The sequence below is a fragment of the Pinus tabuliformis genome, chromosome 3_2 (genome assembly GCF_031772625.1).
Source record: "Pinus tabuliformis cultivar Carrire ecotype Pingquan chromosome 3_2, CPIR1, whole genome shotgun sequence".
Taxonomy (NCBI): domain Eukaryota; kingdom Viridiplantae; phylum Streptophyta; class Pinopsida; order Pinales; family Pinaceae; genus Pinus; species Pinus tabuliformis.
This window is the reverse complement of record NC_142302.1, coordinates 542,037,604-542,181,782: the sequence shown is the minus strand read 5'-3', so window position 1 is coordinate 542,181,782 and position 144,179 is coordinate 542,037,604.

Below are 144,179 nucleotides of genomic sequence, written 5' to 3'. Positions count from 1 at the left end.
AGAAAAATAACACACACACACACACACACACAGATATATATATATATATATATATATATATATATATATATATATATATATATATATATATATATATATATATATATATATATATATATATATACTTACTCAAAAAATGATGTTTTCATGTATTCGTAGCCCAATCCACCATGGTTTTTTATCTCAAACATATATTCCAAGTAACCAAATCATCATGCATGTAAGTTGCCCACCAAAACAAAATATTTAAATTAAAAAAATCATATGCACATTCCTAACACTAAAAATTGTTCCTCGTAGTAGCAACCTACAACTAGGGACTTTAACACATGAAATTGTGGACTCATAGGTTAGGGGAGAAAGGGGTCCATAGATAAGCCAAGGGGGATAATGTGAGAATGAATGGGAGGGAAACAAAAAGTAGGGAGTGAGGAAGAATGATTGGGTGATTAGGGGGCAAAGAGGGGAAGAGATAGTGCGATTTGAAATTTTTAGAGTGATAGGGAAAGAGGGCGGGGAAGGGAGACTGACAAAGATTGTTTTGGGAGACACATGAAGGAGGAGAGAGAATAATTTGGAGGGGGTTTTTTTTGTGTAGGAGGAATTGAGGGGAGAGAGCAATATAGAGGGAGAGGGAGGAGAGATGGAGAAGAGATTTTGTGTCTGAGTGAGTAAGAGTTAGGGAGGTGGGGGAAGAGAATGAGAGATGAGGAAAGAGTGAAAGAGAGAGAGAGATAGAGAAGAATAGTGGGAGGTATATAAGGACAAAGTATTAGTCCAAAGAGAGGGAGAGAAGGATATTTGGATGGTGTTATTGTGAAACAAGGACTAATGTGTTGAAGAATCTAGGGCATTTAGTATTAGTAGGGTTCTTCTAGACTTGATAACAATTTGTGAAGTGATTTTACAATTTATCTTACCCTGATCTTCTTCTTATTATTAGTGTGTGTGTTTCCTTCATCAAACTTCTACCAAAACAAAGAGAGAAGAACACAAGATTAGCTTTCTTCCAGGGCCAAAACCTCTCCCTCTTGGAGAGGAAAACCCACAAAAATTCTTCTTATAGAGATTCCAATTGACAAATACCAAGACCTTGACCCTTGACATACTATTCCACTCCAAGACCAAGACACCAATCCTCTTTGAAGCCACTACTGAGATAATCATCATAGTTGTACCAAAACTGCTTCTTCATCTAGATCACTACAGCACCATCAGTGCTCCTTCATCTAGATCATTGTTGCACTTACTGAGAATGCCACTACTACATTTCCATAGAGATATTCATTGTATCTACAAGGTCATCATATCATTCTTCATTATGACCTTATCTTTGGAGTGTTTATGATCATGACTATATAAAATATGTTGTTAGAGTATTGCACCAAGATAATTTATATGCTGAGATAGTGTTTGTCTTTGTGAGAGTTGTTCATAATGGATGTAGAGATTATGATTCTATTATGAAACAGAGATCTGATACCTTGTTCCTTTCACCCATCCCAAGAATTATAATTTTATGGTATACATATGTATTCTCTTTACTATTTTTCATCCTAACTATGAGGATCACATCCTATAAACATCCAATGGTCATGGTGAATTCAAGTATTTGTCCTTTTCCAAGCTTGTAGATGAGTCTTAATTGATACCCTATCGTAATGTGGATTACAATCCTTTTTATTCACCGAATCATCTTAGAAAAATGTGATTTATATTATTCTTGCACCGATGTACCCATCCAATATTTATTCATGCACGCCTCCGAAATTACAGTCGTGCACCACATACGAAATTTCAAAGATGTCCGAAATTTTGTTGTGTAGTTTTGTGGATACCCTAGCTGGGTATTTATAGTAGTTTGTCCTCCATAATTGAGTTGACTTGAACAAGTGAAGCGTTGTGTCATTTATATGAGTTGACATGTCATCTTTTAGTTGTTTGATTCATTTTTATAGGCTGACATGATCTTCTCTTCATGATTTTGCCTGTATTACTCTTTGTTGAAGAATGGTGCTTGTCTTGGACGACTTCATGACACTAGGTTGACACATGTACATTACATAAATGGCCATCGAGACCTATTTAACATAATATTGACTCTTTGACTTTCCTAGACCTATGGAATGAGCAGGAAACTCATTCATATAATTTTATAGAAATAATATTTCTTTTTCTTGACAAGTACAAAGGTCAAAATTACATTGACAAATATTGAACCTAGTTACACTTTTATTCAACACTCCCTCTTAACTAGGGATGTATTTACAATGGTACTTGGTTATTCTCAATCTAAATAATTTCTCATAAGAAGAAACACATTGGTAATCCAATCTATATAGAATCATATCAATCAACATTGTCATAGTGCAAGTAGTTGACTAACAACTCCATCTCTCCATGAGACCATGATCTACAATGTTGGCAAGACCAATGATTTACAGACACCTTCATCATTGTCTCTCAAGGTGCATACCCACCCGGGTGTTCACTAAGTATGACCTTATAGGACTAGTCTTATCTTTGGTTCCCTGCCCTCAAAGAATATCGATCCTCTTTCCTACACTTATCTTGGATGCCTTACACATCCTCAAAGAGTACAGATGCCAGATGATTACCCAATCCACCCATTCTTTCTTCCCAAGTGAAGACAACAATGTTGTATCTATCCTGTGTCTACATTTCCATTCACGGCCTTCATCTAGACTTACGGTTGTTAGTCCTGGTCTAGTGCATGACACATGACATGGAAAAACACAATTGTCACTCCTTTGTAATTAGGGGTGATTTGAATTCAATTTCCCTCTTCATCAGGGACCTATCAGAGCTCCCTCATAGCTAGGGACTGTTCTATATAATAGAAACTTTTTCCTTGTGGGTCCTTTAGTTGCTTGATAAACTTCTCTTCTTGATATCATGAAATTTTTTTGAGCTTCTTCCTTGTAGGGCAACAATCATCGATCACTTTCCTTCTCATTCCGTCATGTCATTCCTTTCTTCATGGAAAGTGGCCTTCTTGGTACATATATGGAACCTTTTTCATGTGGCTACTTTTTTTCTGTTAATGCTTCTTTTAGGGGTTTCCATCTAGCACATGAATGTTCATTCCACTTGTACTTACAAGTCTTGTTCTAGTAGCCCTGCATGAACTCATCTAGGTATTATTCAAGAAATTAAAACATTATATTAAATTAAATCATGCCTTACGATATGACTCTTCATCATCACATCTCCTTGTAGGTATCATCATCCTGCACACATATTGTCACATGTCACAAAGATATCCATTATCAAGGGTCTTCATTCTTTTCAGAATTTCATTTGAGATTTCCCACGACAAATCTTCTTGGTGTTTTGGATGTTGATTTCCTTCATCACGGTTACATATCTCACAATATATTCCTTCCTCACACATTCCATAGCTTTCAATAAAAGTTTCTTTACTGTAGTCAATCACCTCATACTTCATATGAGGAGATATTGTGTTGATTTCATCTAGTGTGACTTATGCCTTCCTCCATATTTTCATAGCAAGAGATCCATTTTCTCTTAATCATGCTTCTTAAGTTAGAAGAAAAAATCCATATTACCTGCAACCATACAACATGACACTATAATATTAAACACAAGCATACATACCTTACTTTACCTTTAGTTCATCGAGGCTTCTTCTAGTAGCTTCCTTGATTGAAGAGATCTTCAATTCCTTGATCTTGTTTATGTCATCACATCATTATCTCATGGATTCCATAGGTTTGAATTCTTGCTGAAATTCCTGCTTCCTCTCTATATTAGAGAACCCTTCGATGACGATTCCATTAGAGAATTTTGAGGATCTTGTATATCCCCAATTCACAAATGTTTCCTTTTTGACATGATGTATGATGAGCCTTACATGACTCCTTTGTTTTCTCCAATATTCACTGTGGTTCCCAAGAGCTATATACCCTACATGTTTGTCTTCCATGGATCTTTCCCTTTATTATTCTCATTCTGATGTCACAATCTCTTGCTTCTAATGCTTCCATGATTCCATGATACATCTTATTATCATTGTCATATCTTATAACATAATATTTAGGAGCTTATGATAGGACCCTTTTGTGAGGGATATTATCTTACTCATAGGATAGATTTGTTACTCCCTCTTTCCTTCGCCCTTTTCTTCATCTTCCTCCATCTTTTAGTGATATGAGATTCCAAAATCTTTTTATAGCATTGAATATTAGCTATACTTATTCTATCTTCTTTGAGTACCAACCTTCCCTTTCCTTTGTACACATGTTTGAGTTCTTTTAACCTTCAATATTTTTGTCATCAACTTGTCTTTCTCTATATAGCATTGAGACCGCAAGTTGTTGAATTAGGTAACCTTCTTGTTCATGGACATTTGTTACATTGCCTATCAATTAGAACAATGATGATAATTTTCCTTCCTAGGTCTTGTAAATGGGATATTATCAAGATATCCAACATCCATTTTTACTCTCAAGAAGAATAGACTCCATGTGACATTATTCATTGCATCTTTAGGGAATGAGTTTATCACCTACATCACTTTTATGTCTCCAATATTTCTATGTGACAGGATCTTTAATGAGCATCACTTTCCATAAATTCAGAGGATACTTATTGACATGTTTAATGACTTCAGCTACTTAGAGTATTATGTCTATCTTCTTTCCTCATGCAATGAATCTCATTCGCCCATCCAACCTATAGCTGTCCTTGCAACCATGAAGTCATTTAACCAAATATATAAATGGAAAAGATACTTGTCATGTGAAGATGAAATATTCACCTTGATTTCTTTAATTCTGGTTGAAGAAGATGCATTGATGCTTCCTTCATATGGGATTCTCTATGAAATGGTATGAAGCTTGCCTTCTCGTCTTAAAATTTCTTCACCTTCTACGTCTAGTACTTACGATAAACAAACTATTGATGAACTTGAGATGGCATTGTCTTTCTATCACATAAGTGGATTATGGAATCTTGAATCATTACGTAGAACCATAGGTCCTGATGTTTCTTTCCATGATGATTATTTTATAGTCGAGACCCATCACCGAACACCTTCATTCTATATTGATATCCCTGTGGTATAGACCAAGACTATGAAAGGCATAAAAAATTGTTGTCATGAACTCATGTTTTAAGTAGTTGTGATCAAAACCTCATTCTTTGACCGAGGTTTCCTAATCCTATTGTGGCACCGAGATCTCAATAGTATAGTACCGAGACGGTGAGTATTATAGATTGTTGAAGGTTGTATAGTGAAAAATTCTTTGCTGTTGTAGACTGCTTTTTGTAGAGTTGATCCTTGAACCCTTAAACCTTGCTTTGATGTCTCTTTTTACTACCCTTCCTTTGACTTCAACACCTTAGCTCTGATACTATGTTGAAGAATCTATGGAGTTTAGTATTAGTAGGATCCTTCTTGATCCGAATTTAAACAGGAATGAAACAAATTACAGAGATGATTGTAAACACAGAGATGCAGTAGAAATAAAACTTCATTTCATTAATGTAAAATACTGAAATATGCTTACAAACAGGTATGGAAATAAACCAGCTAGGGCGATGGTAACTTATCTCTGAGAAGAGATGTGGTGGCTACATGCCTCTGAACTATCTTACAATGAGGATCAAGGGCCTTTTTATTATTGAACAATAAGAGAAAACCATAAACAACCAAAACCCTAACCCAAGGAGATGTAACACCAAGAGTTTATGGGCTCCCTTGGGGTGAGTTGGACATCCATCTTCTCTGGGTCGCAACTTGGTCATATTATGTCCGTTTGATGTGCATGATAGCCCGTTGGAAAGGTCTCTCCGAGGAATATGACAGGAAAGACAATTTTAGACAGAAAATTACCGGCAGTAGATTTCCCAAAAAACATTCTTTAGGGCCTCAAAACGGCTTCGGAAGTTTACGACCCAAAAAACTCCTAAAAATAGTAGACTATGCTATAGTTAAGGAAACTGAAAAACTGGAAGAAGAAATGCTGGGGGTTCAAGTGGAATTGGTGGGTGGCCACCAATATCCACGTGGATCATTCCTCCCCCCTTAGGAAGCAATGGCCGCCATTGCGTTGAGTTCCTCCATGAGACGAGGGAAATTTTGTTGAACTCAGTCCTTGGTGAGCCATTTGCCTTGACGAAGGAGTTGGCCTGCTCTGACAACTCGATACAGTGGGATATTCTACTGGCGAGTGTGCTTGATCTTTGATTCCATAGGTGATCAACTGTAGCTTGTTCCATGCAATCTGGATTTAACTCTGTGGGTGTGAGCTGTTCTGCAATGTTGGATGTGTCTAGTAATGGTGGAAAGTATGGCCGAAGGTGATCCACATTGAACACTCGGTGCAGGCCAAGGAATGGGGGAATGTTTAGCTCATACACATTGTCTCCCATAGCTTTGGTAATGGTGTAAGGACCATATCGGAGTGGTCTGAGTTTCCGATAGGCTCCGGTAAGGCCTTCCTTTTGCAAATACAACTAGACTTTGTTGCCGACTGGAAACTTGTGTGGCACCCGATGTTGATCATTTCGATGCTTTTACTTGGAATTTGATTTCTCCAGAATGTCATGGAATTTTTGGTGAATATGTTGGATGTGATCAATGAAGTTGTTTGCCTTATCTGTTTTGGGCTGGACATGAGCCAAATCTACATGAGTAGTTGCAAATGGCATGGCCACATCAATGGGACACAGTGGCTGGAATCCCAACCCCACCTGAAAAGGGCTATGGCCAGTCGAGCTGTGGAGAGCCCAGTTGTAGCTGTGATGAACATAGGGGAGTCTCTCATCCCATGTGCATGGATGCTTTGAGTTGTATATGCACAGAATGTGTACGACCATCTTGTTAACAACCTCTGTCTGACCATCAGTTTGAGGTTGGAAGGGTGTTGACTTAGTGAGTTTGGTGTCCAGCATCGACCAAAGACTGGAACAAAATGTACTGAGGAACCTGTTGTCCCAATCTGAGATGATAGACTGTGGGATCCCAAAGTGTACCCACACTCGTTCAAAGAAGAGTTTACCAGTGGTTTCTGTTGTGATATTCTTTTTTCAGGCTGCCATAATGGCCATCTTTGAGAACCTATCGATGACCACAAAATCACGGTCATTTCCATGCTTAGTGGAAGGAAGGCCTGACATGTAATCCATGGAGATGGATTCCCAAGGTTGACTAGGGGTAGGCAGTGAGGTATAGAGGCCTTGCTTCTTTGATGGTCGATTCGGCAATGGCATAGGCAGTGCATGATCTGATGTACTTCTAGACATACTGTCGAAGATTCGGCCAATAGAAATATTTCTGCAGTACTGCCACCATTTTTCAACCCCGAAATGCCCAGCAGCCCGACTGTAGTGTGCTTCCAAAATATTCTTAGCACGCTCGCTTGAAGGAACACAGAGGTGACCCATGTGGCATAACAGGGCATCCTAGAGGTTAAATCTAGAACATGCTGACCCTCCAAGAGTGTCTGGTAAGTGTGGCCAAATTCCGGGTCGCTTTTATAGAGAAGTGGCCAATCAGAAGTCTCGTGCCCACAAGAGTTGAGAACGATGGTTAACGCCATGATCGTTGGTCGACTAAGGAAATCTACAACATTATTAGTGTTTCCCTCCTTATACTTGATATTCAAATGGAACTGTTGCAGGTATGTGGACCACTTCTGATGGGGATCATTATACAATTTCCCTTGGGTCTATATGAACTGTAGGGGTCGGTGGTCTGTGTGGATGACTGTTTTCTTCCCGAAAATGTAATGCTTCCATTGTCGACAAGCCTGCATAATGGAATACATCTATTTGTCATAAGTGGGATACTTCCGGACTGTGTCTGAAAATGTCTCACTGTGATATGCCACTAGATGCCCGTGTTGAGTAAGGACTACCGCAATAGCATAGTCAGAGGCATCTTTCTTGACCTCAAATGGTTGTTGCAAGTCTGGTAATGCAAGAACTGATGCCAAGTAGAGGTGATCTTTCAACTCGATGAATGCCTTCTGTTGAGATTCAGACCAAAAGAATTTTGCTTTTGCTCCTCGCTTGGTGACTTGACTCAAGGGCCAAGTGATATAAGAAAATCCCAAAACGAACCTATGGTAGAAGTTGGCAAGGCCTAGAAAGCTAGAAAGCTCTGTCAGAGGGGTTGGAGATGGCCAATCCCAAATGACTTGGATCTTAGCTAGATCCACATGCACCCCCTATTCATCAATAAGGTATCCCAGATACTGAACTTGGGTCATGCCAAAAGTGCATTTCTCCAAATTGGCACATAACTTATGTTGCTGCAGTGTTTGGAGAACCTGCCGGATGTGGTGAAGGTTCTCTTCCCAACTCTGGCTGAAGATCAGGATGTCATCCAAGTATAGCACTAAAAATGAGTTGGTGAATGGCTGCTAGATGTCATCCATTAGCCTCATGAAGGTTGCAGGAGAATTATTCAATCTAAAAGGCATAACCAACCATTCAAAATGGCCCTCCTTGGATTTGAAGGCAATCGTCCACACATTGGAGGATTCGATTGGTACCTAGTGATATCCTGAATCAAATCGATCTTGCTGAAATATATTCCCCCCTTCAGTTGGTCCAGGAGGTCATCAGTCCATTGGATTGGGTACCTATTACGGACAGTGATCTTGTTCAGCGCCCGATAGTCAATACAGAGTCTCCAAGTCCCATCCTTGTTCTGTACCAACACAATCGAGCTCCCACAGGGCAATGAACTCGGATGGATGTAACCTTTTTGCAGCAGCTCCTGAATCTCCCTCTTGATTTCATTGTTCTCTAGAACGGAGTGTCGATAGATTGGTCCATTGGGCAGCAACACACTTAGGGTCAAATCAATGGAGTGCTTGACTTGACAGTGCAGAGGTATCCCTATGGGGGAGGTGAAGATGTCCTTGTACTCCTCCATGACCTTATCCATCTTTAGTTGTCATGCGGAGGGGCCTTGTCTGGAGGTCGTGGCCACTGTCTTCTTCTTTCCTTGAGGGCATAACATCAAGAAAAGAAATTTCGCAGTTTTAGAAATGAGCTTACTGCATTATTTTGCAGTAACCAAAGAGATGGAAGTAAGCGGTGCTACCTCTAGTATCCTGTACAACTTATTTCCCAAAGTAACAATAACAGCATGGGGCCTCGATTTACATAGCATATTTCTTCCACAAGTATGGTTGTCCGAATAATACATCACAAAATTCAAGGGGAGAAATGTCACACAATACCTCATCCGTGAAGGGCTTGATGTTGTACGGAAGGCAACACTATTGGTTCACGCAAAGATCCCGTCCTTGGTGAAGCCACCCGATGGTGTACAGTTGTGGATGTGCTATGGTCAGTAAGCCCAGCCACTTCACGACCTCTGCCGACATGAAGTTATTTTGGCTCCCGCTGTCGATAATGAACTGTAGCGGGGAGCCCTTTACCCACATCTACGAGTGGAAGAGACTCTCCTCCTCTGGATCTTCGGGTTCCTTCTTCTTGATCTTTGTGGTGGCAACGGTGGTGTTGGGCTCCGCATTGATAATCTGCTTCCCTTTGTCATTCCCTTATTAGGTTCTGACTCAGAGTCGAAACATGCATCTAATTCTGAAACCTTTAGCTCGGCCACCAGTGACTGCTTGGCCTGACACTCACCTTTGTCATGAGTGGAGCTCTTATGGAACTCACACCACTTTCCCATGTCCTTTTTCAGCTTCGCAACGCTGTTCTTTGCTTGTAGCTTTGTCAGGTTGTCTTCAGCCACCCCGCCCCTTGGCTTTGTCCTTTGTTTTGTAGTTTGTGGACACCTTTCCCTTGTTTCAGATTCGTAGATCCAAAGTCTCGCTTCTTCTGTTTAAACTTTTTCTCGACCCTGACGGCATACTAGTATGCCGTGTCGAGCGAGGAGATGTTTAGGAACTCTATTTCTTCTTGGATTTACTTGTGTAGGTAGCCATGGTATTTGAGTACCAAATGCCGCTCTGTATCCTTGATACCCAACTTTGTGCGAAGGGTATAGAAAGTATTAGTAAACTCCAGCACGTCTTGGTCCCTTCCCTGCCACAGCGTGGTCCACTTTATGTATTGATCCTCATAGCTTCCGACAGGGTATTACTGCTCATTGATGACATCCAGGAATGAATTCCAAGTGGGTGTGACTAAAAATAGTGAGCCTGTAATTTCATCCTTCTGCTCAGAGTAGGTTTCCCACCAATCCTTGACGTGGGGGGCTACTTTGAGAAGAGCAAAAATAATCTATTCCTGATTGGAAAAACCATGAAGAGAAAAATAACCCTCTAGCACATTTAACCATTTATTGACGAAATCTGCATCTATCTGACCCTCGAATATGGGGATTTCAAAATTAACTTGTACCTTAAACGGTGTGGCATTTCCAGAGTTACTATTGGGAGTCGATGCGTCACCCCTGAGTAGCTGCTGAAGGATCTAGGCAAAAGTTGTCCATCATCGCGTTCCTTTGTCGCTGGAAGGCTTCTTCGAGCAAGATTTTGATAGGATCTCCTGCCCCCTAATATTTCTTTTCATCTGCCATGGGAGATTGTCGGGATTTGCTACGCTGGTATTGCAAAGGTTCGACCAGTTCAAGCCCTAACTCCTTATATCCCGACCTCGTTGGGGACATGCAAAGAAAAACAGAGAAGAAAAGAAGACCACTTTGATACGACTGATCTGGATTTAAACAGGAACACAAAAAAATACTGAGATAACCGTAAACACAGAGATGCAGTGGAAATAATACGTCATTTCATTAATGTAAAATACTGAAATATGCTTACAAACAGGAATAGAAATAAACCAGGTAGGGCAATGGTAGCTTATCTCTGAGAAGAGATGTGGTGGCTACATGCCTTTGAACTGTCTTACAATGAGGCTCAAGTGCCTTTTTATTATTGAACAATAAGAGGAAACCCTAAACAACCAAAATCCTAACCTGAGGAGATGTAACACTATGATTTTATGGGCCGCGTTGGGATGAGTTGGACAACCAACTTCACAGGGTCGCTACTTGGTCATATTATCTCTGTTTGACGCGCATGATAGCCCATTGGAAATATATCTCCAAGGACTACGAGGGAAAAGACCACTTTAGACAAAAAATCGTTGGTGGCAGATTTCCCAAAAAGCATTGTTTAGGGCCTCAAAATGGCTCCGGAAGTTTAGGACCCGAAAAACTGCTAAAAATAGTAAATTGTGCTATAATTAAGGAAACTAAAAAATTGGAAGAAGCAATGGTGGGGTTCCAAGTGCAATTGGCGAGTGGCCACCAATATCCACATGGATCACTTGTAGACTTGATAACAATATGTGAAGTTCTTTTACAATTTATGTTAGCTTGATCTTCTTCTTATTATTAGTGTGTGTGTTTCCTTCATCAAACTTCTACCAAAACAAAGAGACAAGAACACAATATTTTCTGGGTTTCTGCTAGGGACAAAACCTATCTCTCTTGAAGAGGAAAACCCGCACAAAATTAGTGATATAGAGATTCCAATTGACGAATAGCAAGACCTTGACCCTTGACATACTATGGCACTCTAAGACCAAGACACCGATCATCTTTGAAGTCAATGCTGAGATTAATATCATAGTTGCCAAGATTATGATTGTATTCTGAAACAGAGATCTGAGACCTTATTCCTTTCACCCATGCCAGGACTTATGCTTTTGTGGTATACAACTGTAATTGCTTCGCTCTTTCTCATCCTAACTATTAGGATCCCATCCTATAAATGTCCAACAGTCATGGTGAATTTGAGTCTCTGTCCTTATCTGATCTTGTAGATGAGTGTGAATTGATACATTCTTGTAATGCGGATTGTAGTCCTTGTTATTCACTGAATCATCTCAGAACAATGTGAGTTATGTTCTCCCTACACAACTTTAGCCATCCAAAATTTAGTCATGCACCCATCAGAAATTATAGTCGTGAACCACATAAGAAATTTCAGAGATCTCCAAAATTCTATTGTGTAGTTAGACCTTAGCTCAGTATTTATAGTAGTTTGTCCTCCATAGTTGAGCCAACTTGAATGAGTGAAGCATTGTGTCATTTATATGAGGCAACATGTCACCTTTTAGTTGTTTAATTCTTTTTTGCAGACTGACATGATGCTCTCTTCATTGTTTTTCTTGTAATCTTTTTTGTTGAAGAATAGTGTTTGTCTTGAATGGCATCTTGACACTAGGTTGACCCATGTGCATTGAATAAATGCTCATAAAGAGATATTTAACATAATATTGACTCTTTGAATTTCCTAGACCTATGAAATGAGCAAGAAATTTTTTCATATAATTTTATAAAAATAATATTTATTTTTCTTGACAAGTAAAATGATAAAAATTAGATTGACAAATACTGAACATATTTACACTTTTATTTAACGTAGTGAAGGGAGGGAGGGATAGAGACATAGAAAAGTGGTAGAGAGAGAGAGAGGGGGGGTACAAAATGAGAGAACAAGAGAGGAGAAGTGAGTAGGAGAGAGAGAAGTAGAAAGGGGGTGACAAAGAGATATACATAAATCTATAGGGGGAGAGAGAGGGGAAGATGAGAGAGCGAGTGAGAGAGATGGGGGAGAGAGAGTGAATGAGGCAGTGAGGGGTACATATAAAAGAAGAGAGAGAGGGATATGGTGGAAAATATGGAGGTGGGACTTAGAGGATGAGAGAGAGGGGAGAAGAGAGGCACATACATGAAAATATAGAGGGTCAGCAGTAAAGATGGAGAGACAGGAGGGACGAAAGAGACAAACGAAGATGAATAAGAGAGATATATACAGAGAGATAATGAATGGTTGGGGATATATATATATATATATATATATATATATATATATATATATATATATATATATAGAGAGAGAGAGAGAGAGAGAGAGAGAGAGAGAGAGAGAGAGAGGAGTAGGGGGGATGTGTGACAACCCCATATTAAAATTTCATGTAATAAAGTTAATAAAGGAAAAATAAGACCAAGGTCATGGGACATGTATTCCAAGTTGAATGTTGGGAAAAGTATCCTAGTGGGAATCACTTGTTGTTTAATATGGCTAAGGGGAAATTAGTAAAGGCATTGTCAAAAGGAATTATAGGAAATTTCTTTATAAATAAATAAAGGAAGTTAGGAGAAAAGGGAGGTGAAAGGTCACAGGTTTCATGTGACGATAAAATTGAAGGAAAATGTAGGAAAAATAAAGAAATGAGAGGCAACAATAATAATACAACATGAAAGCATCAATTGGGGTATTTTTGAGAGTTGAGCCTTGGAATTTGTTTCAAGGGAGTAAAAGAGAACCAAGAGGAGAAAGAAAGGAAGCAAGAAAAAAGGGACAAGAAAGAAAAGGAGAGCAAGGATCAAGCAACGGAAAATTGGATCAAGCAGCTTCAATGGGAATACTTGCAGGTATTAGGTTACGTATATGATTTTATAGTTGGCTATAGCATGCATGGTACATGCATGTGTGCATTTAGTTCATTTTCTATCATTGGCATGTGCTTTTCTTATTTGGACAATGGTTTCAGCCTTGCATTTCCATTACTAGATAGTCATGGTGTGATGAGATTTAGTCTTGGTTGAGCATTCGATTTCTGAAAGCTTTTGGATACGAGTGTAGTGGTCTCAAGAAAATCCCAAGGGTTGTGGGCAGAGATGGTTTTCTCTGGGGAAGCCCTCAACAAGTGGGTGGAGATAGGAAAATTCCTCAAGGGATGGTGAAGGAATTCCATGGCATCCAAGTTTGGTTTGGTTTTGTGATCTCAAGATAGGTTTAGGTGAGATCATGGTAGGGTGAGGGTGGAGGTGATTTAACCTCTATAATCCCTTGGTTTTTTATGGATTGGTTTATCCCATGAGATCCCACATTCATGCTTAGAATATGGCCCAAGGATGATTTGCTGAATGAGAGATTTGGTTCAACCCAATCTATGATTAGGTGTTACATGCATGTCCGTGACATGGTTGCCTTTTCCATATGTTAATAAGAGTTTCCTCTTGTATTTTATGAGTAAATTTAATTGTTATTATGTGGCTTTAATGGTTGTTCTATCATTGTTATTTATTTGGTTAAATGTTTTTTATATGCATGGTTTTATGACAGATTATAATCATGGATATTATCATATTTGTTTGGAAAACGAATGGTTATTGAATGCATGACATAATAGATGTTATGAAAACTATTGTGGGAGGTAACTAGACCTTGCTTATGATTCTATGATAATTTTAAGATATTTATGTTCAAATATGCATTCATGACCTATAGATTTCATGTTCACCATGTATTTGACAGGATGAGTGTCATGGCTAGACCATGTTAGGTCAAGTCTGTGTCTAATTTTTGTGTTAAAATATTTGTCCTTGTGTCATTTATTATTCTGGAAATTTCTATCAAGTTATGGGCAGAGGTATGGATCCTAGCCCTAAAAAAGTGGATGAGATCTCAGAGTTACACATATATAACTATGTAGTTTAGACCGTTGTTGCTTCGAGGGAGGTTTATCGATGCAACTAGAGGCTTATAGTCACTCACTTTCATTTTCGTTCAAGTGCTCCGGTGTCCATCTCACTCAAAATTCAAGTTGGCTTAGGGTTTTGGCACATGGAGTGGTGGGTTAGCTCCTAGGGGTCCTGTAGCTCCTAAGGAAGGTCAAAAAAGTTTTGTTCCATCGATTCCACTTACTGAATTATACTTAGGGAGTTGATTCATGTCATAGTGGCCCTCTTCTATGTCTACCCTGACAGGCTAGTGAAAGTGGGTAAATGTGGGAGGTGGCATTACAGAATGGTATCAAAGCAAGGTTCAATACTTGGACCAGATGGGCTAGATGTATGTGTTTATGCATGCATTATCAAGGTTATGGTATGTAGTTGGTATTGTCATGCATGATGTTGGAATATTAATATGATCATGATTATACATGTGTTCTATTAATATGGACTAAATGTTCAAATGAGATAAGCCTCCCCTGAACATCATTGGGGTATGATTTTGATTATGGTATCTATTTGATTTATTTGACATGGCATTGTTGCAGGAAGAAAAGAATCAAGTATAACGAGAAAAATGATGGAATAAAATTCATGTGAACCTCCCTAAATATCAGTAGGGTAGTAAGCATATGAGTATTCTCTTCATATAGCAGAAACATTGAGGAGTTCTAGGGTAGAGATAAAAAATTGCAAGGAAGATAATGAGAGGTTTGTTGAGCCTCAGGAAATACTAGCAATGGCTTAAGAAAAGAAATCAGATGTTAATGCAATGATCCTTTATATTTTTTCATACATGCCAAGACAAGGACAACTAAGGATTAGCCAAGAATAGGAAGAAAAGACTAATGGGGCATCTGGTAGCAAGTCTCGATCAGGATACAGGTCAAATAGAGGGGACACAATCAGAGGTGGAAAATACTTGGATATGCCTAACAGGATGGCCGATATGTATAGTTTTCATTTTAGTTCATCATCCTAGAGACATCATCTCCATCATCCTTATAGGTGAAGTGAGTACTTTCTAGAGGAGTTCAACAAATTCAAGACCCATACATTTGATGGAGAGATGAAGAAGTCAAAAGAGGTAGAGGTGTGGTTTCTTGGGATGAATAAATTCTTCAGATTGCATACCTATTCACAAAACATGAAAGCCAAGATAGTTACTTTTAGTATTAAAGGGACATCATATATCTTGTGGGAATATGTGAATAATGTCAAAGGAATTCGAGAAGAAGAGTTGATTTGGGATGAGTTTGAGATACTCTTCAAGAAGAAGTACCTATTTGAAAGGTATTATGATGACAGAGCTAAGGCGATTTATGAGTTGCAGATGGGTTCTATGAAAGATGATGAGTATAATAACAAGTTTCTAGGGTTGTTGAGGTATGTGCCTTAGCTCACGGATGATAAAGAAAAGATTCAAAGGTTCATCAGTGGGTTTCTAGTAGCATATAGAGACCAGATTGAGTTTAATGAGCCTCGGTCACTGGAGGAAGCCATCAGGAAACTGAAGCATTGTTATGAGCAATAAAATTGTAAAAATGAGCCTAAGAGTGATTTGAAGGGCAATGAGAAATTTAAAGGGAAGTGGCACCAAAGAGGGGAAGACCTCAAGATGCAGGTGAGAAAGAGAATGTTGTTCCTTAAAATAAGTTTAATGCAATTGAGAAGCCGCACCCTAGAGAGCAACAAAATAGAGGTGATGGTAGAGGATTGTTGTAGTATTGGATTTGGGAAAAGATCATTGCAAGAATTATTTTCCATTGTACCATGGTGGCAAGCCTCACATATATAGCCCTATGGAGGCATAGACAGTTGGGGATCATGGTCATAGGACTCCTCATATTTATGTAGTTCTGGACAACAAGTAGGAGAATCACTAGGCATCTATTATTGAGATGAAAGGTAAGCTTTGTGATTCAGTTGTTTCTATTTTGATTGACCTTGGGTTGAATTATAGTTATGTTAATCGTGAATTGATGGACTAGTGTGGTTTTAGAAAATAAGTGTATGAAAAATCTTGATCGGTGTAGTTGCCTATAGGTACTAAGAAGAGAGTTCACCATTTGGTAAGAGCTTTTCTATTTGAGTTGAATGGTATGCCTACATAGGCACATGTAAATGTGCTTCCATTGGGATCATATAGCATGTTTTTGGGTATGGATTGGTTTTATCTCCATAGGACCAAAGTAGATTGATATGACAATGCTATTGAATGGCAAGATGATAATAGGCAAAAGAGAATCTTACAAGGAAACAAGAAGCCTACACCAGTGAGGATAGTTACAGCTATGCAGACTAAATACAGCTGCAGGAAGGGTTGTGTACTATTTGCAGTCCATATTTCTAGTGACAAGGGTAAGGATGTTAAGGATGTGGAAATCCTTAAGAGGTACATTGTCTTACAACAATTTGAGGATATGTTTCTAGTAGATATTTCAGAGTTTCCTCCCCATAGGGAAGTGGAATTTTCTATTGAGTTGGTACCAAGAGCAACACCAGCATCAAAGGAAACTTACAAGATGAGTACTCCATAGTTAGTTGAACTGAAGTTACAGTTCAAGGAAATTTTTGAGAAGGGATATATTAGGCCAAGTGTATTGTCTTGGGGTGCATCGATAATTTTCATTAAGAAGGATGGTACTCTCAGGTTATGTCTTGATTATAAGAAATTGAATGAGGTGATGATCAAGAACATATATACATTGCTAATGATTTATGACTTATTTGATCATTTTAAGGGAGAAAAAATGTTCTCAAAGATTGATTTGAGATCAGTACATCCGGAGGAGCACATCAAAGAAGAGGATATCTACAAGACTTCTTTCTAGACCAGGTATGGGAATTATGAATTTGTTGTGGTTCATTTTAGTTTTACTAATGCTTCAACTACTTTCATATGCTTGATGAATAATGTGTTTTTCATAATATTCGTTGATGATATATTAATATAATCTAGGAATGAGGAAGAGAATGCAGAACACTTAGTAGCAATATTGATATTGCTAAGACAGCATCAATTGTACGAAAATATTAGTAAATGCAGTTTCTTTCAGATAGAGGTACATTACTTGGGACATGTTGTGTCCAAAGAAGGCATAGTAGTGGATCCGGAAATGATAAGAGCTATCATGGGATGGGAATCTCCCAGGAATGTGGATGAGCTCAGATCATTCATCGGGATAACATGTTATTATAGGAGGCTCATTAGGAACTTCTAATAGATTGCATATCCTATTACATCATTGCAGAGGAAAGGAAATAAATTTGAGTGGATTGAGGAATGTGCAACAATTTTTTAGCAGTTGAAGCAATTTCTTACAAATGCTCCATTTCTCAAGATTGCATATTCGGATAAAGATTTTGTTGTATGTACATATGCTTCCAAGAGAGGACTTGGTGGAGTCCTAATGTAGGAGGGACAAGTGGTATGCTACGAATCAAGGAAATTGAATGAACATGAGCAGAACTATGTGACTCATGATATTGAGTGGGTAGCTATTATTCATGCATTGAAGATGCAAAGGCACTATCTTCTTGGAAGGAGGTTTGTGTTGATGAGTGATCATAGTGGATTGAAGTATCTATTTGACCAACCTAATCTAAATTCCATGAAATCTAGATGGTTGGCTACCCTTAGTGAGTTTGACTTTGAGATAAGATACATTAAAGGAAAGGAGAACATGGTTGCAGATGCTCTCTGTAGGAGAGTGAAGGTAAACCATGTTGCAACTATGAGATCTTATGGGACATATTTATAGGATCAGATCTTAGAGGAAGGACAAAAGGATTTCAAGTATCAGTAGCTTAAGCATAAGTTATAGCAGGGTACAGGGGAACAAGATGTGGATTATCGTCTCACGACAAATTTCTTAGTGAGATTTAGGGACAAGATTTATGTGTCTAATGAAAGTGAGCTCAAGAAGATTATACTGAGGGAGTTTGATGTCAAGCCATATTTAGGTCACCTAAGATATCAAAAGACATTTACAACTATGAATAAGTTATACTATTGTCCAAATTTGAAAAAGGAACTGGGGGACTTTGTTGCTAGATGCTTGGACTATCAGCAAGTGAAAGTTGAGTGTAAGCACCCAACTGATTTGTTACAGCCCATTCTAGTATCAGAGTGGAAATGGGAGATCATTTCAATGGATTTCATCACAGGATTCTTGAGTACATCGAAGTATCATTATTCCGTCATGTTTGTGGTTGATACATTAACAAAAGTAGCTCACTTCATTCTAGTGAAGACTAGTTATCCAACTAGTGAGGTAGCACAGGTATTGTTAGGTCCCTATAATACTAGTGTATTCCGCATTATTATTCTCATCGTAGCACCTTATTGTTATTGTTGTGCCAATGTTGTCCCCATATTATTATTATTTCCCCCATAGAAAACCATTATTGTTATTGTTGTGCCCTTACATTATTATTTTTATTTCGACTCTGACTATATTGTGATCCCTTAGACTCCTATATATTCAAGTGAGTTTTTTTTTATTTGTATCATCAAATAATTATAAAATTGTGTAATGTAAAGGAGGTTTCACCCTAGAAGAGGCTAATTTTGAAGTAGTTGATCTATCTCTTCTTCTATTTTGTCATCTAGTTGCATAACATTTCGTATCAGAGCTTTGGATTCTAGGGTTTTGTTGGTTCAAATAGGACATCGTGGAATTTTCGCTATAATATTTTTTCTACGAATATTCAGAAGTGAAAAAAAAACCCATTTGAGATGAAATATTGATGAATGTTGTGCCTGAATTTGAGACAGTTGCTCACTACATTTGAGGAGATATGAGCTAAGTAAGTTATGGTTTTTACAGGCTCCCGAATTTCATCTCAAACATGCGACCTTGGGAAACTCATCATAACTTTCTCTCTAAGCATCAGATTCAAATTTCGTCAAAATTGATAGAAAGAGGACAGATTTTAGTTTGTTGTGTGGCATATTCAAGCCCGAAGGTTGAAACAATGACACATGGTACTTCGTACAAGTTCACTCTACTTAACTAGTATATAATCACGTCATTGTGGGAGATTGGGTATAACCCTTTCTTGGAAAATCCAATCTTGATTATACTTGAGGGGTGGGAAAGAGGACTCAAAGGGATATTGTAGGATGAAATTTTAGAGCTTGGAGATCTGAAATTAAATAGATAAAACATATTCAAAGCCTACGACTCACATCTATAAATATGGAAGTGTTGTTTCCCATAGCCTTCCACAACCTACAAGGTTGATACCACAAAAATTGGAAGAAAAAAGAGAAAAAGGGTTTTCTTATAGTTGTGATAGAAAATACACTAAAGGTCATAAGTGTTCTGAGAAGAAATTATTTTACATAGATTGTGAACAAGAGGAAGAAAAGGAACGAGAAATGTCAAAGGGAGGGGATATACATGAGGAACAAACGCTAGAGAAAGAAGAAATGAATTTGACCATATCTTATAACGCATTGGCAGGAATTACCATTCCTCTCACTCTCAAGATAGAAGGACATATGAAGAAGAAAAAGGTAATAGTGTTGATTGCTTTGGGTAGTACCCATAATTTTATTCATTGTAAGATAGTTAAGGAATTGAATTACTTGGTATATCTAGCACTAGAGTGTCAAGTGATGGTTGCAAATGGAGGAACCATAAATTTCTCTAGAAAGTGCCATAATATCAAGATTTCCATTGGATAATGTGTATTTAATATTCCAAAGTTTTCCATTCCAATTGTTGGTTTTGATGTTTTACTAGGAGTCCAATGGCTACAATCTTTGGGTACGATAGATTTTAATTTTCAAAAAAATTTATTGAATTTTTTTTTAGAAGGAAAGGAAGTTGAATTAAGGGGTATCACAGTGAAATAGGGAAAGAGAATAAGCTCTAACCGCATGGCAAAGCTTCTAAAGAAAGTAAAACGTATCGTAATTGCAAAATTATGTTCACTAGAGGTTCCCACATCGAAATCACATATTTATCGAGATCTCCAAAAAGTCTAGGACAATCATTCCAAGGTATTCAAGACTCCCAAAGGCCTCCCACCTATTCGTGATCATGATCATGCTTTTCATTTGATTCAAGGAAGTGTTCCTCCAAACATCAAGCCTTGCATATATCCCTATTCCCAAAAGAAAGAAATTGAATGTATGGTTGTAGAAATGCTAGAGGTTGGTATAATGCGACCTAGTCAAAGCTCTCTCTCTGCTTGAGTAGTATTGGTGCACAAGAAGGATGGATCATCGCGCATGTGTCTAGATTATAGGGAAATCAACAAAATCGCTATTAATGATAAATTTCCCATTCATGTCATTGATGAATTATTCGATGAATTACATGGAGCAATTTACTTCACCAAGTTGGATCTTCATTCAGGATATCATCAAATCAGAATGAAGACTAAAGAAATTCTAAAAATAACATTTACAACTCATGAGGGTCATTATGAATTTGTGGTCATGCCCTTTGGCCTTACCAATGCACCTTCTACATTTTGAGGCTTAATGAATTTGTTTTTCAAACCCTTCCTTAGAAAATTTGTTTTAGTATTTTTTTATGATATACTAATCTACAACAAGTCTTGGAAGGATCATGTTCAACATGTTGACAGGGTGCTCAACTATTGGAGGAGAAAAAATTATATGAAAAAGCCACCAAATATTTCATTGGAATACAGGAGGTGGAATATCTAGGTCATATTGTATCTCATGAACGTGTTAAGGTAGACCCTATAAAATTTAAAGCCATTAAGGAATGAAAAATTCCCACATCCTTAAAGCATCTACGAGGATTTCTTAGATTGACAGGGTATTATTTCAAGTTTATTAATAATTACGGGAGAATAGAAGCACCTCTAACAACATTACTGAATAAAGATGCATTTTCTTGGACTCCAGAATAAATGAAGTCATTTGAACATCTTAAAGAGGTAATGTGCCCAACACCAATCCTAGCTATGTCAAAGTTCACAAAAAATCTTTATTGTGGAATGTGGTGCCTCAAAAAATGGAATTGGTGTTGTTTTAATGAAAGAAGGAAGACCCATTTCTTTTGAAAGTCATCCAATCAAAGGAAAGTATTTACAAAAAACTATATATGAGAAGGAAATGTTGGAAATACTACATGCACTTAAGAAATGGCGACCTTACCTAATGGGAAGACACTTCAAGGTAAAAATGGATCATGATAGTCTTAAATACTTTTTAGAAGAAAGATTATATTTAGAAGAGCAATACAAATGGGTCACAAAGATGTTGGGTTATGACAGAGAAATCATCTACAAAAAAGGGAAGCAAAATGTTGTTGTAGATGCACTCTCAAGAAAGGATGAGGATATGGAAGAATTTCTTTTTGCCATTTCTATTATCCAAACAGATTGGTTAAACGAATCAAAGGATGAATGGAAGAATTACGAAGAAGTGTGGACACTCATTCAAAATTTGCAGCAATATCTCAGTACATATTATACGTTTAGCTAGAAAAATGATTCGTTATGGTACAAAGATTGCTTGTACCTATGTAAGACTTCTGAACTAAAATAAAAGATTCTTATGGAATTTCACACCTCTCCCTTAGGAGGGAAATCAAAGTTTTTAAAAACTTACCACACTATTAAGAAGGAATTTGTTTTGGATGGCCTTAAATTTGATATTCAAAAGTTTGCGGAGGAATGTTTTTCTTGCCAATAAAATAAAGTTGAGACAATTAAGACATCAAGTTTGTTACAACCTTTATCCATTCCAAGTCAATGTTGGGAGGAGGTTTCAATGGATTTTATCACAGGTTTACCCAAGTCTGAATGAAAGAGTGTCATCATGGTGGTAGTTTATAGAATTACCAACTATGCACACTTTTGTGCATAATCTCATCCATTTAAATCCAATACAATTGATACTAAATTTATGGAAATAATTCAAAAGCTACATGGAAACCGAATGACTATTGTAAGTGATAAAGATCCAATGTTCACTAGAAATTTTTGGATGGAATTATTTTATTTTCTAGGTACTCAGTTAGTTCATAGCTCATCTTATCATCCTCAATCTAATGGGAAAACTGAGATAGTGAACAAATTTTTTGAAGGATATCTTCATTTCTTTGTATTTGATAAGCAGACACAATGGGTCAAGTTGTTGCCACTAGCTGAATGATGGTATAACACTTCCTTCCATACTGCAACAAAAATGACCCCATTTATGAGACTTTATGGATATCATCCACGATCCATCACATCATCTTTAAGAGAAAATTCTAAGGTTCAAGCAGTGGAGGATCTAATCGAGCATCAACAACAAAAGGATAACCTCAATTTGGCACAAAATAGAATGAAAAAATAGGTAGATCAATATTGTAGAAAAAGAAGTTTTGATGTAGGTGACTGAGTATTTCTACGACTACAACCATACAAACAAATCTCCATCAAGAAAGCTAAAAAGGATAACAAAATTATCACCAAATAATTATCGACAGCTACAAAATCAATCAATTTCAGAGTATCTCATCAAGTGGAAGAACTTACTCGCTAAAGATTCCACATTTGAGAATGAGAATTTTATATTGAAGCCTCGATAACTACTGAAGCATTTAGGACAATAGTTTTTTGAAGGAGAGGGGCATGTTATGTCCCTATAATAATATTGTATTACCCCATTTATTATCATTGTATCCCCTTATTGTTATTGTTGTGCGAATGTTGTCCCCATATTGTTATTATTGTGGACAATATAAGCCCACTATTATTATTGTTGTTTCCTTATATTATTATTGTTATGTCGACTCTATCTATATTGTGACCCCTTAGACTCCTATATATAGAAAGGAGGTTTTTTCATTTGTATCATCCAAGAATTATTTCATTTTTGTAATGTAAACGATGTTGCCCCCTCCAATAGGCTTATTTTGAAGCTTTTGATCTATCTCTTCTTCTATTCTGTGAGTTGGTTGCATAATAGGTATTCATCAGGGAGATAGTGAGGTTTCATGATGCTCTGAAGAGGATTGTATTAGACAAAGATACCAAGTTCACTTCCATGTTTTGGAAGGATTTGTTTGCAGGTTTGGTTACAAAGTCGACCTTCACTACAACTTATCATCTAGAGATAGATGGACAGACAGAGAGGGTCAACATGACATTCGAGGATATGTTGAGGGTGTATATCATGAACCAACAAAGGAGGTGGGAGGAGTATCTTCCACTGGTTGAGTTTTCTTACAAAAATGGTTATCAGAAGTCATTGAGGATGAGTCTATTTGAGGCACTCTATGGGCCTTGTTGTAATAGTCTCATTATCTGGAGTGATCCAGTGAACACAATCCCTATAGGATCATACATGTTGGAAGAGATGAAACAAGAAATGCAAGTTATAAACAATAATATAAAGGAAAGACAAGATAGGAGGAAGAGCTACGTTGATTAGCATAGGGAATTGAAGGACTTTTGGGTTGGCGAGCATGTGCATGTGCATATCAATCAAAAGAAGAGCTACTTGAGGATTGGTTGTGTGTGAGGTTGGCACCATGGTATTGTGGTCCTTTTGAGATCCTTGAGAGGATTGGACCAATAGAATACATACTTACAGTACCTCTGAAGGAGAAAGTCCATGACATTTTCCATGTTTCATTGCTTAAATGATATGTAAAATATATTCATCATGTGATTTATTGGTTTGTATTAGAGATGGAGTGAGGAGAAAAATTCCAGTCAAAACCTTAGTGCATATTTCAACAGAAAAATATCATGCTCTAGAACCAAGCAATCAAGAAATATTATCTGCACTGGAATCACTTTAGGTCCGATGAAGCTACAAGAGAGATGGTTGGTTAGATGTAGGCTATGTATCCTTCATTACTTTTCGGTGGAGAAAAATTTATTTCTGGTATATATGTACATATTTATGTATGGTTTTCATCATAGATACCACAATGAGTTGTGTTATAATGCTCCAATAAGTGGTACAGTTCTTATGTGGTCATGTTTGTCATGATGGTTTCACTTTTGAGCGGGTTGTTCATTGTAAATACTAAATGGAGCTAAGTTATAAATATTTATATGCAATATGTTTTTCTTTTCAGTGGCCTTGTTGGTCATAGGTATCATTAAACATCGAGGACAGTGTTCCCCTAAGGGGAAGGGGTCCATAACAACCCTAGGTTAAAAGTTCATGTAATAGATTGAATAAAGGAAAAATAATACCAAGGTTATGGGACATGTATTCCAAGTTGAATGTTGGGAAAAGTATCCTAGTGGGCTTCACTTGTTGTTTATTATGGCTAAGGGGGAATTTGCAAAGACATTGGAAAAGGTTTTGAAAAGGAAAAAATGCATTATAGGCATTTTATTTATGAAAATAAAGGAAAATTAGGAGAAAAGGGAGGTGAAAGGTCGTAAGTTTCATGTGAGGAAGAAATTGAAGGAAAATAAAGGAAAAATGAAGAAATTATAGGAAAGAATAATAAAAAGACATTATAGCATCAACTTGAGGCCTTTTTGTCAATTGAGTCTTGGAATTGGTTTCAAGAGAAGAAAAGAGCACCAAGAGGAGAAAGAAAGAGGGAAATCAAAGGAAGGAGAAGGAGAGAAAATTAAGGAAAACAAAGCAAAGGAATGTAAGGATAAAGTAAGGGAAAGTTGGATCAAGTGGATTTAGTGGGAATACTTGTAGGTAACAAGTTGGATGTATGATTTCCTAGCTAGTTTTGGAACTTATCGTACATGAATGTGTGTACTTATTTCATTTGTTGCCATTTGCATATATTTTTACATGTTTGAAAGTGGTTTAAACCTTGCCTTTCCATTTCCATATATCCATGGTGTGATGGGATTCATTATTTTTTAAGATTTAGATTTCCTGAAGGTTTTTTTATCTAGGTGAGGTGGTCACAGGAAAATCCCAAAGGTTGGGGGTGCAGATGGTTTTCTACTGGAAACCCTCAACAGGTGGCTCGAGATTTATTACGGCTTGTTAGTTTATTCATATATTGATAATTAAATGTGTTATCATAAAAACTTCATACCTTCTTGGTTATGCTTGAATACCAATCAATCAATGCATTTTGGACTAATTACTTGAAATTTATTGTGTCCTTAGTCTTTTGGTTCTAGGGGTTTCCCCTCAGTACTCTATATCCTAAGATTCACTACCATGTAAAGAGTGAAAACATTGATATTTATGCTTAGCATAATGTACTTAATAAGTACCTTTTCTGCATAGATTCTACACCTTGTACAAAATTATTTGTTTATGTCATAAGTTATGACATTGAAAAAGAATCTGGATTAACATACTTGCGTGATTTTTTAAAAATTGCACATAAAATTCTTTGATAATAATTTTATGCTATAAACATATATGTTTTGTTTAGTAACAATATAATTCATACTATTCCCTATTTAATACTTATTGCATACAATTCATGTTTTTCACTCCATATCTCCCTCTTTAATCCCCACTAAAGATTCAATAACATCCTTTATCTACACAGGTCTTGGATTTAACATCTAAGTTAACTCTTTCCTTAAGTAAATATATTTCTTATAAGGCATACCAACCTTGTAAATAGAAATAAAGAAATAATAATAAACATACAAAGCCCATAGACTATTTTGTACCACAAAATTGTTGAAAGGTAAATTCCAATCGCACCTTGCCTTCCACTTTTACATTTAATAGAGAAATATACTATAATAACATTCTCTCTCTCTCTCTCTCTCTCTCTCTCTCTCTCTATATATATATATATATATATATATATATATATCTTCTAATTCGATTTCAAATTTAAATCATTTCCAACTGATGTACTATAAATATTTTTGTTTGTAACACAGTGGTTTTATTACCTCCTTAGCACCTCTACCATGTATATCCACCATATTAGAGTTAAAGTTTAAGTTAGTACCATCTCCAATCAATAATATATTCATTATCAACTTATATTACCTTCTTCAACTTCCTACAACAACCTTTATCAAATTGTCCGTTGTACTATTGTTACATTTAGATTCATAATTAGAGTCACATATTTCATGATTATATACTATACTTGTTGTAGTTGCGAGTTTGGAATGGTCTAAAGTGGTTTTCTCTCTTCTATAATTTTTTCTTATATGGGTATAATCCTATTGTTATGTCATTGTACTTGGAATTTTGTATTATTTTTATTCAACCAATGTACAAGGTTTTTAACTGAGCTTGTAGTACTTAATGCTAAAGATATCCATATGTATTCTTTTGAAAATATTAGCACAATCATTACATGTATGTTTCTCATCTTTGCATAATGGTATTGCATTTTTTTAAACCTCAATATGTATATGTACTAACACTTTGTCTTTATATTCTCTTCATACAATTGTTATATTAAAATATGGGAATTTATCCTTTTGAGATATATGTCACTACCATGCACCTTATACCCTCACCTCCATGAAATAAAAGTAGTTAGTTACTCATAATAAATCCTTATGAATTATTTACTTAATTGAGCAATGCATTTCTTGTCCCCTACTCCTTTCACTCTTCTTATTTCATTTCGCCATATTAAGGGCCATCTATAATATATAGACACATTAAATTCTTAACACAATTTTCCCTTTATCTTATATTCCGATTTTTCTTTTTTCCTTATTTCTATGTTATTTTTCGAGATGCTTGTCTTTGAATCTTCCTCACTTTTGGTTTATTATTCTCATTTTCAGATTTATCATTCTCACTTTCAACATTTCAATCTACATTTTTCCTCTTTAAAGAGCCTTCTCTGCCTTCGTCTACCTCTATGCCTAGACTTCTATTTTTTTACGTTTCATCCCGGTATTTAATGAGATTCTCTGGCTTCGCACTTCCCTTCAACAAATGCTCATCGTTTGTCGTGATACCAGAAAACTTTTGTCTCATGTCGTGAGATAGTTGAGTTATTGGAGGAGAAATTTGATCCCCCAACAGAATCCAAATCTATTCTCCTTCACCAGGAGAACTACCAAGAAGTTCCACCAGCACTGTAGTCTTTTCCGATTATTTCATTGTACCATCAGAACATCATCTGAATTAGGCTTTTTTTTTTTTTATTAATTATATGTGTCTATATGAAATAAGATATTTTTAGTTTATTGTTTGAAATGATATGAGTGGAGCTAAAATTATTTAAAATATTTTTTTTACGGAAAATTTATATATTTAAAATTTCGACTACATGCTTACATTAAAGTGAATTAATAAATTAGAAAAAGTTTTAAGTTATAACAAAGTTAAAATGCAGTTATTTAAAAATGATTTTAAATTATTTACTAAATACATTTATATAATATGACAAGTCAAATACAAAATCAATTATATCTCTAAGTAAAAGTTTATATATAAAAAATTTAATTATGTTTTCATTCAAAAATAAATAAATTTGTTAAGATATTTATATATTTAACATTTAAACTACATTTTTATTTTAAATAAAATAAATTTATTAAAATATTTATGATTTTTATTGCGGTAGGAACCTTAAACATTTTATGGAACATTTTAGTTTTTCCAATAATTGATTTTATTATGTTAGAATAAAAATTAACAAACATAAAAAATATTTTATGAAAAGAGTTTAACTTGTCATCCATATATTAATTGATTTTTAGATTAAGTATTACTTTTAAAAAAATAAAAAATAAATAAATAAATTCTTATTAATTTTTAAAATAAGTTGAAAATAGTTATGTATTTTCAATGATATATTATATAAAAAGAAATTGGGAAAGAAAATATATCAATACATGAAAAATAATATTAAGATGTAATTAAAAAATTACCCCCTATCACTTTTTATCTAGGACTTTATATACATTACTTAATATAATTGAAAAATAAATACTTATTTCTTTAACAAAAGAACAAAATCTAGCACAACCATATTTACCAATGTGATTGATATGTGCCAATAGGTAAATCTCCACCACCCGCCACATTAATAAATGTTAGGTGCATTCCTAAAAGATAACTATTTCTCATTATTAATAACTATATAAATAATAATAGCCATATAATTTTTTATTTATATAATTATACTTATTATATTAACATTATTTGGTATATTAATATAATATTAGTTATTAAAGAAAAAATTTCTAATATTTTTATAATTATATTTAAAAATATAATATGATTCACATAAAACATAATAATAACATTTAGTTATTATTAATAATTGTATTTGTCTCTACCACTATGTTATTGTCAATAATTATTATATGTTTAATTAGGGTATCTCAATAATATTAACTATAGACTATATATTAAACTAAAATATATTATACTATTATTTGGAATATATATATATATATATATATATATATATATATATATATATGTGTGTGTGTGTGTGTGTGTATGTATTAGGTTTTATTATTTATTATTTATTTATCAATTATATATTAGGGTTTCTAATTATTATTATTTATTAAAAAATATAAAATATTAGTTTTTTTTTTAATTTATACTAATTATTATTAATTAATTAAAATTAAGGGATTTATATTACACCCAATGATTAATATTATAAACCCTATGAATAATATTACACTTTAGAAATATGAAACTTTAGATTAATAAACCTAAGAGATTGATATTATAAACCCATAAGAATAATAAGCCCAAGGGATTGATACTAAAACCCAAGGGTTTATAAACCCAATGGAATAATATTATACCAATGGGATTAAATTATAAAAAGAGTGTATATAAACTCCAAAATAAGTATTTTAGATCATAGAATTATCATGGATGACCACGATTGATTTTCATATTGAGACAATATTTGTGACAATGCGACATTGCACCATGGTTGACCATGATTGATTTTCATATGCAAAAAAGATTTATCACAATGCAACATTGGACCATGGTTGATTTTCATATTGAGAAAATCTTTTTCACAATGTGACATTGGACCATGATTGACCATGATTATAAACCAAGGGGATTTATATTAGACACAATGATTAATATTATAAACCATATGAATAATATTAAACACTCGGAATAAGAACCCTTATATTAATAAACCCAAGGGAATAATAAACCAAAGGGATTAATACTAAAAACCCAAGGGATTATAAACACAAGGGAATAATATGAAACGAAAGGGATAAATATTATAAACCCTAAAATAAACATGGTTTACCATGGTTGATTTTCATATTGAGATAGTCTTTTCCACAATGTGACGTTGGACCATGGTTCACCATTGTTTATTTTTATATTGAAATAATCTTCATTATAATGTGACATTGGACAATGGTTGACCATGGTTGACAATGTTTGATTTTCATATTGAGACAATCTTTGTCACAATGTCAAATTGGAACATGGTTTACCATGGTTGACCATAATTATAAACCAAAGGGATTTATATTAAACCATAGGATTAATATTATAAACCTTATAAATAATATTTCATGTTGAGACAATATTTGTCACAATGTGACGTTGGAGCATGGTTGACCATGATTGATTTTCTTATGGAGACAATATTTGTCACAATACGACATTCGACCATGATTGATTTTCATATTGAGAAAATCTTTGTCACAATGTGATATTGGACCATGGTTGACCATGATTATAAACCAAGGGGATTTATGTTAGACCAAAGGATTAATATTATAAAACCACTGAATAATATTAAACCTTAGGAATATGAACCCTCAGATTAATAAATCCAAAGGATTCATATTATAAACCCAAGGAAATAATAAACCAAATGGATTAATAGTAAAAAACCAAGGGATTATAAACCCAAGGGAATAATATTAAAGTGAAGTGATAAATATTATAAACCCAATGGATTAATACTAAAAGCCCAAGGGATTATAAACCGAATGGATTAATATTATAAACCCAATGGTTTGATATTATAAACCCATGGGATTCATATTATAAATCCATGGGAATAATAAACCCAAGGGATTAATACTAAAAACACAAGGAATTATAAACCCAAGGGAATAGTATTACATCGAAGGGATTAATATTATAAACCTGTGGGATTGATAATATAAACCCATGAAATTGATATTATAAACTTAAGAAATTTATATTATAAACCCAAGGGATCATAAACTTGAGGGAATAATATTTCATTGATGGGATTAATATTATAAACCCAAGGGATTGATATTATAAACCCATGGGAATAATAAACCAAGGGTATTAATACTAAAAACCCAAGGGATTATAAACGCAAGTGACTAATATTACACCGAAGGGATTAAAATTATAAACCCAAGGTATATAACCCCAAGATAAATATTGTAAACTATAAAATAATAATGGCTTACCATGGTTAATTTTCATATTGAGACAATTTTGTAATAATACGAAGTCGCACCATGGTTGAACACGGTCGATTTTCATATGCAAAAAATATTTTTCACAACGCAACATCGGACCATGGTTTATTTTCATATTGAGAAAATATTTTTCACAATGTGATAGTAGACCATGGTTGACCATGATTATAAACCAAGGAGATTGATATTAGACCCAAGGATTAATATTATAAACCATATGAATAATATTAAACACCAGCGATAATAACCCTTCCATTAATAAACCCAAGAGATTCATATTGTAAGCCAAGGGAATAATAAACTAGTGGGATTAATACTAAAAATCCAATTGATTATAAAATCAATGGTTAAATGCTATAAACCCAAGGGATTCAGGTTATAAACCCATGGGAATAATAAACGAGAGAGATTAATACTAAAAACCAGGAGATTATAAATCTAATGGAATAATATTAAACTGAAGGGATAAAAAATATAAACCCAAGTTATATAAACCCTGATATAAATATTATCAACTCTAAAAAAAATATGGTTGACCATGGTTTACAATGATTGCTTTTCATATTGAGACAGTCTTTGTCAGAATGTAATGTTAAACCATGGTTAAAAATGTTTAGTTTTCATATTCTCACAATCTTTGTCACAATATGACATCGGTACATAGTTGACCATGATTATAAACTAAAGGGATTTATATTAAACTGTAGGATCAATATTACAAACCTTATGAATAGTATTTCATGTTTAGACAATATTTGTGAGAATGTGTTGTTGGATCATGGTTGACCATGGTTGAATTTCATATTGAGACAATATTTGTCATAGTTCAACATTTCCCTGTGGTTTACCATGGTTGACCATGATATATTTTCTTATGGAGACAATATTTGTCACAATGCGATGTTGGACCATACTTGATTTTCATATTGAGAAAATATTTGTCAGAATGTCACGTTAGACCATGATTTTAAACAAAGAGGATTTATATTAGAAACAAGGATTAATATTATAAATCCTATCAATAATATTAAACCCTAAAAATAAGAACCCTTAGATTAATAAACCCATGGAATTGATATTATAAACCAAGGGGAATAATAAACCAAAAGGATTAACATTAAAAACCTAAGGGATTATAAGCTGAAGGAAATAATATTAAACTGAAGGGATATATATTATAAACCCAAGGTATATAAACCCTAAGATAAATATTATAAACCATAAAATAATCATGGTTGACCATGGTTTATCATGATCAATTTTCATATTGAGATAATATTTCTCTTAATGCATTCTTGGACCATGGTTGATTTTCATATCAAGGCAATATTTGTCACAATGTGATATTGGACCATGGTTTATCATGATTATAAACTTAAGGTATTTATATAATTATATTAAACCCTAGGATTAATATTATAAACCCTATGAATAATATTACAGGTAGAAAAGCTAAAGTTAATATTATAAAGTCAAGGGATTAATATTAAATACCTAATGAATTAATCTTATAAACTCTTTGAATTAATATTATAAACCTAAGGGATTAGGGTTAAATGCTAAGATTCATATTATAATCCCTTTGATTAATATTACAAACCATAAAACTAAAAAAACAAATATTAAACCCTCTTATTAAACCAAATACTATCAGCCCCAATATTAAAAATCGACATGACAAACCCTAATACTAAATATAATATTATGAACCTAATATTATAAACCCCAATATTATAAACCTAATAAAAAACCTAATATTATAAACACGATATTAAACACAATATTTTAAACCCAATATTACAAACCCTAACATTACAAATACTAATATTAAACGGCAAGTTTCTAATGTCACATTGCGACATTGAATAAATTGAAATGTAATGCAAGGCTACAATCGATTATATTTTACCATGATAACCTAGGTTGACCACGTTTGACAATATTAATATTGGTTGGCCATGTCAAGCATGGGTTAACAATGGTTTTTAAATGTTGATTGTGGTAACTATGGTTGACCACATTAGTAAATGTGGTTAACTATTTTTTAAATGGCACATTGCGGCATTTGATAAATTGGCACATTGTGGCACCATTGCGATGTTCAACAAATTTTTGTCACACTGCACAATGTAACATTGCAATCAGGTTTTCATAATGAGACAATGATTTGCCACATTTAGATGTTTGACTAATTTGATGATGGTTGACAATAGATTTCTATGACAGATTATGGTTGTCTATAATGATAATGAGAGGATATGGTTGACTATGTTTTCACTACGGTTAGCATTTGTTTTACTACGGTTGAGCATGGTTGACTATCATTTTCTATGTTCATGCTAGAAAGGTTGACTATGTTTGACTTATATCAAGACGTTGACTATTATTAAATATGTTAAAGATAGGGTTGAGCATCTTCGATCAGGGTCAACTATTTAAACATTGCCCATCGAATATATATATATATATATAGATAATATTAATAATTATATATGTTTAAGTAATCATTATTATTATTATTATTATTATTAATATTTGAATTAACCTATTTACTCATATTTATATTGATTAAATCATTTTAAATTATATTTGTATTGAAATAAAATTTTATATATATATATATATATATATATATATATATATAAATTTTAAGAATGTAAATCCTATATATTAATCCCTAATACTATAAATAATTATATTTATTTGATTAATATAACATTATTTAACACTTTTATTATTAAAAATATTTTACTAATAATTTAACATTTATCAATATATTTTTAGTAATATATTTACTAATTATTTAATATTTAATAATATACATTTAATAATTTAATAACATTATTTATATTATTAATATTACAATTCAATTGAGGTTAGAGGCTCATTCTATAGCCCACCATGATATGTAACATTATTTGTCCATCATCAAAGTTGAAATTTTGCTCATGTCTACAATTTTTTTTTTCATTCTAATATATATGCAAAAAAAAATTAAATAACCATACAAAACATTTAAATAATGTCTCCCTCTCATCTCATGATAGATCCTTATTTAAGATGGATTTATGCTGATATAATATTACGTGTATTGACTTTAAAATTAATATTAATATTAAAATTAAAACATCTACATTTACCCACTAAAACAATAAAAGTAATAAAAAAACTGGTTTTAAATTCATTACGCTTTCATTTTCCATGTTCCCACTGAAATGTGTTTTCATTGTTGTTGTGGATTCTCCTTACAACAATAAAAAATTATATATTTATGACTCGAGCTAATACCATTCTTCTTTAAAACATTGATATCATGTTTCTTTGGAACCAAAAAAAACTCAATAACAATGTTTAATGTAAATTTTATTTCCTTACTCGAATTTTATTAACAATATTTCCATGTTTTGTATTTTCCATTCTCACCGATAACCTTTTATAAAATCTCGATAATAAACCAATTTATTAAATTAAATGTTCTAAAATTTTTTTATAGGTGTTCCTTAAGTTTTCAGTTCTACCAATGACATCGATATTCTTTTTCAATCAATGAGGCAATTGCAAAAGTCAAAAGAACATGTAAGTGTTGTTGTAGATTATGTTGTAGATTAGGGATATCAAGTACATTCGTGCTAGATTTTGGTGGAAAAATGGTTCTCAATACTCAAGCAGAAACACATACATGTATCGACTGTCGGATGGTTCTGATCCAACAGTTCACATTTTCGCTCGATGAAAAACAACTATATGTAAGTGAGAGTGTAGACTAGTTCAATTGGTTGAAAACGGATTGGTTTAAAATTTTATTTTCAATGAAATTATGGGTAGTTAATATTTTGTCCAAGAAAAATTGTCTAATTTGATTAAAGTTGAAATTTATTAAACTAAAAACTTCATCTAGAGAGGTATATTTAAAAAGTTTCATTCACGGTGTTTAACTTGTATATTTAAATAAAGAGATTAATATATTTTGTAATAAATTTTGATTTCCAATTAACTTTATTGAAACACTTTACTCTTATAGAATGAGATCATTATCTTCTATAATAAAATCTGATTTCTAATCAAGTTTATTGAAATACCCCACTCTTACAAAACGTATTAATGTATACAACATATATTAAACTAAATGTATATTATATAAATTGTATTATAGCATTAATAATTGCTTGGTATCAAATGAATCAAGGGATGATGAATGTTTCCTTTATTTTACTAACTACTTATTAAAATAAGCTTCATTTTTTTCATTGATTGGCTAAGCGCAATATTAAAAGGCTGAAATGGAAATTTAAAAAGTATTAAAGACTTATAAAAAGAGCATCAATTTTTCCATGTGACTGGCCAAGCACAATATTAAAAGTCTGAAATTGAAATTGAAAGAGTACTAAAGCCTAATAAACAACACAACACATAATGTTGATATTCACAATGAATTAATGATGAAAATTTCTTCACGGTACATAACCACATTAACAATGCAATATACAAAGCTTTGATATTCACTACCATGTGTAGGACCTCCATTCATATTTTTTTAAGACTAACCATAGGGAGAATTTATCTAATAAATTCAAAGATTTTTAACGGGAAATACTTTGCAATCTACTACTACCAAATATCGATGAATTCGCTTCCCCTAACTTCACATATACTATTGTGGATAACTAGAAAAAAGTGTTGAACCCCACTCCTCTCACGTCACTCAATCCTAATGTATTTTCCCTGGTTTATCACATGACCTACATGCTCCCACACATAAAATCAAAATTTCTCATCTACTACTGAACAATAAATCAAAATATTAGAGTGATAAATAATAGACCACTAGTTCATGCAAATTTAATTACTAATGAACAATTAAATTTAAAATATCAATGATTTTTTTAGAAAAATGTAAACAAAATTAAACATTTGATGAAATGCTAAACAAAACACTATAGAAAAGCTGCTTATTTTGCATATTGATATGAAATCTTTCATATAGATAATGGATTCATAAACCCATCATAATAAAGAGACAATTTAATGTGAGGAGGGATTTAAAACCACATTCCTCCACATTCCTTCTAGGTTTCTCATCACATTCCTTCCTGTAAGGTCCTTCTAGGGCCACGATGATGGTAATGTGTAGACCTGCTAAACCTTAGGATGGAATGAAAGGATACAATTGAAATTGACATCACGATGGAATGCAGTGGAATGAATTTAAATCACAATAAAAAAGATGGATAGTTGGTAGATTTTAATTTTTGAAACGTGTATATTCTAAATGAAATGCACGCACATAGAACACAACGCATTTGAATGTATCTTTCAACAATTTTATTTTCAATTCTATTTTTTCAAAGGTAGGCATGCCCACATACTTTTGAGAATGGAATGTATATGAAACCGCTCATTAAATGATATGCCTGTTTCCAAGTGGTTGAAGAGGACTAATTTTGAGAATATGAGTAGTTATAGGTTTCAAAATCAAACCACATTGCAATGCATTTTTATAAGTTTTTTTAATTCATTTTTCAATAATTAAGATAAGTTCTAATCAACAATAGGCACCATAAAGTTTTAATCATGTTTTGTAAATAATCAATTGAAGTGTGGTTTAAACATATGACTTTGATATAAAATGGAGTTAGCACTTTCCATTTCATTTGTTGACGGAGTGGCTATGACAATAATATACCAACATCTTTCAATTTACACCATGAAGTCAAAAAAATTAATTAGAAAAATCATTAAAGTTACCAATTCAAATGTGGGGGCACCTATTGGCGTAATTAAATACAAATATTATATTGTAATTCAATCAGAATTTACTTTTATATAGTGATTTTAACATAAAATCTACCTTAAAAAATTATTTTGAGCAAAATAAATAAATCTATATATAACTAAATATTTAGTTCTGCAAATAAAATTGGAGTCACGAAAAAAAATAGGTGGCCTACTCATTATATCCAAATATGTTCGTGGAACGTCTTTCTTCCAATAGTGGAAGCTTGATGTGCCTACCATATTCCACAATGTATCCTATCTACAACCACAAAATTCAAATGATTCAAAAAATCTCAAATGCACAGATGTAAACTCTTTAAATTAATAGATGTATATCATATTAGAATTTTTCCCTAGGCACTGGAATGACCTAATTGTTTTGAACAAATTTGTAATGAATCCATCAAAAAGATTGATTTCCCAAAAATTGAATACCCAATTTAATTTACTTGTTTTGATTTCTCTGTCTCAATCTCCCAATCCCACCCACCTCGAAAGACTAGATGTCGTAATCTTTTTGACGTATTCTTTTAAATATATCATAGTGAAAGTATTAAGCCATCCACTCTGTGATATTAAAATGCTTGACAATTTCTATTTAACTCAAATTAATCTAGCAATATTGCCATGGTCTATAAAAAAATGAAGTAAGCCTCTTAGATGTAGAAGAAAATATTGTTCGCATTATGATACAGGTGTTGTCTTTGATGGAAACTAACTCACAGGTCAGTTCAGATTTGATGAAAGGTAAGTTGCAGTGTAACAGGGCATTGGTACAAAAGAACAGGAAGTTGGAACAAAAGTCTACTGATCATAATCAAGAAGTTGAAGGAAAAGGATGTTTTCAGATAGTTTAAGCTATATACACATGTTTATCTTGTCAAATTAGTGTATACACGTAGGTTCACAGAACAAAAGAGTGTATACATATGCACGCACTCTCACAAGAGGAAATGCATGTATGGGTTGAAAAATGAAGGAAATTCAAGAGTAAAGAATACCAAGGGTCAATACCATGGTATTAGCCTACAATATTGAGTAGAGTAATGACTATTTGATCCCGTCCAAGAATACCATAGTTTCTAAGTGTTGTTTTGGTATGAGGTATTGAGAAATGCCAAAACGATATAAGGAGGAGAAGATGATATGGCCAAGTGTGCAAATGAAAGGGTTTCTTAGGAATACTTTTGTTTGAAGTATATTTTATGTTCCAGGGGCTATGATTATGATATAATCTAAAACATTTTGTGCACCTTGAATTTAATGTTGGATCAGGATCATGAGACTTTAAATGACTTATCATTGAATGATCTCATATTGGTTGGGCTAGATCTGATTGCTTACACATGTTTTATTATTTAAATGTCATGATATCGATATGTCATAAGTCTGTAATAGGAACAAAGGCGTTTGTTAATATTTTCAGATCTATACATTGGTTCACCTTGGTAAAGGTGTGTATACACGCAGGTTCAACTCTTCCAAGTAGCTTATGAAAAGGAAAAGCCTATTGTTCAGAAATAACTAATCTATCTAATCAGTGTTGATGTTTTACTATTGTTTGTCAATGAAGTATTCTTAGATCTGAATGTCAAACTGAATGCATAAGGAGTTTGTGTCTAATTGGTTGATTGATTAAGTGAGAAGCATTATCTCTGTTACTAACTTCCTAGAGCTCTATAAATTGTGAATAGATGTTTAGAATATTGTTGGTTGGTACAGAATTAATTCAAAAGTTTTATGTTTCAGTAGTTTTGAAGGTATATGAAGCTTCGATTAAAGCAAGTAGTGTATACACACAGGTTGGGTTTAGTAAAGTAGCATATACATTATGTTGTATTATTTTTGAGGTTGCAGCTGATTCAAAATGATGATGTAGTTTTCTGGGTTCAGCGCAGTGTTCTAGTGACAATGATCTGACTGTTTAGATTAACTAAATGTTGGTTGATGCAATTTGACTTTCAAAATTCTAATGATCCAGTGTGAAAATTTGATGAAATGAGGCATTCATATTGTGTTGTTGTGTACCGTAGCATCCAGTCTGGAAATTAATGAAACATGGTCCCTAAAGGAAGAGAGAAGGTCGTAGACTTCTATAGGTCAACGCCTATGTGCTAGTAAACACATCGGCTAGTACAAGAGCTAGGGGGTTGTACCTCCCTTCCAGTAGAAGCTGGAAAATGAGAGAAGGTTGTAGCCTTCTACAGGTGGGTGCCTGTGTATTGGTATGATTCTACACAAGTAGAAGATTGTAAACAAATTTTCTTTATATTAAAATAATACAAAGACTACAACAGCAGGTGGTTTTTCTCCCCCATTGGGTTTCCACCTTAAATATTGGTGTTCATGTGTGTTGTTTATGTGTGATGTTTTATTATGTTATTATTGTACATAGTTACTATATTATAAGATATTGATGCACTAATTAAGGATCAACACATGATAAATTTACTAAATCATAAGTTCTCTAGGTATAAGCTAGTTTCCTTAATCACGGCTGCATACACACACAATTTCGCTTCACTGAAGTAGCGTATATAGATCTGATTGGGAATTAAAAAGTTATTGAATTGAAAATATTGATTCACCCCCCTCTTAGTACCATTTCCAACAATTGATTTCAGAGTTACTCCTTTAGAATAAGCTTGATCACCTGAAGGGATATCTTTCATCATGAACAATCATGAAGGCATGGATCTATCATATCACAAATCTTCAATGGGAACAACTTGATATGTTGGAAAATAAGAACCAAAGCCTAGTTTCAGTCCCTTGGAGCCGATGTTTGGGAAATTGTGGAAGGTGGATATTAAGCTCAAGCAACAATACCTAAAGATTCAACAGGTAAGAAGTTATATAAAAGTAATGCCAAAGAAATAAATAATTTATTGTGAAGTTTGTCAGAATCAGAATTCATCATATTCATGCAGCTCAAGACAACCAAAGAGATATGGGACAAAATCATTCATAGGTATGAAGGAGGCTCCTAGGTAAAACGTGTTAAGTTCCAAACTCTCAGAATTCAGTATGGAACTCTTAAGATGCATAGTGATGACAATATTTCTAGTTGCCTTTTATGTGTAGATGAGATTGTTAATTGTATGAAGAATCTAGGTGAAGAGATAAAGGAGGCTACTTTAGTAGAGAAAATTTTAAGATCTTTGTCTCCTAAATTTGAGTCAAAAGTATCTGCCATACAAGAAAAGCATGATATTCATCCTATTATTGTTGTACAACTTCATGGAGTTCTAACTGCCTTTGAAATGAGGAAAGGAGGTCCTTCAGATATGGCAGAAGCAGGATTTAAAGCCTCAAAAAAGGGAAAAGAAAAGGAAGAGAACAGTGAATCGAGATATATTTCAGAAGAAGAAGATGAGGCAAACTTTGTTAAGAAACTTCGATGGGGTTTTGGAATATTCAAAGGTAAACTACCATTCAAATGTTTTGCTTGTGGTAGAGTCGGCCATTATGCTTCCAAATGTCCTCATAAATATAAATATGAAAATGGAAAGGAATATGCAAAAGGAAATAGAAAACGGGTTGTTAATAGAAGAAGTTACTATAACCATGAAGATAGTGATGGTTTATCTAATAGTGATGAAGATGAAACTGAACAAGATTATAAACTACTCATGGCTTATGACAATGATGATTTTTTGGATGCCTTAGAAGAGGAAGACTTTCTTGAAGAAATTACAAAACTGCAAATCTGTTTAGAAGAAAATAATTGATCATAGACACATTGAAACATCAAATCACTGAAAAAGAAAATCACAATGAAAAACTAGAATGTGAATTTGTGGGTCTAAGAAAAGAACTTGAGAAGACAAAATCTCTTAATCTTAGATTCACTAAAGGATTAGAAAATTTAAATGAAATCATCAAAGTTCAGCATTCTCCTCTTATAAAGAGAGGTCTTGGATATTTTGAAGAATCATCCCAATCACAAAAGTTGTCAACCTCCACTAGAAGCTATCTTGATGTAGAAAAAACCAGTGAACAGTATGTTAATCGTCCACAAAAGCCTAAAAGTACTCATCAGGTAAATCATGCTCAATTTAATCCAAGGATGAACATCAATAGAAGCATCAACCAACAAGTAAACAATGCCAAAATATTATATGATCACATAAACTTCTTTAATTGACAATGGTTTTCATGCCATAACGTTGAGCATAAGGTTGCTCAATGTGTTGCTTACAAAACCATCATGACTAGAGAAGCATGAAATCAAAAGAGCATAATAGGAATCAAGAAAAGTTCCTATAATAATGTTTGTCATCTTGAAGATGAAATTGAATGATTGTTTTGTAATAAATTTGGTCATGATGAAGCTGAATGTAGGGGGAAATTTTGACCAACACTTCAAAAGGAGAAAACATTATCAAATTACAAGATATGGAGAAAGAAGGAATTTCAATTAGAAAGATGTGGCATAGCTCTCTTAGCAAAAGGATAGGAGAATCAGTGGTACATCGACACTGGATGCTCCGAACACATGACATGTGATAAAGAGAAACTTCATTCATATAATGCTTTAGAAAAGGAAAAGAATGTCTCCTTTGGAAATGACACACAGGTTTCCATTAAAGGTAAAGGTTCTGTTTATTTGAAAGAAAGTGTTAAACTATAAATTTCATTTACGTTGATGGTTTAAAACATAACTGGCTGAGTGTCAGTCAAATGTGTGATCAAGGAAATGAAGTTGTGTTTTGATCAAATGGATGTGTGCTTCGTGAGCTTGATACAGGAAAGATTGTAATCATAGGTACAAGAACTCCAAACAATATATACATACTGAAAGGAGGTCAAAAACAATTCTATCTAATAAAAACAAATGAAATTTGGTTATGGCATAGGGGATTGGGACATTTAACTTTTTCTCAAAAAATAAAATCATGCAGACTCAAGCCCGTTCGTGATCTTCGAGATATGAGCATCCCAAAAAATACCATTTGAAAACAATGTCAAATCAGTAAGCAAACCAGAGTTCATTTCAATGAAAAAGAAGGGTCATCTAGTAAGCCTCTTGAACTCATCCATACTGATTTGTGTGGACCAACAAGGAAAGGTCACCTCGTGGAGAAGATTACTTTATTTTATTCATTGATGATTTTTCCAAAATGTGTCAGGTAGGTCTACTAAAGCATAATGATGAAGCATTGCAAAAGTTTAAAGCCTTCAAAGATTTAGTTGAAAATGAATCAGATCAAAAAATCAAATGCTTTAGATTTGATCGAGGAGGATAGTTCATATAAGATGAATTCTTTGATTTTTATGAACAACATGGAATAAAAAGGTAGTTCTCTGTTTCCAAAACTCCTCAACGAAATGGCATAGTAGAAAGAACGAACAAAACAGTTCAACAAATGGCTCAAGCTATGATTGATGAATCTGGAACTCTTGCTGCCTTCTGGGGTGAAGGTGCATTTTCTTCCATGACTATTCTCAGCAAAGTTAATGTTTGGTAAATAAAGATAAAACTCCATATGACCTTTGATATGGTAAACCTCCTAACTATAAAACACTTTAGAGTTTTTTGAAGAAAACGTTTCATCAAAAGGACTGATGAAAAACTTGATAAGTTACAACCCAGAGCAGAAGAAGGAATTATTCATGGTTATTCATCCATAAGTAAAGGATACAAATGCTATAATAAAAGACATTGGAAAATTGTTGAATGCATTGATGTAGTAATTGATGAAGCATGTAGAAATCCGAAACAAATGAAATCAATAAAGGAATATGACAATGCGGAAGATGGTGAATGTTTTCCCATATCAAATCAAAATGATATAAATGAAGAAATAATTGAAGCACCAGAAGAAGATACAATAGACAGGGAAAAAACTCCATCCAGGCATGTTCAAAAGAATCATCTAGAATCTCAAATTCTAGGAGAAAAAGGGTCAAGACTACATAAAAGAATAACACTTACTGGAACCTCAAGTTATATAACATTACTCTCCTCCATAAAACCAAATAATTTAAATGAAGCTAGAAAATATGAATGTTGGGTTAAGGCCATGGATGAAGAACTTGACCAAATTTGAAATAATGATAGCAGGGAATTAGTTCCTACACCTCATGATAAAAATGTGATTTGTAAAGGGTATGCTCAACAAGAAGGTATATACTTTGAAGAAGCTTTTTCACTTGTTGCCAAACTTGAAGCCATAAGAATATTTCTTGCTCTTTCTAGTTTTCTAATATTCAAAGTATATCAAATGGATGTAAAATCAACATTTCTTAATGGATATTTAGATGAAGAAGTTTATATTGAGCAAACAAAGGGATTAATTCTAGGAAATGATGAAAAACTTGTATGAAAGCTCAAAAAGGCTCTTTATGGATTGAAACAAGCTCCATGGGCTTGGTATTATCGCCTTGACAAATATCTACAACAACAAGGGTTCACAAAAGGCTCTTCAGACAACAACTTATATATAAAGATTGAAAATGATAAACTACTAATTACTGTTGTTTATGTTGACGATATCATCTTTCGTAGAAATGAAGAATCTATGAGTTAGAACTTTTCTTCAGTTATGCAGCAAGAATTTGAAATTTCCTTACTTGGTCAACTTACTTATTTTCTTGGTCTACAAGTACAACAAACAAAATATGGTATTTTTATTTCCCAAACTAAATATCTCAAGAAGATTTTGAAGAAGTACAGAATGGAAGATTCTAAACCAGTATGTACTCCAATGGTAAAGGATGTAGTATCAGTTCTAATGATGAATCACCTGTGGCAAACCAACTAGCATATAGATCTATGATTGTGAGTTTGCTTTATCTCATAGGTACCAGACCCGATATCTTGCATGCAGTAGGAATTATTGGAAGGTTCGAAGAAAATCCAAGGGAATCACATCTTTAGGAAGTAAAAAAAATATTCAAATATCTTTAAGGAACTCAATACTTTGGTCTATGGTATCTTAAAGATACAGATCTTACTCTTCATGCATATACAGATGTAGATTTGGTAGGAAATGTTGATTATCAGAAAAGCACTAGTGGAGGTACATTATATATGGGACCATGGTTAGTGTCTTGGTTCAACATCATCCTGATGTTAAATCCATCTTTTCAGAGGAAGGTTCATACATGCAGATTTCATGAAGGATAGTCATGTATATGTGTGAGTTTTTGTGGTTGTGGAAGCGTATATGCTTTTCTGATAGAAAAAAAGTGGGCTAGACTCTAATATGGGTGTTGAATCTGATATTGATGATTATAGGCTATTGATATGCTTTGCTCATTGATTTTTATCTGACTGATGAAGATTCCTTGATGTTGAAAATTCATAGCTAGCACAGGTTCAGGTGGAGCATTATTCTTCACAAACATTCTCCATTTTTGTCATTATGGTTATTGAGTTCAGTTGTGGTGTCAGATATTTATATCAATTGTTTCACAAGTCATGTAAATATCTAGGGTGTTATATGTCTCCTTCTGAAATAGTCTATTTTTGAATGAGCCCTATTGGAAATGTGATGTAATTTGTATCCCCACTATGCATGGGAAGGATGATGTAATCATTGCTAATTTAGTCACATATAAAAAATTGTTATTTCCCCACTTGGTTGGGTGGATGAGTCAAAATTGGTGTATCCCCACTTGGTTGGGTGATTGATGTATGTATGATTCATTGGTCTTAGGGAGGTCACACTCACTTAGTAGAGTCATGTTATTCTTTTAGAAACATATCTCTACAGACTCTACATGTGCTCAGGAGGAGGATGGATAACATAGTGTATCTCAAAGGGGGAGATTATATTTTTCCACCCTTTTCCCTTGATGGAAAGGGGGAGAGTGCATTTTTGTGTTTTTTGATATCTCTAACAGTTTCTACAGCTTGCAGTAATCAGCACCAGTATGGTTTCCATTAAGTCTGAAGGGGGAGGTTGTTGGCATTATGATATATGGGTTCTCCTTGATGGAAACTCACTCATAGGTCAATTCAAATTTTATAAATGGAAACTCGTAGTGTAACATGTCAATTCAGAGGTAACAGGGCAGTGGTACAGAAGAACATGAAGTTGGAACAAATGTCTATTGATCAGAATCAAGAAGTTGAAGGAAAAGGATGTTTTCGAATAGTTTAAGATGTATACATAGGTTCACCTTGCCAGAGTAGTGTATACACGCAGGTTCACAGAAAAAAAAGTGTGTATATGTATGCACACACTTTCACAAGATGAAAAGCGTGTATGGGTTTGAAAATTAAGGAAATTCAAGAGTAAAGAATACCAGGGGTCAAATCCCTGTTATTAGCTCACAAAGCAGAGTAATAACTATTTGATCCCGTACAAGAATACGATAGGTTATAAGTGTTGCTTTGGTTTGAGGTATTGAGAAAGGCCGAAACGATATAAGGAGGAGAAGATCAAAGCGCCAAGTGTGCAAATGAAAGGATTTATTAGTAATACTTCTATCTAGAGTATATTTTATGTTGCAAGGGCTATGATTATGATATAATCTGAAATATTTTGTGCTCCTTGAATTCAATGTTGGATCAGGATCATGTGACCTGAAATGACTTATCATTGAATGATCTGATATGGTTGGGCTAGATCTAATTGCTTACACATGTTTTATTCTTGAAATGTCATGATCTGGGTATGTCAGATGTATGGAATAGAAGCAAAAGTGTGAGTTAATATTTGTAGATATATATACTATTTTTCCTTGGTAAAGGTGAGCATACATGCAATTTCTACTCTTCCAAGTAGCATATGCAAAGGAAAATCCTATTGTTCAAAAATGATTGACATATCTAATCAATGTTTTTTTTACTGTTGTCTGTTAATGAAGTCTTCTTAGATCTGAATGTAAAATTGAATACATAAGGAGTTTTTGTCTGATTGATTGATTGATTAAGTGAGAAGGGTTATCCCTACTACTGACTGTATAGAGCTTTGTAAATTGACAGTAGATGTCTAGAATATTTCTTGTTGGTACAAACTTGATTCAGAAGTTTTATGTTTCAGTAGTTTTGAAGGTATATGCAGGTTTTCTTAAAGGAAGTAGCGTATACATGCAAGCTGGGATCAATAAAGTAGTGTATATATTCTGATGTATGATTTTTGAAGTTGCAACTGACTCTGAATGATGATGTAGGTTTCTGGATTCAGCACAGTGTTCTGGTTACAATGACCTAACTATTTAGATTAACTAAATGTTGTTTGATGCAATTTCAGTTCAAGCTTTTGATGGTCCAGTGTGAAAATTTGATGAAACGAGGCCTTCATATTGTGTTGTTTTGTACTAGGAGCATCCAATGTCAAAATTAATAAAATGTGGTCCCTGGAGGAAGAGAGAAGGTCGTAGCCTTCTGTAGGTCGACCCCTATGTAGTAGTAAACACATCGGCTAGTACAAGAGCTAGGGGGTTGTGGCTCCCTTGCAGTAGAAGCTGGAAAATGAGAGAAGGTTGTAGCCTTCTGCGGGTGGGTGTCTACGTATTGGTATGAGTCTGCACTAGTACAAGATTGTAAACAGATTTACTTCATATTAAGAGAAGACAGGGACGAGAGCAGCGGCTGGTTTTTCTCCTGCATTGACTTTCCACATTAAATCTTGGTGTTCATGTGTATTATTTATGTGTGATGTTTTATTATGTTATTAATGCACATAGTTACTATTTAATAAGATATTGATGCACTAATTAAAGATAAACACATGATAAATTGACTAAATCGTAAGTTCTCTCGGTATACACTGCTTTCCTTAATCACAATTGTGTACACACACAAGTTCACTCCATTGAAGTAGCGTATATAGATTTTATTGGGAATTGAAAATATTGATTCACCCCTCCTCTCAGTATTATTTTGAACAAATACTCCACATGTGGTAAGTTAGGTTCTTTGCAAACTTCTAATTATTAACTAATTTTTCGGGATTGTTATTGTATAATCTGAATTGGTTTTACATTTTGTTTTTATGGTTAATGAGTTGCAAAGACATAGTTGTATTGTATCTAGATTACACATGTATAAATAAGTAATTTTATCATTAATATGATGCTCTTTCAATGTGTTATTTCATTGTGGAGTTTATTCATCCTTGTATAGTGGTATTAGAGCTTTGGGTGAGTTGTTTCTCAACTCCATGAATTATACTTGAAGGGCTCAGATGAGAAAGATGAGAGGGAAATGAAGCATATGTGATTTTTTTGATGAGAATATGTTTTTGAGAGGTGACTGAGATACAATCAATCTATTTGTTGAATTATGTTCTAATCATCATACGGAAGATTGAGTGGGTGTATTTGTGGAAAAGGCTCTAGTCTAGATGTGACAAATTTGTTTCGTTGTAGTTGGTATTTTGTTTCCGTACATGAACCTAAAGACAAAGAGAAGTAAAGGGTCGTTGCCTGGAATTTTTTCTAAAAAATATCTCGCTAGAAGGATATTTGAGTGAATAATATTTAACTATTGTTGAAGTAAATAAAGGTATTCGGCCATGCGTTGCTCATAGCCCGCCTGAATTTGTGATTTAATCTATGTCAATGTATTTTTTTTTTTTTAATTGAATCTCCTTGGTTTGTATGTTGGAAGCACAAAATTCGACCTAACTTCCCTATATAAGAAAGGGTATGATTTTTTGATTGTTGCCTCTATAAACTTGGTCAAACATGAATGGCGAATTTTTTACTCTAATTAAAAACAGTAAAAAAAATGCAGAGAAGAATAATAATTCAATTATGATGAACTACAATTTGCAATAGTGAATTTCTTTATTGTGGTTAAAAACAACAAAAAAAACAAAAAGCAAGGAATAATAATCATATTTTTATGGTTTGCGAAATTTGAAGTTTAAAGCATGAAGAGATGTATTTAAGTTTTTTATTAAAACTTTTGATATTTTTTTTTTTTAAATAAAAAGTGATTTTGGAAGTGAAAAGAGTACTAATAAATGTGAAAGGGAATTATTCATAAAGTTTTCTTAACCATTGAGTTTTTTAAAAAGGACTTCTTGAATTTTTTTAAAGGAGGAAATAACAAGATTTGAAACTAGATCTCAACTAGGTTATTTTTGAAGCCCACCATCACACCACAACAATTAATTATTTAAAAAAAAAGGATAAAGGGACTTACATTTCACTTAAAGGGTATTTCACATATTTGACAACTTCAATAGTCTCCATAGTTGGAGTTGTCCTTAGTGGAAAGGATAATTATCAAGAGTGGTTTAGAAAGCTTAAAAGTGCCCTTATTTTTAATGATTTGTGGGAAGTTTGTTCAAGCAAGAAGGGTAGTGACAAAAAGGAAATTGCACTAGAGTCACCTGATAATAAGTAGTGTGCAATTTGGGAGACAAAAGACAACAATTTATATGCATTAAAAACTACTTTGATGATAGAAGAGGTAAGTTCATATATAATTTCTTGTGGTACTACATTCGAAGCATTAAAGACGCTCAAAGAATTGTATGATTCAAACTCATAACTCAAAATTAGTCAACTATTGTTAAAGTTATTTAATTTAGAGATAAAGGATAATTATCACTTGAAGAGTTCCTCTGAAATAAAACCCATTTTTTATGATATAGAGGCGACTGGAATTAAGTAGATCTACATCTTACAACATTTACAAAACTACTTCACCCTATCCTTTCACACTATTCAGAATCTCTTCAAGCTATTGGGAAGCTAAAAGGCATTACATTTGATGAACTTGTAAACAAAATAACTGAGAGAGAAAAGGCCTTTGGGAAAAAAGAGGCCCCACCTAACTCTAATGTAGAAACTTTGTGCCTTGCACAAAAGGATAAGAAGTGTCATGTTGAAACTTCTAGAGGTGATAAATGTAGGAATTTACAGGGTAAGTTCCACAGAAAGAATACCAAAAGGACACCGCTCACAACCAGATCTCAAATCAATACACCAGTATTTTTGACGTGGTTAAAACCCTCAGAGTGCAAGGAGGGAAACAGTCCACGGCCTGTCCCAACGTGGGTACTATAGGAAATTTATTAATCAAAGAATGAAAAATTACATAATCTTCTCTCATGCACGGATTACCCGAACAATGACCCTCCATGCGCTTTAAATAGAACTCATGGACCAATCGGGTGTCAAGCCACGGATCAAGTGTCGGTAATACCGAGGTGAGAGTGAACCGTCGGATCACTACATATCGTGACCGTCGGATTGTAAGTTACAAAATGTACAACGGTAAAGAAACACACTTTACCTAACGCTAACCTAACTCTATACTAGACCAAGTTGAACTTAACTATATCCTATGTGTCGGAATATCCTAACATCCCCCCTTAAGAACAACTTGGGATAGGATTGAAGGATTTACAAATATGACACAATAGGAGAAGGAAGGAGGCACTAGAGCCTATCCCCCCTTAGTGACAACTTCCTGAACTCCAAGCATATATCGAAGTTTAGTGAACTTCGCCTCTGTGAGAGCCTTTGTGAAGATGTCTGCAACCTGATCATCTGTTGGACAATATTTCACTTCAAGAACATGATCATGAATGAGCTTTCTGATGAAGTGCATGTGTAGTTCAATGTGTTTGCTGCGCTGATGCTGGACTGGATCTTTGCATAGCTGAATGGCACTTTGATTATCACACCAAAGTGTGGTTGAATGCTACTGCTCAAAGCCAAACTCTGATAGGATCTGACGAAGCCACAAGGCTTCCTTACTAGCTTCCACGACACCATGATACTCTGCTTCTGCTGACGAAAGAGAAATGGCAGCCTGTTTCTTACAAGCCCATGTAATAGGTCCTGAACCAAGAGTGAAGACATAACCGGCAGTAGACTTCCGATCATCAGGGTCACCAGCCCAATCAGAATCAGTGAAACCAACTAATAGAGGAGCTGCTTTGGCACTGTAATGAATCCCAAACTGTACTGTACCTCGAACATAACGAAGTATTCTTTTAGCTGCTTTCCAATGACTTTCACGGGGGTTTTTCATAAAACGAGCAACAAGGCCAACAGCAAAGGAAAGATCAGGACGAGTATGGGTTAAATACAGGAGTTTTCCGACAAGTTGACGGTATAAGGTAGCATCAAATTCAGGAGAAGTACAAGAGACTGAAAGTTTGACTCCAGACTGAAAGGGAGAAGGGGCTGGCTTACAGTCTTCCATGTGAAAATGACGAAGAATATCACAAGGATACTTGGACTGGGAAAGGAAAATACCCTCTTGGGATTGCAAGACTTGAAGACCAAGAAAATAGTGTAAATGTCCTAAGTCTGTCATTTCAAATTTCTTTTTAAGGCTGGACTTCACATGGTTTATAAGGTTGGGATCACTACCAGTAAGAATAAGATCATCAACATAAAGAACAAGGATGATAAGAGAGTTGCCCGCTTTCTTGGTGTAGACAGTATTGTCAGAATGACACCTAGAAAAGCCAGATTCTAAAAGAAAGCTATCCATTTTGGCATACCAAGCCCGAGGAGCTTGCTTGAGGCCATAAAGGGATTTCTTAAGTCGACAAACAAGGCTGGAGTCTGTTTGTATGAAGCCAATGGGTTGTTCCATATAGATTTCTTCCTGCAAGTCCCCATGCAAGAAGGCAGATTTAACATCCATCTGATGGACTTCCCATTTTAAAGAGGCAGCAAGGGAAAGAACAAGGCGGATGGAGTTCATTTTGGCAACAGGCGAAAAGGTTTCAGTGTAGTCAATGCCTTCAACCTGTGAAAAGCCCTTAGCAACGAGACGAGCTTTATGTTTATCAACTTTCCCATCTGGTCCATACTTGGTTCTGTAAACCCATTTACATCTAACAAGTTTGCGTCCCTTTGGTAGAGGAACAAGATCCCATGTATCATTTGTCATTAATGAATGATATTCTTCATTCATAGCTGCTTCCCAATGTGGATGGCCTGAAGCTTCTGCAAAAGTGTCAGGATCATGATTTACTGGAGCTTGAGCCAGTAAAGAAGAGGCTCTTTCAAACTGAGAACGTGTACGTCGCTGATCTGTAGGATCACCGGCAAGATCACCTGCTGCATCTTGAGTGGCACGGACCCATCTTGGAAGTTGAGGATCCTGAGAAGGTGGGGGAGGATTATCATCCTCGCTTTCATCATCTGAAGAAGAAATGTTTTCAAAGATAGAAGAGATAGGAAGAGGTGGCACATCCGCCGGACTAGGCTCGCAGGCCGATTTATTTTCATCAAACTTTACATCTCTTCTAATGATAACATTTTTACTTAAATGGAATAAGTCTATAACCTTTTACATCTTCAGAATATCCAACAAAAGTACATTTCTCACTCTTAGGTTCTAAAGCTTTATGCTTTTCATCTGGAATATGGGCCCATGCTTCACTTCCAAACACACGAAAGTGACTTACATCTGGTTTAATGGAACTCCAAGCTTCTTCTGGAGTGATATTTTCTAGAACCTTAGTAGGAGTGCGATTGATTATATAATTTGCACAATTAATTGCTTCGGCCCAAAAACTAAGACTGAGTCCTTTAGATTGCAGCATACAATTAGCCATTTCCTTTAAGGTGCGATTTTTCCTTTCAGCTACACCATTTTGTTGTGGAGTGTATGGAACAGTATGTTGCATTTGAATTCCATTTTCGGTGCAAAAGTTGATGAATGTGTTTTTAACATATTCTCCACCATTATCAGTTCTTAGCTTAAGAATTTGATGTCCAGATTGTTTTTCAACAAAGGCTTTGAAGGCCAAAAAAGTGTTAAATACTTCGCTCTTGAGTTTTAAGAAGTATACCCAAGTGCGTCTGGAGAAATCATCAATGAAAGTTAAGAAGTACTTGCAGCCAGAGAATGAAGCAACAGAAAGAGGACCACATAAATCACTGTGCACAAGCTGTAAAGGGGCTGAGGCGTGCCAAGAGGCACATTTGTCAAAACTGTCCCGATGATGTTTTCCGAGTTCACATCCGGAACAAACACCATCTCTGCAAGATACCATAGGAAGACCTGTCACCATATTTTCTTTACATAGATGCTGAACGGAGCGATAGTTTAAGTGACCAAATCACTCATGCCAAAGTTTGCTCACTTCATCATTATGAGCAACAAATACTGAGGGAAGATTTGATGACCCAAAGTTGTGAAACTTATACAACCTTTTGGAATCATCAGCAAGACCAGTAGCTAGAATCTGTTTAGGATCTTTTAGATCCTTGATTACAACATCATGAGGTGAAAATTCAACAATTTTACCTTCACCTGAATGAGTTATCTGATAGACAGATAGAAGGTTGCAGGATAAGGTTGGAACACATAATACATCATTAAACTGACCATTGTCTAGATGAACAGTTCCAGTCCCTACAACATTAAGAGATCTATCATCACCAATATATATATTTTTGGTGTTACAATCATTTAAAGAAGAAAACATGGCTTGGTTTTTGGCCATGTGACAAGAGGCTCCAGAATCAATGAGCCACTCATGAGAATGAGAAGAAGAAGAAGATACATTTAATGCATAACCAGACTGAGATGATTGACGATGACATGCAGAAAGTGCCATTCCGGAAGTTGAAGTTGAAGTAGGCTCCACATGGATGTTATGTTTCTTCATTGCGGCTTCCAAGGCTTCCATCTTCTTAAAGCATTTAGATTCTAAGTGGCCATCTCGATTACAAAAGTTACAATGTCTATCAGTCTTCTTCCATTTGTTTTTATTGGTCTTATCATTTTGCTGAAATGATCTTTCATTTTGAGGCTGAGATGGTTTAGGACCATTCTTTTGAGGATATGACTTCTTAGGATTCTTGGAATTTGGTTGCTGCTGGGCGGCTAACGCTTTCGTGGAAGAGTTGCCAAGATTAAGAAGACCAAGGTGTAAGAGTTTTTCTTTTTCTCTTATTAAGGAATCACAAAAGGAGTCAAAGGAAGGGGCCTTGTAGTTTTGTCCTTGACAAATGAAAGCTTCTCTTGTAGAATGGAAAGTGGAAACAAATACAGAGTAGGCTGGTCCCAAATTACTAAGGATGGAATAAATAAGGTTACCATCGTCTTTCTTAACTTTAACACCTTCCAGGAGATATCTAAGGTTCTTGAATTTGGACAAGAAATCTTCAATGCAAGAAAAATTATTAGGATCCAAAGTAAGCAGCTCATTTTCAAGTTGATGGGCTCTAATTTCATTTTTAATCCCAAAAACTTTAGCAAGTTTTTCTAATGCTTCATGAGGAGTCTCAAGTTCTGCAATGTGGAATCTAAGATCAGGAGAAATAGACATCCCTATCAAACCACGTGCTTGATCTTGTCTATTTTCCCATTTTTCCGCCTTGTCTTCATCTTTTGGTTTCTTCTCTTGGTCTGTGGCTATTCTGAAGAGACCTTTACTTCTAAGTAAATCTTCGATGTAGGCTACCCATTGGAAGTAGTTAGTGCTGTCAAGAATGACTTGGCATGGGCTTTCCATTTTTAAAAAAAACTGAAGCTGAAGATGCTGAAAGTAAGTGTTCCAATGGATAGATCTCGAAAAAATAGGCGGTTTTAAAAAAAACGGCTCTGAAAAAGGCTTCCGGATGAAGAAGTTATGGCTTTTTGAAGAATAATTGTTGAAGTTGCCGGCAAAGTGCGCGAATGTGCGGGAATGAAAAAATCCGCCCCCACAAAATGGAGACTTGAACCCAAGACCTCTACTCTCTTAAAATAGCTTTGAACCAATTGATCTATACAAAAAATTTGAGAGAGAGAGAGAGAGAGAGAGAGAGAGAGGAGGGGGGGGGGGGGGGTGCCTTGGTTTGCGTGCTTGCCTTGAGAAACCTCTTTTTCCCTACAAAACACAAAACGCAAAACCCAACACGAATATGCAAAGAAAAACGAACCTTGCGGCTCGAAGTTAGCTTTAGCCAAAATACTAGAAATTTAAAAAAAAAATCTCAAAGTTAGCTTTAGCCGAAAAACTAAATATTTTTCTCAATGTTTCTGATTTTCCGAGATCACACTAAGGTGCAGGGAAAAGAGCATACACATGAGAAAAATCCTTCCTTTCTGTTTCTGATTTGCCTAGATCACACAGAGTCGCAGGGCAAAGAGCATACGCAGAAATGAAAGGTATAGATCCGGTTAAAAAAAGGCTAAATAAACCGAAACCGAAATAAGCAGAGAGAAAATAACAGTAAACTGCAAAAAAAAAACACTGTATACCTCCCGATCTGAAAAATGACGCAGCTAGGGCTACCGGAAACCTTTTCGCGTGAAACGAAAGGGGTTCCTCACTGGAACAGATGCTCCGAACGCAACAGAGCAGTCCTCTCGGCCCAAAAGCAGTCAGAAACAGCAGATCTAGGAAACGACAGCCGCATGCAGTTCTACCGGCTTCAGATTTGGATCACCAACGGACGCGGCCCTCAAATAGCTCCGATACCATGTAGGAATTTACAGGGTAAGTTCCACAGAAAGAATACCAAAAGGACACCGCTCACAACCAGATCTCAAATCAATACACCAGTATTTTTGACGTGGTTAAAACCCTCAGAGTGCAAGGAGGGAAACAGTCCACGGCCTGTCCCAACGTGGGTACTACAGGCAATTTATTAATCAAAGAATGAAAAATTACATAAGCTTCTCTCATGCACGGATTACCCGAACAATGACCCTCCATGCGCTTTAAATAGAACTCATGGACCAATCGGGTGTCAAGCCACGGATCAAGTGTCGGTAATACCGAGGTGAGAGTGAACCGTCGGATCACTACATATCGTGACCGTCGGATTGTAAGTTACAAAATGTACAACGGTAAAGAAACACACTTTACCTAACGCTAACCTAACTCTATACTAGACCAAGTTGAACTTAACTATATGCTATGTGTCGGAATATCCTAACAATAAAAGTAGTAGAGGTCATGGTAGGAGGAATTATAGAGGCTCGAGGGAGAAAGGAATTTTAACGATAAACCAACTATCAAATGTTTTACATGTGGCAAGATTGGTCATACTGCTGCTAATTATAAAACCCCTTTGGAGAAAGTTAGTGAAAGGAGATAATAGTTGAATGAAAAGAAAGATCAACCACCACAAGATAAGGGAAAATCATCATAGTCTTCACATTACATTATTTCTCATTGTAATTTAATATTAATGATGTTTTCAACAATTCATTTTCTTCATTACTTTTATCATTAATTTTATCATCTTCTTGTGGAATGCTTGATTTGGTCACATCAATTATGGCAACATCAGAATTATGAGAAAGGAAGGTATTAAAGGTCTTCCTACAGTTCAAAGAAAAACTACACCCTATAATGCTTGTATTTTGGGAAAACATTGTAACCAACCTTTTAATAGTTCTTCTTCCAAATCTTCACAAAAATTAGGTCTCATACATTCATATTTATGTGGGTGTATGCCTGTTGTAACTGAAAATGGAAATAAATATGTGCTAAAATTTATTGATGATTACTCAAGAATTTGTTGGGTGTATTTGTTTAAGGATAAGTCACAAGTGTTTGAATTTTGAAAAAATTTCATTTGATGGTTAAAAATTAAACTCAACATAATATAGGCATTCTCAGGTCTAACAACAGTGGTGAGTATACTTTTCATGCCTTTGAAAAATATTTAAAAGATAATGGAATCGAACATCAAACTACTATACCTTATAATCCACAACAGAATGGCATTGGAAAATGTATGAATAAAACTTTTGTTAATATGATTAGATCTATGATGTTCTTTAAGAATGTGAAGTTAATGTTTTGGAGAGAAGAAATTCTTTGTGAAGCTTATATTAGAAATCATTTTCTTTATTATGTTATTAGCAAATAAACTCCTTATGAACTTTGGTATGATTGTCTCCCAACTATTCATCATTGCATATTTTTTGGATCAAAATATTATGCTTTAATTCAAGAGGAAACAACAAAATAAACTAGGAGCAAGAAGTTGAAAATGTATAACTTTGTGCCATTCTAATACTTCCAGGGCATGCCGGTTGTATGATGAAGAAAATAAAAAGTTCATTCTTTCGAGAGATGTTATTTTCGTTGAATCAGTTAAAGATAATTCCACTATTGATAGGAAACTGGCTCATTTGGAGAAATTTTCATCTAAGAAGTTCTATTTTGAATCTGATAATGATGATTCACACACTAAAGGGGGGATTCCCGTTCTGTATCAGTCTATTTTTTTTCCATATTTGACTCATGAGGATGTTTCTACTGAAGAAAAATTGGAGGATAGTGTTGTTTCTGTAGGGTCAGAGAGTGTTCCTGAAGAACCTGTACTTCAGGATGAACAACCATCACAACCACTTCAACAACATTTATGATGATCTACACGTGCTCAAAAATTTTGAAGCAGGTATGATGATTTTGAAACAACAAATTCTTCTAAAGGTGATTATGCTAATGTTTCTCATGATTGTGAATTCAATCATTGTACAATTAGTTAACCTAGTTGATTGAAGAAGCTGCTAATTGTGATCAATGGAAGGATGTAATGAAAAAGGAATATGATCCACTTATTAAGACTGTAACTTTGAGGTTGGTGGATCCTCTTGTAGGTGTCAAGCCCATTGATTCCAAATGGGTGTATAGATCAAATACAAAGTAGATGGTTTGCTTAATAAATACAAGGCGAGGATTGGAGAAAAAGGCTATGCTCACAAGGAAGGTGTTTACTACACAGAGATATTTGCTCCAACAGCAAAGTGGGGCACAATTAGAACTTTGTTTTCTCTTGTAGCTTAGAATAGCTAGAATATACACCATATGGATGTTAAAACAACTTTTTTGAATGGCGATTTGAAGGAGGATTTTTATATGTTTCAACCCAAATGTTTTACTATTAAAGGAAAAGAGAAAAATGTATGTATGTTGGTTAAGGCTTTGTATGGAGTGAAACAAGCATCTCATGAATGGTATGAAAAACTAACTAAATTGGAAAGTGAGTTATATATTTGGATGTGTATTTAGATGACTTGATGATCACTTGAAATAATGATGACTATATAGCATCTGTTAAAAGAGAATTATTGAATTTTTTTTGTCATGGCAGGATTTATTTTATTACATTATTATTTATGGATTGGAGTTGATCATAAAACGATAAATAAATCAAAATTATTGAATTTGTCTAGGGTTTGAGCGCTCTCTGCGGCCTCCCCTTGTACCTCTAGTTTAAGCCCTCAGTGCCCTCATTGCATGGCGGATCTGTAACAGCATCCCGGTGCCCTCTCCTTTAAGGATATGCTCTCTTGTCAGCCACCTAACCATAGTTCATTCTTCACAAAGTTTTCCTCCAGCTTCACCTTCTGCACACCACCAAGAGGAAACTCTGAAAAAGAAGAAACAACACATCCAAAGCAAAAAGAGTTGCCTAAGAGGAATGAAGATACAATGAAAATGATAACGAAGGATACTTGGGCATTAAAAGAAAAGGTTGTAGGCACGCCCTTCCCTGCTAACGTAAATCCTTCAAGAACTCAGGAGCAGTAGCAGGATCAGGGGAAAAGGTCTAAGAATAATTGCAATTCCAAAGCCAAGAAAATCCTAAAACTGGAAATCCAGGACCCTAGGGTAGAAGTATATAGGGAATACATGAAAGAACATGAATTAATATGCAAGTTCATGGGCATTTGACCATATGAAAGAGCCCTAAACTAGTGGATTCAAAGAAAATGGACACCCAAAGGGGAGATCAGAGTTCAGGTGGGCTCCAAAGGATTCTTTATAGTCTATTTTGACCTCCTAGAAAATATAGACAAAATATTTGAAGGAGGACACTATTTCTACAATTTAGTCGATTTATACATAAGATTTTGGAGGGACAATTTCACACCAGAAAAAGAGTATTTTATGAGGGTTCCATTTTGGGTATGCCTCCACTCCTTACCAAGTGATTACTAGGCTCCTTCACTCTTAAAATTTATAGGAGACCAATTGGGGAGTACATCAAAATGTCTGAAGGTACCAAAATGGGTCACTATGTTTCCTATGCCCGAATTTGCATATATATAGATGTCTCTAGTGCCCTACTAGAAGAAATTAAATTAATCTTCATGGAAGAATTTTGGCTACAAATTATATACTATGAACATATTCCCTTCCAATGTAGAAAGTGTCATGAGCATGGGAATATCTTCTGAGACTGTCCAAGGAGTAAAACCCCTTAATCAGAAAAGCAAGTAAGTAAAGAAAAAGATAGCAAAGGATTCACTAAAGTCATCTCTAGGAACAAGAACAATAGGAAAAAGGGTATCCCCAAGAAGAACCATTTTAAAGAAGAAGGCCAGAACCAATTCAATGCATTGAACAACATGCAGGAGCAAATGGATCCTAACGAATTGATAGGAGATGAAGCAGGAGAAAAATAAATGATCCTAGTAGACAACGAATACAATGAGAGGGATATAGGTTACACCAATAGATGAAAGGAGCATATGTAAGAGGATACAGAAATGGAGAAAATATAAACATAGGAAACACCAGAGGAAAACACGATAGAGGAAGCTTTGGAGGGGGTAGACCTTGCAAAACTTGCAGCAGAATGGAAATAAAAGGGAATAAATGCCATATCAACACCAGTTAGAAAAACGAAGGATCCTATCTCCTCGAGGAAGATCTAAAACTCAAAGCTCACCATCCAGTAAAAGAAAGAACAACTTCAAAGGGTGTAATAGAAAATCTTCCAGTAGAAGGACTCAACCTCAAAGGCTCAAGCTGAAAGCAAGGTCGAAAGGCCACGAGTCAGCTCCTCCAGGAATTGGGTGCTAAATTAATCAACGAAGGAAAGGTAAAGTCTTTGGATCTATGCCCATCTCCATGTTAATGAATTCCATCTCTTAGAATATTAGAGGACTTAACCGTCTAGAGAAGAATGTGTCCTAAAGGATAGAATCCTATTTGATAATCCTGACATCCTGCTAATTCAAGAAACTAAAATAGAGTTGGCTCACCCACCCTCCTTCTCAACTCTTGCTTCAAGCCATCCAACTCCTTGGCTAACATGCCTACTAGTACAGAGGAGGGCATAATTACCTTTTGGAAAAAATCCAAATTTGACCTCATATCCTCTCTAGACAATCATGATTCCATTATTGTGATCTTGAGAATCATAACTACTAACAATATCATTTGCATAACTAATATTTATCCCCCACACAAGGTGATCGACCATATAAAAATGCTCCAAATCTTCTCCAATCTCCTTGACCCTCTTCACCATCCTCTCAAAATCATAGTAGGTGATTTTAATATTATAACTAACTTTTCTGAGAAGAAAGGAGGTATATGGAAGCTTGATAAGGACTTTGAGTCTTTCCTCACAACCATTGAAAACCTCAACCTCATCGACATTCCCATGAGGTGATCTGGATTTAAATAGGAATGCAACAAATTACATATATAACCATATATACAAAGATGCAACAGAAACAATACTTCATTTCATTACTGTGAAATACTGAAATATGCTTACAAATAGAAATGGAAATAAACTGGCTAGGGTGATGATTGTTTACCTCTGAGAAGAGATGTTGTAGCTACATGCTTCTAAAATGTGTTACAATGAGGCTCCGAGGCCCATTTATTGTTGAGAAATAATGGAAAACCATTTACATCTAAAAACCTAACCCTAGGAGATGAAACACCAAACTATGGGCCTCGTTTCAGGTAAATTGGTACATCAACATCCGAAGGTCATAACTTTGGTATACGATCTTTGTTTGACACACACAATACCTGATTAGAAAGATCTATCCGAGGAATACAACTTTCTGAAGATAAACATCAGGCCATGGACCCATGTTGCTCCCATTTTCCCAAAAAACGTCATTTAGGGCCTCAAAATGGCTTCGGAAGTTCAGGACCCGAAAAACTACTAAAAATAGTAAACTGTGATACAATTAAGGAAATTGAAAAACTGAAAGAAACAATGATGGGGGTCCAAGTGGAATTTGTGGGTGGAAACCAATATCCACCTGGAGGGTTCCTCCCCACTTAGGAAGCAATGGTCTGCATTGCATTGAGTTTCCTCCATGAGATGAGGAAACTTCTATTGAACTTGGTCACTGGTGAGCCACTTGCCCTGGTGAAGGAGTTAGCCTGCTTTGACAAATATATATAGTTGGATCTTCTGTTGGTGATTGTGCTTGATCTGTGTTTCCATGATCTGATGAGTTGCATCTTGTTCCATGCAATCTGGATTTAACCCTATGGGTGTGAGCTATTCTGCAATGTCGAAGGTCTCTACTAATGGTGGAAAGTATGGCCAAAGGCGGTCCACATTGAACACTAGGTGCAGGCCAAGGAATGGGGGAATGCTGAGCTCAAATTCATTGTCTCCCACAACCTTGGTAATGGTGTTAGGACCATGTCAGAGTGGTCTGATTTTCCAACGGGCTCCGGTAAGGTGCTCCTTTTGCAAATGCAACTAGTCTTTGTCGCCCGCATGAAACTTATGTGGCACCCAATGTTGATCATGTCAATGCGTGTACTTGGCATTTGATTTCTCCAAAATGTCATGGACCTAATAGTGAATATGTTGGATGTGCTCAATGAATTTGTTTTCCTTATCTATTTCAAACTGGACATGACCTGAATCTACCTGAGTAGTTGTAAATGGCATGGCCAGATCAATGGGACAGTGGTTGAAATCCAAAGCCCACCTGAAAAGGGTTGTGGCTAGTCAAGACATGTAGAGCCCTAGCTGTGCTGAACATAGGGGAGGCTCTCATCCCATTTGCATGGATGCTTTGAGTTGTACATGGACAGAATGTGTACGATCATCCTATTGACAACCTATATCTGGCCATCAGTTTGGGGATGGAAGGTTGTGGACTTAGTGAGTTTGGTGTCCAGTATTGACCAGAGATTGGACCAAAATGTACTCAGGAACCTATTGTCCCAATTTGAGATGATAGATTGTGGGATCCCAAAGTGTACCCACACTTGTCCAATGAAGAGTTTAGTAGTGCCTTCTATTGTGATATTATTCTTGTATGCCTACATAATGGCCATCTTTGAGAACTTGTCGATGACAAAAAAAACACAGTTATTTCCATGCTTAGTAGAAGGAAGGCCTGACATGTGATCAATGGAGATCGATTCCCAAGGTCGACTAGGGGTAAGCAACGGGGTATAGAGGTCTTGCGTCTTAATGGTCGGTTTGGCAATTGCGTAGGAAGTGCATGATCTGATGCACTTCCCGACATCCTATCGAAGATTAGGCCAATAGAAATACTTCTACAGTAATGCCACTATTGTCTCGACCCTAAAATGCCGAGCAGTCGGGATGTAGTGTGCTTCTCAAATCATCTTGGCACGCTCGCTTGAAGGAACACAATGGGGACCTAGGTGGCAAACCAGGGCATGCTGGAGGTTAAAATATGGAACATGCTGACCCTCCAAGAGTGTCTGGTATGTGTGTCCAAATTCTAGGTCACTTTTGTAGAGAAGTGGCCGATCAGAAGTCTCATTCCAACAAGAGTTGAGCATTGTGGTTAATGCCATGATCGGTGGTCGACTGAGGTAGTGTGAAACATTCTTGGTGCTACCCTTCTTATACTTGATATTCAAATGGAACTATTGAAAGTATGTGGACCACTTCTGATGGCGATCATTCTACGATTTCCCTTGGGTCTGTCTAAATTGCAGGGACTGGTGATCTGTGTGGATGACCGTTTCCTTCCCCAAAATGTAATGCCTCCATTATCTGCAGGTCTACACAATGGAATACATCTCTTTGTCATAAGTGGGATACATTTGGACTGTTTCTGAAAGTGTCTCACTATGATATGCCACTGGATGCCTGTGTTGAGTAAGGACTGCCTCAATAGCATAGTCAGAGGCATCTGCCTCGACCTCAAATGGTTGTTGCAAGTCTAGTAATGTGAGCACTAGTGTTGACCAGAGGTGATGTTTCAACTTTGTGAACGTGTTTTGTTGAGATTTATACCAAAATAATTTTTCTTTCACTCCTTCATTGGTGACTTCACTCAAGGGCCAAGTGATATGAGAAAATCCCAACACGAACTTGTGGTAGAAGTTGGAAAGACCCAAAAAGCTACAGAGCTCTATTAGAGTGCTTGGAGATGACGAATCCTAAATGAATTGGATCCTGGATGGATGCACATTCACCCCTTGTTCATCAGTAATGTATCCCAGATATTGATCCTGGGTCATGCCAAAAATGGATTTCTCCAGATTGGCACATAAATTGTGTTGCTGTGGTGTTTGGAGAGCTTGTCGGATGTGGTGGAGGTGATCTTCCCAACTCTGGATGAAGATCAGGATGTCATCCAAGTATATCACTATAAATGAGTTGGTAAATGGCCACAAGATGTCCTCCATTACCCTCATGAAGGTTGTAGGAGCATTCATCAACCCGAAAGGCATAACCAACCATTTGAAAAGGTCCTCCTTGGCTTTGAAGGAGGGTTTGATTAGTACTTGGTGATATCCTGATTTCAAATCGATCTTGCTGAAAGAATTTTCCCCTTTTAGTTGGTCCAGTAGTTCATCAATCCATGGGATTAGGTACCTATTATGGACAGTGATCTTGTTCAGTGCATGATAGTCAATAGAGAGTCTCCAAGTCCCATCCTTCTTTTGTACCAATACAATTGGGCTCCCACAGGATGATGAACTCATATGGATGTGACCTTTCTGTAGCAGCTCCTTAATCTACCTCTTGATTTCATCGATCTCTAGAATGGAGCCCCGATAGATTGGTCCATTTGGTAGCGATGCACCTAGTGTCAGATCAATGGAGTGCTTGACCTGAGAGTGCAGAGGAACCTCTACAAGGGAGGTGAAGATGTCCTTGTACTCCTCCAGGACCTTGTCCTCTGTAGTTGTCATGTAGAGAGGCCGTGTATGGAGGTCGTGACCACCGTCTTCTTCTTTCCTTGAGGGCGTATCATTAGGAAAACAAATTTCACAGTTTTGGAAATGAGCTTACTGCATTGTTTTGCGGTAACCAAAGAGATGGCGGTAGGGGGTGCTACCTCCAATATCTTGTACAAATTATTTCCCAAAGTAATAGTAACAGCACAAGGCCCTTATTCATACATAGCATGTCCCTTCCACAAGTATGGTTGGCCTAATAATACATCACGAACATCAAGGGGGAAACATCACACAATACCTCATCCATGAAGGGCTTGATGTTGTATGGAAGGCGACACTATTGGCTCACTCAAAGATCCTGTCCCTGGTGAAGCCACCCTATGGTGTACGATTGTGGATGTGTTGTGGTCAGTAAGCCTAGCCACTTCATGACCTCTGCTGAAATGAGATTCTTTTGGCTCCCTCTGTCAACAATGAACTACAATGGGCAACCCTTTACCCACATCTGGGAGTAGAAGAGGTGCTCCTCCTCCTCTAGATCTTCGCATCCCTTCTTCTGGATCTTCGTGGTGGCGACGGTGGTGTTGGGCTCTGCATCGATAATCTGCTTCCCTTTGTCATTCCCCTTGTCTAGTTTTGACTCAGAGTCAGAAAATGTATTAGATTCTGAGACCTTTAGCTCGGCTAGCAATTACTGCTTGGCCCGACACTCACTTGTGTTGTGAATTGAGCTCTTATGGAACTCACACCACATTCCCATGTCCTTTTTTGGCTTCGCAGCACTATTCTTTTCTTGTAGCATTGGAGGGCTTTCTTTGGTCACCCTGCCTTGACTTTGTCCTTTGTTCTGCAGTTTAGGGGCACCTTTCCCTTGCTCCGGACTCATAGATCCAAATTCTCGCTTCTTCTGTTTAAAATTTTTCTCGATCTTGATGGCATATCAGTATGTCATGTCGAGCGAGGAGATGTTCAGGAATTCTATTTCATCTTGGATTTACCTATATGGGAAGCCACGATATTTGAGTACCAAATGCTACTCTGAATCCTTGATACCCAACTTTGTGCCAAGAGTATGGAAAATATTGGTAAACTCCATCATGTCTTGGTCCCTTCTGTGTGGCAACATGGTTCACTTTATTTATTGATCTTCCTAGCTTCTGACAGGGTAGTATTGCTCCTTGACGGCAGCTCGGAATGAGTTCCAAGTGGGTGCAACTGAAAACAGTGAGGTTGTACTTTCATCCTTCTACTTTTAGTAGGTTTTCCACCAGTCCTTGACGTGGGCGGTAGCTTTGAGAAGAGTGAAAGTAATCTTTTCCTGACCGGAAAAATTGTGAACAGAAAAATACCCTTCTAGTAGATTTAACCATTTATCTACGACATCTACATCTATCTGACCCTAAAATATGGGAATTTCAAAGTTAACTTATACCTTAAAGGGTGTGGTGCTTCGATATTAGCTACTGGAAGTAGATGTGTCACCCCTTAGTACTTGCTGAAGGATCTGGGCAAAGTTGTCCATCATCACATTCCTTTTTCACTCGATGGCCTCTTCAAACAAGATTTTGATAAGATCTCCTATCCCCTCATCTTTCATTTCATCTTCCAAGGGAGGTCCTCAGAATTTTTGAGGTTGGTATTGCAAAGGTTCAATCAGTTCAAGCCCTAACTCCTTATATCCCGACCTTGTTGGGGACATACAAAGAAAGACAGAGAAACAAAAGACCACTCTTATACCACTGATCTAGAATTAAACAGGAATGTGAAAAATTTCAAATATAACCATACATACAAAGATGCAACAGAAACAATACTTCATTTCATTACTATAAAATACTGAAAAATGCTTGCAAACAAAAATGGAAATAAACTAGCTAAGGCGATGGTAGCTTATCTCTAAGAAGAGATGTCGTGGCTACATGCCTCTGAATTGTGTTACAATGAGGCTAAAAGGCCTATTTATTTTTGATAAACAATGGAAAATCCTAAACATTCAAAAACCTAACCTTAGGAGATGGAACACCAAACTATGTGCCCTGTTTTAGGTAAATCGGTACATCAAGTTCCCGGGGTCGTAACTTTGGCATACGATCTTGATTTGATGTGCACAATACCACATTAGAAAGATCTATCTGAGGACTACAACTTTGGGAAGAGAAACATCAGTCCATGGACCCATGTTTCTCCCAAGTTTACCAAAAAAACATCGTTTAGGGCCTCAAAATGGCTCCAAAGTTCAAGACCCGAAAAACTTCTAAAAATAGTAAATTTTGCTACAATTAAGGAAACTAAAAAACTAAAAGAAGCAATGGTGGGGGTCCATTTGGAATTGGTGGGTTTCCACCAATATCCACCTGGATCACCAAGAATGAAAACTTCACCTGGAATAACAAAAGACGAGGAGAGCTTCAAATTGCCTCTTGTTTAGACCACTTCCTTCTATCCGAGGCAACTTATCTTACCTCCTTGAAAACAGAGGCGAGAATCCTACCGCAAGTAGGCTTTGATCACTGGCCAATCTCTCTCAACATTCAAATTTCCAATGTTCCGAAAAATAAGCCTTTGAGATTCAAGGCCTTCTAGTTGGATCGCCAAGACTTCATGGGAAAAGTGAAACAATGGTGGACTTACTTCCCGTCAGAACTGGAAACAAAATGTACACTTTCCAACAAAGGTTAAAACATATCAAAGAGGAAATTAAAAAATGGAACATTGAAACATTTTGCAACATCATCATGGATAAAAACAAATAGGAGCATCAATTGGAACTTCTCCAAAAAAACATAATTAAAGAAGGGCTAACAGAGAACAGTAAGCAAGAGTAACAAAGCCTGCAAAAAACTAGGAGGAAAGAGCCATCCAAGAAGAAAACTTGTGGCAAAAAAAATCCATAATAAATTAGCTGAAATGTGGGGAAAGGAACATGGATTTTTTCCATAAACAATGATATATCATAGGAGAAACAATAGAATTTTTCCTTTGAAGAACCAATAGGGTCATCTCATTCACTCTCAAGAGGAGTTGAAAATACACCTTAACCACTATTTCATCTCTCTTCTCAAATAGCCAAGGAATGACCAAGATCAGGACATCAAAAAAATCACTAAGCCTATCCCAAAAATACTGAAATAGGAATATAACAAAATGTTCCTAAGGAGAGTCTCCCTCCAAGAAGTGGAATGTGGTCATGGGAATGCCCAATGGAAAAGCACCAGGTTAGGATGGTTTCATCATTGATTTCTACAAAGCTTGTTGGCCTATCATCAATTTGGAAGTGCATGCCCTTGTGTGACAATCTTGAATTCAAAAGTTTGTCCTTAAAGCCCTTAACTCCACCTTCCTAAATCTGATTCCCAAGGGCATTTATGTTGATTCCCCGGACAAATTTAGGCCCATAGCCCTCTAAAATTTCATCTACAAAATAATCTCCAAAGTTCTCGCCAAGCATATTAAAGTCATCTTTGCTCTCCTAGATATGTGGTCCCAATGTTAACAATTCTAGACCTGCCAACATTCACGGGGTATCCCTGATATGTGGTCCCAATTAGACTTCACACCATTTGGGATAATATCCCCATCTAGAATATTGCCCGATTATTTCTTGTCGTAAAGATATTCCTTGGCTCTAACTTTCAGCAAGAGAGAGGAGTGAAAATGTTCCTTCAAAAAGTAAGGGGGTGTGCCTCGTGATTGTTTGATCATATGTGTGTCAAATTTCTTTCACAGCAGAGGGGAGACATAAGTGAGCCTCCAAGAGAGGTATTAGTATCACCCTAGTAGAGACACACATAAAGAAGAAGTATTCTTACAACACCAAGCAGAATAGTCCACAGATGTGTGACGGTCATTATAACTAATGTAACGAGGAAGATCTATCTAATATTCAGAAGAATAGACCATGAGGATGTCACAATAGTAATAGAAATTACAACACGTTATGAATATGATAAGTACCAAAATAAGAAAAATGGTTCAACTACTTCAGCATAGATGAAAGTGAACAGGAATTACAAGTGTTCACAAAATAGTCATACAAACATCCATAATCCATGGATGAAGAACGTTCTGGCCCATAGGGCTTCTTATATTATACAAAAAAATTAAGAAACATGTATAGAATGAACATAACTAGCTCCAATAATGGAGCATTGGAGCCACTCCTTGCTCCTTAAAAGAACTAATTTGTCTCTCTAATGGCTTGTGGGAGGAACCAAGGTGAAAATTCCTCTACTCTTACAATAAGGGTGTATATATAACAATGAGGAAGTGATGTTTCATCTTCCTCATTACTCTTCATCTACCCTCATGACTGTTTAGCTTCCTATTACTTTTCAATTTTACATGACACTTCATATTCCATACATGTCCTTTAGATTTGCACTTTACAATAAATTTTCACAACATAATTTATATTAATAACCACAATGGTGTAGCATGCAAAAAGTGATGACATAAGATGACATGCAACTGTTGACACAGACTGGTTGATGATGTGGCAATGTCAAACCATTACTACTATTACATGTTGCAGGTCTTCTTGAGAATGCTTTTCTTTTAACCTATGCATGGCTAGGTGATAAGGGGTCCTCAATGTTGCACAAAATATTGTAACCATGACATTCTACAATTAGTGAGAGTATATCACCACTCATACGTTCCTCCTTTGCAAGTCTTAAACCTCAGTTCTTCATGTCAAGCCTTGAAAACTAAGACAAAGCCCCTAAAAGTCTCTAAAACTCTGGTTCTGCACTTTCTCTTAGCATTACTTGTGGTCCCCCACCTACTGGTCATGTCCCTTGCGTACCTGACCGCTCTGTCTTTGTGTAATGGGTGCATACCCCTGTAAAAGTAAAAAAGGCACAAGTACATTCTTAAAAACTCACTTTGGGTTATTTCTGGAAGCTTCTAGAGGGAATCTTGAGGTGGCAAGTTCGCTCCTTTAAGGTTCATGCATCCCATACCTTAAGGAGCTAACCCCTTGATGTGAGGAGCTTATCCCTTTGAAGAAGGACTCTATCCTTTCATAGGTGGACCTGTAACTTCCTTCCTCTGCACTATAAAATGAGGCAGTGGGCTGGTTACTGAAGAGCTTGAAAGCTGAATATTTTTGAGGTGAAATGTTGTTGGAATTTAGTCTTCCTAATTGAGCTTGAGAGGAGATATTACATACCTTTTTTGATCTCATTGGGAAGAGTGTGAGGCTTGTCAAAGTAGAGGAGATTCCTGCTTGGACCATGGGAGGAGCTTGTACAACATCAAGGCACCAAAGGTTGTAAAGTTCTTCTATTTTCAAAGTTAATACAATCAAGTTTATTTTTCTCAATAAGTTGTGTTTTATGGTTTATTTCATGGATTCCTTGATCACCATGATGAATATGATTTATTATATTAGCTATGTGTTATTTGATGTGTGCTTGTTTGTGATTGTAGGTTCTCAAAAGGAAACTCGTTCAGACGCAAGGATAATTTTAGGGGCGAATGTTCACCCTTTGGCGAAATTAAGGGGTTTTAAATTTTTAGTGGGCGAATATTTTGTATCATAGTACATTTTTACAAATCACCTCAAATAGCCCACCTTATTTTAAGGGAGAGGGTAAAAAAGGTAAATTAGCCCTTGAAATTAGGACTTACAATCTTCCATTCGCCCATTTTCAAGAATAGGTTTTATTTAAGTGAATCCATTCGCCCATTTTCAAGAATAGGTTTTATTTAAGTGAATCCTATGGGCCAAATACCATATTTATAAAAGAGGTATGGTAAATTAATAAAAATATAAATAAATGAGAGGTATGGTAAATAAATAAAACATTTTTTATATTTACTCCATAAGTCACCTTATATACATGTAAAGGTGTAAACAAATAAAAATATAAGTAAAGTGGAGGTATGGTAAATAAATATAAATATAAATAAACTAGACGTATCGTAAATAAATAAAACCTCTTTTTATATTTAGTCCATAACCCTCGTTCTATTTATGAAGGCTCAAGAAAGAGGTTTTATTTAAGTGAATCCTATGGGCCAAATACCATATTTGTAAAAGAGGTATGGGAAGTTAATAAAAATACAAATAAACGAGAGGTATGGTAAACAAATAAAACATTTTTTTATATTTACTCCATAAGTCACCTTATATTTACGAACACTCAAAAAATGGGTTATATTTAGGTGAAAACTATGGCCAAAATACTATGGGACAAATACCATGGACTAGATTGTTAATAATACCATGCAAAAATCCATTATTAACCCTAATATTAGAATTAATAAAAATAAAAATGGCACATGGTATTGACCCATGGTATTCACCAAAATGGCACATGGTATTGACCCATGGTATTCACCTGGAATGTAGCCTATTTAAATGGGGGAATTAAACCAGCATGTAGCCTATGCTAAGATTCACTAGGACTTTACAAAGTTTTATTATTTAGTGAAAGACTCGCCAAGATCTTACAAGATTTTATAATTGAGTAAAATATTCGCCATGCCTGGTGAGAGATTCGCCAAAAAATTATATTTACATATTATATTATTGATAAAATCGCCTTCAATTTATCCTATATACCATGGAGATTTGCCCATTTATTATATTTATAAATTTAGGGGGGGTTCCTAAAATTTTCCCTGTTCAGACGGTTGAAGCGTGGCTGCCACAAACTAGCGTTGGACTTAAGGTAGGGTCTAAAACACCTCTTGGTTTTTATCAATAAATCGAAATATATTTAGAGAAAGGTAGATTTGCTTGTCCTGTTTGTTGCTAGATATATGTTGATACTAGGGAGATCGTTCTTGTCTACAAGAATGATTTATTCGGCCGACAAATTGGCGACTCCACTGGGGACTTGAATTTGGTTTTTTGCTTTCCTTTTTCTTTCACTTGAGAAACTTTTTCTTGTTTTTATTTTTTGCTTGATTTGTGTGGGATTGGGTAGTTTTTAGGATCTGGACTATATTTTGTTTTTTCCAAAATTTTGAAAAGGACCACACTTTCTTTTACAGGACAGTGCAGACATCCCCGCACTATTCCTTTAGTGCACATAGCGGTACTGCATCTGGTTCTACTGGAAGCCTGCGGGCCCTGTTAAAATTTTTGAAAAACCTAAATTGTTTTCATCCAGTTAAGCTTAAGATTTATTTACCCTTTTTAGTCTTTGCCCAAATCTGCATGTGTCCTGTCAAAAATTTCTTGTAAGTAAGTTCCATTGGCATTTTGGTTTTAGGTGATTTTCTAGAAGTTTTGCATGCTTGGATTGCTTTTCGCTTGGTCTTTGTAGTAACTCAGAGATTAGAAGCCTAAGAAACCTTAGATTACCCTAGTATTTTTGGTCTTCTTGATGAGTCTGATTGATTTGTGAAATCTGCCCTTGCTAAGAAATAGATCTTGTTTTCTCTTTGCAAAGCTTTGAACGAACTTGTTTGAAAGTTTTGAATTTCATTTTTATAAAAGAAAACATAGATGGGTGTTTTTTGATTAATTTATTTTTCTGAATGAATTAATCCTTAGTTTGTTGAATAACTAAGTAAAATGTCCTCAAAAAGAATTTTTTAAGCTTTTACTTCAATTAGGTTTTAGAAATTTTTAGATCTCAAGCATAGTTTTTTATAGTTTTGAGTGTTTTCTAGAAATTGTAGAATCTCTTTTGAAAGAAATTGTTTTCTGCAGTTTTTGAGTGTTGAAAAACAAAGGGATTTTTTATGAGCATAATTAGTAGTCTTGTTTTTGAGTTTATTAAAAAAGACAAAAAGATTTTATTTTCATTTATATGTTGAAAGAAAGATTTGTTTTTCAAATAATTGCATTCTCAACTCTTTCTTTAGCTAGAAATTCATTGAAGAAAAAGAATTTTTTATCATCTTAGGTGCATTTTTAGTGTTTTGGAGTCAAGTCTTCACCCCATAAAGTTTCATCTCCATTCCTATTGACTTAAGAAACAACCCATAAAGATAGTGCTTAAATTAAAATTGATCTAGCAATCTTTTTATTTCTAGGGCTCTTATCACCAATATAGCTTAGGCTAGTATCTTGGAGTAGGGAGTAATTAACTCTCCAGGATAGTTAAAACAAACAAGTAGCTATATCTTGCGGTAGGAAATAAATTCCAATTGTTGCATGTATGCTCTGGGAAGCTCCTCTTAAAGGAGTCAAGCATGAGATCATATCTGAACTAGTGAGGTAATCAATCCTTCCTCATTGGGAACGATAGCAGATATACACGTATTAAAACGGTAAACCTCAGATTGACCATTGTCGAGGAGCCTGGGGTCACCTTTTGGTAAACCTTGGATTATGTCAAGGAGCCTTCAAGGGGATTGAGATTTGTTACTCTGGCCTTGCATGTGTATCAGATCGTAGACTATTCCCCCAAGTATATTTGTTTCTGTTGGTAACCTTAGTGGCCATAATCTATAGGATTATTTCCTAAGGTGACGATGGAGGGAAGATCCCACTATACCTGGAGCATACGTTGACTAGACTCACTTGGACTCTTTAGGGGGTTCTCTTCACTCGAGATGGTTTTGTGAAGAAACTTGTGCTAGTCTGTTTCATTAAGCAAGTTGTCGGGGTAACTGTTCCAATTGCCATTTTTGTATTAAATTCCGTGACGTTGGATTTCATCACCAACTAGTGATTTTGGTACAGAAAGTTACTGTTCGTGTGTGGTTTGAACTCTTCGATTTTATAGACATGTGATTCAATTGTTTGTTCCTTTAGGGACTTTAGGTGGTTTTATTGAGATTTTCTTTGTTTGTGTGTGAAGTAATTAAAATATTTGATCGTGGATGAATTACCGAGACAATCCCATAAACATTAGGGGTAACCTCCCGAGTATACACCAAGCCAGTTTGAAGGGCTACGAGCTCTTGTAACACCTAGTGATAGTAGAGTTGGGTCACCAGAAGCTGGAGAGTCTCCTTTAATTGTTCATCCTGATTATCAAGTTTAAGCAACATAGTGTATTTCTGAACGAATTTCATTTTCCGAAGTTACTGGTAGTATTTCTTCTACTAGTGAATGAGCTGAAGAACCTGAAATTTCTGAGTTTGAAACTGAACCTACTGCTACTCCATCCTCGGGATTTGCTTCTCCAACTTCTAGTGGTCCTGGTTCACCTAGGGTAGGAAGGATCATTACCCAAAATCTTCCCTCTGGACTCATTTCTATTGAAGAACTTGTTAGTCTGCAAGAAGATATAACTCTCCATGAAAATCAACCAACTTTAGAAATTAGGGAGCGTGAATCGATTTACTACAGTCCACCTAGGAGGGATGCTTGGTACGTCTCGTTGACCAACCTTTTAGAAAATCCGGGTCTTAGTTTTTCACCACCTCGAATTCCTTTTCATCCAACACCTAAAGGTTATTATCCTCCTTTGAATATGTCAAGACAGTCATCCATGTTTTCCCAATCATCGGAAACATTTTTATATGACGGTCCTTCTGTTCCTTCTGGGTCTTAGTCACTCACTGGTACTTTTTCAGTAGCATCTCCTCAACCCATTGGAAATGGGATATCAACTGGTAATAATTGAACTCAACCATTAATTGTAGAAGAAATTCTAATGATCTATGGTACTATTCCAAATCCACAACCTCAAGGCAGTCAATTACTGCCTGGGGGGCAACCTCAAGGTACTCATTTATAGCCTAAGGGGCAACCTCAAGGTAGTCAGTTATCGCCTAGGGGGCAACCTCAAGGATAGTACATACCTTCAGGACGGGACATACCTCAAGGTCAACCCCAGATTCAATACATACCTCAAGGTCAACCCCAGTATCAATATATACCTCAAGGTCTACCTCAAGGTTAGTACCCAACCCAAGGTCTCCAACCACATTCTGGTCAATCATTTGTACAAGGAGCTAGAAATGTACCATTGAATTATCAGCCCTATGTTCAACCCGGTTATGGTCCTCAATATGCTCAGCCTTCTATGGGTCCATACCCTGGAATGAACATGGTGTGGGATCCATCTCAAACTCAACAGATTTTTCAACCTAATGTGTAGTTGTCATCTCAAATCTAGACAACCTTTGGTTTCTGGTTCAACCCAACAACCTGTCCAGCCTACTATTCAAACGTCTACATTTGGTGTAGCTCATTAGTCTGGGCCTAGTTGACCTCGAACTCCACCTCAAACAACTGTTGCAACTACTGCAGCTTCTTTTCAATCTACCCCACTTACTTCTGGAGCATCAACAGCTCCAGTTTCTACTGTTCCTGCATCAACTCCTCAAGCCTCTTTAACTCAATTCGGACCTACAATTCAGACTTCGGTTCAGATGCCTGTAGGACAACCTGGTCCAAGTACGGTTGTCACAAGTCAACCACAGTTCACTTATCAACCATACCAGGGACAGTACCAATTCGGTCCTACTGTTCAAAGCCCAGTTTATCAGTATCAACCGTACCCTAGATATACTTATCAGCAACCTCAACAACCCCAGTTTGGTCCAGTTAATCTTGGTTTTCTGGGAGGATACAATATTCCAAATGCTATTCCAATTCCAAGTTATCTTGGATATCCTCCTCCTAGGGTTGGTCTTATGAACTAGGGTTTTCGCGACCCTAACCGTTAGTTACCGTTTATTGCAACTTTGGACTTGCCTGATTTGTCGCACCTTACGAATGATATGATTAATTATCTTTCGTTTTGGCTGCCAATGCCGAATAAGTTGCCCAATGATATCCCAAAGTTTGAAGGTAAATCAAGAGAGGATCTGTCAAACCCTGTGATGACTTATGACCTCTGGTGTGCATCTAATTTCATTATAGATGATTCAATTCACTTATGTCTTTTTCAACTTACTCTGATTGGTCTTGCGGCCAAGTGGTAGATTGAGTTACCGCGAGATTATTTTTATAATTTTAGTCAGTTGGCCACTTCTTTCTTAACTCATTTTTAGTTGCCTGTCAGATATGACAATGGCACGGAATTATTAACTTCATTAAAATAGTCAACGTCTACATATATTTCAGATCATATTCATGAATGGCAACATAGATGACGTTTAGTGAAAGCTTTTATTCCGGATCAAATTTTAGTAGAATGATTTGTTAAATCATTATTACCTAAAATCATTGAGGATATAGCTAAGGCAGGAGTTGTTACTAAAGAGCAAGTAATTGCTCAAGCTTAGTACCTTGACCTCGTTTATATGCAGTCAAGTACTTTACACGAAAAAATCCTCGACCTTCCGAAACAAAATCAAATAACTGCAGCTCCTTCAGGGTCTCATGCCGCTGATGGTATGATTGGTTCAGTTAGCACCAAAAGCAAGAATAAATCTTCAAAGAATTCTTCTCCTATTATAACTTTACCAGATTCCTCGATAGGAGACTCTTCCGCTGAAATTCCTACTGATATTCATGTCGTAGAATCATCTACGGCCAAATCAAAATCCAGTGGTAAAAAGAAAGGGAAGAAGAAAAATAAACAAAAATCAAAAGAGAAATCAGATAAAAATGAATCTATTGACGAGAAACATAAACCTCACTATCCTTGTCTCGTTTGTGAGGAAGAGCATTTTACGAGACTGCCCACATCGCACTGAGGTTGTGAAAATCATCAAAGGTTATCAAATGCCTGCTGTCTTGAAGGATCCTTTTCCTAGTCAAGATAGTAAGATGATTGGTTCTTCCTCAAATGCCTCAGAAGAACCCATAATGATGATGTCTCATGTTAGTATTGCGACACGACCGCAAGATTATGGTAGTAAAAGTCCTGTTGGTGGTAAGGAAGTAGAATCTTCTAATTCAAACCCATCAACTTTAACTCCTTTTGGTTCTGATCCACTACAGATCGAGAAACCTAACCCAGAATTAGTAATAAAACCGCCTGCTAAAGGTATACTTCAAAAGTTAGCTTTAAATCCGCATGTGAGAGCTACTCAGAATTATAACATTGTTGAAGACTTAGTTATTTCCCCTTCAGCAATGTCGGCTTTGGAGGTGCTGCAATCACGCCCAACACAGTGTAAATTACTTTTTTCGGCTATAGGAGGTGTTGACATTCAGGATTCAAACCTTATAATATTTGATTTAGAAAATAGTACACCTCACCTACCTCATGAAATGGCTTTCCAGATTCCAGTGTTAGTCAAAAACAGACCTTGCTTTAGGACTGTAATTAATGAGGGAGATTCTATGTGTATTATGTAGATCTAGTGTTGGAGATCACTTGGTTCTCCTACACTCAATCAATCCCCGACGATTCTAAAGGCTTTTGATGGCCATGGGTTCCATCCTTTTGGAATTCTATAAGATTTACCTATAGGGGTTGAAGGCAAAATTGTTAATCTAGATGTGGAAGTGGTTGATGCCCCTCTAGATTACAACCTTCTTTTGGGTCGCAGCTGGTCTTACGCTATTACTGCTGTTGTTTCATTGGTATTTTGGCTAATAAAGTTTCCTAATAATGGAAAGATCCTTAAAATAGACCAGCTGACTTATTTTTCATCTGACCTAACCTCTTCTGAAAGTATCCAACATGTCGGTAAAACAACTATCCCTTACAAGGATGTTGGGGTAGATCTAGTTAAAGATTCACGTTAGCTAGGAACTTTTTTTTTTCTCCTCCTAACGTATCGCCTTCTACTGCAACCATTCATATGATTTCATCAAACACTATTGCTTTTGATGATCCTTGGATCGTACCTTCTGAATCTGAGGTGGTTTCATTCAGTGATGCGATGCCTTTGAGTCCTTATGAAATTGCATATTAGGTTGTATAGTCGTTTTCTAACCCTTGTTGAACCAAAATTGATCTAATGAATGTGGTCCATGGAGAATCACTCTCAATACCAACCTCAGATTCAACAATTTTTTCTGAGCTTATTCATACTGATGAGCAGATTCGTGAACTTTTGTATGTTGATGATTTACCATGGGAAGATATTAATCATCGATCTTCGTTTTTACCCGAGCTTGATCATTTTGAAAATGATTTTTCAGCTATTTTCAGTACTGATTATGTCAAAGAACCACAAAATCCATTGCAACATCCTGATTCTGAGTTAAATTTGGGAAATATCTCTCGAACTGTTCCTATTGACATTTTAGTTAAACCTGGAATTGTTGAAAACATTCATATAGGTGCTTCATGTACCGACAATGAACTCCAAACTTATAAAGCCCTATTTCAACAATTCCATGACTTGTTTGCCTGGTCATATGAAGAAATGCCAGGAATCGATCCATCAATTGTTGTTCATGAAATTAAAACTTACCCAGATGCTAAACCTGTCGGGCAACGTTTGCGTCAGATACATCCACGAAAAGCTGCTACTACTAAAGCTGAAGTTGAGAAATTACTTCGACCAGGTTTCATTTATCCAATTCCCTTAACAGATTGGGTATCGAATATTGTTCCTTTTAACATGAAGAAGCAAGGAACAATAAGAATATGTATCGATTATAAGGATATTAATCGAGCTTGTCCTAAAGACAATTACCAAACCTCCTATATCGATCAAATCATTGATGATTGTGCCGGTAGTGAAATTTTCTCCTTTATGGATGGTTTTTCCAGTTACAATCATATCAACATACTACCTGCTGATCAACCAAAAACAGCTTTCATTTGTCCATGGGGGACATTTGCTTATTGCAAATTACCTTTTGGTTGAAGAACACTGGAGCAACTTTTCAAAGAGCAATGTCTTACGCATTTCATGACATCAAGCACATTGTGCAGCCCTATCTCAATGATTTACCTGCCCATTCATTACGTAGAGCCGATCATCTCACTCATTTACAAGCAATCTTTATGAGATGTAGGCATTGTCAAATTAGGTTGAATCCACACAAATGTGTTTTTTGTATAGAAACGGGTTGTTTACTGGGATTCGTTGTTTCAAAAGCTGGCATTCGTGCTGATCCCTCGAAGGTTGAAGCTATTGTCAAATTTCCTCCTCCTTCGACTCTTCGCCAACTCCAAAGTTTGCAAGGGAAAGCAAACTTTTTACATCGCTTCATTACTGACAATGTCGAGATAACAAAGGGTTTTACCAGGTTGTTGAAACCGAATACTCCATTCTTTTGGGATGTGATAGCTGACAAATCTTTTGATGCACTTAAACACGCATTGACCCATGCACCGTTATTGCATCCTCCCAACTACAACCAGGATTACTTCTTGTACCTCGCCGCTTCTCATTCCACTATTGGGATGGTTTTAGTTAAGGAAGATGAATTCAACAGTGAACATGTGATTTACTATCTTAGTCGAACTCTAAATCCGACTGAGCTTAAATATTCGCATGTGGAGAAATTGGCCTTGGTAGTTGTTCAAGTTGTCCAAAGATTTCATCATTACATCTTACTATGCAAAACTACAGTAACTTCTAACTGTAACCCTATGATCTATATTCTGACCAAAAAATTGCTAGGGGGAAAGTATTCCAGATGGATTGTTATCCTACAGCAATTTGACTTGGAATTTGAAAAATCCAAGGCAAAGAAATCTTTGGTTTTTGCGGAACTGATGTGCGATTTCCTGTGTGCTCATACTGAAACTATGGCAGAAGAGCCCATTGTGGATGAATCCTTGTTTCTTATCAGTACTCTTGACCCATGGTATGGAGATATCATTGTTTATCTCCAAACCCAATCTTTTCGGCCTGAAATTTCACAATCTCAGCGACAGAATATACGTTTCCAATCCCAACAATACAAAATCATTGGAGATACACTTTATCGTCGTGGGGTGGATTCTGTTTTCTGACGTTGTTTAGCTCATTAAGAAGCTGAAAAGGTTCTAAATGACTGTCCCTCTGGAGCATGTGGTGATCATATGTCTGGGTATGCCACAGCCCAAAAGATATTGCGCACTAGTTATGTCTGGCTATCATTATTTAAAGATTGTATCTATGCGGTCCAAGAATGCAACAATTGTCAAATTGTTTATCGTAAGATGCATGCTCCACCTGCTCCTATCCACCCTATAATTGACTTTGATCCTTTTGCAAAGTGGGGTATCGACTTTATTACATGTAACCCTCACTCGGCCGGGGGGCATGTGTATATCATCCTTGTGGTAGATTATTTTACTAAGTGGGCCGAGGCGATGCCTACATTTTTGGCAGACAGCAAAACTGCTACAATTTTCATTTTCAATGATATAATTACTAGATTTGGTGTTCCTAAAGCGATTATTATTGATCATGGGAGTCATTTTCGAAACATCATGATGACTAAACTAACAGATCAGCTTGGCCTACGTCACGATAGTTCTACTCCATATTACCCACAGGCTAATGGTCTGGTTGAAGCCATCAACAAAGTTTTGGTCATTATGATCCAACGAATCATTGGTATTCATAGGTCGAATTGGCATAACATGTTATTTTCAGCACTTTGGGTGTATCGAACCTAAGTAAAAACATCAACTGGTTTCCTCCTTTTCAACTGGTTTATGGTTTGGAAGCTGTGTTGCCCATTGAATGCGAAATTCTGTCATTGCAAATAGCCATAGAATTACTCCCAGCCACTTCCAAAGAAGAGAAACGTTTGTTGTACTTAGCTCAGCTAGATGAGAATCGACGTGATGTTGCATTAGCAAACGAAACTCATGCCAAATGAATTAAAGCTCAATACGATCGAAATGTTACACCTTGTAATTTTTTGAAAGGAGACCTAGTCTCACTATACGATCAAGCAAACGAAACTCATGCCAAATGAATTAAAGCTCAATACGATCGAAATGTTACACCTTGTAATTTTTTGAAAGGAGACCTAGTCTTACTATACGATCAAGCAAACGATAAGCTAGGGGCAGGAAAATTTGTACCTATGTGGCATGGTCCTTATGTTGTTAAGTAAAATTTGGCAAAAGGGGCTTATGAATTAGTAGATTTTGATGGTGTCTCTTTGGGTAAACCCAGAAATGGTCTTTATCTGAAGAGATATTATGCTTAAATCTAGGTGTGGAGATTTTAGTTAGATTAGTTTCTTTCTAGCTAGTGTGTTTTAGATTAGAAAAGTGTGCTTAGTTTAAAGAGTGTTTTTATCATTATTCCTGCTTATCCTGATTTTACTCTTGATATTGCAGATGTCGACGTCTCTTCAAACATACATTGGTTTCGCTGATGGTGCTTGTCGTAATACACGGAACATTTCTTCCGCAGCTTGGGTTATCTATTCACCCTCTGATGAGTTGGTATCTATGCATGGTGTAAGCCTCGGTCAAACAACGAACAACATTGCAGAGTATAGTGCAATGATTGAGTTATTATCTGAATCTATTTCATTCAGGATTCGTAGTTTGATTGTTAGGTTAGATTCTGAACTCATTGTATTGCAGCTTAATAGAGTTTATGCCATTAGAAATCCGGTGTTATTAAGATTATTTTTGAGAGTTCGTCTCTTGGAACGTGAATTTGACTACATTGAATATCAACATATTCCAAGATATTTAAATACATTAGAAAATGCAATTGCTTCTCGAATGTTAAATAGACATTTGCAATAATCAAACAATAAATTTAAAAACATTCCATAACATGTTATACAAGATAGCCAGTAATAGTGATATAGCATAGCATAGAAGTGTGTCAAATATACATCGCCTTCGATCATAGGTTGAAAAGCACCTTATGATCGGCAAAAATGATAGTACAAAAAGCAAAAATATCATATGAGTCTACAAAGGTGATCATCCTATCACTAGTGATGATCATGATAAGAAACCACTGCTCGGGCCACCCTACAAAGGAACCTCCTGAAAAGTCCTAGGACTCCAATCACATAGCACTGTAACCTAAGTGGAATATCATCTATGCTAGTATCTGGAATATCTGCTGTCAAACACTCTAGATGATTTTCCAATTAGGTCAGGGTCTCTGTAGATTCGTCCCATGGGTCCGGTACCGCTATAGCTGGGTGTCTCCTCTCATAGGGGCGGAGAGTGGCTGGTTGTCGTGGACCCACATCTGCATTTGGAACTTTTATTATCAGTTTTGGACGATTTAAAAATAAAAAAGAATAGTTAAAACTTAGAAAATGTTGAGAATGATTTTACCTGAATCATACCACTACTCTCCTGGTGAAAGAGTCATGTTTGGGTCACCACAATAATCCATCCTAGCATATGGAAAATCCTAAATCATGAAAAGTTGGTTCTCCAACCAATGAAAATAATCAGGTGAAAATCGAACAACTTCTGAACCCTCCTCAGGATGACGTGCCATAACTGCAACCCAGCGCATTAGCTTAGGTTCTCAGGGAATTCCAACTCCAACAGAAAGATGCTATGGGACCAACATTGGAACCCTCTCTAGACCAAAGCTCACAAATAGGAAACTATATCCAAATTTTTTTAGTTGTCCATTATTTTCTCTAGTTATTTGGCCTTTTACATTCACCAACACAGCTTCGCACTAGTTGAAGATGGTGCCTCGATAATAGTCTACTGCCATTCGCATTTGGGATCCGGTAGATACATACAGTGTTGCGCTTCTGCAGAGTCTAGTGATAGTAAATGCAATCACTTTAAGTTCAGGACAAGAGATAGTTTTGATATCGATCCCTTTTTCCTTTGTTTGGTTATTACAAAAATCTAGTCGGAGACAATCGACAGACTGGTCACCTGGCCTAGTCCCGAATAGAGATAATCATTCACCTCTCTTGGGAAAACTAGTCAGGAAATAAATGTCCTCTAGCTCGATTTCGAGCCGGTGGCCACCAATAATGAAACACTGGTCTTGTATCTTCCACCTGTCTACCAGCCATTGTAAAAAGTCTACTTGGGCCCTCATGCCAGGTATGGACCAGAATTTAAATAGCCCGCATGCTCTCAATGCATCCAATGAGGGTTGATGGTTTATTGAGGCAAGGTCCACATCTTCGTGCTCTCGTTCCCGTCAAATGAGCATTTTGTATATCCTACATTGCAAAAACAATGGATTAGAGCATTTTAGTTCAAAACATTTTGGGCGGAAATGGAAAAATTGGAGTTTTAAAACCTATTTCGCGGGGTCGCACCCGCTAGTTAGGGAGAGTGCATAGGTCCGCACTCTTCCCAAGCAACAGGTGTGGGCCCCGCAAGTTTCGCATGTTGTGCCTACGAACCCCCGCAAGCACTATTTTAAACTAATTTTTCCCTAAAAAATCAAAATGGAAGCCAAAAAATGAAATAAAAATGGTTGAAATGCAAGATAAAGTTGATGTAGATTACCTGGAGCTAACATTTTTCGATTCCAATGGACAGATTTTCCGCAATCTTCATAGGAATTTTCTTACCCAAAATCTCTCTCTTCTCACTCTAAAGTCAAACAGTAAAAATGAATTTACAAAAGCCCTTTTTATAGTATTTTTTGAATAAATGAATTTTCAATTTGTTTATTTTTCACTTTAAAAAGGTAACTTTTTGATGCATTTTTATTTATTTTAAACAGGTATGAGTAATGTTTGAGTTTTTGTGCAGAATATTGGATTTTTTAGGGAAGAGTGATCATTTTCAACAAAAAACATTGGAGTCCTCTTTAAGCTCTTTTTTGACTCATAAAATATGAAAAGATTGCCAATTTTTTCTTTTTAAGCTCGTTAAAATGGAATTAAAAGGATGGTCCACTTATAGCTCTTTTCTGACCGTATGAATGTGAAAAGATTGCTAGGCTTTTGTCATTTCAAGTTCGATATTGGTTATAAAATGACGTGTCGTTGATTGCTTTTTTACTTTTTCGAATCAAAGACACTAATTATGAAAAGTACTCCTTGATCGTAATGGTCAAGCGGTTATCTCAAGTATTATTTTATACTTTTTTGGGCTTGGGAGACACAAATTTACGAAAAAGGACAACCATGGAGTTTTCTTAAGTCTTTCTACTGACTCCCTAAAATTGAAAAACGTCGAATTTCTCCTATATTGGACTCGTTAAAATCTAACAGTAAAGGACATGTTCAATTTTAAACAGGAATGAAGCACTCCTTCTTAGGGTTTGAATTTTAAACTAAGTTGGACTCATCCAAAGGATGAGCTTATAACCAAGAAAAGGTTATCCTCCTCAAGCTTGTCAAAAATAAAGAGGTACTTGCCAGAAATGGTGGGGGAAAGGAGAGAAAAATGAACTTGTTTGTTATACTTTGTGTTTTAGAAAAGCATTTAACCACTCTTGAACACGACACTTTTTGTTCACCTGGGATGGGAAATCCTTTGCCTAACAGTTAATCAAACCATATTGAAAGTCTTCAGCCAGTTTCTGGGTATTAGCTTTGGGCCAATTGTCACCAAACCATCTACAGTGTTGTTATGTGTTCAAGAGGTCAGTTCAAATAAACCATTCATCTGCAAAATATCTGTCATCTATCTTGACCATCCTTGAGTTAGTCCTTGCCAAATATATTTCTTCAAACTTGATCTATGATTTCATGTTGTGGGCTTGCCTATGACGGATCGCTTTCTATCGACTTCAGCTCATTATCTAGAAAGATGATCTAGAAATCGTCAATACCTTGGAATCTACATGCCTCAATGGCAGGTTTCTTGCCTTCAATGATAGGTTTCATCGTTGACTTTCGATCAAAGGATTCTATGACATGTTCGACATCAGCTCATCTATTCACATTTCATGGATTGTACTGAGTAAGTTGAGAACCATTGACATTATTGGTGGTTTCTCTCATACTTGTTAACAGTTTACATCATTGACTGGTAATCAAGTGGTTTCTACCATGTTCGACTTCGACACATTCATTCACATGGATAGAATCGTACTAGTTCGGGAGGCAGAAATCAAGACCTTGGATCTAGTTTCCACCATCCAGGTTGCGAGGAATTTTTTTATTCATTATACAGTGGACTATTTATAAATAGATGGTTACACCCATACTGTGTTTACATATGTCTATACTTATGATGTATTACAAAATCATTCCTGTATCAGAGTAGTTTAGTTAGTTTTCTAGTCAGTTTTGATTTGAGTATGGGAATGCCTACCTCAGCAATGATATGTTCACACAGATATATATATATATATATATATATTGTATTGAATGTTTTTTACAGGTTCCAACCAGGGTGTCCACAGGATGATCCTAGAAATGATAAAGTACTTCACTCTTCTTAGATGAAAAATGCTATCCTCATCTATTACAGACTTCACACTTTAGGGGGCAATTTGTTGCACAAAATATTGTCACCATGACATTCTACAATCAGTGTGAGTCTATCACCACTCATAATTTCCTCTTTTTCAAGTCTTAAACCTCAGTTATCCATTTCAAGCCTTGAAAAATAAGAGAAAGCCCTTAAAAGTCTCTAAAACTCTGGTTCCACACTTTCTCTTAGCATTACCTACGGTCCCACACCTACTGGTCATGTCCCCTACGTACCTGACTGCTCTGTCTCTGTGTAATGGGTGCAGACCCCTGTAAAAGTCAAAAAGGCGCAAGTACATTCTTAAAAACTCACTTTGAATTATTTCTGGAAGCTTCTAGAGGGAATATTGAGGTGGGAAGTTCACTCCTTTAAGGTTCATGCATCCCATACCTTAAGGAGCTAACCCCTTGATGTGAGGAGCTTATCCCTTTGAAGGAGGACTCTATCCCTTCATAGGTGGACCTATAACTTCCTTCCTTTGCACTATAAAATGAGGCATTGGGCTAGTTACTGAAGAGGTTGAAAGATGAATATTTTTGAGGTGAAATGCTTTTGGAATTTAGTCTTCCTAATTCAGCTTGAGAGGAGAGATTACATACCTTTTTTGATCTCATTGGGGAGAGTGTGAGGCTTGTCAAAGTAGAGGAGATTCCTGCTTGGACCCTGGGAGGAGCTTGTACAACATCAAGGCACCAAAGGTTGTAAAGTTCTTCTATTTTCAAAGTTAATACAATCAATTTTATTTTTCTCAATAAGATGTTTTTTATGGTTTATTTCATGGATTCCTTGATCACCATGATAAATATGATTTATTATATTAGCTATGCAGGTGTTATTTGATGTGTGCTTGTTTGTGATTGCAGGTTCTCAAAAGGAAACTCGTTCGGACGGCTGAAGCGTGGATGCCACAAACTAGTGTTAGACTTAAGGTAGGGTCTAAAACACCTCTTGGTTTTTATTAATAAATCACAATATATTTAGAGAAAGGTAGATTTTCTTGTCCTTTTTGTTGCTAGATATCAGTTGATACTAGGGAGATCATTCTTGTCCACAAGAACGATTTATCCGACTGACACTCAATGATCTCAAGTCTTGAATGGTGATTACAAATTGGTGTCCCTTTACTTTCTCTTGATTGATCAGCTTGCATACTCAACTACAAGAATTAATTTCAACATGTTTCTCTCCTTGATCTTCTTCTTAATCCTCTCTCCATTGCATAATAAGGTACATGTTTCTACAATTCACTCATGACGAGATGACAGCAATCTGGAAACACCCTAGTCTAAAATTGTGCATATTGATCCATGAATTGAGTTGAAATTGGATGGAAGACTTTGAAAAGGGCTCAGTGATTGCATAGTTGCATAGCTCATGCCGTCAAGGGCAACCTTGAGACTTAATATTTCACAATGGGCAGTTCAGGTTAGGCTCAGGAAGCAAATTACACAATTCTGGAGATCAATGTGACAAGCTAAGGGGATGAGAATTGGGTGAGCACATTGCATAGTTTCAGGAGATAAGGGAGGCAAGACCATTTCACAACTGTGTATTTTAGGATCTCAAGGATGAGCTTGAGGCTAGAGATTATGCAACTCATAGTTAAGGCCAGGCTAGGAGAAGGAATTGTGAAATTATGGGAGTGAAGGTTAGGGTTTGAGCACTGAAATTGCATAATGAAATAGTCTTAGGAGGTAGGAACTGTGCAATTTGTAGTGCCAAGAGGCATGTTCATAGCTAGAGGACTAATATTGTTGAGTGCACAGTTCAGGGATGTCGGGTGAAGCTAGGTTTCTTCGTTGGGAATCTTTTCAAAAAATGACTAATTGTGGGATGGGTGAGACTGATACCAATAGTGATAAGGCTTTGACTGTGGTCAGACACTTATAATAATTAACAACACAACAACATATATCATCCAAGACACATGACAATGTGTTTCCCTCCATGTGACAGCTTTACAACAACTTACAATAAATGCAACACTAAAGATACACTTTACGACAACCGTTAAGACACTTGTGCAATTGTGCTTAAAACTTTTGAAATGAATGTGAAAAATGTTTATATGGTTATAACAACTCATTTACAAAAAGGTGGGCTCTTGAAACCACCAAAACAAGCTTATATAGAGATGCAACAACTAACATGCGAAAGATGAAATTTTTCCTATCTTACAAAGGGGATAAAAACTCCTCAATAAAACACATGGAATGAGTTTTAAAGTTTGCGATGAAAATGTACAAGATAAAGGAAGGCTCTAAAATTGAGTGTAACAAAAAAATTTGGGGGGTGTTGTAGTATAAAAAGCAACCCCTTTGGCTGCAACTTGTAGCATTTTTCCTCTTTTTACAGTATTCCATCCCTTTGGATGCAACTTGTTTTTAGTTTTTTAATTTTGTTTTTCTTGGGTCTAGGTCACTATCATGGAAGATATCTAGGTGGCTGATTATTGGAAGGACGAAGTGCCATAAGGTAGCATTTTTTTCATACTAGTTGGTAGATTTGGACTTCAAGGAAGCATGGCACAAGGTTTTGAAGCTTCACTTTGTTGGGTTGTGTTATATTATTTCCACGAGTAGCCCCAATAGTTAAACCGATGCGTTAGAGCAGGGGCGGAGCCCCTCCTTTGTTGCACCGATGGACAGTGGGTGGATCATAGGGGGTTTGAGGGGAGTGGTTAGCCCATCTCTATGGGGTCTAAGGCAGCGCCCCATGGAAATTTTGTTTTTTGGACCCATGGTTTTGTCCATGGTTTTCGCACATGGTCTTGGGTGTGATGGTTTTTAGTCCATGGTATTGGATGCTTCAACATGTAAATATATGTATTGTAAAATTGGAAGGAAGATAGTGAAAAATCAATCTGGTAGTCCCATTTTTGGGATCTAGGGGAAAATCTTAGTGTATAGTTGTTTTATGTGTTATGCTCTAACCTTTGTTTATTTTCTATTTTAGAATTCATGTGTAGGTAATTTCTATATGGGGTTAAAACCTACACACTTGGAAGATCGATGCTTGAAGGAAGCATTTCACAGGATTTTTTGGCTGCACTTGGTAGATCAATTCTTTAAGGAAGCATGGTATAAGGTTTTCTGGCTCCATTTGTTGACAAGGTATTTCTTCTTTATGGATATTTTCTCATGGAGGGTTTTCATTGGTGGGATTTATTCAAAACAACAACATGGGTACAATTGGAGATTCATGTCCTCATATTAGTGTCACCAATTTTTTGACTCCTCTATTATCTTGCATTCTTTATATGGTTTCTTGTTTCCTCCTTCGTCCCCCTGTCTTGTCTACTTTCGATGATCTGCCTGCTTATGGGCCACCAACTAAGGTTTTCTCCTTGGGGTTAACTACCCTGTGTAGTATGCCCTCATGGGTTACCAATTTCCATTAAGGAGCCCTACCTTTGTGAAGTCTTCTGCTACCATTGATACAGCTAACTACCCCTTCCACCCATGGGATCTTTTCCCCCTCATCGCCTCTAGCTCTCTTTGTCCTTCTTGTCATCTTTGAAGGATTTATTCCTCCTAGTTCTCTAGAAATCACTCCTCCACCCAGTAGTATTTCCTCCATTCCTTTTTTATTCTCCCACATTCCCCACACTGATCTCATCAACACGTCCTCACTTGAACAAATTAACCCCCACCTCCACAACAGTACACTCATTCCATCGAGCCTGGTCCGGGATATGCTACTAGAAAATGAAAGAACTCCTCTGTGAAAGAAAAGGAGGGCCAAATATCCTCTATTTTTGGTGACAGGATTGAGATGAACTAATTCATTCAAATGTATAAATATTTATTAGTGGGTTGTTCTCATGGTCATTGTTTTAGTGGGAAGACAATATCATAATGGTTCATAAAGGAGTGGGGGCCTCATAGTGTTTCTAGGAAAACTAGTATTCCTAAAGAATGCTAGCCCTATAGGTTTGGCAGTTACCCTAGAAACAACAGTTTAAAGCAATTCAATGATTTCTTTTATGTGTAACATATAAGAGAAAGATAATGGAACCAACATGAAACTTCCATTTAATTGCTTGCATGCTCTCTCTCCCCTTTGATAGATCCTGCAGCTCCTCCCCGTACTTAACACGCTTGGAGAGTACCTGCACAAGTACAACAACAAATAATTGTCAAAGCATCGTGATTTATTACAACATAAACATTACAGAATCAGATATATAATGAATAGATGATAGCATTCACAAATGATAACATTCATAACTGTACAATCATATGGAAGAAACTTGAAGAACTTTATTAATATAAGGGATAATTACAACCCAGTTGTCTAATCTAACATCATCCTTCCAGTGCCATTCCTTCTTCACCTCATGAAATAGCAAGATCACTCCAACAATACAATGTTGTTTCCTCAATTACAAACTATCAGCACTTCCTTGCAATTCACAATATTCTAGCCTCTAGATCTCTTGAATTGGAGATCCATTTATAGATATGTGCAAGGGTGTGAGTCATCCATGAGGTTTGATTAGTGTCATTCCATTTGTTACAATTGGTTCCATTTCGAGATTTCTTAGATCCCTTATTCATCCTTGGGTGAATTCAGAGAGGCAAGTGGCACAAGAGAATTTTCTAGAAGACTCCATGAGTAACCACCTAGCAAACTATCTCAGACATTTGTCCATCCTCACCCATCACACCCTATAGAAGGCCTAATCAGTATGCATGACACCCTGACAGTGTACCACTCAGTATGCATCACACTTTTCCAGTGTAGCAATCAGTATTGTTTAATTTAGGCCATTTCTAGATGGTTTCTCAGGTGGAACCTTTGGGGAATGATGTATTCAGATGACTATGTTCCTTCAGGGCATGAAACAACTCTTTTATGGGTTGATGAGCCCTAGTTTATCGACATATAAGTTTGGGGTTGATGTGCCCAAATATGTCTATAATAGTTGGCCCCTAAAGAATGAAGTCGTAAATATTGATGTCAGGTGAAATGCTTTATCATGAGGATCCAAATTTTCAAACTGGAAGGTGACCTGCATAAGTTACAATACAATACATCATCATAATATAATTTTTATGATCTAGCTGAGGGAAGCATTCCCATGCTCAGCGTTATAAATTCATTTCATGTACATAGATGAGATAGTCATCTGCATATACAGATTGGTGATTCTTCAGATATAGAGTCATCATCCATGGTTAGGATGACCATCAATGTAGAGCCTTTGTACATTTGATGTTTTTATGTCCTTGAATATATCGCAGTCTAGATGGATGAAACTAGATCCAAGGTCTTCAAACTCGTTCAATCTTCGCTCGATGTATAAGTCAATCTATGTGAAGAGATGTTCTAAAGTCGAACACGGAAAGACATCGCTTGATTACCAACGAATGATGTAAGCTGTTAACAGATGCGAGAGGAATCATTGATAATGATAATGACCCTCAAGGTACTACAATACAATTCACGTGGTGTGAATATATGATTCGACGTTGAATACCATGCAAAATATTTTGGTCAAAGGCCATTGATGTCAATGTATCACCAGAAGTGAGAAACTTGGCATTGATGTATGCAAGCCTCAAAGCACTAAAAGGGTTGTTTCTAAGTCAACTTCTTAGATAATGAGCTGATGTCGACAAGAACTAACTCATCATAGGAGGGCCTTGATGCATCCCACATCTACGACATGAAACAAAGCAAATTATTTCTGGAGGTGAAAATTAATTGACGAAATAAGGTTCAGGAATAGCGGTCATGAAAAAAATGAAGGTTGGAGGCATTGCAGTGGATGAGACATTAACTGGATGGTGGTTTCTAAAATAAATGACTTCTCTTGAACATGTCGGCAACACTGAGATGAATTGGTCGCATTAACCCAAAAAGATGGATGGTATGAAAGACCAATGGTGAGATGACCAGTGAACGGAATAGCCCAACCCAACTCAATAATGGTGATGAAGTGAAAGTGTCATGTTCAAGAGTGATCTGCTACCATAAATTCTTCAAGTTTTCTTCCCCTTTTCCCCCAGTCATTGCTAACCAGTAGCTCTTTATTTTTTTCAAGCTTTAGGAGGATAACATATGCTTATTCTATAATTCGCCCTTTAGGAAAACCTATCACTATTTAATGTTTTAACGAGTCTAGCGACAGTGAAACTCGGTCTCATCTAGATGGACAAGTTTTTTGCTATTGTTTTAACGAGTTTAACGACAAGGATAACTCGGTCCTTTTCATGTTTAGAGAGTTTGAAAAGGGACGAAAATAAAACTCCATAAGTTCCTTTTCAGTAAAGTAATCCCTCAAGTCTGAAAAAGGATAAAATAATATAGGAGGGATGACACTTCCAGTCACTTTAATGAGCTGGAAAGGCCAAGCGCTCGACAATCTTTTCATATTTAACGAGTCTGAAAAGGGTTTATAGAGGACTCGATTTTGAGGAATGAGTGGTGTCTAGGGTAGCAACGGATTCCAGTGATGGTGGAACTTCTCAAAACATGTTGATTTCTATGAAGAGGCTGGCTAGTAAGACCACTCATTGTGACTGTTCCTTGAAAAAGAGTGAAACAACCAAGTGAAAGCGTATGATCGGCCAAAGGTATGGTGACGATGGGATGTACACAACCAAGGCTCAAAAGTCTGATAGAATGGCAATCACAAGGGTTAAAAATTGAAAATGGGTTCATTTTTAAACAAGCTTGAACCATGGGGAACTATGCTTGGATTCAGTTTCATATTTACACAAGCTTGAAATGAAGAAACTATTCTTGGATTCAATTTCATTTTTACACAAGCTTGAAATGGAAAACTATGCTTGATAAAAGGGTTGCATGCCCCCAGCATGATGAAAAAGAGAGTCTTCAGTAACCAGATGGAAACCACTGTGGTGAAGTAGGATGGTTATCCAACACTTCTTTGGCTTCATCCAGAATAGACAAAGGTGAATGATATGATATACCAATCATATAACCTACAAGGAAACTTATCTTTACTACTAGGTGCATCCCCCCCAAGCTTCATTACATACTCTAGACTATTCATGGCTATCAAGTGGATGCAATGAAGGTTAAATTGATATTATTGATGCAAATGGACCATTTAGGGATGATGATTGACTTGGAGCTATGCTTGGGCCAAGAAATGAAAGCTGATAAATGGTGACAATTTTGCCTTCATGTGGGAAACACATCACTTGGAAGAGTGTTGAAACAATAGCATCCATGTTATAAACATAGTCACGTCCAAGGAGTAAATTGTAGTCTAAAGGTCTTGGGACTACCATCACATTCAAATAAATGGTCTTTCTTCCCAAAGTAATAGGTAACTTAGGAAGGATCCCTAATAGTCAACTTGTTCCTTTGTTAAAGCCTAATAGATTCTGTGTAACAGGCATAAGCGGTGGCAAATAAAGTGCTTTCCAAGTAGTTGAGGAAAGGATACTCACTAATGCACCTTCATCTATAATAGTGCCATACACGATCATTTTACAAACTTGTACTATGATCCAGAAAGGTACATAAGAAGGAAGGTGGGATCTTGCTAGTCGAAGAAATGGGAGAGTTAACCCTTTGAGTTATGAGAACTAGAGTATTTTCCTCTTATCTTGGTGAAACAGGCGGATTGCCCCCATGTTCATTAGAATCTGAAGTAACAAAAAGAACTTGAACGGTATCATTTTCACTCTCTTCGAGAAAGGTACGATTAGCTGAAGGTGAAATTGGGTCAATTGTTACTTCGAACTGTTGATTTTGGTTGGGTATGGAGTCATATATTCACTTTCAGAGAGAGTGGTTTCGATCGACGGTTGATTTAAGTCAGTAGTTTTTTCAACTAGTGAAGGACTTGGGGAGAGTTTCTTGTAACTAGATGGAAGTCACTGCGGTGAAGCAAGACGGTTATCCAACACTCTTTTGGCTTCATCCAAAAAGGGACAAAGGTGAAGGGAATGATTACCTTCACATAACCTACATGGAATCCTGATCTTTCCCCTCTGTACACGAACTTTACTATTACTATTTGATGGTGTGTTACCAACATGATCTCCAGAGATTGATGACACTTGATGGTGTGGACGAGAAGACCATTTTTTCAACATCCGAGGAAAGTAAGGACAATCTCAATGAAAATGGTCTCCCTTGCAAATTATGCATGGATACTTGGTTTTGGGAAGTTAATGGGCAGATTTTCATTAGATGATGCATTCAAACCAATGGCTGCTTGATTGCTCCCTTGCTGAATTGGCTTCTTCTTCTTTGCCTTCCCTTTCTTCTTCTTCTTAGCCACTTGATTACTAGTATCACTACTTTCACCAAGCGAAGAGGAAGAAGGGGAGGGAGAAATAAGCGAGGAAGAAGGAGAAGGGTCAGCTTTAGGATCAACTGGAGGTTGATTTTGTGCAGTTGAAGGTGTACCCCCATCTTGAACCAAAGAGGTTGGAAACAACCATACTAGTAGGCCAATGGTAAGTCCCGGAAGGGATAATGTAGCCATATAAGGAGCACCAATATTTCTGAAAGAAGGAAAAGACTAGGATTCCCTTCAAAAGGGATTTCTTGATTGGTGGACTCCGGATTTGTCTCCATATATCTCAACCTAATATCAACTAAGGAACAGGGATGTTATTCCAAATTCAATTAATTTTAATGAAGCTTTGACACAGCTTTGCTTTTTTAGTTTTTAAGAGTCAAGAAAAATCTAAATATGACTCTAGTCTCCTTCAATTTTTAATGACCCTGAAAGGACAAGTGCTCAGATGGACCCTTTTTTATAAAAAGTCGAAAAGGAACAAAAGTGACTACTCTGGAAAATCTAGACATAGGGATTACCAAACCAATCAGAAAACTGCAATATACACCTTGGTGATAAATTAAAAAGACATTACCAAGCACTTATGTACGACAGTCAATCTTCCTGAATGTTGTGTTCAGTGCATTGCGATCGGTAAGGTGGCAGAATCAGTTTCCTAGGGATAAAGGATATAAGCCTATTGTGGTCTCCCAATATATACGTGACGACATGGGGAGCACAAGTCTGTTGTAGCACTTGTCGTATCAAGGAGGAGAAATCACCCAACCTTCAATGAAAACAATAGCCACTAGTTTTAACAATGCCAGAACACGTCTCTAGCCTAGACCTCTAGATATGTTGCGTTAGGTTCCAAAGTGTTGTTAGGTTCATTGAAATTTATTTTAAAGTTGATCTTGATTAGAGTTTTCCTTTCAATGGTTCATCGTGTGATGATGGTTTGTGTTATCACTTAGGTTGTCCCTTGGCTCCTTAAGGGACACGGCCGAGGTAACCACAAACCAATCTTTGGACTGTAGGTGCTATGCCCACCAGTAGTCAGAGAGGGCTCTCTCTTTAGAATTTAGCTTTGTTGATGATGATTTTAGGCTAGTTTTTCGGTTCAAGGGGTTTTGTTTGAGTTTTGGTGGGAAGGATGATGCTTTTAAGTAGAGAGGTAGGGATAGCATGAAAGTTTTAAAACCATTGGGCATGGAGTCAAGGAGTAAGACTGCTGGTGCATTTTCTTGGTCACAAGAGGGAATATGGAGCAAGCTAGCTGCACATGAAACAATCATTCAAGCTAAAAGGATGGAATGAGGGCTAGGAATGAGAGGTAGTTAAGAATCTCTCGTTCAACTTAGCAGAGGGAAGGTGAATGAGATCTATCTAGGAGCAGTGAAGAATCCCTAGATAACTATCAAACATGAGTGAATTAGGGGAAATATGAGCCACAGGGAATTCATATTCATTACTAATTCAGATGAAAACATAAAGAAACAGTAGAAATTGAGCATAGAGGGCAATTAAACCAATTCTAAACTATTCATTCTTTCTGCTATTTTATATGGTACATCAATGGAAAACAAAGGTAAGAAGCACTTACTGAGTCATGTTGCAACACAGGAATTCCACATTCAATTCTTCAAAACATTAGTACACAGCACACAATCATTCCTCCAAGCTTTTCAGAAGTCTTTGATTAAGTAAAACATCAGGTATACAGAGTGAGTCTCTCTTGGAGCTATACAACCAACCAACCCTTTAATCAGTGAATTAGGGTGGTTTTATAGATAAAATATCTACAAAAATCAGATCTCAGACAGATCTGCTGTAATAAGTGTCTTTAACCTAACATATGTTTAAAACAAATGCGGAAAAATATCTTCGAGCTGTGCTAGGGGTAGCTGTATCAAAAGGAATTAATGTGCTATCTTTATGGCTCTGTAATAATCACTTAGCCACAACTGTGCTTTGGGTTTTGATCCATTCTCCTTAGTGGCTCTGAGGTGCATTAACTGTGATGGGAGAGCCTTGATTAAAGCTCCACCATTTTCTTTGACTTTTTTGGAGGGCATTCAATGTTCACCTGCATTGGGAAATAAATATTTCCATTAAAAACTTTGACTGATACTCTTTACCGCTTCCTTGATATGCTTTGGCACTGAATGTGCGCCTTTCTCACATCCTGATACCCTTTAACCAGTTGCATCGACCTTGCATGGCTCCTGTTCGGCCCTCTGTTGCTTTAAAAGCTATCTTTTCCCCTTTCCTAAATCTCTGTGAAGAAATTTATGTTATTTTGCGACTTTCGGGCCTGCTGGAGGTTGAGCCACGAAAGGGCTTTCCATTATGGCCTATTTCCCTTAGCGATGCGCGATTAGCGCCCTTCGCGCTTTTTGACGATGACTTAAGCATGACATCAGCATGATGTCAGCGGTGGGTCCTAGTACGGTGGTAATGTGGCAGGGTGACGTCAGCCGAGTGACATCAGCAGTATGACCAGGTGACGTGGCGGTACGGTGGCAGAGATGACATGGTAGTACGATGGTAGCTACGTGGCAAGGACACGGTGGCAGGAGGCCAATGCAGGATGATGACATCAGCATGACGTATTGCTAAAGCAGGAGGGGGAAGGTAGTTTCAGGCGCACTGCTTTTGGGCGATGGCGGTTTCAGAGGAGGGGGCTCCGCCACAGCCAAGAGGGTGGCACGTGGCGGGAGTACAATGGGAAAACCGCCCATCTCCCGGGCATTAACCCTCGACATGTCGGGGCAGGAAAATGCCCGCCCACTGTAGATCTCGGGCGCGCCAGATCTGACACTCGACGGTAGTGATAACGCGGCGGATGGTTAGATACGGGGCCCACGACATTTTTTTTATTTAATTGTTTTAATTCGGCGGGGGGCGGAACTTTAGGAAAGTGGGTTTTTTGGGTTGCATACAAGCGGGGTTAAATATTTACAAGCATGAACTTAGGATAAGTGCAGGAAATGAGTGTTGTAGGGTTAGGATTTAGGGGAAATGGTTGTTAGGGTGACCAGATGTCAGACTAACTCTAGGTTAGGACACAGAAGGGTTAGTAGAAGCCTTAGATGGACTACTATTTCCCGGACTTAGGAAATATGGCTATAGTGCCAAAGGGAGGGGGTTATTTAATATTTTTTGGGGATTTCATATAATTTTTAGTAGTAAATGAGGATGGGAAATGATATAGGGAGCTAGATAATAGAGTTAGGGGTTAATATGAAAATGAAGTGAAGTGTAGGGGGGGAGGATAAGTTTGTGAGCTAAAACTTTGGATGTTGAAAGTGAATGGACTATGGAGACATGATTTTACACAAGAAATGTGGCTTCTTTTCACATAATAAAGTCAAAGCTTGACTTGGTGTTGTTACAAAAATAAAGTTATAACAGGACTAGTTGGGCAGATCCCAAGGTATTGAAGGGGATGTTAGTGAGTGATTTGGGGAATGAGAAGAAGGGGGAGTTAGACATGCCTCACTTGAGCTCCTCCAAAGGGGAATTGCCTTACCTTGTGATTTGAATAGATATAACACTTTGAAAAGATGAAATGGATCACACAACTTGATTCTGCAACCACAAAACTACTTACCCAGACTACTTACATAGCATTTTTTCTTCTTTTTTGCATGGGTGCACTTGGACTTGCAGACCCTGATTATCCTTTTTTCTTTTTTGTCCTCCTATCTAAATCTACACTTATTTCTTCCAAGGGCCCAGATTAAGCAGTTGGGCTCCTTTGTTTCTCTACCTATCTACAAATCTGCCAAGATTAAACTGCCAAGATTATCCCCTTCACTTTCACAATTTAAAGAACCTTCTCTATATCAAATTAAATTAAATCCATAATTAAATAAAATCATAATAAATTAAACCAAAAAAACTATATATATATAAATTATGAATTCAAATTTATAACCAAAGCATGATTAGGTTAAATTCATGCTTTAGTTATAAATATAAATTCAAATAAAAATGAAATTATGATAAATTCTAAATTAAAGGAAAATTAATTCAATCCTAAATTAATTAATAAACCTCTCCTTAAATCAAGAACTTGTCGGCTCCTCACACCTTCCATATTAACATTTATTTATTCATCTTCACCCCTCTCTGACTTCTTCACAAATTCTAATACTGATGATGAACCACAGAGGATGGTTTGAAACATCGATGCACAAAAACAATAGATGCGATGAATCCGGAAGACACAACCACACAGAACACAAATCGCAAAAGTCTCAAATCCAAGATTAAACTGTTTGGACAGATAATGATTCTCTATATTGTAAAACAAGAAATTGAAACCTAGGGAAGCCAAGATTAGGATATTTGGACTTCCCTTCATAGAAACTTCTTCAAAAATGGTTAACTCATCAAAATTGGGATACAGTAGTGGCATTTAGACTGGCACACTTTCATGACCTCTTCTTTGGCCTCTTTCTGGAAATATGGAGCATTGCAACATGCAAAGTATGACATATTTGGCATGTAAAAATTTCAATCATGAAAGATGAACACCTGTTGCAACAGGAGGCTAACAGTGGCTCCACTTGGGGATGGCTTTTCCTTGTGAAAAGCCAAGAACAACAGGTCAGACTGCCTTGATCTTCTATTGTTGCTGTGGACTTGAAAAATTTCCTTGTGCTAGCTACTAAAAATGTGAAACTCCGAAATAGGAGCAGCCATCTCCTTCATTGAAATATTGTGAAATACATAGCACTGCCTGCTTTCTTCTGCATGCTTGATGTTATATACCATGTTGCTTGTTCATTGCCTTTGAAATAGATCCAAAATGTGGATCAAAACTGATGTATTTCCCTTAGCTTCTGGTCTAGAAATAGTTGCTGATGTGTAACTAAAAAATGCTCCTCTCTTATTAATACTGGTGGACTGAAGACTGCAAACTGCAAACAGTTTCTTTTTATCATGAATTTTTATGATATGACAGTGCTACTCTTGCTGTTTTGCTGAGATTAATGTAGAGACAGAGCTTTTTAAAAATGGAATACTTGCATTGGTTGTGTCTTAGCAAACTTTGCTGCTACTTCTCTAACACTCAGACTGCTTATACAAAAAATAAAACAAAGTGCTGATATATACAAATATCAATGTTCAAAGAGATATATACAGAGCTGCATTGTATCCCTTAAAAGGGATCATGGTAATGTTTTAACATTCGGCCATTAACAAGGCCCTCTTCAACAGAGTTGCCCTCTACAGATTTGAGGAAATATGAGTTATTTCCCTGAACATCAGAAATAACAAATGACCCTTTCCATAAAAAATCAAATTTTGCATGTTTGCCCTTGTCTTCTCTTCGTGAGTCCCACCTTAGAACATTGTCGCCAATGTAGAAATCCTCAGCCTTAGCTCTCTTATCAAACATCTTTTTGAACTTCTCTTTCAAAATTTGAGCTCTGTCATAAACATGCTCTCTGGTTTGCTGAAGATGAATGGTCTGATTGATTCTTCATTGAATGTCATTTGGTTCAGCCTGAATGTCCTGTAACAGTTTGATAGTAGGGATGCCCAAGGATGAAGGAAATCTGGCCTCCATGCTATACACCAGCTCATAAGGGCTCATCCCAATGGATTTCTTTGTTGAAAGTCTGTCTGCCATTTGTGAGCTTTTTATGCCAGTTCTTCTTGTTTTCTTCTAAGGCCTTCTTGATAATATTAATCATGCTCTTGTTAGATGACTTAGCCAAGCCATTACCTTGGGGGTAATAGGCTGTGGAGTGGCCCAAGGTAATGTGAAATTTATGGCAAAAACTAATCATCTTTTTGGATTTGAAAGCAGCGGCATTGTCAGTGATGATCTTCTCAGGGCAGCCAAATCTAGAAAGGATATTGCACTCAAGGAATTGGATAATAATGGAGTCATTGGCCTGTCTACATGGGATGGCTTCAATCCATTTAGTGAAATAGTTGGTGGCTGTTAAAATCCACTTGTGCTGGGCTAAGGAAGAGGGGTGGATTTCTCCAATGAAGTCAAGACCCCATTGTTGAAAAGGTTTCTTGGTTGATATGGGCCTAAGGGGCAAGGGTAACAGCTTTCTTTTGCCCTCAAAGATTTGGCATTTATGACATGAGATAGAAAACTTCTTTATATCTACAAATAAATAGGGCCAATAGAAACCAACCCTTAAAATTTTATCAGCAGTGGATTTCCAATATAGATGTCCTCCACAGTCCCCTACATGGAATTCTTTCATGACATTGTTAGTTTCATTCATGGTTAAACAATTAAGCAATATACCTTCATTATTTTTCCAAAATAATGCACCATCTATGACACAAAAATTTGAAGCCTTCATTTTTAGAAATCTTTTCTTGGTTCTGGACAATCCTGGGGGAGAAAACAGGTTTAATAATACAAAGCATATATCAGCATACCATGGGGATTGCAAAAAGGTTTCACTGATCTGTGGAGTCGCCAGTTCCTGTTCATTGTCCAGTTGGTTGATGTCTAAGGCTTGAAAGTTTGTTTCGGACATCAGTTTGGCTAAACCTTGTCCCTTTATGAGCTTGGTTGGTTTAATTTCTATGTCATACTCAAGGATGTTAGCAATCCACTTGCCTCTTTTGCCCTATAACCCCTCTTGGGTTAATATATCTTTTACAACAACATTTGGGACATAGCAATCACATGTGAATATAAAATGTAAACTCGGAAATCTTTGATTGCTTTAACAAGTGCATAGGCCTGCTTCTCCATGATATGGTATTTCAAAGGGGAATCTCTTAAGGCTCGGCTGAAAAAGGCAATTAGATTTTCAGCTCCCTGATCTTCCTTTTGCAAAAGGACAACAACTATGGTGTGCTTAGATGCAAATGAAAATATGATGAAATCTTTGTCAAATTGTGGACTGGTGAGGACAGGGGCTTGGGTTAAGGAAGCTTTGATGCTCCCAAAGGCTTGTTTGGTTTCAAGAGACCATTTTACCTTGGCATCCTTTTTAATATGTTGCTTAACAGTCTTATCAGCTCGGCTACATTTGGGATAAATCTCCTTAGGCAATTAATCTTCCTAAGGAATGCTTGCAACTCTTTTATGTTTCTTAGATAAGGGATTTGGAGGATGGCTTGGATTCTTTCAAGATCAATTCTAATCCCATCCTTTGATATGATATGGCCAAGAAGTTTGCCTTCCTCAAGGCCAAAGAGAGACTTCTTGGGGTTTAAGGAAATGCCATATTTCCTACATGTCATGAATATTTGCCTTAGGTGCTTGAGGTGCTCTTGATCAGATTTGGAGAAAGGGGTTAAGTCATCGAGGTAGACAACTAGGAAATCATGTATTTCCTTGGAAAATGCAATATCCATTGCCCTTTGAAAGGTAGCATCAGCGTTTTTAAGTCCGAAAGGCATCTTCACATATTTAAATGTTCCCCACGGTGTGGTAAAGGTTGTCTTGTCTTGATCATCCAGGTGAACCAGTATTTGATTGAAACCTGCAAAGCCATCTAGCAAAGAGATTCTAGATGACCCCACTACTCTTTTTAGGATGTGGTCCATTTTTGGCAAGGGGTAGTGGTCTTTTAGGGAGTCTTGGTTTAAATTTCTCGAGTCTACACATAGCCTAATCTCACCTGTCTTTTTTCTTGTGGGAACAAGATCCGATACCCATTCAAAGAATCTGATGGGTCCTATGATACCTGCTTCAAACATTCTTTTCACTTCCTTTTCAATCAAAGGAAGGAGAATAGGATTGATTCTTCTAAGTTTCTGTTTGAAGGGATTTTGGTTTGGTTTTAAAGGAATGGTGTATTGGATCATTGAGGTGTCATAGGACTTCAAGTCCTCATAACTCCAAGAAAATACATCTTGGAATTATTTGAACAAATCAACATATTTGGGTTTTTGATCGGGTGGTAAAGATTGAGATAGTTTGATCATTTTGGGCTTGTCTGCTGTCCCAGTGTTGTGTTCTTTTATAGCAGTGTTTAAGGGTTGCATTTTTGACTTTTTGGGAACATCATTTGCATCAAACATATCTTCTAATGGAGTGAGGCCAGCAGGGAGAAAGTTATCTTTTATATCAATGATTACAACCTCTATTTCTGCTATTTCCTCCAAATGCATCTGTTTCAGCTCTTCTATGTTTGCATTTTCAAAAACAGTTGGGTTCAGCATTTGTTTGGATGTTACAGCGGTTACAAATTGCTGATTTACATTTGTTTGTTGTTGTTCATTTGTCATAACATCCATTTCAATGTTAATATTTGAATACTCATGCTCAAGAGTGAGGAAATTGTTAATCTGGGCATCATTTTCAAACACTTGCCAATATTTACATTATTTGGGATAGCAGGCCTATGTTTTATCTCAGCAGTAAAATGGTGATTTGGCTCTAAGGGAAGCTTGCATGTACTAGCAAAAGTGGCTAGGCTGTGTGCATGAATGTTATGATCTCTTGAAATCATGGCAAGCTTGGATTCAATGAATGCATTGAGTATATTAGTGGCAGCAGTCCTATAGGCCCTCATTCTATTGTCATTGGTAACAAAGTTGCCTTTCATTTGTTGTATGATTAAATCAGAGTCACCTAGAATAGAAACTTTTGCAGCTCCTAGAGCTTTGAGCAGTTTAAGGCCTAAAAGGAGAGCCTCATACTCTGCCATGTTATTGGTGCATTTGAAATTCAATCTGTAGGCATGGCCTTTTGCATGATTATTATGTGTATTGTGAATCCAGACACCTTCCCCTGCTCCTAACTTGTTGACAGAGCCATCAAACTCTAAATACCATGTGATTTCTTGCTTGTGGTTAGTATCAAGAGTTTTAGTCACTTTAGGATTGGGCAGATTTGAAATTTCTATTTGGGGAGGTTTTTATTGTATGCTGGTTGCCTTGATTGTTTTGATAGTTTCATTAGTATGGGCAACCAATTCTTCATCGGGGTGTGTGTTCAGTTCTAAAGCCAAGGGCTTGTCATGAGTGAGAGTATTTGTTTCATCATTAAATACAATAAAAGAATCCATATCAGAATGGATTGAGTGAATAGGAAAATTTTGGGGCTTGTCCTCACTAGTTACCACATAATTCATCAGTGTTTCTCTATATAGTCTCTTTGGTTGCACAAAGACATATATAGTGGCATAAGAGAGGTCTAATTGGAGGGATCCTTGGAGTTTTGCCCCCCAATATCTTGACAATAGCATGCCATACTTTGGTGGAATGTCAGCAACCACCACATCCATGAGGATTGTCTTGTTGGGATATTGGACTAAGGAAACACACAAGTCTTTGATGAGGCCTAAACACTTGACTTGACTTGAGTCAAAGGAGAATAGATCTTTGTAGGGTCTTGTAACATCAAGGTTTAGTTTTTCCATTACAGCTTTGGGCATAAGATTGTGTGAGGCACCTCAGTCAAACATATCATTGTGCAAGACTTTGTCATGTATGTGCAAACTGACATAAAAAGGTAGAACAGAACCATATGTTGATTTTCCATTAACTTCTGGACCGAACAACAGTTCAGGCTGATCATCAAGAACATTCACATCATCCTTAACCTCTGGCATTTGAAGTGATCTTTGAATTTGTTGCCTATACACATGGTGTTTGGCAAGTTCAGATAAGGGGATGGATATCTTCAGTTTACCTATTTCTGCCTCTAAGTCAAATGATTTTTCAGATTGGGTTTTAGTATTTTGAGAGGCATGCTTCCCTTTTTCTATTAGAGTATCAAAAGTTTGGTCTTGTTTATCAGTGGTAAGGGAAGTAATTGCTTGCGGTTTTTCAGTTTTAGGAGGGCTTTTTTGGAACGTTGTTCAAATTTTCTTTCGAGGAAGAAGGTGACAGAGGGTGATCATTAGAAGGCTGCATGTCTGTGACATCCTCTATGGTGACATCCTTTGGATTAGGGATTGTTTTATCAACAGTTTCTATGAGGGAAACCTTTTCTTTGATCTTCTTCGGCTGCTTGGTATCATTTGGCTTAACCTTTTGAGGCACATCTATGGTTCTTGTCCTGAGCTTATATTGTTTGTGGACCTCATACACAGCAATATCATAGCCTTGTTTAAAATCAAAAGACTCACTAGATTTAGTTTGAAATTGATTAAAGTCATGCTCATCTTGGTCTTGTTGAGTTAGGAAATGTGTTGCTCAGCCTTCAAATCCACCAAGTTCATGTGAGTGTCTTCCATCTATTCACTAGATGTAGATGCTTCAACATAATTTTCGTGAAAAGGAGGCCTTACATCATGGTTTGGGCTAGACCTACCAGCATTTTTATTCTGAGTTTTCCAGAAATTTGGGTTCCTTATGGTATTAGGTTGTTGTCCTTCCCATGACTATTTCCTCTCAACGCTCTCTAGTCTATCTCCCAGCCTATGCATGCCACTGATAATAGCATCCATCTTTTGATCTAAGGCTGAGGGTTCCTCTTTAAAGGTGGTTCTTCTCTCAGTTCTAGCTCTATTTCTTTTGGCAATTATATTTGCCTCTACGCTAACAGCAACATTTTGCATATCTGCAAGGGTTTGAGGGGATCTTTCCCTTAACTGATAAGCCATGTCAGTGTCAAAACCATCAGGGAATTTATACAAAGCAAGATCAGGTGGAGGTCTTAAGTTCCGTGGTATTATGTTATAAACATTATTAAATCTTGCAAAATATTCCAAGACAGATTCTTGAGGGCCTCTTTTGATGGTGTTATATTCAGATAATATGTGCAAGGGGTCTTTCTTTTTCTCCCATCTATTGATAAATGACTAGTATAAGGCTTCTGGGTTTGCTATGGAATTGGTTGTGAGTGCTCTAAACCAAGTTCTAACATCACCTATCAAAATTTGGATGAAAATCTTCATTCTCATGCTATCGTCATCTATCTCGTAGTTCTCAAAATAGTCTTTCATCTTCTTTGTATGCTGAAGGGCTGTGCAAGAACCAGTTCCATCAAAATATGTGATTTTAGTTTGATAATCCTAAGGCATAGCCCCTGGATTAGCAAGTAATTGCAGGGGTGCATATCTATTAGCCATGTTTACAGGGATAAGTGGAACAACAGGAACAGCTAGAACAGCTGTAACAACAGTGGTAATGGGAGTATGTGCAGTAAATGGAGGTGTGGAAGGAGTGCTTCAAGAGGTGGATGATGAACAAGGGGAAGTGGGGGTTGAACGAAATAAAACCTTGACAGGGGTTGGAACATAGCTTGGTTGAACTGTTTCAGGGCTAAAGTCAACAAAATCTTCTCTTTGCTCTAGCTTCCTGAGCTTCCTTTGGATTAAATTGGGATTTTCAAAAATAGCTGGGGGGTTTGGGTCTGGATTTGACCTTGTATACCATGAATTCCTTTTGGGAGCCAGATTCTGAACTTGTTTTGGTATTTTCTGTGAATGCTTTTTAGAATTAGCAAGGAATTGATCAAATTTTGGAATAGCTATGTATAACTTAAAACTAGCACGAAGATTGATTGAAGCAGCATTTGTTTACTCCTGTAAATGCAAAGCAAGAACAGTTTCAAAGGATTCCTGGCTGACATTCAGGCTTCATCTGTAGTTTTAAGGAATATGCAGTAATCAGAAAATTCATTGTTTTCCCTAGTGGAGTCACCATTATGTTATCACTCAGGTTGTCCCTTGGCTCCTTAAGGGATACGGCCGAGGTAACCACAAACCAATCTTTGGACTGCAGGTGCTATGCCCACCAGCAGTCAGAGAGGGCTCTGCCTTTAGAATTTAGCTTTGTTGATGACGATTTTAGGCTAGTTTTTGGGTTCAAGGGGTTTTGTTTGAGTTTTGGTGGGAAGGATGATGCTTTCAAGTAGAGAGGTGGGGATAGCATGAAAGTTTTAGAACCATTGGGCGTGGATTCAAGGAGTAAGATTGCTGGTGCGTTTTCTTGGTCACAAGAGGGAATATGGAACAAGCTAGCTGCACATGAAACAATCATTCAAGCTAAAAGGATGGAATGAGGGCTAGGAATGAGAGGCAGTTAAGAATCTCTCGTTCAGCTTAGCAGAGGGAAGGTGAATGAGCTCTATCTAGGAGCAGCGAAGAATCCCTAGATAACTGTAAAACATGAGTGAATTATGGGAAATATAAGCCACAGGGAATTCATATTCATTACTAATTCAGATGAAAACATAAAGAAACAACATAAATTGAGCATAGAGGGCAATTAAACCAATTCTAAACTATTCATTCTTTCTGCTATTTTAGATGGTACATCAATGGAAAACAAAGGTAAGAAGCACTTATTGAGTCATGTTGCAGCACAAGAATTCCACATTCAATTCTTCAAAACATTAATACACAGCACACAGTCATTCCTCCAAGATTTTGAGCAGTGTTTGATTAAGTAAAACATCTGGTATACAGAGCGAGTCTCTCTTGGATCTATACAACCAACCAACCCTTCAATCAGTGAATTAGGGTGGTTTTATAGATAAAGTATCTAAAAAAATCAGATCTCAGATAGATTTGCCATAATAAGTGTCTTTAACCTAACATATGTCTGAAATAAATGTGGGAAAATATCTTCAAGCTGCGCTAGGGGCAGCTGTATCAAAAGGAATTAATGTGCTGTCTTTATGGCTCTGTGTTGATCACTTAGCCATAACTGTGCTTTGGGTTTTGATCCATGCTCCTTAGTTCTTCTGAGGTGCATTAACTGTGATGGGAGAGCCTTGATTAAAGCTCCACCGTTTTCTTTGACTTTGTTGGAGGGCATTCAATGTTCACCTGCATTTGGAAATAAAAATTTCGATTAAAAACTTTGACTGATACTCTTTGCCGCTTCCTTGATATGCTTTGGCACTGAATGTGCGCCTTTCTCACATCCTGATACCCTTTAACCAGTTGCATCGACCTTTCATGGCTCCTGTTTGGCCCTCTGTTGCTTTAAAAGCTGTCTTTGCCCCTTTCCTGAATCTCTGCAAAGAAATTTATGTTATTTTGTGACTTTCGGGCCTGCTAGAGGCCGAGCCATGAAAGGGCTTTCCATTCTAGCCTATTTCCCTTAGCGATGCGCGATTAGCGCCCTTCACACTTTTTGACGATGACGTCAGCATGACGTCAGTGGTGGGTCCCAGTACGGCAGTGACGTGGCAGGGTGACGTCAGCCGAGTGACGTCAGCAGTACGGCCGGGTGACGTGGCGGTACGGTGGTGGAGATGATGTGGTAGTACGGTGGTAGCTACGTGGCAAGGACACGGTGGCAGGAGGCCGACGCAGGATGATGACATCAGCATGACGTATTGCTGACGTAGGATGGGGGAAGGCAGTTTCAGGTGCACCGCTTTTGGGCGCAGGCGGTTTCGGAGGAGGTGGCTCTGCCACAGCTGAGAGGGTGACACGTGGCGGGAGTACGACGGGAAAACTACCCATCTCCCGGGCATTAACCCTCGGCATGTCGGGGGAGGAAAAGGCTTTCCCACCGTAGATCTCGGGCGTGCCAGATTTGATGGTCGACGGCAGTAATAACATGGCAGATGCTTAGATACGGGGCCCGTGGCATTTTTTTATTTAATTGTTTTAATCCAGTGGGGGGGGAACTTTAGGAAAGTGGGTTTTCTGGGTTGCATACAAGTGGGGTTAAATATTTACAAGCATGACCTTAGGATAAGGGCTAGAAATGAGTGTTGTAGGGTTAGGATTTAGGGGAAATGGTTGTTAGGGTGACTAGATGTCAGACTAACTCCAGGTTAGGACACGGAAGGGTTAGTAGTAGCCTCAGATGGACTACTATTTCCCGGACTTAGGAAATATGGCTATAGTGCCAAAGGGAGGGGGTTATTTAATATTTTTTTGGGATTTCATATAATTTTTAGTAGTAAATGGGGATGGGAAATGATATAGGGAGCTAGATAATAGAGTTAGGGGTTAATATGAAAATGAAGTGAAGTGTAGGGGGGGAGGCTATGTTTGTGAGCTAAAACTTTGGATGTTGAAAGTGAATGGACTGTGGAGACATGATTTTACACAAGAAATGTGGCTTCTTTTCACAGAAGAAATTCAAAGCTTGACTTGGTGCTGTTACAAAAATAAAGTTATAACAGGACTGGTTGGGCAGATGCCAAGGTCTTCAAGGGGATGCTAGTGAGTGATTTGGGGAATGAGAAGAAGGGGGAGTTAGACATGCCTCACTTGAGCTCCTCCAAAGGGAATTGCCTTACCTTGTGATCTGTAATAGATATAACACTTTGAAAGATGAAATGGATCACACAACTTGATTCTGCAACCACAAAACTACTTACACAGCCTACTTACCTAGCATTTTTTCTTCTTTTTTGCATGGGTGCACTTGGACTTGCAGACCTTGATTATCCTTTTTTATTTTTTCTGTCCTACTATCTAAATCTACACTTATTTCTTCCAAGGGCCCAGATTAAGCAGTTGGGCTCCTTTGTTTCTCTATCTATCTACAAATCTGCCAAGATTAAACTGTTTGGACAGATAATGATTCTCTATATTGTAAAACAAGAAATTGAAACCTAAGGAAACCAGGATTAGGCTGTTTGGACTTCCCTTAATAGAAACTTCTTAAAAAATGGTTAACTCATCAAAATTGGGATACAGTAGTGGCATTTAGACTGGCACACTTTCATGACCTCTTCTTTGGCCTCTTTCTGGAAATATGGAGCATTGCAGCATGAAAAGTATGACATATTTGGCATGTAAAAATGTCAATCATGAAAGATGAACACCTGTTGCAACAGGAGGCTAACAGTTTGAAATTCCTAAAATGCAATCTACAATGATAAACAATTTTTGTTTATTTTGAGCAAAGAAAATCCTAGCTACTAGGGAAATAAAATAACAGTGCAAAGAGAAAAGAGCAAAGAGCATACCCTAGTTCATTTCCCTAAATCATATTTTCACACACAAATCTACAATTACTAAATGCAAATGCATGTATTTGTTTTTTTTCTCCTTAATGTAAAAAATTCCAAAAAGGAAAACTAAATGCAGCAAAGATTTGAAATATTTTATTCAAAATGACATTTTCGACAATTTATTCTTCAAAAGAGAAAGGAAGACTCAATGAAACTTTTCAATTTTGAATAAAAAAATGCTTTTGAAAATTTGAATTTAAAAAAATCAAACCAACTACATGAAGAAAAGCTCAATCGATTATCAAGGGAAGGAAGAATTCATGACACTTCTCTTTTCGACACAAAACGATAATTACGACACTTTTGCATCAATGCGACAAATCAATTTAAACAATTTTTCGACAAGGGATTGTAAATGATGAATAAACACACAAAAAAGTTCACTAATACTAATGTAATTGAGGTTGATCTATGTGATGCAAGTATGCTTCAGTAAGGAGGCATTGTTCATGTGCAACAAAACAATTAAAAAAAACTAAAAAAAAGGTCAAAAAACCCTCAATTTATAGAATGGAAAAAGAGTTCAGTTAGTCATCGCATCTGGGCTTCACAGAAACAGAGATGCATCGTATTTACTACACTCAGGAGGTGCGATGCATACTGAGTTATAGTGGAACATAGCACGATGGTCCAGGGAGCGCAACTGAAATTGGTTTTGGCTCAGATGTGCAACTCTTTTTAGTGAGTTAAGTTGGGTTTTGATGAAACTAGAGATTGACTGAAGCAACATTCATCTACTATGCAATTGCAGAGCGGGAGAAGTTCAAAGGCTACCTGGCTGACTTCAGGCTCTTTCTATAGTTTATAAAACAAACAATAACAACAAACAAACATCTATTCATCCCCATCCTCGGAGTTGCCAATTTGTTTATGGGAAAACTAGTATTTCTAAAGAATGCTAGCCCTCTAGGTTTGGCAACTACCCTAGAAACAACAGTTTAAAGAAATTCAAAGATTTCTTCTATGTGTAACAGATAAGAGAAAGATAATCGAACCAACTTGGAACTTCTGTTTTATTCCTTGCTTGCTCTCTCTCCCCATTGATAGATCCTGCAACTCCTCCCCATACTTAACACACTTGGAGAGTACCTGCACAAGTACAACAACAAAGAACCATCAAAGCATCATGATCTATTACAACATAAACATTATAGAATCAGATATATAATGAACAAATGATAGCATTCACAAACAATAACATTCACAATTGCACAACCATATGGAAGAAAACTTGAAGAACTTTATTAATAGAAGGGAGAATTACAACCTAGTTGTCTGATCCAACATCATCCTCCCAGCTTCAATCCTTCTTCACCTCATGAAATAGCAAGATCACTCCAACAATACGATGTTCTTTCCTTAATTACAAACTATCAGCACTTCCTTGCAATTCACAATATTCCAGCCTCTAGATCTCTCAAATTGGAGATCCATTTATAGATGTGTGCAAGGGTGTGATTCATCCATGGGGTTTGATTAGTGTCATTCCATTTGTTACAATTGGTTCCATTTGGAGATTTCTTAGATCCCTTATTCATCCTTGGGTGAATTCAGAGAGGCAAGTGGCACAGGAGAAGTTTCTAGAAGATTCCATGAGAAACCACCTAGAAAACTGTCTCATACATTTGTCCATCCTCGCCCATCTCACCCTATAGAAGGCCTAATCAGTATGCATCGCACCTTGGTAGTGTACTGCAAAGTATGCATTATACTTTGCGAGTGGAGCAGTCAATATGGTTTAATTTAGGCCATTTCTCGATGGTTTCTCAGGTGGAACCTTTGGGGAATGATGAATTCAGATGACTATGTTCCTTTAGGGCATGAAAAAACTCTTTTAGGGGTTGATGAGTCCTAGTTTATTGATATATAAGTTTGGGGTTAATGTGCCGAAATATGTCTATAACACATATCAACCCACTACCAACTTTCAAGAGATTGGTAAGAGGTTGGGTAATTTTCTTTTTTGACAAGTCTGAAAAGGTTCATTTGGCTTTGAATAAGGTTTGGAGTATAAAATTCACCACTTTCCTGCTTAATAATTTAACCCCTCTTTTTGATCCCACTCGGGAGAGACTAGACAAGGCCCCTATCGAGGTTCGACTTCCAGGACTAAAAGTACAATTCTAGCTAGAGCAAGGTCTTGGGGAAATTGGAATGAGATGGGGGAATTCTTGGAGGTTGACCTCATTTTGAAAGAATCTGTGTAGATGAAGGTGGCAATTGTATTGTAAAGTGTGAATATAAGAGATGACTTATGGGGTGAAATGAAACTCCAACATCAAGGAATCACTTCTCTTTAGACTTTAGACTACAATGATATCCTCTTCAGATGCAACAAATGTCACAAGAACAAGCACAATGCTACAAATTTTCCATGGGTTTCCATGGAAACAAAGGAAAGTATAAGCACTTGTCTCCCAAGATGAAAGAGAAAGGATTTTTCGTGATGATGATGACTCCTCCCATCCTTTTTGAAATTGTCTTGGTTTTCTGTACTATCTCAACAACTTCAGATCGAGACCTCATTGTGACTATTCCTATGATCATTGATGGGGATTCCACAGAGCATAGATCCGATCGGCCACTACTTTGATGACACCACTCTTGGGTACTTTCTCTTCATTTGTTTCTTTATCTTATATTTTTAGCTTTATTTTGGATTTGGAGAAATATTGGAATACAACAAAACATGCAATCCTTGTATATATGTTATTGAAAGAAATTATAAGTTTGTGTGGCTAGGTTCATGTAGTAGATATCAATTTCTTCAATGAGTCCTAGAAGTCACATCCCTTGGATGGGTGACATCAAGAAAAAACCGATTTTTCTTTCCATCATGGCTAATAATTACCCATGGTTAGCTTCATAGGACAGAAGGTATTGTAGGAAAGCCTTATGCTTTTTTGATAGCATTCTTATATTCCTAGATCAAATTCCATTTGTACATGTTGATTTAGAACTTTAATGGTGGTGATAAAGATGACTTGAAGTCAAAACTTAAAAAGTGTATTGAGCTAAGTCAACCCAATATGGGAGTGTAATCATTTTATTAAATTTCATCATTATAACAAATAAAAGGAAACATATGAATATCCACGATGAAATTTAAATCCATAATTTGAATATGTATACACCAAGTATGTTCATGGCATTAGAAAAATATGTAGACAAAATTCTTTAGTCACATGTACCATTATCGTTTACTAATTATTGTAGCCTTGCAATGAAATCGTTTTGTTTTAAAAGTAATTCTTGGGTTTTATTGATATGGCATGTTGTAGCTAAAATGAAAATATAACAGGAGGTTGTATCTCCTCTAGTTGTTCATTTATGAAAGGTTGTTTAATGAACGTGGTGTCATAAGTCCTTACGTTAATAGGTATAGAGTGCAACACTAATTCGGATGCATTCTATATCTATAAATGTTTCCTAGAGAATTAGTGGGAATATTATTTGGGTATTGTTGATGGTGTTGGACCCACCAACATGTCAAGGGGATCTCCCCTATAATAATTCCTAACTAGACTGCAGACAGTTTGGAGTAGGAGTCCCAGCGATGGGTGGTATTGTGGTGCCTTAACTATGGTAGAGAGTAGACGTAAGTATGATAGCTTTGGTCGGAAGCAAGTCTGTGACCTTGCAGTGAGTCAAGTGATATGCATGGGGGTTCTAACACATGAAAGGGAAAGGAAGTGTGCCCCTTTGATCTAAAATTTATCTAAGATGATTAATGAGATATTACACTCATGTGCGTGGATGTGCCTATGTTATTTTATGCAATGGATCGATAAGATTGCAAAATACACAGGCAATGAAGAAGTTAAAGAAAACATAATAGGCAAACATATAAACACGACACGTTTAATAATTATTTCACCCAATACTCCTGGGCTATGTCTCCTGGTCCAACCTTCAGTGGTGGCCTCTCTATTATGTTTTCAAGCAAATGTTTTTACAACAGTGAGCTCAATTTGAGTCTCGCACAATAGATATAAATCAGCAAGAATATACTTGGATCCCCAAAGTCTCTAGAGTACACAAACTCTCCTTATTGACTTTTGACCGCTATTGGTCATAGTAGTATGAGCCCAATCTGAGACTCATACATGATAGGTATTTCAGAGGAGTGTGCTTGAATCTCTCAAGCCTTCTCTAGAGTGCATAGACTCTCTGAATCTCTCTGTCTCTGCCTTAATCCTGGCTCGATGCTGCCTTTGCTTCTGTAGGTCACCTCAGCTTCTTCTCTCCGCTTTTGGTTTACTGCCTACTTCTCTCTACTCTTAGCTTCCTTCTCTCTCTATTAGTTTGTGGCTTTTAAGCCAATCTGCTTCCTAACTGTTCATTTTCGTTTCCCGGCTTTCCGAATCCACTACCTCTGTCCATTTGAATCCCTCTGTCCTGTGTAATCAGTCTCTGTATAACACCTCACAAGGAGGTGGCCACCTATTTCATAACCGCTGAGTTTCAATTCTCTTGGAAATATTTGAAATGACCATTTTTTCCGTTAACTCCAAGAATGCCCTCGAAACATGACCTTCTACCAATGAATCATTCATATCGGACTTGAAATCCTATGTGATATTGCTTTGTAACCTTGTTAAATCCGGTCATCCATCAGAATGCATCTCCACCTTTGATCTGGAGGCCCCAAATCCTACGATCATCGTTCATATCGGGTGGATGAGTAGAATGATGTTTACCCGTCTAATGTGAGTAGTTCTCTCTCTCTTCACCGGGATGCATGGCAATTGTTGTATGGCATTGGGTGAAACTCAGTTGAAACTACTTACCCTTAGAAGCCCCTCTGATATTCTGTCATTTTTGTGGAATCCTGCTCTGATGGAACCGAAACAATATTTTCCGCGTATTATAACTATTTCGGATCCGAGAGCTCGAGGCTTCTCTTCACTAAGAGGTTTTCTCTACCATATGCGATTAATGACTTGTCACTAATCAAATATCAAAAACTACCTCTGTTACCTAAAATTATCCCTGCATTTGCCAGTTGGTGTCAGCGTGTGTTACCATGGTCCACCGCTTTGTGCGCTAGATCGAAGACCCTCGTTGATCCGCACTGATCGCCATTGCAATTGTTTGAGGACTCCCTCCGATATCTTGATATTTATAAGACTTTGAATCTTTGGCATAATTTTTAAAGAGTTCATGAAAACTTAGAGAGTGTTCTAGGATGCATTTGGATCACGCCTTCCCACTGAAAAAGCTTTTAGACCACCAAAAGTTGGTTTTCAAGCATCAATCAAGTGAGGATATAGATTCCTTGCTTGCGCAATTTCTATCCATCTTGCACTGCTTGGTTTTGAACCTTTGAGTCCAATCCTGAGGTACTCAACATCCCCTCTTCACGTAGTTCTCACCTTCTTGTCCAAAATTGTATCTTCCTACAATTCATTGAGATATTCAGGCAATAGATTATCAATGGAAGGTAATTGACTCTACTCTTTAGGATATTCCATCAACGAAGGTTCAAATAGTCTCAAGCTTTCTGCATTAACTATTGAATAAATGTGCATGTAAGCTGGCAAATCAAGGTGAAAAGAATTCTCACTGATTTTCTCAAGTATCTTGAAATGTTCATACCTTATTGGCTTCAGCTTCTTACCTTCACCTTGCATTATGTCTTTGCTGATATATAGCCAGAATTGATCACCAACTTGGAAACTATGCTCAATCTGATGTTTATCATGCCTCGCCTTGTACTTATCTTGGCTCTTTTCCAGCTGTTCCTATCCTTCCTGGTGAATCTCTTGGATTTGTTCAATGAACTTGGTTACCTTGTCCACATTACTGTGTCTATCAACCGCTGTCTTTACTAAAGACAAAATCCAAGGGACATCTTGGTGTGAAACCAAAACAGGTCTTAATAGGAGATATTTGTGAAGAAGAATTTTTAGCCTAGTTGTAAGCATGTTGCACATAACACAAATGTTCATCCCAAATCTTGGGATGATTGCTGCAATAGCATTTGAGCAATTGTATCACTGTCTGGTTGACCATCTCTTTGCAGATGAAATGTTATGCTCTTCTTCAGTATGGTGTCCATCAATTCCCATAGACTTGACCAAAATTTCCCAACAAATCAGGAATCTCGATCAGATACAATGGAAGTGGGTAATCCAAAATGAACCCATACATGTTGAAAGAACAACTTTGCTATTTTTTCAGCTATAATCTGTTTGTTACAACGTATTAAAATACACATTTTGTTGAACCTATCCACAATAACATATAAATAGTCATGACCTTTTCTAGATTTAGGCAGTCCCCCAAAAAAGTCCATGGAAACACTTTCCCAAGGATGAGAAGGAACTGGTAGTGGAGCATACAAGCCTAGTTTTCTATTGTTGGACTTGCTTTTAGCACACATGGTACACCCTCTTACATATCTAGAAACGGTTTCATTCGTTTTTGTTAAATAACAAAATCTTTGTAGTTGTGCAACTATTTACTTACACCAAAATGACCTGATACCAGTGAAGTATGTGCCTCCCTAATTATGTTAATTCTTTCTGTTTGTGGGATGCATAGCTTTCCCAGATGATACAAGAGTCGGTCCTTAATATAGTAATCCAATTCTTCTACCTTTTTGCCATTATTTAAAGCTGCATATACATCTTTAAAGTTTATAGCTTGAGCATATTGTTCAAACTAGCTTTCATGCAATACTGAGTTATGCTTAAGTATATTAGATGCATTTGTGATTGGTTTGGACAACATATCTGCAACTTTATTGTGTATGCCCTTTTTATATCTGACGACAAGATGAAATTGTTGTATAAAACCCATCCACCTATAGTTTCTTGATTGCTACAACTTAATTTGTGAATGTAAATATTGAAGTGGTTGATCATCAGTGTGTATAACTATCTCTTTGACCATTAGATAGTGTTTCCACTTTTTCACACTCTGTACTAATGCATACAATTCTTTATCATATGTGGGATAATTAACTATTGTAGAATTAAATTTCTCAAAATGATAACATATGGGTTTACCATGATGCATCAACACTGCTCCCATGGCATAGTCACTGGCATCTGTTTCAATCTCAAAGGGTCTTTGAAGATTGAGTAGTGCTAGTACTATTGTTGTACTAATCTTTTCCTATAATCTATCAAAGGTTTTCTGCTTTTTCCCTCCCCACTGAAAACCTTGTTCGATCCTGTTAAAGCATGCAAGGGAGCTACAATCAAGGAAAAGTTAGCAATAAACTTTCTCCAATAATGTGTTGCTCCTAGGAAGCTTCTAACTTTTGTTGCAGATTTGGGTTTAGGCCAGTTTACAATGACTGCAACCTTAGAGGGATCTATCTTCAATTCACCACCTCCTACAATATGACACAATTAATTCAAAGATGTTTTGCCAAATTCACATTTTGATAGCTTAACATAAAGATTTTCTCTTTTCAAAACATCTAAAGTATGCTTTACATGCTTCAAATGTTCTTCCCATGTTTTACTAAATACAGGGATGTCATCTAGATATACAATGACCAAAACATCAATAAAAGGCCTGAGTACATCATTCATTACTCTCATGAAAGTAGCAGGAGAATCAGTTAAGCCAAAAGGCATAACTAACCGCTCATACAATCCCTGCTTCATTTTGAAAGCAGTCTTCCATGCATCTTGCTCTACAACTCTAACCTTGTGGTAGCCACTATGAAAGTCCAACATGGAAAAGTAAACAACTTCCTTCAACTGATCTAATAGATCATCTATGCGATGAAGGGGATAACAAATTTTTATCGTTATCTTATTTAGTGCTCTATAATCAATGCACATTCTCCATTAGCCATCTTTCTTTCTCACCAGGATAATTAGAGACCCACATGGTGATGTGCTAGGTCTTATGAACTCTTTCTCGAGCAGCTCCTATACCTACTTCTTGAATTTTTCATTTTCTAAAGCAAACAACCTGTACATTCCGATATTAGGCAATGGAGCATCTTGCTACAAATTAATATCATGTACTATTTCCTTTTTGGGTGGCAGACCTTTAGGTTCTTCAAATAGCATATCATATTCTGAAAAAACTTTCTCTAAATCATCTTGCTATCTAGCATTACATCCCTCAAATATATTGGTTTTATTAGGTTTCCTTTCCTATAAAACCATCAGAAATTTTTTTTTGCATGAATTTACAATTCTTTTCATCTTCCCTGAGTTTATGAGAGTATAATTATTCTTGAGTTGATGAGTTCTTACAATATATTCGATTCCATCTTTAATGAGTTGATACTTGTTTTCAGCTCTATATAAAATGGCTTTTCTATTGTACAAGTAAGGACTCCTTAAAACAATTCCACATATATCCAAGGGAACAATATCTAACTCAACCTTATCTACAAATGATGATCCAAAAGAAAACCTAAGTTTGCAATGTCTAGTCACTTGTAGCTTTTCTTTATCACATACCTAACCCAATGGATATGGCTTCTTATGAGGTTTGGTTAGTAATCCCAGCTTCTTTACAATTTCTTCATAAATTAAGTTTACTTGTGAGCCACTATCAAACAAAGAATCAATCTTTTGGTGCTTGGAAATATCTCTAATATGAAAAATCTCATGTCTTTTCCTCTCATTTTCTTCATTATGAGTAGATTATGTAGAATTACTAGTAGATGCTTCAGAATTACTAGTAGATTATACCTGTGGTTGTAATCGTTGTTTCATCCCCTAAGCCTGACCCCAAATCCTTCTGAATAGCTGCAACAATCTTCTTCTTTTTGCCATCGTACTTCTTGGGCCTCAGCTCCAGATGTAGAGTCCAACAAAGTTCATCATCATGCCCATACTTCTTGCAGTAAGTGCATGAAGGTTTGGTATTTTGTATAGTATTTGTCTTCCTCTCTTTCCATTTCTGCTTTCTCTTTTCCTTGTTCTTACTTGCAGTGGGTTTTGATGATCCCTCAACTTCTAGGTTCCCGTTATTGCCTCTAGCATCTATATGTGTAGCATGAACAGATACCTCATCTATGCTAGTAGGATTAAACATGAGAATGGTGTGCTTTAAATAGCTTTTTAGACCACCTATATACTTCAGAAAATTTTCAGGTGATTCTAAAGCAATACCTAGAATCAAAGCTATTTTTCTAAATTCTTGGGTGTAGATTTGCAAAATTTTCCCTTTTAATTGGTGAAGAGTTTGCCAACTCATCATAGCTTGTTGCATATAGGCTAGTGGATAGAATTGTTTTTAATGGAAGAAACAAATTCATTCCAGGTAGAAAGAATTTTACCATGCTTCTTCAAATCAGCTTGTGTCCTACCTTCCCATCATACTAGGGCAGTTCCCCCAAGGTGTAGGCTAGCGAGTTGAATCTTTGTCCTTTCTGAATCAATGTTCTGCAATCTGCAATATACATCAATCTATCTAATCTAGTTATCTAGCTTGTCTGCATTTAATTCCCTGTCATAAACTGGGAAATCAAACTTCACATCTAATTTAATCAAAGAAGGTTTCTTCTTTTTATTTTCAGGGATTTCTTTATGTGAAGAAGATGATGATGAAGGTGATGACAGGGGAGATGGTGGAGAGGGTTTCTCCTCTTTTCCTTTGCCTTTTGGGTGGGCATCTAGAAGAGGTTCTTCTACTCCTTTATCTTGTTTGGAGGTTGAAGAATCTTCACCTCTACCTTTCTTAAATTCTCTATACATTTCTTCCACCATGGCTCTCATGGTCATGAAACTGTCCGTGAAATGGGAGTCTGATTCCAAGGGACTTTATTTTTCCATTTTCCTCCTAGGATAGACTCTTCCAATTTTTGGGTTAGCTTCAACCAACTCTCCTTCTCCTAATTTGAGCCTTGTTCTAGTTAGTATTTAACAAAAAAATCCAGCACAAGCTTGTCTAACCTTAGCAACCTAGAGCTCTAATACCACTTGATCTGAAATTGATCTAAGATGATTAATTCGGTATTACAGACTCATGTGCATGGATGTGCCTATGTTATTTTATGCAACAAATCGATAAGATTTTGAAATACATAGGAAATGAAGCAGTTATAGAAAACATAATAGGAAAACATATCAACACAACAAGTTTAATAAGGAGTTCACCCAATAATCCAAGGCTACGTCTCCTGGTCTAGCTTTAAGTGGTGGCCTCTCTATTATCTTTTCAAGAAGAGTCTTTTACAACAGTGAGCTCAATTTGAGTCTCACAAAATAGATATAAATCAGCAAGACTGTACTTGGATCCCCCAAATCTCTAGAGTACACAGACTCTCCTTACTGACTCTCGACCTCTATTGGTCACAATAGTATGAGCCTAATCTGAGACTCATACATGACAAGAATTTCAGAGGAGTGCGCTTGAACCTCTCAAGGCTTCTCTAGAGTGCACAAACTCTCTAACTCTCTCTATCTCTGCCTTAATCCTGGCCCGATGCTACCTTTGCTTCTGTAGGTCAGCTCGTCTTCTTCTCTCTGCTTTCGGCTTACTGCCTGCTACTCTCTGTGCTTAGCTTACTTCTCCCTTTGTCAGTTTGTGGCTTTTAAGCCAGTCTGCTTCTTGACTATTCATTTTTGCTTCTCAGATTTTCGGTTCCCCTGCCTCTGTCCATTTGAATCCCTCTATATTGCGTAATCAATCACTGTATAATGCCTCACTTGGAGGTGGCCACCTATTTCATAATGGATGAGTGTCAATTCTCTTGGAAATATTTGAAATGACCATTTTTTCCGTTAACTCCAAGAATTCCCATGAAACACGACCTTCTGCCAACACATTGTTCATATCGGACTTCAAATCCTATGTGATCTTGCTTTGTAACCTTGTTAAATTCGGTCATCCATCGGAACGCGTCTCCATCGTTGATTTGGAGGCCCCAGATCCTACAGTCATCGTTCATATTGGGTGGTTGAGTAGCATGATTTTTACCTATCCGATGTGAGCAGTTCTCTCTCTCTTCCCCTAGATGCATGGAAATCGTTGTATGGAATCAGGTGGAACTCAGTTGAAACCACTTACTGCTCGAAGCCCCTCCAATATTCTACTAGTTTTGTGGAATTCCACTTCGACGAAACCAAAACAATATTTTCCATGTTTTATAATTATTTCAGGTTTGGGCACTTGGGCTTCTCTTCACAAAGAGGTTTTCCCTACGATATGCTTTAGAAACTACCTCCATTGCTTAAAATTATCCTTACATTTACCGGTTGGTGTTAGCACGCATTACCATGGTCTGCCGCTGTACACTCTAGATCGACGACCCTCGTTGATCCACATGGATTGCCATTGCAACTGTATGAGGATTCCCTCCGATAGCTTGATCTTTATAAGACTTTGAATCTTTGGCATGATTTTTAAAGAGTACATAAAAACTTAGAGAGTATTCTAGGATCCATTTGGATCACCCTTAGAATCCTGTAATAGCATGCATCCTGAAAGGAACACACAAGAAGAATTACATCACGGCCTAGAAGCGGAATAGTCGATAAACCAAAGTGAAGGGTTAATCCAACAACACGCCTTTAATAAGATTCATACAATTGCATACAAAATAGTTCATACATAAATGTGTGAGTTAAACAACATACATTTCTAAAACAACCAAAATAGTCGAACTACAATAACAAAATATGCATGAAAATGTGTTGGCTCAGTTATATTATTAAGTGAAAGTTCAATCAATACATACACCACTCACAAGCACTAGCCCCAATAGTGGAACATTACAGTCATTATTGCCTACTCCTCTAAAAAATTGTACACGCTCTATGCTATGGAGAAGCCAAGGCTCGTCTCAATACTCCCAAGCCTTCTCTAAGCCTAAGCCTAGTCAAAATCTTGGCTCCCAAAAGCCTATTCTATGAGTTATGAGGTTCTATATATAACAAAGGATGGGATGACCCTTAAAATTCCCCTTTTACTCCTTAACAACCCTCATGACTCTTCAACTCCTTTACAAATAACTCTTTACATTACATAGTGATTGTTCACATTACAATACTAAAAATTGGAATTTCACTTACAATATATTTACAAATAATATACAATTTCCACATATACCCATGTGGGACAAAATAAGCTTGAGCTAGCCTAACAAGAAAAACACCATCACTTAGAATCTTGGGGAAATACCAACTCAGCAACATCCTCTTGATGGTCTTGAGTGAGGAACTGATACCAAGCTTGGTCCTATGCTATGGTATCCCCATGTTGTTTGGTGATGTCTTTCTGGAAACAAACTCTTGCCTACATGGCTTTTGGGTATATGGTCTTGGAACCTTTGTCCAACTTATATTGAAGCATGTAAAATATTGTCGTGAGCATGGTTGGACCATTGATATACCTCTTCATGTTTTCTGCGCTCAGCTTCAAGTCATTATTGGTGGCCTCTCGCATCAACTACTCCATGTACATTTTGAACTCCAGTTGGAGTTGGTTCTTCTTAATGGTTTGGGTGAGGGAACTAATTGAAGGGATCATGTGTATCCTGACCATGACATCTGGACTTTTGAATAGTCGTGCATAGGAAGCCTCAATGCTAATGATGAGTGGGGGGAGCTTCTCATAGTTTCAGATCAACATCTAGATCCGTGCTTTGTTTAGCTCTACTTGCATTTTCATTATCTTCTGCAAATAAAGGAGGGCTCTCTTGTAACTCATTCTCCATTCCTATATATGCACAATAGTAGTGTGTATGTCCTTGAGAGTGTGGGAAATATTCATGCACCATTGAAAAAAACCATACAGATGGACAATTGCGTTGTGCACAGTGAAAAATTTGTCATAAAGTTTTTGCATGGCGGTCCCAAGAGTCGATACTTTAGAAAGTGTCACTTTTCTCATCTCTTCCATAGCAGATATTATGGATTGTTCTACCCTCTACCTAGCCACTTGCAAGTCCTTTTCCATCCGATCATTCTCTACTATCAAGAACATAGCACTTTAGCTTGTGGATATTGCATAAGCCTTAGAGGCATCAGCTATGGTAGATAGATGTCTTGTAACATCTGACACAATCACCCTTTCCTCCATATGTCAAGGTGACACGTGATCATCTAGGAGATTATTTCTCCATGCATGTACAATCATCTATTGCGACTCATCAAATGATAGATTGTACACATCCATCACTGGGTCATCATCAAGGATAACAACCTCTCCTTGGTCACTTGAGACTACTTATAATTCTAGAGGTGGTAGAGATTGAGGAGAGACCTTAGATGTTCTAAGCATGAGGTCGGTATCTTGGCCTTGTGGCTCCTATTCCAATTCTATGTCCATTTCTTCAACCATTTTCTCAATCTGTCGAACAAGTTCCCGAACCTACACATGCTTACCCTATTCTTCATCTACTATCTATTCTAACTACTCAGCCTGTATAGGCTCTATTTTTTTTTGTCATCGTGCCTTTCCCTTCTTCCTATTCCTATTTTTTCTTCTCTTCCCTCTCCCTCCTTCTTAGCTCCTACTCTTCTTTCAGCTTATTCTATGTTTCCTACAACTTCCTTTCTACATCCTCTAAACATTACTTCTCTCTCTTCCTCCGTTCTACTCTCTTTATGTGATTTTGCCTCTTTGCGTCCACATCTAAAGCTGCTCTCTCAATGAGACGATCGTCTATGAACTTGTACATTTTCTCATCCTTTGGGTTCTCAACAGTCTTCCACTTTCCTTTTTCTAGTGTTGGTTTGTTGTTCATTATTGTTGCTTCCTTTGGTGGTGTTTCCTACCAAGTATTTTTCCATTCTATAGCCATGTTCACTAGTTCATTGAACCTAGAGGAGTTGCAACAGTAGCTCCAAGGATCTTCCTCTACCCAATGAAATGTCTCATGGATCCATGGATAATACACATTCGCACATTGGTTCTTGCATATGCAATGGGGATCATACGGATCATAGTCCTTGGTGCCAAAATTAAACTCTTCTAAGTCCTTGGCCTCGGTATCCAAATCCTTCAAGCTTGAGATCTCACACAATCTAATTCATAAAGGAAGAGCATGCCATGGTGCCTTCTTCCTCCTATGCAGTCCTACTGATAGCCCTATGGAGATGTGAAATGAAACCACTTCCATGACCAACTTCTCCATGGAAAACCTTGGTATCACATGCAGAGGTGTCTCTCCACCAAACATCCCGATGAAGGTGCCACTGGGTGAGGCGCACCAATTTTCAATGTTAAGTAATTCCTACATCACTTCTTGGGACATGCAAGGTAGATCCTACTCAAAGATCAACATGTAAACTGGGATGATGAAATGGTTGGATAGCCTCGACATGACTCCTTGGTAGCTACACTGAGAAAGCGACTTGCAATAAATGTTCACAACATTCTCTGATGGTGTCTATGTCCAACCCATGCCAAGAAACTAATGTTGGGGATAGATTTCATCAAGTAGGTATACAGACAAATAAAATCTCACTTTCTCATCCTTGGGAGAATTCCAGGAATTAGTCACATGCACTTTCAGCTAAAGAGCTAACATATCCGGCTAGTTGAATGGCCTTTCTTCATTCACCAACTAGTCCAATATAACCACCCAATTCTACGGAAAGGTCTTCATGCCCTCTTGACTGTACAAGCATCATGCAAATATGATCAAGAGTTGGTAGGCCTTTCTTAGTGAATTAGTCCTGTAGAAATGAATGGGTGTCGACTTGAACTTTGACGTCTCTATTACCCAATGCTCCATGATATCTCTAGTGTTCAAATTGATGTTGGGGGTATAGAAAAGTCCATCCACGCAGTTCTCCAGCTGTGGTAAGTGATACATTTGATGATAATTTTCCATCCTAAAGCTAGCATGTTGTGTTCCAGTGGAACTGCTCAATGTCATCATCTCGGGATCGGTATGTGAGACAATCCATTGAATGATGTCTAGACATGGTAAGACAAGGTACCTACATGAAACCTTATAAAAACCTAACTTGTGGATGTTGAAATAGACCTGTCGATCTTTGAGATCTTCCTTGAAGCTTCCTGCGAAGATATATTTAGTTTCCTTCCATGTTATCTTAATATCCTTCTCTATGAAAAGTTGTGTCTTTTTATAGATTGGAAAGTTCATCGACACATGTTCAACTTCATCCATAGTGCTTCTCTTGACATTATCCTTTGATGTGACTCTCTTGGAATCCATATTACTTGTACTGCTGAAAATATGCTCAATAACTATTGTACCTGGAGACAGAGAGGACGCTCATGGCATGAAAATGTTAGCTTGACATCATAAGCACTTCAAGGCAAACCAAGCAACAAACTGGTAAAATTCTTGGCAAGATTGTGGAAATCTGGCTTTTAGAGGTGAGGAACTATCATCTGGATCTGCACATTGTGCATTCTAATCTACCAATGAGCAGACGATGCTGACTGGAACTGCGGAATGCGTAGTTCAGTCTGGCTTATGATGGTTGGAACTGTCATTGCATAATCCTAGTGGCCAATGCTCTGGGAATGGCTCCTAGAACTGCATAATGCACAGTTAGAGCCAGTCACTAAAAGCCTTTGTGCAATTCATGGATCCAAGGTAAAACCTTTAGATCAAGAAACGCACAGTGCATACCAGGAAGAGCTAGATCTAGGCCAAGGGAGCCCAAATATTCCCAATCGCAACAGGAAAACGAGCATATCTAAAAGTGTGAATGATGGTTGGAATAGATATGAGTGGATGGTTATGCATGCAATCGAAACAAGTGCAAGAATCAGTCAAACAAAATAGTAATGAAGCTTATGGAGAGATTCACCGCAGGGATGACCATTAATGCAAAAACTGGGTTATGCATGCAACAATTAGGAAAGGAAATGAAAAACTTAAAATAGTACTTCTACAAGCTAGAAAAAGTCAAAAAAGCAGTGGTCATTCAATAAGATGGGTAAAATAGCACTCTGACAAGCCAAGGAAACAAAAGTGACAGAAAAAGCAGCAAAATACTAGAAAAGCAAGACTTATCCAGAAAAGTTGCAACGACTTTGCCAAAGGTTCCTATATCTCCCCGAGAATGATAGAGCTTCAAGATTGAATGTGAAAATTAGATCTATCACCATCTATTGAATAGATTTGATCAATTTAGAGTTTATGAAGTGAAGGGCAAAAATTTAGGAAAAAGTGACACATGGAGACATTTTCCAAAAATATCTCAAGTGTAACTGTGACTACTAAAAATAGGTCCCTATTTTTTAGGGATTATTTTTCACTTTTTTCTTTTTGATTTTCAAGAAAGGTTTCCATGTATGCATGGAAAAATTGTATAGTTCCAAGGAAACTGTTAAACTCACCACCACGTGTATCAGTCAACTACTGATGGAAGGATTTTGTGCAATTCCTACGTTGAGTGGCTCTAGCTACCTCTCATGTCTTTCATAGTTTCCTAGCTGAAGATAGGATGTCAAATGGGTCTGCGAAATTCTAGAGTTGAAGATCACTGTTGGACCGAACTATGCATTTCTTGAGAGCATGGTTAGTTTCCCTCTAGGAATTTGCAGACCATTAAGGCAGTGCTAGAACCATATTGAAACCAACTGAAGAGGTCATCTTGTGGTTAGACAACAAAGAAAATGAGAAAACACAAGTTGTAACAAAAAAGATAAAACTCAATGAAAGCATGAGTACCTAGGTTAGTGTGAGATAAGTTTTTGGGATTTAAATAGGGAGCCTTCAAAATTAAGCATAGGAAAAATTTTTGAGGGTGGTTGTAGCCGCTACAACATTGGAAACACACTAGTTGATCTCCAGATCTCTGTATGGACCTTGTCTCATGTAAAGCAAGTCTAACTCCTATTGAATTATTGTTTGATTTTTTGATTGACATGGTTCCCTCACTAGCTTGAGTTAAATATATAGTCCTTTCCATTCTCTTGATCAGCCAACACACATACCAAGACAAGTCAACTGAATTGTCTTGATTGGGGATGCGGGGTATATTAGTGCACAAGTAATATAGACTATGAGAGTTTATGTTTCATCTCTACTATTTCTCTGATGAGAGCAGGCCTCGACAATATCCCAGCAGAGTCACTTCAGAAACACAAGAATTGCTCCACTTCCAGCAAGCCTGGATAATACCCAATCAAGTTACTTGCTTCACCTCTCTACACACGAAGCCATTCTCTTCTTTTGCCTTTATTTTATTTTTCTCATTTTTCAAAGAACTGTGCATAAGCACTTATTTATTTCATGATGTGAAAGAGGGATCCCAACTTATTGAGAGAAGAAGAGGTTGTCCCTTCAAAGAAGGATGTTATATATACCTTTAAAATACTTTTTAATGTTTCCCCCTCACCTTAATCTATTTAACTGAGTTAAAAAGGATTAACCAAATATATAAAACCGATTAAAGTAGGTGGTACTAGTTAAAATTACAAGCGTTGTGTTTTCACCAAGACTCACTTTGAAAGGAACGTATTTTCCATCAGGGTATCATTGACTAAAAGAAATGAAAGATCATCATAAGGAGAGGGATTTGAAAGATAACCCAATGTTTATAGTTGTACAAGTCCTCTTGTATTTCACCATACTAGTCTCAAGAAGCCAAAAAAGTTTTCATGGGAAAGCTAATCCTATGGGTGCATAAACAAAGAAACAAGAAAGGGAAAGTAGTAACACGAAATAAAAAACAAGAAAAAACTAAAAAGAAAGAAAAAGCAAACAGGAAAGAAAACACTACTCATAATCCAAAGCTAAACAGTGCATGGGAATTGTCACATGTAGTGATCATTCCAATGCAGCCACTAGTGCATTGGCTGGCCCATGTAAGTGAAGGCATGGTTGATAAGAAAGATATTCAGGCAAACCAACACACTCAAAGTTTGAATGCATTCACAGAAAAGAAGAGAGTAAAATCACATGGAAAGAACTTTACAGATGTATCATGATGTTGTATCAAATTGTGTGCAGATGAAAAGCATGTCCACTCTTTCGATCTTGAAAAATGAGAAAACATGCAGAAGAAGAAAAATTTTGTTTCATAGCATGAATTTATACATATGACTCCTCCAATGCATGAGAAATAGGACCGTGTGATTCTAGTGAAGGACGTGAAAAATGTAAACTAGATTTATTTTCAATGTGAACAACAGAGTGATGAGGAGCCTCGAGTGATTCAACATATTATTAATCAGAGAACTGATCTTAGGGCTGTGACAACCTAACATAACCATTAGCTCGAGCTCAAGTACCTCAACAACTTGAGGGGTCTCCACTTCATCAGAAGATGTATCATCAAAGACTAGTGGCTTCGAAAGATAAATAGTAAGTGAATCATAATCATGATCAAATGAATGAGTAAAAATATCACGATAGCCACGATCATACAATTTGAGATGTGTATCGATTTTCTCATGATCTGATGAATCATACAAAGGGGTTGACAAGAAACAAAAAATCTTACCCTATGAACTTCCAAAAGTGAAAGATGACATATTGGGTAGATTTGAAAATAAATATTTGTCCTCTCCACAATCAAATTAAAGATTGACATCCTGTGCATCCCATGAATGATCAGAAGTAGATACATTGGGGATGAATAAAAAATATAGAAATAGAAGAATCATAGAAGATGTTAGATAATGCGGATAAGGTGCGGACAGAAGTTGGTCATCCTTTACCATGACTTCTTCTTTAGATTCCCACACATACTCATAAAAAATGATAGTGCATGTTGCCTGCTTAACACCAACTTCATCGACAAGTTGATCCTCATGAACGTCACATGTGGAATCCAGAACGGATGAACATGAGACACCGAAATCTACAGGATCAAAGGAATGAAAGGACGGAGGTTGAGAAAGCAAGATCACGTGACAACCATTAGGGTTGTAGTCCAAATATGCACATATATTGAGAGCTGGTGGTGTAGGAGGACGTGATAGTTCAAAGGATTGGTTCACAACTTCTCCCACCTCATTCTGTGGAGATAGAGTTGTTTGATGGGAAGAGGATGGAGACTCACTCGTGACAATGATCCTGTCCGTGCCTCATTTGGAATTTGTAACACTGAGGTATGATGGGAGGTGTTCGAAGGATTCTGTCTCATCTGGATTCTTAGATATGTGAATAAGATACTAAAATATTTCTTTGAGAAATTTCCAATCAACTTCATCTTCAGGGATTTGAAAATCAAGATTATGAAAACTTTCCCAAAACTACACAATAGACTCATCAGGTGCTTTTCCTAACTCTAGAATTTTTTATTAAGTGCTTTACAGTCATAATGGAAGAAAGCATTACCTAACTCTTTGATCATGTGATTAAAAGAGTGAACATAGGTTACAGGTAATGTGAGACACCATTTCTTAACAAGCCTTTCAAACATGTAAGCGAATAACCCACATGAAATGTCCTCTAAGGGGACTTGATTCGTCTCACATAAGCCCAAAAAGAAAACTCCATGTCCTAACAAAGTTATTCTTCCTTCACCATCGTATTTGAGTCATGAAAAGTCATTGATGACATCATCCGACACTTCAAAATCATGTGCATGAGAAAAACATGGCAGAGTTGAGATTGTGATGTAAGTCATGAACGATGTGCAGAATTTCAAAGCATACTTTTAGGGATCATCTTGTCATCTAGCCCTCTGTTGGGTCCCTATAATACTAGTGATTACCCCATTACTATTGTAGTTATACCCCTTATTAAAATTTTTGTGCCCCTATTGCCCCCATATTGTTATTACTGTGCCCCATAGAATCCCTCTATTGTTATTTTTGTGGCTTTATATTATTATTGTTAGGTCGGCTGGATTATATTGTGACTCCTTAGACTCCTATATATAGAAAGTAGGTTTTGTCATTTGAATCATCCAAGAATTTTTCATTATGTAATGTAAAGGAGGTTTCCCCCTTGAATAGGCTGAATTCTAAGGTGTTGATCTATCTTTTCTATCTTTTCTTGAGCTGGTTTCATAACATTTGGTATCAGAGCTTTGGATTCTAGGGTTTCGCTGCTTCGAACATGTCTTCGTGGAATTCTCGCTATAACTTTTTTTCTGCAACGTTTCAGAAGTTGCACAAAAATCCCATTTGAGAAGAAATCATGCTGAACCTTGGGTCTGAATTTTAGATCGTTTCGCACTATATTTGCGGAGATATGATCTGAGGAAGTTGGTCTTTTTGCAGACTCCTGAATTACATTCCAAACAGGTGACCTGGGGAAAATTGTCATAACTTTCTCTCTGAGGATCGGATTGAAATTTGTAAGAAGTTATAGAAAGAGGACGGACTGTATTTTTTTTTATGCATTTTTCAGATCCAAATGTCGAAACAATGACTCGTGGCACGACGTACAAGTTCGCTCTACTGAACTAGTCTATAATCAAGTCACTGTGGGAGATTTTGCATAACTCTTCCTTGGAGAATCCAATTTGGGTCAGACTTGTGGCATTGGAAAGAGGACACAAAGGGCTACTACAGGTCACAAATTCAGAACTAGATGATTGGAAAGTACAGAGATACATTAGAGGCAATATCGAGCTCCTACAAAGTGAAAAAAAGGTGTGTAGTTTTTAAATTTTTTTGCATAAGATTGGTTTGAAAAATTAGTTTGAAGGAATTCAAAGGGAATAGTAAAGCATTATTATTGGTAATTTATGCCCCGAGGAAAGAAAATGAAAACACCTAGTAGGCAACCTGAAAGCTCTAGCATGACCCATGAAGAAGAGGAAGAAATGCAACATGATATAACAAAATTACAAGACCAAGTGCAACAATTGTCACTTGCACAAAAAGGAACAGAATCTAAGATGGATGGTTTAAAGAAAGATGTAGAAGCTAAGATGGATGGTTTAAAGAAAGGCGTAGAAGCTAATATGGACGATTTGAAGCTAGATATGAAGACAAACATGGACGAATTAAAGATAAATATGAATAAGTTGCTACAAGAAATGGTCACTAAGGGTGAAAGGGTACTGAAGGAAACTCATGATGAGAACAAAAGAAATGTTAATCATGATTCCATAGACTCTAATGTTGAATCGAAGACTCATCATATTCCAAAAATTGATATGAGGAATTTTTATGGCAAGGATCCCGCCACATGCATATTATAGATGGAGCAATTCTTTGATCTCAATAGTGTGCAAAAAACACAGAAGGTACGTATGGCAACTTTATATTTGGAACCAAATCAGTTTGTATGGTATCAATGGCTTTGCTCTCGTAAACAATTTATCACTTGGGAAATTTTTACGAAAGAATTGATAGCACATTATGAGGATACAAAAAGAAACACTTTTTTTAGCCATTTGATAAGTCTCAAACAAAAGGGTTCAATAATGGAGCACATTGAGGAGTTCCAAAAATTGAACATAAGGGTAAAAGATATTCCAAAGGAGCATAGGATTGATGTTTTCATAGGGTCTTTAAAGGATAATATCCAACATGATGTTCGCCTTTGGGAACCTGATTCATTAGAGAAGCATTCAGGTTAGCAAGAAAAAAGGAAAGCAAAATTATGGCTACCAGGAAGCATACCACTCACAACTATAAAGATGGAAGTGTTGTTGCCCCTAGTCTTCCACAACTTATAAGGTTGACACCACAACAATTGGAAGAAAAAAGAGCAAAAGGGCTTTGTTACAGTTGTGATAGCAAATACACTAAAGGTCATAAGTGTGCTGAGAATAAATTATTCTACATAGATTGTGAAGAGGAAGAAGAAAAGGAGCAAGAAAGGTCAAAAGAAGAGGATATACTCCAGGAACAAAGCCTAGATGAAGAACAAATAAATCCGACCATATCTTGTAATGCATTGGCGGGAATTACCACTCCTCAAACCATCAAGATAGAAGGACAAATCAAGAAGAAAAAGGTAATAGTGTTGATTGATTCAGGAAGCACCCACAATTTTATTCATTGTAAGGTAGTAAAAGAATTGAATTGCTTCCTTTATCCAGCACGAGTGTCAAGTGATGATTGCAAATGGAGGAACAATAAATTGCTCTGGAAAGTGCCATAATATCAAGCTATCCATGGGAGAATATGTATTGACTAGCCCAATGCTTTCCATTCCAATGGGAGGTGCTGATGTTGTACTAGGAGTCCAATGGCTACAATCCTTGGGTACAATTGCTTTTAATTTTCAAGAACTTTTCATCAAATTTTATATGGAAGGAAAGGAAGTTGAATTAAGGGGTATTGTAGGGAAACCAAGAAAGATAATCAGCTCTAATGGTATGACAAAGCTTCTAAAAAAGGAGCAAAGAGGTGTAATTGCACAATTATGTTCGCTAGATGTTTCCACATCGGAATCATCTATTTCTCCAGATCTCCAAAAAGTCCTGGACAATCATTCCAAGGTATTTGAGACTCCCAAAGGTCTCCCACCTATGCGTAATCATGATCATGCTATTCATCTGATTCCAGGAAGTGTTCCTCCAAACATCAGGCCGTACAGATATCCCTATGTCCAAAAGAGTGAAATTGAACGTATGGTTCCAGAAATGCTAGAGGCTGGTATAATTCAACCAAGTCAAAGTTCTTTCTTTGCTCCAGTAGTATTGGTGCACAAAAAGGATGGATCATGGCGCATGTGTCCGGATTATAGGGAGCTCAACGAGCTCATTATTAAAGATAAGTTCCCCATTCCTGTCATTAATGAATTACTGGATGAATTGCATGGATCAATTTACTTCACCAAGTTGGATCTTTGTTCAGGATATCATCAAATCATAATGAAGACTGAAGACATTCCGAAAATAGCATGTAGAACTCATGAGGGTCATTATGAATTTTTGGTCATGCCTTTTGGCCTTACCAATGCACCTTCAACATTTCAAGGTTTGATGAATTCAATTTTCAAACCATTCCTTACAAAATTTGTGTTAGTATCTTTTGATGATATACTAATCTACATCAAGTCTTGGAAGGATCATGTTGAACATGTTGACAAGGTGCTACAACTATTGGAGGAGAAACAATTATATGCAAAAAGATCCAAATGTTTCTTTGGAGTCCAGGAGGTGGAATATCTGGGTCATATTGTATCTCATGAAGGAGTTAAGGTAGACCCTTGCAAAATTAAAGCCATTAAGGAATGGAAAATCCCCACATCCATAAAGCTTTTGCGAGGATTTCTCGGGTTGATAGGGTATTATCGCAAGTTTGTTAAGAATTATGGGAGAATAGCAGCACCTCTAACAACATTATTGAAGAAAGATGCATTTTCATGGACTCTGGAAGCAACAAAGGCCTTTGAACATCTTAAAGAGGCAATGTGCCAAGCACCGGTCTTAGCTACACCGGACTTCACAAAAACCTTTATTGTGGAATGTGATGCTTCAAGAAATGGAATTGGTGTTGTTCTAATGCAAGATGAAAGACCCATTGCTTTTGAAAGTCGTCCAATCAAGGGAAAGTTTTTAAGCAAAGCTATTTATGAGAAGGAAATGTTGGCAATACTCCATGTAGTTAAGAAATGGCGACCCTACCTAATGGGAAGACACTTCAAGGTAAAAACGGATCATGATAGCCTTAAATACTTTTTAGAACAAAGATTATCCTCTGAAGAGCAATAAAAGTGGGTCGCAAAGATGTTGGGTTATGACTTTGAAATCATCTACAAAAAGGGGAAGCAAAATGTGGTGGCAGATGCACTCTCAAGAAAGGATGAGGATGTGGAAGCATTGTTGAGCGCCATTTCTTTTATCCAACCAGATTGGGTAAACGAAGCAAGGGAGGAATGGAAGAATGATGAAGAAGTGTGGGAACTTATTCGAAAGTTACAACAAGATTCCAGTACGTCTGATACATTTAGCTGGCAAAATGATTTGTTATGGTACAAAGATCACTTATACCTCTGTAAGAATTCCCAGCTAAAACAAAAGATTCTTATGGAATTGCACACTTATCCCTTAGGAGGGCACTCAAGATTTTTGAAAACTTACCACAGGGTTAAGAAGGAATCTTTTTGGGATGGCCTTAAATCATATATTCAAAAGTTGGTGGCAGAATGTTTGGTTTGCCAACAAAATAAAGTTGAGACAATTAAGACACCAGGTCTATTACAACCTTTATCCATTCCAAGCCAACGTTGGGAGGAGGTTTCAATGGATTTTATCACATGTTTACCCAAGTCTGAGGGAAAGAGTGTCATCATGGTGGTAGTTGACAGAATTACCAAGTATGCACACTTTTGTGCATTATCACATCCATTTAAATCCAGTACAGTTTCTACTGCATTTATGGAAATAATTCAAAAGCTACATGGAAACCCAAAGATTATTGTAAGTGACAGAGATCCCATTTTCACTGGAAATTTTTGGACAGAATTATTTTCTTGTCTTGGTGCTCAGTTAGCTCATAGCTCATCTTATCATCCTCAATTTGATGGGCAAACTGAGATAGTAAACAAATGTTTGGAAGGATATATTTGTTGCTTTGTATTCGATAAACAGACACAATGGGTCAAATGGTTGCCTCTGGCTAAATGGTGGTATAACACTTCCTTCCATACAGCAAAAAAAATGACCCCATTTATGGCACTTTATGGATATCAACCACCATCCATCACATCATATTTAAGAGAAAATTCTAAGGTTCAAGCAGTGGAACATCACATCGAACATCAACAACAAGTCCTCCAACTCTTAAAAGATAACCTCGTGTTGGCACAGAATAGAATGAAACAACAGGCAGATCAACATCGCAGCGAAAGAAGTTTTGATGTAGGTGATTGGGTATTCCTACGGCTACAACCATATAAGAAAATGTCCCTCAAGCAAGCTAATAAGGATAATAAATTATCACCAAAGTATTATGGTCCATACAAGGTGTTGCAAAAGATTGGTACTATGGCATACAAATTGGAGCTTCCTACAGCTTCTCGATTGCACCCAGTTTTCCATGTTTCATGTTTAAAGAAGGTTATAGGCGACAAGTTCCCAGTTCAAACAATATTGTCAGAACTTGACGAGGAAGGAAAAATTATATTGGAACCGGAAGCAATCACAGAAACAAGAACTCGACAGCTATGAAATCGATCAATTTCAGAGTATCTTATCAAGTGGAAGAACTTATCCGCTGAATATTCCACATGGGAGGATGAGAATTTTATGCAGAAGTATCCAGAACTACTCAAGCATTGAGGACAACACTTTTTTTAAGGAGAGGGGCATGTTGGTTCCCTATAATACTAGTGATTACCCCATTACTATTGTAGTTATACCCCTTATTAATATTGTTGTGCCCCCATTTCCCCCATATTGTTATTACTGTGCCCCATAGAATCCCTCTATTGTTATTTTTGTGGCTTTATATTATTATTGTTAGGTTTGTTGGATTATATTGTGACTCCTTAGACTCCTATATATAGAAAGGAGGTTTTGTCATTTGAATCATCCAAGAATTGTTCATTTATGTAATGTAAAGGAGGTTGACCCCTCGAAGAGGCTAAATTCTAAGGCATTGATCTATCTTTTCTATCTTTTCTTGAGCTGGTTTCATAACACCCTCCTTCTAGTGCCAGAAGTGTTGATGTTGTTGGACCCACCAACATGTCAAGGTGATATCCCCAGTAATAATTCCCAACTAAACCTCAGACAGTTAAGAGTAGGAGTCCCAACAGTGGGTGGTAATGTAGTGCCTTGACCATGATAGCACGTAGAGTTAACTATGATAGATTTGGTGAGAAGCAAGTGTGTGATCTTGCAGTGAGTCAAGTGATATGCATGGGGGTTCTAACACAGAGAAGGGAAAGGAAGTGTGCCCCTTAGAAGCCTATAATAGTACATAGCCTGAAAGGTACACATGAGCGGAATGACATCACAATATGAAAGCAGAATAGACCACAAACCAAAGTGATGTGTTAATCCAAAAACACGCCTTCAACAAGATTCATACAATTGCATACAAAATAGTTCATACACAAATGCGTAAGTTAAAAAACATACATTACTAAAGAAACCAAAATAATCCAACTATAATAACAGCATATGCATGAAAACATCATGGCTTAGTTATATTATTAAGTGAATGTTCCATCCATACATACACCATTGGCAACCACTGACCCTAATAGTAAAACATTATATTCAACAACACTTACTCCTCCAAATAAGTGTACTCACTCTACACTGTCGAGAAGCCAAGGCTCGTCAAAATAATCCTAAGCCTTCTCTAAGCCTGAGCCTAGACAGAATATTGGCTCCCAAAAGCTTGTTCTGGGTTACGGGGTTCTATATATAACAAAGGTTGGGTGACCCTTGAAATTCCCCTTTGACTCCTTAACTACCCTCATGACTCTTCAACTCATTTACAAATAAATATTTACATTACATAGAGGTTGTTCACATTCCACTACTGACACTTGGAATTTCACTTACAATATATTTACAAATAATATACAATTTCCACATATACCCATGTGGGACAAAATAGGCTTCAGTCAGCCTAAAAAGACAAACTCCGTCACTTAGAAGCTTGGAGAAATACCAACTCGGCAACATCCTCTTGATGAACTAATGCTAAGCTTCGTACTACATTATGGTTTCCCCACACTATTTGTTTCTAGAACTGGACTCTTGCCTGCATGGATTTTGGGTATGTGTTCTTGGAACCTTTCTCCAACTCATCTTGATGTATGTGTAGCATTTCCCTAGGTGTGGTTGGACCATCGATGTGCCTCTGCATGTTTTCTATGATTAGCTGCAAGTCATCAGTGGTAGCCTTTTGAATAAACTACTCCATTGTAGCCATTAACCTCGAGTTGTACTTGGTTCTTCTTAATGGCTTGGGTGAGGGAATCGATTGAAGGGATCCTATGTGCCCTAAACATGACATTTAGACTCTTGAAGTAATTTGCATAGGAAGCCTCAATTATAGTGATGAGTGGATGGAGTTTCTCATAGTTTCATATCAACATCTAGATCCATTCTTTATCTAGCTTTTCCTACAACTTCATTATCTTCTGCAAGTCAAGGAAGGCTCCCTTATACCTCATTGTCTATTCTTGCACATCCACAATAGCCGTGTGCATTTCCTTGAGAGTTTGGTAAATATTCATGAACCACTACTGAAAACCATACAGGTGGAAAATTTCCTTCTACATAGTGACAATTTGTCATAAATGTTCTGCATGGTGGTCTCAAGAGTTGATATTTCAACAAGTATCACTTTTCTCATCTCTGTCATTGCAGATCCTGCAGATTGTTCTACCCTCTGCCTGGCCAGTTGCAAGTACTTTGACATCCAATCATTCTCTGCTAACAAGATCTTGACACTTGAGCTAATTGATTCTGCATAAACCTTAGAGCCATCAACCATGGAAACTAGATGTCTCCTAACATCTAACACAACCACCCTTTCCTCCATATGTGCAAGTGATACATGATCATCTGGGAGATGCTTTCTCTATGCATGTACAATCCTCTATTGCAACACATCAGATGAGAAAGTTTACAAATCCATCATCATATCATCATCAAGGAGAAAAATCACTCCTTTATCGCTCGGGATTGGTTCTAGTTTTGGAGGTGGTGGAGACTGAGGGGTGACCTCAAATTTTCTTGACCTCTTGGTCCTATGGCTCTTTTTCCAAAGACATGTTTGTCTCTTCAACCATTTTCTCAATTTATTGAGAAATTTCCCTAACCTGCACCTGCTCACCCTCTTCTTCATCTACTAGTTGTTTTGACTCCTCAACATGTATAGGCACAGTTTGTTCTGTCATCACATCTTGACTGTCTTCCTGTTCCTATTTCTGATTCTCTTCCATCTCTCTCCTTCTTAGATCCTTCTCTTCTTTCAACTTCTTCTTTGTTTCTTGCAACTTCTTTTTTGCATCCTTCAATGTTTGCTTCTCTCTCTTCCTCCACTCTACTCACTTTATTCATTGTTTCCTCTTTGCCTCCACTTCGAAAGATACTCTCTCCATGAGAGGATATTATTTGAATTGTTATATTTTCTTGGCCTTTTGGGTCTCAACAATATTCCTCTTGCCTTTGTCTTGCATTATTTTTTTGCTCACTATTGTTGTTGTTGATGCTTCCTTTGGTGTTGTTGCATGCAAAGAGCTTTCCATTCTGTAGCCATGCTCACTAGTTCATTGAACCTACAGGAGTTGTAACAGTACTTCCAAGGATCTTCCTCTACCCAATGAAATTTCATATGGATCCATGGATAATACACCTTCAGACAAAGGTTCTTTCATATGCATTGGGGATCATATGAATTGTAGTCCTTGGTGCTGAAATCAAAATTTTCTAAATCCTTTTCCTTGACATCCACATCCTTCATGCTCTGAATCTCATACAATCCAAATCAAAAAGGAAGAGTAGGCCATGGTGCCTTATTCATTCTATGAAGTCTTGCTAATAACCCTGTGCACATGTGATATGTAACCTCTTACATGAAAAAATTATCCATGGAAAGCCTTGGTAGCACATGTGGAGGTTTCTCTCTGCCAAACACGCTGATGAAGGTGCCACTAGGTGAGTCATAGAAATCTACAATGTTAAGTAATGCCTACATTTCTTCTTAGGAAATTCAAGATGGATCCCACTCAAATATGAACTTGTAAACTGGGATGATGAAATGATCAGATAGCCTTGCCATGACACCTCCGTATCTGCACTAAAAAAGAAACTTGCAATAAATGTTCACATCATTCTCTGGTTGTTCCATGTCCAACCCATGCTAAGAAACTGATGTTGGGTACAAATTGCATCAAGTAGGTACGTGGCCATATAGAATCTTGCTTGGTCATCCTTTGGCGGATTCCAGGCATTAGTCACATGCACTTTCAGCTAAAGAGACAATATATCTGACCGGTTGAATGGCCTTCCTTCATTCGCCAACTAGACCAACACAACCACCTAATTCTGCGGAAATGTCTTCATGCTCTCTTGACCATACAAACGACATGAAAATATGATCAAGAGTTGGTAGGCCTTTCTGAATGACTTATCCTTGTAGAAATTATTGGGTGTTGACTTGAATTTGATGTCTCTTTTAGCCAACACTTCATGATGTCTCTAATGTTCACATTATTGTTGGGGGTATAGAAAAGCACATCCATGTGGTTCACCAATTGTGGTAAGTTGATCCAGGTGCATATTGGTGGCCACCCACCAATTCCACTTGGACCCCCACCGTTGTTTCTTTCAATCTTTTAGTTTCCTTATTTGTAGCACAATTTACGTTCTGGAGCCATTTTGAGGCCCTAAACGACGTTTTTTGGAAAAAAAAAAAGGTGGCCACAAAATGTGTGCATTATCTGATCTTTCACATCCCAACATTGTAGTCCTTGAATAGATATTTATAGCGAGGTATTGTGTGCATCAAATGGAGATCGTATGCCAAAGTTATGACCCTAGGAAGTTGATGTACCAATTTTCCCAAAACTAGGCACATAGTTTGGCGCTTCATCTCCTAAGGTTAGGGTTTTGGATGTTTAGGGTTTTCCATTGTTTCTCAACAATAAGTAGGCCTTCGAGCCTCATTTTAAAATAGTTCAGAGGCATCTAGCTGCCACATCACTCCTCAGAGACAAGCTACCATCGCCCGAGCTAGTTTATTTCCATTTTTGTTTGTAAGAATATTTTAGTATTTTACATTAATGAAATGAAGTATTATTTCTATTGTATCTATGTATTTATGGTTATCTCTGTAATTTTTTTCATTCCTATTTAAATCTGTATCAGTGGTATTAGAGCAGTCTACTCTTTCTCTTTCTTTCTTTGCATGTCCCCAACGAGGTCGGGATATAAGGAGTTAGGGCTTGAACTGGTCAAACCTTTGCAACACCAGGCTCACAAATCCTGCTGGCCTGCCATGGTGGATGAAAAGAAAGATGAGGGGGCAAGAAATCCTATAAAATCTTGCTCGAAGAGGCTCTTGAGTGACAAAGGAATGCAATGATCAAAAAATTTTCCCAGATCTTTCAATAGTGACCCAGGGGCAACACATCTACTTCTAACAGCTACTCTGGAAGCGCCACACCCTTTAAGGTACAATTTAACTTTGGCATTCCCATATTTTAGGGTCAGATAGATGCAGATGTTGTAGATAAATGTATAAATCTATTAGAAGTGTATTTTTTTGTTCATGATTTTTCCAGTTGGGAAAATATTACTTTCGCTCTTGTTAAAGTCGCCCCCCACGTCAAGGATTGGTGGGAAACCTACTACAAGAATAAGGATGAAAGTACAACCTCACTATTTTTAGCCACACCCAATGGGAATTCATTCTGGAATGCCATCAAGGAGCAGTACTACCATGTTAGAAGCTATGAGGATATATACATAAAGTGGACCACACTGTGGCAGGGAAGGGACCAAGACGTGTCAGAGTTTACCAATATTTTTCATAGCCTCCACAGAAATTTGAGTATCAAGGATTTTGAGCTACATTTGTTACTCAAATATTGTGGTTGCCTACACAGGTACATCTAGGATGAGATGGAGTACCTAGACATCTCCTCACTCAGTACGACGTACTGATACGATGTCAAGATCGGGTAGAAGTTTAAACAGAAGAAGTGATACTTTGGATCTGCAAATTTTAAGTAAGGGAAAGGTGCCCCCAAACCACTGAACAAAGGACAAAGCCAAGGTGGGATGGCCTAGGACCACCCGCCAAAGCCACAAGCAGAGAAAAACACTACAAAGGCAAAGAAGGACATGGGAAAGTGGTGTGAGCTCCATAAGAGCTCTACTCACAACACAAGTGAGTGTCGGACCAAGCAGTCACTAGTGGCTGAGCTAAAGTCTTCGGAATCGGATGCATGTTCAGACTCTCAGTCTGAACCCAATAAGGGGAATGACAAAGGGAAGCATATTATCGATGTGGAGCCCAATGCCATTGTTGCCACCATGAAGATCTAGAAGGAGGAACCCAAATATCTAGAGGAGAAGGAGCACCTCTTCCACTCCTAGATGTTGGTAAAGGGATCCCCGCTATAGTTCATTGTCGACAATAGGAGCCAAAAAAACTTCATTTTGCCAAAGGTCGTGGAGCGGTTTGGCTTACCAACCACAACATATCCATAACTGTACACCATCGGGTGTTTTCACCAAGGACGAGATCTTCACATGAGCCAGGAGTGTCACCTTCCATACAAAATCAAGCACTTCACGGATGAGGTATTGTGTGACGTTGCTCCCCTTGATGTTTGTGATGTATTATTAGGCCAACCATACTTGTTGAAGTGAAATGATTTATATGAGTCAAGGCCTCATACTGTTATTGTTTCTTTGGGAAATAAGTTGTACAAGATACCGGAGGTGGCACCACCTACCGCCATCTCTTTGGTTACTACAAAATGATGTAGTAAGCTCATTTCCAAAATTAGGAAATTTGTTTTCCTAATGATACGCCCTTAAGGAAAGAAGAATACAGTGGCAATGACCTCCAGACAGGGCCCCTCCACATGAAAACTAGAGATGGAAAAGGTCGTGGAGGAGTACGAGGACATCTTCACCTCCCTCACAAGGGTTCCTCTGCACTATCAAGTCAAGCAATCTATCAATATGACCCTAGGCGCACCACTTCACAATGAAATAATCTATCGGCGCTCTGTTCTGGAGAATGTTGAAATCAAGAGGCAGATTCAGGGGATCCTGCAGAAAGGTCACATCCGACTGAGTTCATCGCCTTGTGGGAGCCCAATTGTGTTGGTATAGAAGAAGGATGGGACTTGGAGACTCTGTGTTGACTATCAGGTACTAAACAATATCATTGTCCGGAATAGGTACCCGATCACATGGATTGAAGATCTTTTGGACCAACTGAAGGGGGGCAATATTTTAGCAAGATCGATTTGAAGTCAGGATATCACCAAGTACCAATCTAACCCTCTGATATGTGGAAGATTGCCCTCAAAGCCATGGAGGGCCTTTTCGAATGGTTGGTTATGCATTTCAAGTTGATGAATGCTCCTGCAACCTTCATGAGGCTAATGGATGCCATCTTGTAGCCATTCACCAACTCATTTGTAGTGGTATACTTGGATGACATCCTGATATTCAGCCAGAGTTTGGAAGATCTCCTCCACCACATCCGACAGGTTCTCCAAACACTACTAAACACAAGTTATGTGCCAATTTTGAGAAATACACTTTTGGCATGACCCAAGTTCAATATCTGGGATACATTATTGATGAATAGGGGGTGCATGTGGATCCAGCGAAGATCCAAGTCATTTGGGATTAACCATCTCCAACCACTCTTACAGAGCTTTGTAGTTTTCTAGGTCTTTCCAACTTCTGCCGTAGGTTCCTATTAGGACCTTCTCATATCACATGGCCCTTGAGTCAAGTCACCAATGGGGGAGTGAAAGAAAAATTATTTTGGTATGAATCTCAGAAAAAGGCATTCACAGAGTTGAAACATCACCTCTACTCGACATCAGTGCTCACATTACAAAACTTGCAACAACAATTTGAGATAGAGATAGATGCCTTTGACTATATTGGGGCAGTCCTTACTCAACACGGGCATCTAGTGACATATCACAGTGAGACACTTTTAGACATAGTCTGGAAGTATCCCACTTATGAAAAAGAGATGTATTCCATTGTGCAAGCCTACCGACAATGGAAGCATTACATTTTGGGGAAGGAAATGGTCATCCACATAGACCACCAACCCCTACAGTTCATATAAATGCAAGGGAAGTTCTAGAATGATTGCCATCAGAAGTGGTCCACACACCTGTAACAGTTCCATTTTCATATTAAGTATAATAAGGGAATCACCAATAATTTTATAGATTGCCTCAGTCGACCACCAATCATGGAATTAACCACCATGCTCAACTCTTGTGGGAACGAGACTTCTAATTGGCCACTTCTCTGCAAAAGCAACGAAGAATTTAGCCACACATACCAAACACTCTTGGAGGGTCAGCATGTTCCATATTTTCACCTCCAGGATGCCCTCTTATGCCACCTAGGTCACCTTTGTGTTCCTTCAAGTGAGTGTGACAAGATGATTTGGGAAGCACACTACAGTCGGGCCACTGGGCATTTCGAGGTCGAGAAAATGGTGGTAGTACTGTAGAAGTATTTCTATTGGCCGAATCTTTGATAGGATGTTAGGAAGTACATCAGATCCTTCACTACCTGTTGTCAGGCGGAAAGAGTCGATAGTGCGGACACAACCAACCTCCCTAGGAGCCTAAGACTCTCTAGTGACAAACAAGACAAACAAGAGCAATCCTTCTCTAAACATGCATTTACTATATAAGAAATCAAGTGTTTAGATCCTACCTGTAGTCCAACGCTGTTGTAGCAGTCTAGCCCCGCTGATCCGGATGAGTTCCTCCTTCACTTTGAAACCTGCATCCACTAACAATCAAACGATTAAATAACACTTGATAATCTCATAGAATAAAACATATTTAACACATAGACCAAGGAGTACATGAAACAACTCATAAATAACAAGTTATTGAGAAGAATGGACTCATTTGCATTAATAGGAAACAAAAGGAACAATTACAACCTGAGCCTTGGTGTTGTGCAAGTCCCTCCCAGGGTCCATCAAGAGTTCTCCTTTACTTTGACAAAGCTCACCCACTTCCAAATAGAACAAGAAAAGATGACAATCTCTCCTCACAAGCTTCTAAATGGGAGTCCTAATTCCAGCAGCATCTACCCTTAGAAATGTTTAGCTTCCAACCTCTCCTCCTTCTGGCCCAATGCCTGTATTTATAATGCTCTAGAGGAAGTTATTCAGGTCCACCATCAATGGGATAATCCCCTCTTTGGATGGGATAGCTCCCTCATTGATGGGATAAGTTCCTCTTTGGTAGGGGTTCATGAACCATCTGGAGGCGCTCAATACACGTCGAAAAACCTTCTAGAATGCTCTAGAAATGACCACAAGTAACTTTTTAAAGATGAAACTTGCGCATTTTGACCTTTACAGGGGTACGCACCTGCCCCTTTACATACAGAGTGTACAAGTGCGCAGCTTTTGTGAACATTGGGTGCGTACCCGCAGGTAAGGTTGAGAGAACCTGCGTACCCAGAGATAAATACATTTATAAAGACTTTCTCTCTTTTTGGAGTTTGACATGGAGAGCAGAGGCATAAGACTTGCCTAAGAGGATAGCATGACTGTTGATAGAGCCATACTAACTGTAAATAGCCATGGTGACATTTTTTAGTGTAACAGATTGCCCCCTAAAGTGCGAAGCCTGTAATAGATTAGGGTTTTGTATTTATCTAGGAAGGGTGAAGCGCTTTATCATTTCAAGGATTATCTCATGGAGATCCTGGTCAGAACCTGCAATTTTCAACACAAAATACATGTATAAGATTATATCATCACTGAGGTAGGCATTCCCATACTCAGATCAAAACTTTAACTAACAGACTAACTACTCTGATACAGGAATGATCTTGCAGTACATCATAATCATAGACTTTTGTAGACACAGTATGGGCGCAACCATCTGTTTATGATTAGTCTACTTAGATAATGAATACAAAACTCCTCGCAGCCTGGATGGTGGAAACTAGATCCAGGGTCTTCATTTCTGCTTCCCGAATTGGTACGATTCTAGCCATGCGAATAAATGAGTTGATGTCGAACATGGTAGAAACCACTTGATTACCAGTCGATGATGTAAACTGTTAACAAGTGTGAGAGAGACCACCAGTAATGTCAATGGTTCTCAAAGTACCCAGTACAATCCATGAGATGTGAATGAATGAGTTGATGTCGAACATTTCACGGAATCCTTTGATTGAAAGTCAATGATGTAAACTGACGTCAAAGGCGAGAAACCTGCCATTGATGCATGCAGACTTCAAGGTACTGACGATTTCTAAGTCATCTCTCTAGATAATGTGTTGATGTCGATAGAGAGCGACCTGTTGCAGGCAAGCCCACAACACGAAATCATTTTTCAAGTTGAAGAAATGTTCCTGTAAGGACTGACTCAGGGATGGTCAAATGGATGACAAGTATTTTGCAGATGAAAGTTTTGCTTGCAGACCTCTTGAACACATAACGACACGACAGATGGCTTGGTGATGAATGACTCAAAGTTAATCCCCAGAACCTGGCTGAAGTCTTTCAATGTGGTTTGATCAACTGCGGGGTAAAGGATTTCCCAACCCAGGTGAATGAAAAGTGTCGTGTCCAAGAGTGGTAATAAAGTTTCTTCTGAGACAAAAGATAACAAATAGGCTCATTCTTCTCTCTTTTCCCCCACCATTTCTGGCAAGTACCTCTTTATTTTTAACAAGCTTGAGGAGGATAACATATGCTTGATTATAAGCTCATCCTTCGGATGAGTCCAGCCTAGTTTTGATTCGAACCCTAGGAAGGAGTTGTTCGTTCCTATTTGTAATTGAACAGGTCCTTTACTGTGAAATTTTTAACGAGCCCAGTATAGGAGAAACTCGGTGTTTTTCAATTTTAGAGAGTCTGAAAAACTTAAGAAGACTCCAGGTTGAACTTTTTCGTAAATTTGTGTCCCCCAAGCCCGAAAAAGTATAAAATAATACTTGGGAGAACCGCTTGATCTTGCGACCAAGGAGTACTTTCATGATTAGTGTCTCTGACCTGAAAAGTAAAAAGCGATCAAGGACACGTCGTTCTATTTCCGTATCGATTTTGAAACGACAAAAACCCGTCAATCTTTTCCTGTTTTTACGGTCAGAAAAGGGCTATAAGGGGACCGTCTTTTAATTTCGTTTTAACGAGTGTAAAAGAAATGCTCGGCAATCTTTTCATGTTTTAGGAGTCAGAAAAGGGCTTAAAAGAGAACTCCAAGGTTTCACTTTTTCGTAAGTTTTAACGAGTTCGAAAAAATGATAAAAATGTACTCATGGCTTTCACTTTTTCGTAAATTTTAATGAGTTCAAAAAAGGGATAAAAATGTACTCATATGGCCGACTTTCAATTTACTTTACGAGCAGGAAAAGACGGAAAGAACTCGGCATTTTCATTTGTTTTACGAGAATGAAAGATAGCAAAATAATCTCGGGATTTTCATGAGTTTAATGAGTCTTGAAAATAACTGAAATTGACTCGAAATAGGTTTCATTTTTACAAAAGCTTGAAACAGATAAAAACTATGCTTCAAAGTAGTTTCATTTTTTCACAAGCTTGAAACAGAGAGAAAACTGTGCTTGATGCCCCCTAAGCATAACTGCTAGAGCGCATGCCCCCCAGCTTCATTTCATTCAACCAGTCGGATGAAATGAAGGTTGAGTTACGAGATCATTTGAAAGACTTGACCTAAAACTGTAGGAAAATTTTGCAAAACACCGAAATAACTAAGCTAAATATACAACCTAACATTCATGAGATCTAGTCAAACTCTCGACTCAAGTAGAGGAGGATTTGTTTCATTTTTTAACGAGCTAGACACAGGAAAAGAACTATGCTCGGACTCGGTTTCATTTTTACACAAGCTTGAAACGAAAAACTATGCTTGTTATAAGTTCACATGCCCCCAGCATAATAACGCAAAACGAGGTACATGCCCCCCAAGCTTCATTGCATTCAATGAGGTGGATAGAATGAAGCTTTACTTTCAAAATCTTGGAAAGACTTGTGGGAGTTGTTTCATTTTTTAGTGAGGTTGACACAGGAAAAGAACTATCCTCAAAACCCTTGTTTCATTTTTTAAACGAGCCTGACACAAGATAACGAACTATGCTCATAACTACTTTACAATCTACCTAACAAAAACTCTACTCTAAAAACCTTGATTCATTTTTTAACGAGCTTGACACAAGACAAGGAACTATGCTCATAAAATCCTTGATTCATTTTTTAATGAGCTTGACACAAGACAAGGAACTATGCTCGTGACTATTCTCTACAATCTACCTACTTAACCTACCCTTGTTTCATTTTTTTAACGAGCTTGACACAAGACATGGAACTATGCTCAAAAAGTTCGCATGCCCCCAGTATAATGATGCAAAGCGAGGTACATGCCCCCCAGGCTTCATTGCATTCAACGAGATGGATGGAATGAAGGTTTACTTTCAATATTTAACTTGAAAAGGGAGTTGTTTCATTTTTAAGGAGGTTGACACAAGAAAAGAACTATCCTCATACCTTATTCATTTTTTAACGAGGTTGACTCAGTAACAGGAACTATCCTCATACCTGATTCATTTTTTAACGAGGTTGACTCAGTAACATGAATTATCCTCAAACCCTACTTTCTACAATCTACCTACATATCTTAAAATCTACCTGATTCATTTTTTAATGAGGTTGACTCAGTAACAGGAACTATCCTCTAACACCCTGTTTCATTTTTTAACGAGGTTGACACAGGAAAAAAACTATCCTCGTACACACTGATCATGGTTTCCAACTGGAAGAAAGACATGTCAATGGACACTCCTTGATCATGGCTTCCAAGAGGTCTTCATTAGAAGGAAGAATAGTTCTCTGGATGGAACACATGTCAAGGGACTCAAAAGGGATAAGAACATCGTGTTCAAGTAATCCCATAGAGTTTTCCATGTCAATTACCGGATCTAATTCAAAGGAAGATGAGCAAACAGTGAGAGGCTCACTTACATCGGTAACTGAAAACATGGGACCTGTTGCCACATAATTAACCCGTGGCAGGGCAGATACCACTTTAGAATCAAGAACATTTAGGGGTGTCATATTATTGGTAGTTGAAACAAGACTAGGGAACGAAAGCTGGTCTACAGTCACAATACTGCCATTGTGAGGGAAAGACATCACGCGAAAGAGTGTCGATACGACAGCTTTCATTGCATAAACATAGTCTCGCCCAAGGAGTAAATTGAAATCCAAGGGACCTCGAACTACCATAAGATCAATACAGACAGTTTTACCTTCCATGGTAATAGAAAACTTAGGAAGGATCCCTAAAGGTTCACTAATGGTTCGGTTAAAAGCTTTCAGATTCTACGTAATAGGCGCAAGCTGAGGGGAACCCAAAGATCTCCAAACAGTTGAGGATAAAATACTAACAGAAGCACCGTCATCTACCTGAGTACGATGTATGTCCCTACCACCAGCCTTGACAATGATTTGGAAAGGGATGGAGGAAGGAAGACGAGGTTCTGTCAGTCTATTCCAATCAAAGGAAAAGACCTCAGTGCTTGGAGGGGGTTCTGTAGAAACAGGTGAAATGCCCCCTGGCATAGAAGAATCTGATGTAACAAGAAGAACCTGAGCGGTATGAAGTTCACTCTCTAAAGGGAAAGTGGGATCGACCGAATGTGAAATTGAATCGACCACTTGATCAACTAATTGATCATCAAGCTGAGTGACATGAGTTTCACTCTCCAATGGAAGAGTGTGATCGACCGAATGTGAAATTGAATCGACCGCTCCGTCAGTTGACGGTAGGTTGGGAGAAAATTTACGGTAACGAGTTGGAAATTCTTGTTGTGGAACAGTAAGTTTTTCCAACAATTTTGAGGCTTCATCCATGTGAGGGCAAATGTGAGTTTGATGACTCCCTTTGCATAACTTACAAGGAAACCTAACTTTACCCTTTTTCCCAGGAACCTGACTTTCACTGGTTGATGGATCAACGGAAAGTTGATGAGATTTTTTTGACCATACTTCCAAGACCTTTGGAATACCAGGACAATTGACAAGGAAGTGGTCACCCTTACAAAGCCTGCAAGGGTAT